This window comes from Phaseolus vulgaris, chromosome 6 (assembly GCF_000499845.2).
Source record: "Phaseolus vulgaris cultivar G19833 chromosome 6, P. vulgaris v2.0, whole genome shotgun sequence".
NCBI lineage: Eukaryota > Viridiplantae > Streptophyta > Magnoliopsida > Fabales > Fabaceae > Phaseolus > Phaseolus vulgaris.
In genome coordinates, this window is record NC_023754.2 from 28,978,389 (window position 1) to 29,082,953 (window position 104,565).

Genomic DNA, 104,565 nt, shown 5'->3' on the forward strand with positions numbered 1-104,565 from the left:
TCAACTATGGTGGACTAGTTCCTGTAAGCTGACACAATTTGTCTCCCTAAGTCAAATAACATTTATTTGTGCATGTGTCATGCATTACGCCTTTTTATTTGTTATTCCTGAATATCTTTCTGTGTATATTTTAAGAGTGATAAATTTGTAATTTTCACTTTTTTGTTTTATTTTATTTTATCAACTTATTTTCATCTCGTATATTTCTCTCTTTTCAATAAAATAAAGTATAAAATTTATAGCTTTTATCATAAGAAATATATTTTTTATTAGATTGGATGATTTTATAATAAAATAATATATCTAGTTATGATTTCATTTCAAAGGCATAGATCCAAGTATATCATATTTTCCAAGACATTGTATTCATAACTGTATTGAAATATATTATTAAGCCACAGACAAAATGCATAGTTCTAGAGACATGCGCATGTCATTAGATTTTGCATGAAGAATTTTGTGCTAATGATTAATAAAACTAGAAAGAAATAATATAAATTATTCTTACTTGTTTTAATATACGAGAGCGTGGAAGAAAATAAATGAGAAACATTATGAAAAGATAATTTTATATATAATTAAATTTAAATAAAATAAAAATTAAAGTTTTAAACATAATTTCAATTCAATAATACGATGAAACACGTGTCACAATTAAGATGCATTTAACTACTTTATATTTATTTAATTGTTAATTAAAATAACTTAAAAGTAACTATTTTAAAAATAATTAACTTTTTATGAACTGAACCTGATTTATTAGATAGGTTATAGAAGTGCTAATTTTTCATAGTTTTTCAATTAGTTTGATTTATAATTTTGTTAGCTTCTAAATATGATATAAATATGATAGGTTCTTATCAAAATTGGAAAGTGCAATTTCGTGAAAATTGAGGGTGTGTTTGTTTTGGGGGTGATGGAGGTTGAGGGTGAGGGTGAATGAATGTCACTCTTGTTTGATTCTATGAGAGGGGGAGGTTGAGGGTGAGAGTGAGTGGAGAGTTGAAGGTATTTAGGATCCTCTCATAATTGAAGAGAAATGAGAGTCGAACGAGATAAAAAGACTATTGTGCCCTTCATATAATAATATTAATAATTAAAATTATTATTATTAATAATTTTATGCTAACATAATATATTTTAAAGAATTATAAATAATATTAAAATTATCTAAATAAAATAACTTAAGTAACAAAATTAATTTAAATTAATAAAATGAAAAATAATAAAATTATACTTACATTTAAAATTATATTTAATTATTTCTTTGAATTTTACATTTTTTTTCTTTTATTTATAAATGAAACTTTAAATTATTTTAACTAACTAAAATATGCACAAAATTAATAATTATTTATTCTTTTTTTATATATAAGGTAAATTTATAATCTTACAATTTACACTATTCAAAATAATTTAAAATACTCTTATAATCATTACATCACTCACGTATGTCAATAAACTTTCTTCACACATCCACTATAACATACCCTAATCCAAACACACAATTTTTTTTCACACTTTCTTCTCACACTCTCACGCCCTCAACTTTCCACTTCCCAATCCAAACAAAGTCTGAGTGTTTCTTTTAGTTGATTTTCGATGAGAGAGATATTCACCTGTAAAAAAAACTCTCTAATGCTCAATTCAGTAGGAACACAAAGATGATAATAATAAATTTTTAATAATACTTTTTTCATGTGATGACAAATGATTGTTATTATTTGAAGTGTCTCAGATATCAAATAGTATAATGATGTATAACATAAAAGTTTTTTATATAAAAAAAAACATGCGTAGAATATGTTTTAATTCTAAAATTTAAATAATTATTAAAAGTGTATAATTATATTGCATTTCTTTTAATATAAACTAAAAATATTTAATATTACTAGTTTAAATAAACAAAATAAATTTATATTTGTTTATGATAAAAATTGAATCTTAAAATCTATTTTTAGTATGATATTATTTATGTAGGTAACATTAATAAACTCCTCTCATTTCAATGTGTATTTAATCCATAATTCATAATTATTGAAACTTTATAAGAGTGACTTATTGTTTATATTTCATCATCTGAATAAAGATTTGCCTTATAGAAAAATGTTAGATTTTATTTGAAAACGTTTATTTTTTAATAATATTTATCACCCTCTAAATTAGAATAAAGCGAATGAATTAGTTTTTTTAAGTTGACTTCTCAAAAGTATCCATCTCTGTATATTTATAGTGTGAAAACTTTTATCATCTTAATGTGACGTTAGTAATATAATTTTCATGAAAGATTTTTTTTACTGGTGATCTGGTTTAAAAATCTTTTAATTCTTAGTTTATACATTGATTGTGTTTTGTCCTATAAAATATCTTTTTTTTTTATATATAGAATTAATTATTTTACTCATAAGAGTGTATTTGGTTACAGTTGTGATTCGAATACAGTTTAAGTATTTTTATTGTTTGAGAAGTGATATATTGACAACTTGCACTAGTCTACAACTTCATTTTTTTACCTCAAATATCAGTTTTTGCATGAAATGACAAAATACTCTTTCTTCATATCATCAATGACAAGTTTTATATTGAAGGAGGTTATCAATGTATCATTATTGTCATTGCTTTTTACTATATTGCTTTATTTAGAGGCTGACATATGAATTAACATGGGTTGATTTTTAAAACTAGTTAATACAAATTTTTTTCAATAAATTTAAACTTGTAGTAGTGAAATAGAAAAATTAAGGTATGATTGGAAAATAAGAGAATGTAGTGTTTTTTATGGAATGCATTACCCTCAGTAACATAAATTAGCTATTCACCTTTAAAGTTCTCATAATACAAGTTGATTTGAACTTTTATTTTTAATGTTACTGTTTTTGGGGAGATGAGTTCATGTGTTTTTTTTTTTATGTGTAATTATTTGTAATGTTAATCGGTCACAAAGAAAAAAAATGACATGTATTTAAATCAATAAAAACATAATTTTTTTTAAAGAAAAATATGATGATTATAGTGAATATGAAAAGGAAGTAAGAGTATTCCTTGAAAGTCACTATCTATGGATTTCCTTGTCTCATTGTTTTAGATTGTTTTTTATAAGACATAACCATATTTAATAACATTATCTTGTAATAAAAACAATTATCAAAATAATAGTGTGATATTGCGATAGGATTTAATTTGGACTAATTAAGTTAATAATGTGGAGATAAAGTTGTACCGTATTTGAATCAAAATTTCCAATAGCTTATTTAACAAAGAATTACATTAATTATACAATAAATTTAATTATCAAATAATTATATTGATTGTGTGATAATAGGATCGATTATGATATGATTTAATTGTGTAAATTATGAAATATCTCAGTTAATTTTGAGAAGTGAACTTTTTGGCCTATTGAAGCGTTTCACTTTCAGAAAATTTGGTACAGACTGAATCATATATGGCAGAAACGCAATCTTCCAAACCTGCCAATAGGTGAAGCAGAAGAAAAATGTACTCACAGGGGTAGAAAAAAAAGAGAGAAAAAAGCACTTTTCTTTTTTAGTTTTCACCATTTACGTATTCAACTTATCCAAAACCACCCTTTCCTTTCCCTCCCATCATAACTCATGTCCTACAATTGACCATTGACTTCTTCTATTTACACCTTCCTACACCCAATTAAAGCACTTACCAATTACTTCAGACACCACTGACTAAACAAAGTACTACACAATTAATACTAGTATCAGTTACTAATAATCACTAACAGTAATAACTACTATAACTTCACTACTAATTTCACTAACTCCATGTGCCGTCGCCGCCACAATTCGCTTCTCTACAGAAATATGAAGCATTCCAACGACACAAGTGGGTTTTCTAGTGACTCGTTAGCCGAAGAAGGCCATTTACCCTCCATGTTCCAATTCTCCATTTTCCGGCCACCGCTCTCCGCCGCCGCCGTTCTGATCCGGGCGGGTGATTGATTTGTTCTCCTTGCCGACGGACTACGACCCACGATGGATCTAGCTGACACGCTGTCGGTGCGGGTGGACGGCGATCTGGATCGACGGCCGGAATTCTCGCCGGCGTCTCGTCGGCGAGGTTGGTTACCACTTACCCCATTGCCCATTTGAACAACTCTCACCGACCCAGCATTTCTTCTCCCCGGAGACTGCTCCGGCCTCCTTGCCGGGGACTTCCCCGCCGTTCTTTCCCTTCGGGTCCCGAGTTCGCCGGAAAAGGAGCGCGCTTTACGAATCTCCGCCGGAGATCCGTTGACCTTCTGACGCGCTTCTTCGTCGGCGAGCGTGGAGACGCTCTCGCTCACACTGCAAACTTCAGAAACCTCAGAGATCTCTTCGGGCTTGATGAATAGCTTCTCCTTCTCGTTCTTAACTTTGGTCTCGGTGGGCTTCTCCGCGTCGAATTTGGGCTTCCATTTGGGTGTTTCTGACAACACTTCCTTCACCGTTTCTTCCTCCGGTGGCGGTGCTCTGTTTTCTGAACCTTTGGCATTAGATCTTGGTGGTGTCTCACAAGGCGAAGAATAAGATCTGTTGGAACTGACACAGCATCCCATTTTAGAAATGTGAAGCGGAGTCGTGGTCGCAGGTTGGTTGGTTCCGACAAAGAAAGGATCATGGGAGGTTGCTAATGAAAAAGTGGAGTGTGGCAACAGAGAAAGAGAAAGGGGAAGGTTTGCTCCATTAGAGATGTTGCAGAGTTGTAGTGAGAAGTAGCAGTAGTTGAAGAGGGAGAGTACAGGAGAGAAGAAGCATAAATGAGGAAAGGAAGAGTGAAGATTTGCAGAGGTCAATGGGAAGACATATATTGAAAGATATCTTCACTGCTCTTGAAAGCAATTGGACAGTGAAATTTTTATATTTATATATCCAAAAAAAAAATATGCATATGGTTATTAAAGAAAAGAAAAAACAATTGTAAATTATTTTTGTTAAGGAATGTTGGAAAAATATATAAAAATTTATGAATAAATTTTAATTTTCACATCGCTTAAGTGCTAATTTTAACAAAATTAAGTATTTTAAGACGGTAGTAAGATCTATTAAGTTCTATAAAAAAAAAAAGTATTACTAATGTAGCTTAGTTTATATATTTAATAGATTCACTGATATTTTTAAGATGCTTATAAAATTGCATGTTAGAGGAGAATATATGTTTGTAGATAGAGGGAAAAGTAAAGGTGAAAATAGTAAGTGTGATTTTGTTCTTGCATGGAATTGAGGGGAGTTGAGAGATAGCAGAGGAAGAATGCAGAGAAAAGTTAGAAAAATAGAATTTGCAGAGAGGGAATAGTTGGGGATGGAGCTTTTGATCTGTGAAGCACATGGTGTGCTTTAAAAAGAGTATTTAGTAATTTTAGAAAAATTAATTAGGAAAATTGATGTTAAAATAATAATTGAATAAATTAGGAAATTGATTGGGGAAAATGTGAGAACCGACCCACGTGAGTTGGCAATTAATGGATGGGAGGTTGAATGAGAATGGAAGAGAAAGAGTGATGATTGGGTCCATTCCTTCCTCATGCTTATGCTTTCAATTCATTGCATTTCCACATTTTTATTAGATACTTCAACGAGGACTGCGTTATTTTTAAAATGCAGAATCCTATTCGGTATTTTTTTTTAATCCGTTATTTTATTTTTATATAGTTTCCAAATTGATATTTAATTATTTATTAAAAAAATTTAAAATTATCTTTAATTTAATTATAATTTTAATCTTAAAAAACGTATTAGTAGTAGATTGAAATAAGAAAAAATATATAAATTATTATTGATCTTGACTTTAAAATTACCGGAAAGAAAATATTTTATTTTTTAAATAACTTTTTACAGTAATTTAAATTTACTAAATTATATTTTTTCGTTCGAATTAAATATTTTTTAAATAAATTATCAAAAATATTAATATTAATACAAAATAATATTCGATCTTATCTTCATACCAATAACATGATAGGATGATATTAGTCGAGATTATTTTTATGGTATTATTGATTAAATTTTTTTATTTACTTTTTTTTATTGATATCGAGTAAAATATTATTTTAACTGAAATTGATAAAAAAATTAGCTAAAATATCTATTTTGGATAAGTCAATTATATCTTAATCAAAATTTAATTGGGGAGAAAATATCAAATAAATATAAATTTGAGAATATCAAAAAAATTAAATTTAAATTCTTACGTCATACATGAAATTTAAAATTATATAATTTTAAGTAATTCAAACAATGTATTTGTTACAAAAACATCTCTATATAAATAAATCACTCTCTTAAACTTTCATATATAAACATACTATTAATATTAACTTTAATATGATTCTTAAAGATGAAAAATACATCAAAATTATAAAATAAAAAAAATATTTTATTTTCATTATAATAAAATTATTAAATATGAAAACTAATTATTTAAAATAATTTTTAAATTGACAACTATTAATACTTAGTTATCAATTTATAAATTATTTAATAATAATATGAATTATTTTAAATATAAAAAAATCTTTAAAATAATATTTAATTTAATTAATATAATAACTAATTATTTATTTTATTTTATTTTAATATTTACACTCAACTAACAAGTATCTAAACAAAGTAACACACATATATATATATATATATTAGTATATTTGTTGTAATTTAATTATTTTTACTTTAATTTATATTTAACTTTTAAAAATAATCTTATTTAAAAAAATTAAATTATTAAACAAAAATATAGTATCCAAAAACTCCTAAAGAAATCAAATAACTAGTGAGTATATTTTGGACATATACCCTCCATTAAACATTTTTTTAGCTGAAAGAAATAACAACTATTTAAATATGCATTCGTATTTAGTTATAACACTTTGGTAATATACTATTTAAATGATTAAATTACTGTATGCATTTTTATCCTATAGTGCTAATTAATTCACTTACAAAAATTTAATTAACTTTTTTATTTTTTCACTCTTTTTCTCCTACTAAAAAAACATCACATTACATTTGATTTTTCTTTCTTCTTTTCACTTTCTCTCTCGATTCCTAATTTAAACAAAGTATTACACTGTCATTGTTCATTTTATTGTTCTTAAGAACGTGTAAGAAATAACAACAATAAATTTCTAAAATGTAAGAAATATAATTTATATCAACAAAAACTGCTCCATATTAATACTTCTTCCATTCCATTTAATATGCCTATAAGAAAAAAAAACTATAAAATAACTGCTACTGTTTAATAAAACCAATGATGTATGTTGTTTTTTCGAAAGTATTTTTTAGTAAGAGAATCTTAAGTTTTAATATGTTTGAAAAAAATTATTTAGAAGAACATAAATAGAAATAAAGCAGTTTTTCTGCTTCCTTATAAGAAATATTCACGTTATTTTTTTATATATAAAAGAACAAAAATGGTAGATGGGAGAGATTATTATTAAAAAGACACACGAAGACACATTTATGGATTTTGTTAGACAAAATTCTCCTTAAAATTTCAGAATCTCACAGCCTTAAATACAAATTCCATTCCTTAATTTTTTTTTATCAACAATAACACATATATAAATGTGAACCACTTCAGAGATGGATCAATTCTTGTACAATAAATACATAATTCAACTTCTAATAGTACACTTAAAAAAAAAAGACAAAAGCATAGTCCACTCTAAGAATCTAAAAACCTAAAAAGCATCAAATAACCAAACGCATACATTTCAAAGGTACCAACTAGAAAAGGAAACCGAAGTAGTGTGAGATTTTGCAGAAATCTAAGATCAAACATTTGCTTGCATCAGGGTACAAACTTCAAACGTGTCAGTCATACCTCTATTAAAAATAACAGAATTTCTGTGATTCCATCTGATGGTGGAAGATCCGGTAGCAATTAGGTTGTATAAACCTTTATGATGATGCTTGTCTTACATAAAAAAAAACACAAATGGTGGTTCAATCCATAGATTGAATGGCATGAAATAATGTAGATGACAACTGTTAAAACAATTATAATCATAACATTGTGAAGTTGGACCAGGACTTGTAGGAAGAGGCACATGAAGAAACAAAATAATCTGCTGGCCCGTGACTCTGGATGGTGAAAAACCATGTTTATAAAGAGATTAAAAAAAAAAGAGGAAAGTAAAATGAAGGGTAAATAAATGGAATCGTCACTTGCGTACGTTTGTGCATGTGCTGCATGACGAGAATTTAGTCACACTTAGGTAAGTGGTGTTTGCACTCCTACAACTTTATTTTAAAGAAGATAAAGACATTTTCACAACCCTTTATAATAATATAATTTTTTTTTAATAAAAAATAAAATAATATTATTTTATTAAGTTATTAAAGGGATGTTTTGGTATTCACAACGTTAAAGTATCGTTTCTCTTATGCTTTTAAGATTGTAATAAAGTTGTTTAGTTTTATGCATTAATTAATATATTTATTTTTATTTGATTATTTTGTAGAACAGTGGAAATAAACGAAGTTATGATTTTGACTACAAAATTATAAAAACAGAGTTAAAAATGGAAATTAAAATTAAATTTGAAATAATATTGTTACATTAAGAAAATATAATCTATTTATGAGAGGATGTGTTATAATCTATGTAGCACATATACTGACACGGACACTAATATGACACGAACACATATACGAAGATACGTAAATTATATAATTATGAATTATATAAATTGACAATAAAGATTTATGTGCACAAGGATTTGTTTCTTATTTTTATAATCATAATAATAATTTATGCAATAAAATTTAAATTTTTAAAAAATTAATGTATTTTTCTTTTTAAAAATGGTGTTATAATCGTACTAAAGTTGTTAGAAATCTAACAAATACTTTTCGAATTAGACATTTCACAGATACGTATTCTACAAGTGTCATACGAGTGTCGATGTTCGATACATCAAACACCGACACACCATTAAGAAGAATGTCCGAGCTTCATAGGTTATAATGAAATATTTTCGTTGTCTAATAAATTTTCGTTGGAGGTGATGTTCAATAGATGTGTATAGAGATAGAATTTGGATTATGATTTTTTTTTTTCGTTTTTGTCATTGTCACCATAATTTTCACATTTTTATGAGAAATTGTAATATGATAATAGTGCATGAATAAATGAATAATATGAGATTTTATGTATGGTTTATTTTTTTTATAATTGTAAAATTGTTAATTTTTTTAAAATCAACTGGTATATCTCATTTTTATTATAATTACTTTTTTATTAAATCAGTTTTCACCGTTTATTAATAAGAAACTAATATTTTTACTTTTTATAAATAAGATTTTGATATAAATAATTAATTAAAAAATATCAATCATTTTTTTAAAATAAAACTGTATAACAAAATTTAAAAAATAATGCAAAAGTGTATTGCGGTCTAGGTTTAGAGGAAGAACTTAAACCAATTAGACATAAACATGTAGGATTAATGTCTAATGCTGTGTATATATTTAATTGGAGATAACAAGATGTTGTAATTGTATTTAGTGTTTAACTATAATGATTCCTCTTAGATATAAACATGATTCTGTATTAATTGCTGATACCCACGTGCTACAATTGTTTCTTTATTTCCACCCTATATGTTAAGAATGTGAAATAATGCAAATGCATTAAAAATTATATTTTAAAATAATAATATATTAAAATTTATTATTTATAAAATATTAATATTTTAATATTTAAAAAAAATAAAAAATATGTTATTACATTTTTATATTAAAAAGATTATTGACTTGTATTTAATATATGATATAATAATATATTAATTATATATTAATGATATAATTATTATAATATTTATATCTGTAAATATAAATAATAAAATAATACTTTTAAACATAATTGTAATAATCCATTGTGTTATTTAAGTATATAATTGATTATGTAAAAAATAGCATATATATATATATTTGTAAATGTTTGTAGTATAACTTTACAAGTGTATTCCATCTTTTTAAAAAATTTGTAAATAGTAAATTGTGTGAAATAAGCTGAGAAACGGTTTCTTATTATCTTAATCTAGGAAAGAGAAGTGCATAAATGTTTAGAAAGATTGAAAAAAAGTAATTTGTTTAAAAATATTATAAATTTATACGTTAGAATAATATAATTTAAAAAAATGACTTACATAAGGGATAACATAAAGAAAACTATCATGATGAAAAATTGAATTGGAAAGACAAAATGAAAATGTGTGTTTTTTACTTTTAGTAACAAAAATGCAATGATTGCTGATAGTGTAAACATATGTGGAAGCAAACATTTAAGAAACAGCACGCATCTGTTAACACTCCATTTTAAGCTTCACTTCCTGCACTAGTTAGTTGATAACCGACAATGACAAGTTTTTCATAGACAAATTCTATTATTACTTTTTTTTATTGATGAGTAAATCTATATAAAAAACAATGTACCATTTTCAATTTATTATTAATCCGTCTTTTCTTTTTATATTTATCAACAAACTAAAGCAGAAAAAAATCATTCCTTTAAAATTTCAGTGACATACTTAGGATATTTGTTTGTGTCATCTTGGAAAAGTAGTATGTACATTTTTTCTTTATTTGTATGAATCATTTTGAAAATTTTCAAATGTGTATTTAATAAAGTGAATTTGAATAAAAATAATTTAGAAACTGGTTTGTTTTGTTTCACAAATTTAATTTTATGATATTTTCGTTCAAACATTATATTTTATTTCAAACAAAAATAGAAGATTCAGGATTTACTCTCGATCCTATTTTCATTTACGCGAAAGATTTTTCATTCAACTAAAATTAGAGATGAAAATCAACTTTACTTTTAATCATGTTTCTACTCAAACGAAAACAATAATACAACTCAAATTTTCGCTAAAACAAAAAATTTATAAATGTATATGCAAGTGGATAATTAACATCGGAAAGATAATTCAACCTTTATTTATTTGTAAATATTTGTATTGTATATATTATGTGTATATCTAAATTATGTTTATAAGTAATATAAATTTGGTGATTTACACATTCACTCTTATGACTTTAGAGTGTCGTTGCACTAAAATGAATTTAGTCAAAAGTATTCATTTATATTTTTTTTCATTGTTGGTAAAGTATTGTTTAGTTTTCTCAAACAATTTCTTTCACTTTGATTCTCCCGATTTCAAAACACCTTCAAAATAAAATGTTTCGTGATCATAAAACATATTCAATTTTAGAATGATATTAAAAAGAATAAAAAGTTTAAAGATACAAAATACAAAAAAAAAACATAAATATGATAATAACATAAAAATCAAACTACTTTTATCCGATATATAATGATGATAATAATAATATTATATATATATATATATATAATATTATCTAACAAAAGAAGTTATTATAGTTCCATGTTAAAGTAGTAAATATGGTTATGGATGAGTATATTTTGATATGAATCAAGGAAAACAACTATCGATAATGTCTTAGTTAAAACAATCATATTATTTTAAATTACATATTTAATAAACTAATACATTAAACTTTAATGAAATATTTTAATAGCATTTTTTAATAATTTTGAATTAAATTAATTTATTTATTTATTAATGTAGTTTAATATGGAACTGAGTTATTCTAAAAGAAAAATAATTATATATTGGGATGACCGACCGGTCCCCTTGACCCGGTCAACCCAGACGACCAGACCCCACCCTAAGCTACGAGGTCGACCACGTGGCATATGTGGTCGACCGACATAAGATGGTCAAGTCAAAGGTTGACCCGATTAGCAAAGGCTAACCCATGGTTAGGGAATGACCTAATCTAACCCTAATCACTAAACAACTTCTTAATCCGGCCCAACAACAAGGGTTCATCAAGGTAATATAAATATCACGCATTCCAAGAAAAAAGGTATGTCATTGTCTACAGTATTCTGACAGTCGAATACGATACCCCACTGACTTGAGCATTGAAGTGCCATCTGCAGGTATCCCACCCGCCTGAGGAGCGGTTCGGCGAGGAAGCTTGAAGGAGTGTCAAATACGTGAGGATCGACCGAACATCATCCAAAGTTAATAGTTCTCCTTGTCCCCAAACTAATTCGAGAATAAATTGTAATAGAATTAAATATGAAATTAATATGAAATGAAATGTTTATTTATTTTTTTATGAAAGTAAATTGACATGAATGTATAGATAATTATAAAAGTAGAGTGAGAAAAAGAGATGAAGGAAAAAAAAGTGTAAATTACAATAAATCTTACAAATGTACGAGGAAACATTTAATTGAGATAAAGGAACTATGTAAGAACAGTAGTGAAGGTTGAAAAGTGATATTTTGCTAAAAGGTTTCTTCAAAGGAATTATTTTGAGGTTAAATTTGGTTGAAAACTTCCAACAAAATATACTTTATGAAACAAATGTGTTACTGTTATAATTATAAAGAAACAAAGAATACAATTACTAAATGTCAGTTTACAAACAGCAAAAACTAACTCAATGACCCACCATCTATTCACACAACTACTTGTTTGGCCTATGCTTTCAACTTTAAACATCTAATTAGAAATTCATCGTCATTCACCAACATCCACCAGACATCTACAAATTAGGACGCAATTTATAGCCTCTAAATTTATTTAATATGAGTAAAATATTTTAACACACAAAAAACCATGTTAGTGTTTTTATAAAAAGTTAAAAAGATATCCACATTTTGTTAAACTCTTTAAGCTATTGTTAATCTTCTTTGACGATATAGTGTAATATTCGGTCGGTATAAATGATATATCTGTAAAGAGATATTTTGATAACTAAATAATTTGATATATGTGAGTGTCATAAATACGATTTAATGTGTAAATTTATTTTGCTTGATGGGTCTATTTGTAATAGTATGATATATGCGAGTATCATAAATACGATTTAATGTGTAAATTTATGTTGTTTGATATGTCTATTTATAAGATCGGGTTTTTGACATTTGAACTAGTAGAATATGGATTAAACTTTAAATTTTTGATAAAATTTTATATTGTGATTATGTTAATAATTTTTTTTAAAAAAATCTTTGAAATTATGGAAATTATATGTCTCATATTATCCAATAGATATTGAGTTAACGATCTTGATCGTATGGTACACTTAATTATACTCAATGTTAAGTATATCTGCTAACAATTACAAATTTATAAGAAAAAAATATTATAATGACCTTAATCAGGACTTTTAACTATACGCCTACAAGTTTTTCACGATCTTCAATTTTTGTTACGATCGGTATCCATAAAAAATTGTGCTATATCTTGTTTATGATTAAATAACTTAATTTTTCAACAATTTGAAAATTATTAAACAATATTTTATAAAAAGTAACGATTAAGTCCCTGCCATTTGATAATTTTAGGCGGTCTCTATAATTCTTAAAAATCAATTCAATACTTTTATCATAAAATTTAGTACTAGTATGACTACAAGGATAAGAATGCAGTGAATGACAAAAACTTAAGACTATACTATAAAATAAGAAGACATGATTTTGTATTGGACATTAACTACATAATTATGATCAAGTATTATTTTGTATTTATTTTTATGTTTGTAATTAGAAATTCTTTTTAATATCAATTACTATTTGGATTATTAGATAGTTTATTGGATTTCCTATTTGACACTTTTTAAATGTTTGACATTTTTTACACTTAAAAAACTAATACACACCAAGATACTGAAAACAAACATATATAATCAAGAACACTGCATAATAAAAATAAATACTGAAGTTATAATTAACCTTATTATTATTATTATGAATGAGGAACTAACCGGTGGCCATTGATTGGATTTGTGTCTCACATTTAAAATCCTAGTAAAACATCCACAAAATTGTTCCATCTTAGTTCAAAACTAAAAATCAAGCAGTTTATATAGTTCTGATTCATACCCCTTTGGTGTTTCCCATGCTTAACTGCATGATTTCTTTAGGCATTGAAACTTTATATCAGAGAATTGGGGTTGTAGGTTTGAAACGTGGTCTTCACTCAAATATAAATTATACTTTTGCACCATTGAAGACAATCTAACTTCTGCATTCCTTTTTGGAGTAAACCAACCATGCATCAACCATCTCGTTTCTGCTCTAATTTTTACTAAACTTGCTTATTCTGTGTCACAACTAAAATCTAACTGCCATGAAACCCTTTCTCAAAGCAAAGGACAATAACGAACACATGGAGTGCATCTCTTAAGGCTTTGTTTGAATTAGAGGGGTGGGGGAGTGAAAAATTGAGGGAGTGAAGTATGAATAAAGTGTGAAAAAAAGTTGAGGTTGTTTGGATGGAGGTATGTTAGAGTGTATGTGTGAGGAAAATTTATTCAAATTGGTGAATGATGTGATGGTTATAAGAATATTCTAATTATTTTTAATGGTATAAATTGTAAGATTACAAATTTATTTTTGTGTATAAAAAAAATAATTTTGTGTACATTTTAGTGAATTAAAATAATGTAAAATTTTAATTATAAATAAAAGAATATAAAATAAAATTAATAATAATTATTTAATTATTATTAATTTATATTTATTATCATTATTTTAAAAATTTATTTTAATTAAAATTATTATTTTATAAATTAATTTTACATATTATTTGTATTTTGATATTTAAACATTTATATTATTAATATTAATAAAAAAATTACTGTTATAAATATATAAATATTTATAATATTATTATTTATTTTATTATTATATTATTATAAAGCCTCAAATTTCAAATAATGTATTTTATTAATTCTGATTAATAAGGACAAAATATATAAAAATTATATGATTAATTTATAGAAAATTTTATAAAATAAATGAGGGCACATGCGTCATTATCACATTTTTAGGTGGCTTTTTTTCTCTCCCTCATCTTTCTTTGCACTTGTAAGAAGGAATTTTCACCTTTCAACCATCTATTTCGCTCCCCTATTTTCATTAATCAGTTGATTCAAATAAGGGGTACACCTTAGTTCCGTCTGCATGAATGTACTCCCTGATCCAAACAGAAGCTTAATTAATTCATCTATAATTTTTGTGTGCTCTATTTAATCTTTTATTATTACCATAACGAATATTGTCTTCTACTTAAAAGATTGATTATTCAAAATTTCCGTTTGTGATGATATAGAATCGAAGTTTTAAAAACAAAGAACATAAACACATAATTTCGAACTCGGCCCTTTAAATACTTTCCTATATTATATGAAACAAGCTAGCTTATATGAATTTTCTTGTTTCAAAACTGAACTCAATGATACTAATTTATAAATATATTTTTTATTTTACTCAGCAAAACGCCTTTTCATTCTAATTGAACAACTAATTGAATTTAATAAATGCAAAGTAACCATTGAAAAAAAGAAATCAATACTCATAATTAATAATTAAATAAAATGAGTCAAAATGTTTTAAACCACATTAAAGTATTTTGCAAATGAATGGATAGTTGAAGTTTTTTTTTTTTTCATTCTATTTGTTGATGATTAAAAAACGTTATGATGTTAAATATGGACATTATCCTTAATTATACATGACCGTTGCTATAAATTCAGTGGTACGATCATACCAGTAAGGTTTAAGTTGGCACACGAAAATTCAAAATTATGAATTTGACTAAGCTTATGTACTTATGTTTATGCAAAGTAGTGTTCCTCGTTTTTTTCTCTTCACATTTCACCGCTGTAAGAAATCGAAACAAACGTTGCAGAAATCTCATAAATCCTTTTATGTCCGAAGCAGATGGTGGACCCCTCATTCAAATTAAACATGTAAAACAATTTTTGAATGATGGCTAAAAAAGCGCTCTGTTTGTCTCTGCTTTTGAGAAGAAAGACAGAGAAAAGAGTCTCGCACAGTGTCTGTATATACTTACACTACACTGTACACTAGTGTGTGCTTTCGACGACACTACTTCCTTTCTCCAAACCATCTTTAGGGTTTCTCAACTCTTCCTGCATTTCCCACTTTTTGTCCATTTTCTTCGTCTCCTAAGTCTCCTTCTTTCTCCCATATCACACTATAACCTTTTTCATTTTAGCCATTTCCCCCCTACCATTTTCATTTTCCTTTACTTTTGGCTCTGTTCTGAAAAGGGTTTGACTCCCTTTTAAGGATTACCTCGGATTCTCGTGGAAGTTTCTATATTTGTCTTGTTCTGTAGTGTGTTTTCAGTTTTGAAGTCTAGAGCTTCCCCAGCTTCAGTATATAGCTTCTGTAGCTTCAACCTTGGAAGTTAACTCCATTGAGAAAATGGGCAGCACCAAATTGGAGTTGCATGTTGGGATTTTTGTCATCTGCGTGGTGATTCTCGCAGGGACTTTCTGTGTTGGAGATACTGATATGGTTGATGGTATTGCAAATAGAGTTTTCTCATTTCCTAGTTTTATTTCCATTTTATAAATATGATGCTTCATTTACTTCTCAGGAAAGGTACAATAAAGCCGAAGAAAAATAGCTAGAAAATGAAGTTCTATTTCTTCTTTACTTGTTATTGTGGCTAATAAGTTTTTAACTTTAGCACAGAATATTTGGAATTTCGCTAGCGGAAAGTAAATTCTACAGTCATTTCTGTGCATAATCTGTATGTTTTGCTTCTAAAGTGCATAAGTTATCTAAACTAATCTGTTTCATGGTTACAGTTGGTGCAATCAATAGTCTATATGTTTCTCTGGGGTCGCCACCACTTCAAGGGTGGAAATCCGTGGGAGGAGATCCATGTGCAGAACTGTGGCAAGGTGTTGCTTGTGTCTTCTCCAACATAACTGCTATGTATGTCTATCCTCCCTTTCTTAAGTTGTTATTGGTTACAATTGTTCTATTGTTTTCATATTCTAGGTAATTGGTTTCAAATGCAAAGGATAGTGTTACATTTAGGGTTGCATTGCATAAGTTGTTGATTTATACTGCTGAATGTGAACACCTGGGATAAGGCTCAGTGGAATTTATATTTGACAGACACCTCGGAAGCATGAATTTGGGAGGACAGCTGGGCAGCAATTTGAATTTCCCATCCATTTTAGAATTGTAAGTGGTACCTTTCGAGATAATTGTACCTGTGCTGATTTCACATGCAAACATTTCTTGCTTTCCAGAGTTACTCCATTTAGCTGTATTTATGTCACATAAATACTTGTGTTCACTGTGAATACTGTCCAGTGCACATGTATACCGAAATATGCACATAAATGATGGTTACTACATAAAAATTATGTACACTAGGCTCATATTTGCCTAAAGTCACTGGTTATAGAAGGAGTCAGTTTTGTTTAGATTAATTTGGAAAATTTAGCTCTTGACAAGTAATTGTGTAATTATTGGTATTCGTACTAGAAAACCTCATGAAGCTTTCTGTTTCACCATTGCACAGGGATCTTGGTAACAACCACATTGAAGGGCCTATTCCATTTACTTTGCCCCCTACTTTGAGGAGCTTGTATGTTATCATTACGATCTTGAAATTCATAATTTTATAACAGTACCAGAATACTTAACCACTTTATGTTTCTTTTTGAATATTTAGGTCTCTCTCAGGAAATCGGTTAAACGGAAGCATTCCAGATGCCTTGTCCTTATTAACTCAGTTGTCAAACTTGTGAGTTCTTGAAATGTCCATTTAGGAAGATAAATGCTGTTCATTGATAATTAAGCAACCCTTTCAATGCTTAAACCCTACATTTATTTCATCAGTGTACTGGTTCAATCAATATGTTAGAAATGATTTTAAATTGGACTGGCATTTCTCTTTCTTCATTCCATTTCCATGCACAATTTATGGAAACCCTATGCATGTTTCAGGGACTTTTCAAATAACAACTTGAGTGGTCAGCTGCCTTCTTCAACAGGGAGTTTATCATCTCTTACCACATTGTGAGTAAAATTTCTAGCTGTTAATAACTTATATTTTTCTACTTGTAATGAGGTGTTATTTCTTATTGATTCATTTTTCACTTTCAGGCACTTGCAAAATAATCAACTTTCTGGGACCCTTTATGTGTTGCAAGACCTGCCTCTTCAAGATCTGTACGATTCTTACTATTGAATTACATTTTCAGATATATCCTGAAACTGCATAAACGCATAGAACTAAAAATGTTTTACTTGTGATATGTTATTATGTAGGGATATAGAGAACAATTTATTCTCTGGGCCAATTCCTCCAAAATTATTATCTATCCCTAATTTCAGGTGAGTCATGCTCTGTTTTGTAGTCTTGGTTCAGGTGTGACATTATGAGAAATAACAATAAATCTTGAACTTTGCGCTATGAATGTTTTATTCCAGATGTTTTAAGTATGTTATTATAAGATAAATCAGTTCATTACCTTATTTCCAGATCTTTTATTCTAGTTAAGATAGTAGCATGTCCTTTGCAGTAAAAATGGGAATCCGTTTAATACTACTATCATTCCATCACCTCCTCTTGCGGCCCCTGCACCCATAGGCATGGTTCCACCCCCCCAAGAATCACCTTGGAAAGTGGGATATGGTCCTTCTGCCCTGACAGCACAAGTGCCTGCAAGTACTAGGAAGTCTTTTATTGCTAAGAGCATCATCTGGATTGCTGGTGCAGGTATTTTTGCTTTCATTGTATTGGGAGTTTGTCTTCTAATGTTATGTTGCATTAAGAGGAGGCCGGAGAAGAAAAATGCTAAGAAACTTGATGATGTGGGTGTGTTTACGGGACCTTTGAGTAAACCTACATGCAATGATTCTGTTTTTGGAACAACTAACCAAGAGGAAAAGGGTAAATATGAAGTACCAAATAGAAGTACAAATTCGATTCCTAAGGTTCAAGATGAAGAAGACGTATATTTGAAAGTAGTATCTGCAACTTCTGAATGCAATAATGGCCATCAATCAATGAACACTGGAGGGGGTTCCAAACTTTCACCCCTGCAGCCACCACCAAAACACTCTTTTCCAACCATTTCTGGTGAGAACATCACCATCAATCCGGCTACAGCTACCAAAGAAACTGAAAAACAAGTTATGACAAATTCCATCAAAGTTTACACTGTTGCATTGCTTCAACAATATACGAATAACTTTTCCCAAGAAAACTGTATTGGGGAAGGCACACTAGGGCCTGTTTATCGGGCTGAACTCCCTGATGGGAAGGTAATATTCTTATAGCGTGTATATTTTTATCTATACATAAAGGATTCTTGGTAGTCTTATAACATGTCTAAATTGGCATTCTTTTGTATTCATTTCCTCTCAAATGTCTCATCATTGATGCATTTCTTGTTTCTATTTAAACCTGTTCTTTTAGCAATTGAAACACTTATGTTTTTGCCCCTTTGTCTTGCTGCGGCCTGGGTTTTTTTGAAGAGCAAGAACCTGCTCGTGTTAGTTCAGATTTTCTGTCAATGCTTATGTTATGATCATATTGAATAATGTCCAAGGCCAATTGATATATTCTGTTACTGTTTGGACCCAAGCAATGCTCTCGAAAACTACTCTTCAACCTATCTAATAACAAGTTCTGATTGGGTGCTTTGGTCCTCAAAATCATTGTGGTCCAGCCAGCTTCATCTGCAGAAATGAAATTCATGAGCACTGATTTGATCAATGATTTTTTTCTGAAAAGAGTTTATATTGGTTTAGGAGAAATTTAAGTGAAGCAGAAAATAGCTACACCTAGTGCTACAAAGGACGAACAAATTATCTCACTTACTAGTCAGCCAGTCACTAAAACATGCAGCTATTCACTCCTGGCTATATATTTTAAATAGTTCTAATCCAACAGATAATATTGAGTGTTGCCTTGATGACCATTGACTTTGCCCAGGTTCATACTTTATTAGGATAAATATATTGGTTTGTGATTTTTGAAGCTTTGCACAGCCTTTTACTTTTCCTTGCTTGAGATTACCTGTTATCTAATTTTCCTGGCTTGACTACCGGTGCTTCACATGCTTATTATGTATTTCAAATGTTCTTTTTAGCTATTGGCTGTGAGGAAACTGGATGCTACTGCTTCCATGGGGCAGAGTCATGAGCAATTTCTTCAATTGGTGTCCAGCATCTCAAATATTCAACATGCAAATATTGTAAGGCTTATAGGCTACTGTGTTGAACATAGCCAACGACTACTTGTATATGAGTATTGCAGTAATGGAACCCTACATGATGTATTGCATGGGGACGATGATCAACGAATCAAACTTCCATGGAATGCACGCATTCGAGTAGCACTTGGAGCTGCCAGAGCTTTAGAGTGAGTTTACTGACCAACCCAAACTTTAGTTCGATTTTTTTTAGTTAGATAAACTCAATATTGGTCACTAAGTAGTACCTTTTGGAGGTGGGAAGCATTGCTGTCATATTTAAGTCACTTTTATCCTAGAATATATTAACTGAGACTATAGCCAAAGGTAAAATTGTGGAAGGTCTTTTAACATAGCATAAATTTGGTTCTGTTGGTATAAACTACTTATGTTCTAGACCATTAGCAATAAGCCATGGCTTTGATTTTTCTTTTCATGACGGTCTTAACTCTGATATTCCTTTTCCTTCATGTACAAGGTATCTGCATGAGAACTTTCGGCCACCTATTGTGCATCGAAATTTTAGGTCTACTAATGTTCTTCTGAATGACAATTTGGAAGTGTGCATCTCTGATTGTGGATTAGGGCCATTGTTATCTTCTGGCTCTACGGGTCAGGTAACTTTTAATTTCTTCATATGTGAATTCTCAACTGATATTTATTGAATTCATTTTAGGCTTCTTAACTATGTAGCAGACATTCTTGTAGTGCTGTTGAATGTCATGGAATAATTCATATGTAAAGAGTAAGTGCAAAAACATATGATCAGATATTTTATTAGACCTTAGGCTTGTGTTTGGATAGAAGATTTTTAGAGGGTAATTAATTTTATGAAGTAATTCATAGTTAGTTTTTACTTTTCAGAATCAATAAAGATGAAGGTATGAAATGGAATTTCATATTGTATGAAAGGAGCGACAGTTTATGCCACTATGCAGCGCTTGTTTGGAAATTTTGAATATAGAAATTATTTGGTACTAAGAACTGAAATGGATGATTGGTCTGGTTCATAAACTCTGTTGTATATATAACTAAATGACTTAAATTGTAGTTCTCCTGATATTCTGAATTTCAGAAAACTGTATTCAATATTTTCAGGGTTTATCTTGTTGGGTGGCAAAAAGTACTATTACAGACAGACCCAAGATTTAAGTTTATTTCTTCTGTTTTTGTTACATTTCTGTCTAACAATGATGCATCTAATCTCAGTTATCAGGACGTCTCCTTACTGCTTATGGTTACAGTGCTCCAGAATTTGAGTCTGGAAGTTATACGCAGCAAAGTGATGTCTTCAGTTTTGGTGTTGTAATGTTAGAACTCCTTACTGGACGAAAATCTCATGACAAGTGAGCAATCTCATTATCAATTATGATATCTGTGTTCATTATATTTTCCAGCTTAACAGAAACAATGCTTGAAATATCAAATTTGGCTAAAGCATCGCAAATGTTTAGGTCACGGCCTCGTGCGGAGCAATTTTTGGTCAGATGGGCTGTTCCTCAACTCCATGACATTGATACCTTGTCAAAAATGGTTGATCCCTGCTTAAGCGGAGCCTATTCTATGAAGTCTTTGTCACGTGTTGCAGATATTGTTTCTTCATGTCTACAGGTAATCTAATATATTAGTTAAGTGAATGTGGCTGGTAGAGGTATGATAGGTGTTGGAGATCTCACATCGGCTAGAGATTGAAATAGTATATAAGTGAGTGAAAATTTTATAAGCCGATTTTATGATATTAAATTAGGCTTAAAGTACACTTAATAATAGGAATAAGACTATGAAAACAAATAATAAAGTAATGGAATCAAAAGATAATCAAGATTTTGATTATTTCTGTCAGACTTTTGAAAAGCTCCATAAAATATATCAAGTTAGCAAAAACATTTAAAATGGCATATGATGCAGAAACATTTAGAGGTTGCAATTTTGCATGGACTGACTTTTGTACCTACTAATTGATTATTGGATACAGAAACATTTAGAAGTACACTCATTGCATGATAGTTGGAAATTTTGTGTGCTATTCTATTCAATGCCAAAGCCTAAAGAAGGAGAAACTGATAGTGCTTTTAGAAAAAGTGATGTTTGAGTTGTATATTGTCTTCTGGTTGCATTGCACAAACGTAACTTTTTATCGTCTATCATTTATAATTTTTGTAAATATTTTTACTTAATTTCTTCCAGCGTGAACCTGAATTCCGACCTGCAATGTCGGAAATTGTTCAAGATCTCCTGCGAATGATGTGAAAAAAGTGCAGCAATCCGTGGGAAGATGAATTCCCTTAGCCAGGAAGTGGTGCTGATGATAAGCTTTGGTTCCAAGATCTTGTCTATTTTTGTTTATTAATTTTGTGAGCCAAAGATTTTTACCTTATGTGTGTTGAAAAATCTGGTTTCTAATGTAATTATGAGTTAGCAGGAATGTTGTGCAATGTTTATACTTGATTGTTCAGTTTTTTTAGTTACTAAGATGAATTATGTTAATAGTCTAGTATGTCACGAAAGTGTGATCCATCTTTGTCCATGTTGTTGTAGACACTATGCTTTTCGGCTTATGTATCATATATAAGGAAAAGATAGATTTCTTTAACACCATACAAAACAAACAAAAAGATATACATGAGACCATATTATAATAATATAATAATATTTAAAATTAAAAAAATAAATTAAATATAATTAAAATATTATTTTGTTGATTTGTGAAGTGAATGTTTTTTATTATTTGTAGTGTTAACATATTACCACTCATAACCCACTAAACTGTCACCCTTTGTAGAGAAAAACAGTCTAGTTACGTGATTTAATATGTCACCCTTTGTGAAGTGAATGTTTTTTATTATTTGTTGTTGTTTAATTTACGAAAAAAAAAAGTAAGGAAAAAGTTTGTCATATGTCTCTAAAATGGTAATTATATTTGTCATATTCTACAATTTGTGATTACGTGATTTAATATTGAGTGTATATAAATTAATTTTTTTACCATCTCTTAAGAAAGTTCACGTACCTTCTTTAGGAATCCAAACCCATCAATGCGTTACGGCGTTAAATAAGGATAAATTTGACTTTTAAACGAAGTGATTCTACAATTTGGAAGTGTCTTCAAAGAAATCATGTTTTAGCTTTGAAGAAACTTATTGAGAAAGCTTAAAAGGTTTCTTTTACCACAACCAATTGTTATATACGTTTTTTGAATAATTATTTTTCGTAATAAACACAATAAACAGGCTTGAATATTCCATCCACCCTTTTGATATTTGTAGCAAAAATAGATTATATTTATTTATATTTAAGTGTATTATTTATTTATTAGTCCCATAAGTAGGCCCAAAGAGTGAAACCTTTAGTGTGGCCCATGGGCCTGATGGGCTAAACATTGGTGTGTGGTTGTAGCTTTAAGGTGCACATGGTGATGCGTCGTTGTCATGTTGTAACAGCTTTGGGTGCATTATTTCGTTGTCGTTTTGTGTTGGCTGGTTAAAAAGAAAAGAGAAAAAGGTAAAAGCCTGATACAGTGAACTGTGGAGGTGAAAGTTGCTGACATTGAAAACGACTGCATCAAAATTTTAAAAAAGAACCAAACGACAACATGACGGTGCCACGGGTTGTACCATAATTTTTCTCCGTTTCTCAGTCAAACACTTCCGTTATTTCATTTAGTTAACTTAAAATATAAAAAATAATTATTAAAATACACACACTTCGATTTTAAGACTTCCGAGGAATCTGTGTGTTCCTGTCTTTCGAGGGCCACATTTACCAAAATCCTCCCTTGGATTTTATTTATTTATTTATTGGATTTCATTCTAATAAAACAAAAGTAAAATGTTCAAGAAATACGAAATAGGTTCTAATTATAGGATTTTTTTTATTAATTAGCTTGTATTAATATATATGAGGTTTGGACAAATCTTATGGAATATCTTTTTCGGACACACGTGATTGATAAAATATTTAATTTAAAAAATATTTATTAGATTTTTATAACTTTAACAACGGTTTTAATATAATTTAAAAAAATATATATTAATTTTTTAAAAACTCAAATTTATTATATAAAATTTTATTATAATTATAAATAAATAATAAATTCTTTTAAATCAACCATAAATATTTTTCTGCTAAAAAAACTGAAATATACTTATGCAGGTAAATATTTATTATCAAATTATATAATATATAGATCTATGTTTTCATATCTACATTTTAAAAATTATATATATATTTTCGTGTTCGCATCCGTATTTATATTAGTGTTTATCATAGGAACTGTGTGTCCTTCGATAGGGGTGGTAGATGCGCTCGAAGTATTCGTCTTAGTACAGGTAAAAGTTTGGTCGTGGATTTACGCAAAGTCTCATTGTGCTTCCTTCGGGTACTCTAATTGAGTTTTGAACCCAGTGGATTGTATGATGATGATAATTTAATGTTTTCCTGTGATTAATTTGGTTGTTCCTTAGATAATCAGGTAGACGTTTCGTGATAGGAGTATGATAAAATGTTTTGCTCTTTATGGATAAGGGTTGAACCACCCCTTAAGTGATTCCTATTTATTTATTTTTTATCGTCGATAAAAAAAATAGAAAAAGTATTAACACAACGTGGCGTGGGAGATGGTACACAACCTCAACCTCACATGGAGAGAAAAAAATCATGAAAAACAAGTTCAAAATAGTATCAAACATCCTAACAAAAACGTACTGTGAAAATGGTGCATTTTTTTGTCCATGTGCCCTCCAACCATTTATGGAATGATTTTTTTTCCTTTGAAGATTTAGTTTTCTCGCGATTTTTATGCATTAAAAAAGACGAATATGTGATTATATTAAATTGAAGTGTTTAGTTAAAATTAGTTTTGGAAAAATAATGTTTGATGTAGTGGAGCAGACATGAGGGTGAATGATGCCACTTTTCTTTACTTACATGATTTTGATGATGCAAGGGACACTCATGTTTCAGTGAATGTGGTGTTTTTCAAAACATTCTCTTGCTGTCTTGCACATGAAAAACATTTCACCAATTCAACGTTCAAATGTTGAACCCCACATCATATGAGCCTTGTAAACCTTTTTTCTTTGGGCTGTTTACTTTTATAATTAAGTCAGAAACTTCATGTACTAATAATTTTGGACAGCTTCAAAAGGCAGTGACAGAACAAGATCAAGAAAACTAAGACAACTAGATTCACACATTTCTTTTGGATTTAGGATTTTGTGTAAGTTCAAATGTAGATCATTCATGTTTATAAATTATGAATCATGAACATGTGTTTGTAAAATCAGTAACTAATTGATTTTGTTTCCAAATTTATCACTACATATGAGTAACTTTGTTGTCTTGAATTAGAAAAAAATTGAGTGTTTTTACACAGTGGATCTTAAGAATTATTCGAAATGCACTTGGATAGACAGGGAAAAAGCCGTTAATATGTTTTTGGTTATAAACATTTTGAGTATAAAAATGTGTGCAATCATGATTGGGATTTTGATATCACTAAATTCAACTACTCACATGCAATTAAACTTTAGCCTGCGAAAATTGGCCCACTGCACTAAGAAATGTTGATTTGATTGCAAATTTTTCTAATTTATTGAAAGACACGTTTGATCTAAACGAATTCAGTGTTAGTCAGTGGAAATGCACTGCATATTGATGAAATGAGTCAATGGAATTCAACACAAATGACTAAATCCAATGACAAGTTGTTAGGACAGTATCCACTTGATTTTTGAAAAAAAAAAAAATATTCAGACATTGCTTGTTTTTTAAGTGAGTCAGATCAGTTTAAATAATTATAATATAAAATTAAAAAATATTTAAGTTATTGAATTTTTTTTTTCAATGGATTGAAATCAATAAAACTATTAAATATTTTCTCGGTCAGTCCACCTGCACCTTACTCATTCTTTTTTAATGAATTACTGTAATTTTTGCTATTTCACTCATCGGGTACCTGTAAAAAATAATCTGACATTGAAGTCAAACTTTGCCACTTAATACTCAGTATTTAGTACTAGATGACTACGTACCTAGTCCTTTAGAATTTGTGTTTATTTATATAATTATTATGAATATTTTATTATTGTATCTTATTAAGAATTTAATCTTTTGTTTAGGTGTGATGGTCTGAGTCGATAGAGTCCGACAACTGGACTTCGAATTACAAAACACATAAATATTAATTACATTTATTTTTTTTACACCAGTTACATTAATTCCTAGACTTGGAACAGTTTAACTAATAAGCATTTATGAATTTTTGAAAATCTATTAAGTTAAAGATGATAGACCATAGAGATTTTAATGAATAGAGTCGATGGTTGAAGCAAGTGTTGTTAATGCAGTTGTTATATATGGCCATCCATATTATTGAATAACAATGAAAGATGATATCTTGTTCTAAGTTTTTTCCCACATAATGAAAAATTATACATGAAGAAAGGAAGATTATGTTATAAGGAATCTCCCTTTGGTGCCTTTTATTCTCTTCAAATTGCTTCTTCTTCAATTGTTAGTTAAATTACTCAATAAATTAGGTAGCCATAGAATAGAGTGAAAAGTATTTGTAAATATCTTCCAGCTTTATTAGCCTCAATTTTATAATAATAATAATAAATAAAAATTATAATTTTATTTTGTGGAGACACAAACGTGCAAGACACAATAAAATAAAATAAAAACCAGGGTCACCGAGCAAATTCTTAACCCCACATGAAAAACAAATATATTATTGAAAAACTAATTGATTAATACCTCAAATATTATATACTTAAAATAAATAAATTAAGAACTGTGTCAAAAGTGGTGACACGTCAGCAACAAAAGAAGGGCTGTTTAGGTAATTTCGTAATATAACAGCAAGATGTGGAGGGTATTTGAGTCTGAAGAGGGAACAGTAGCCATAAAAAAGGTATGGTTTGTTGAATTTTTATAAATATATTTAATATTTCGAATATTGCTTCTAATTACAGACCAAATAACTTTTTTATTCCTAAAAGAAAACTATTTACTTTTGGAAAGAAAAAAAATAAAAAACTGTGGTTTATTAGATATATATGTTAGTTGAACATAATAAAGATTTAAATTTAACTCAAGATCTTGATGTGAAAAGACATTCTTAAATCTATTTTTGTCTAACTGCAACACAAAAACAGAAGGGTCTTTGCTGGTGTTCCACACATAATTAATGAATGTTACAAAACAAACAAATAAATAAATAAATATTTGAAAAAGCAAAGGGAAATGAAAGTATTTATTATTAAGAAAAAGAAATTCCTGGCCATTATTTTCATTCCCGTTCTCATTTCTCACTGTTGAATCTGAATTCTTCTTCTTTTATTATTATTGTTTTGAGACCATTTCTCACCTGATACATCCATTCCAATTCCTACCTTCGGCTTCGGATTTCCATCTCCACCCGTCCAAGAATCTCTTCTTCTTTTTGCTGTGAATCGTGGTCTAAGAGTAGCAGCAGCAGGGGAGCCATCTTTGGAGTAGACCCAAGTTCTGGATTGCTTCGTTACTCAAGAAAGGAAGCTCATTTCAACTTCAGAAGGTGGTTTCTGAGGTGCCCAACAAAAAATGGCAAAGCGTGGATACAAACTACGTATCCTTTTTCACACAATAAATTATTAAATGTGTTCTGCTAGAGAAAATGGTTACCTGGAATTGTTTGTTTATTTTTTTATTTAAAAAAAAAAATAGTTACTGGTAGCTGAGCTCCTATTGAAATCTAGATTAGGTGTTTCTTTGCAGCTTCAAAGGGTTTTAGTTTTTTTTTTTGCTTTTTTTGGGTTCAAGTTATGGGAGAGGGCAAGGTGGGATTTGGTGTGCTTGTTTTCTGGGGAAAAAGAATTGATGCTAATTTTGGTAGTTACGATGGAAAGTTTTAAGCTCTTTACATTTTTGCTCGGTTTGGTTACCCTGAAATTGTTGCAGAAGTTAATGGGAACTTACAATTTTAAGGTTTTCTTTTACCCCTTATCCGTACTTATTTTCTTATTTGAAATATTCCTCATTTTCTCTCTCTCTCTCTGGTCTTTTGGAAATCAGATGTTGAAAGATAAGAATTTTCCGGGTTTAGGATTTTTAATTTGTGGGGTCTTGATTTATTTACTTCTTCAATCTGGCTCTCTGTGTTGTTGACTGTGTTGGTCTATTTGATAATGTGAATTCCTGAGCCAATAAACTGTAGAGGAATTTGTGGCTCATTCAGCAAGCGTCAATTGTTTAAATATTGGAAAGAAGGCATGCCGTCTTTTCATTACTGGAGGTGATGATCACAAGGTCAATCTCTGGACAATTGGGAAGCCAACTTCATTAATGGTCAGTGCCATTGCTTGCTTTGTTTTTTGTAGCATTCTGATTGGGATATGGGTACTGCTAGATCATCGGCTCGGCCACTTTAATGGAGGGTCTATTTCTAATGCCTCCTACTTGTTTTACAATTGTTATTGTGTTTTCATTACTTATCTGTTTCACATTTTTGGCACTGCCACTATAGGGAGGCTACTGCGAAACTGGGATTTACTACCATAGTCAGATCATAATGATATATCATCTGTAATAGTTTTCCTGATTGGATTCCTCATTATGAGTTGTATGTGACTTTGTTTTGATGGAAGTAGTGCCAGGTGGCATGTATAACTGTGACCTAACAATGCTTGACTTGCTGCTAATATATGCAGAGCTTGTCTGGTCATACTAGTCCAGTTGAATCTGTCGCATTTGACTCAGCAGAAGTGTTAGTGCTTGGTGGAGCATCAACAGGTGTGATAAAGCTTTGGGATTTGGAAGAAGCAAAGAGTAAGTCAATTAGTCTACTAAACCATGATGAAGTTAGGATAATATTAAAATCTAGAATGGTGTTTATCTGAATGTAAACTAGAGAAATGAATAATGGGTGATCATAAATAACTACTTGACTAAAGAATTACGAATTTGGCAGTTTGGCTATCTACCTTGCTTGCACAATTTTATAATGGAATCCAGAAGTACTGTTACTACTTCTGATTTTGAATTCTTACAGCATTTTTCAAATTTTGGTCACCATATATGATCCTACCTCTGATAATTCTTCAGTAACACTTCTAATATATTTGTTATTGTTCTTGAAGTATAGTGGTTCGCACTGTTGCTGGACACAGGTCCAATTGTACTGCTGTTGAGTTTCATCCCTTCGGTGAATTTTTTGCATCTGGCTCCTCGGACACTAATCTAAAGATTTGGGACATAAGAAAAAAAGGATGTATTCATACGTACAAGGGTCATACCCAGGGCATCAGTACTATCAAATTTACTCCAGATGGTCGTTGGGTTGTTTCTGGTGGATTAGATAATGTTGTGAAGGTAACAACAATATGCACACTCTTAAATCGATGATGCTCTAACATGCAATAGATTTTAACTTCCAAATCTTTTTTACCAATATATCACGAATCTGTCTCACTCCATTGTGCAGGTGTGGGATCTAACAGCTGGGAAGCTCTTGCACGACTTTAAGTTCCATGAAGGACCCATTAGATCAATAGATTTCCATCCGCTTGAGTTTCTCCTGGCCACAGGTGATTTAGTAACTTTTTTGAACAGTTGAAGGATTTAATAGTGGTAGATGTTTATGTATTGGGAATATAGAAAGATTATTTGTTTCATAATAATAGCTTCTTTTATTGGATAGATACATACATATATAAGATCTTTTAGATAATGTTAATATAAATCCTTCTTAGTCTACTCTTCATGTTTATACTAATTTTGTTGAGCCCCAAACTAAATAGTGAACTTAATGCACAATTGTTAGAAAACAAGGAAAGTATTATTCTTTCCTTCTCTAAGTATTTTACTTAATTTCAGCGAGAGAAGTCTCGCAATTATAGGAGATTCAAACTATGAAACTTCCACATCTATATTGTAGATATCAAATTTGATCTTACCGAATTCTGTAATTATCAGTTAACAATTAGTCTCTCTTCTAAACTAACGTATTATATCATGAGTGTATTAAAGCCTATTTATGCGTAAAAAATAAAGGAATATGTAATTTTCGGATATTATCAGACGTTTGACTTGGGGATGTGAAATTTGTTGTATGTCAATAGTGATGTGTTCTATACTTGGTCTTCTCTACCTCCAAAATTTCTACAAACTTATTGTTTGTATACATATGATGTTAGGATGTCCCACATTGGGTAGGAATATGGCTAAAGGAAATCATTATAAGGCTTGTCTAATAATCCTCCCCTCTTGATCTAACTTCTGGGGTTAAGTTAGGCCTGGTTTATTACTAATATATGCAAGTTAATGAAAGAACACTTATTGAAATTCACAAACTACTTTACAGGTTCTGCAGATAGAACAGTGAAATTCTGGGATTTAGAAACCTTTGAACTGATTGGATCTGCCAGACGTGAGGTATCTAAACTTTCTGAAAGGAAACAATTATATTCATTTATGCTATAATTTGTTCTTGCATCTCTGTCTGTTCTGTCTCTCTTTCACTAAATCTCTAGACAAATTTTGTACTACAACTAAGTACTAACTTCCATGGTTACTCTTTTTCAACTAGTAGTAGTGTACTGAATCACCCTTCTTGACACTTCTTTCCAGTTTCTCATCACATTATGTTTATTTTTTTAGTGAAAATTTACTGATGTAGTTATGGACAAGAACATCATTCTATTTTCTGCATTTGGTTAAATTTTTTCCTGTAACCTGCAGATTATAGTGTATTTTGTCTTAATATTAAGCTTATAGATGCCTAGAGTGTTCTTGTGTTCTATACAGTACCTTATATGTATCAAACATATTGCCTTTGAAATTTTAAAGCATGTCTAACTGTCCACAATCTGCCAAATACAAGTACTTGAGGAGCACAATAAAATTCATATTCTTTGAGAAGTGTAAATTATTGCATTTTCTTTGATAACTATAATATCGCTTTTAATTATTAGAGATCTGAAATATATCATATTACTTTTATAAGGCTTCTGGGGTACGCTCAATAGCTTTTCATCCTGATGGAAGGACCTTATTCACTGGACATGAAGATGGTTTGAAGGTAAAATAAATGCAATTTTTAGATTATATATAAATTACTCAGACAGCATTTGCAACTGATTAAAGATGTCATTTGCTATACTATACCAATGTATTGTAGGTGTATTCATGGGAACCTGTTATATGCCATGATACTGTCGATATGGGATGGACAACACTTGGTGATATTTGTATTCACGATGGGAAACTTTTGGGGTGCTCATTCTACCGAAATTCTGTTGGAATCTGGGTTGCAGATATATCGGTACGTATGACCCACTATTTTATCAATTTAGATCGATTGCTTCTTTTACATTTTAATTTAAAGACATGTCGTGCTGTTGTATTTATATATTTAGCTCTATTATGATTTTGAGTTTGTACTTGTAAATTCAGCCCTGCTTATGCAATACTGAAATTGGGAAAAAATTTAATAGCCTGGAAAACAGAATTCCAGCACATTTAATGATTTATGTATATAGTGCAATAGCACTCCAGGATCGCTTGAGAATAAAAAAAAAATCTACCATTGCTCATTATTACTATTATTGGTTAATAGTATTAGTAATCAGTTTTACATGCTTATTTCTCGATAGTAAATAGTTGAGACGACACTTCAAATAATATGGGTATTAACTGCAATATTAGTATTTGGCATCCATTTAGTTTGAATGAAATATATTTTTAGATCGGTTTTTTCTCTTTATTTTTGTTGGCCATATTCTGACTGGTAGTTTCACATTTCAGCTTATTGATCCATATAGTGCTGACTTGGATCCAAAAAAAAATGAAGTCACAGAACAAAAACATGATCTTCAGAGAAGTAAACTAGAGAAAGTAGAAGTTAATGAAAGACCAACCTCTGGGTTGCGCAGCATGTTTCCCGATGAGTCAAAAGAGATAAAGAATATATATATTGACTGTAAGCCTATGTTTTTTATTCTTTTGTCTTTTCTTTGTTACTCTTTGGAAATTGAAGTTCTGTATTATAAGTTGCACTGTTTTTGTCTTATTTGATGGAGTTTTGCTGCATTTTAATGCTTTGCCAACACAGATATTCCTTATTGCCATTGGTTAACTTGCTAAAACCAACCCATACTGAATTACTGTTCTTTAACTGCTTTATCTTGCCATTCTTGATAATGTTGATTAAGTTAGGTTTAGATTTGGATTTGTCAAGGTTCTTGCACATTTGACATTGCAAGAGTCTATGCTGTATAGTACAACCTATCAGATTAGTAGACGGGATTCTCCTATAAAGCATCAATGGCTGTTTTAGCAAAGAATGTGTTTGTGTTTGCAGCTCTGTTGAAGTGACTTATACTGAATTTAATTTTACATGGTAACAGCTAGTAAATTTCTTGACATGATGAATGAGGATACATGCATAGTTCTGGTGTCTATGTATTATAAATATGATCATTTTACCAATTGTGTATCTAATAAAATGCTTATTTCTTCCACGTAAAGCTTCTGGAGGGAAACCTTTTACATTACCGAGATCAGGGTCTTTAAGTGAAAAAGTAGATCTCCCTGAGGAATTCAAGGAAATTTGCAACTTGGGAACAATGAAGCAGAGTCCTGCGACAGGAGTTCGAGTAAAATCGAATGAACAAGCAATTAAAAAATCTTTCATTGCACCGAACATTGTACCTCGGGATGTTCCTGAGGGTAAGATCTCAGCAAAATCTGAAAAAGAGACTATCACCTTTTCAAAGACAAAACCTGGAATGTTACTCAAACCGGCTCATGTACGGAGAGCATCCACTGGCAGATTTGATGTTGATAGATTTTCAGAAGATATGAAGTCTGGAACCTTTTGTGATCCTGCAATTAAATTAGACAGCACAAAAGAACCCAAGTTCCAAACAAATCTAGGACCTCAGAATGAAGTCAAAGAATCGTGTGAAGATAAACATCCTATCAAGAGTGTTACGGACAAGTTTGACAAGATCCTATCTCCGAGTGTATTTTCCGAGCAAAAGAAATGTAAGTTTTCTTATTAACCACTGAGCATATCAAATACAAGTTATTGCCGATTTTATAGTTCCCTATCGTGTTTTCTTAATCTCCTTGATCTTGTTTATTGCTATAAACAAATTCTCTTGTCTCAGCTATATAGCATGAGTAGATTGCTAACTTCATTAGCCTCAACTATTTAAGCTCTCATTTATTGAATTGTTGTGTTTTCTCCTTTGATCCCAACCTATATTTGTAGCTAACGCCACATGCTTCCTTAACCCTCTCAATAAAGGCTAATTTCTAATCATATTTTGTTTCTTGACCTTTCATCATACTTGCAAATATTTACATTTGCCCCTTGATTTTAAATATATCGAAATGTTATGAAATTCTCTGTAGCAAAGTTTACCTTGACTTCCAACTTATATTTCCTTTGAAAAATAGTGAATAAACTATTGGCTAAGACTCTGGACAGCTAAGTTCTTTTTAGTGATGTGAACAGGCAGATATTCTGACAAGTAGCTTGTTGAGATTTTGGTTCTGCTTTAGTAAAAAGTCGAACTTCCATGTATAAGGTCATTCAAATAGAGATGTTATGCATATTTTGGCTTATTATTTATGATTGAAGTTGAGTCTTTTGAGTTTACAAGTGACATCCTTATTATATTTCAGGTAATGAATCCTCACCTCGCAAGGAAGAAAGTAGTCCAGTTAAATACGTCAATGGAGGTCTGCAATCCATTATATATGCAATTTTATATTTTATAAAAGCCACTGAAAATTGAATATTTTTGTGTTGTATTCTCGCAGTTGCTGTTGTACGCGGAAGGACCCGGTCATTGGTTGAGAGGTTTGAGAGAAGGGAAAAGATTCAAATTGATGAAGATCAAAGTAATGTATTCCTCCCCACGATAAATGAAACGAGAGAAAAAGTTCACAATGAAGATCAAATTAAAGCATCTCCCGCATCTCCCCCAGTCACTATAGTATGTGAGAGGAGAGAAAGAATTCCCTTAATTGAAGATCAAAAGAATCTGCCCTCCATTCCCAAGACGACAATATTTGGAACTGATAAATCTCCTGACACACTGGTAAAATTCAATCTTCACTTTACGAAAGTTTTGATATGGTGCATATCCACTGAGCTTCCAGTTTGTTTTATGGTGAAAATTATGTTTGTTATATGAAGGTCGGTAGGTCCCAGATCTCATACTTTTAAGCCCGAAGCTAACCAATTGGAATTTTGATGGGGTTGATAATTTGGTATGGGTATTTGTGGCTTTTTTGGGTGATAGGTTTTGATATATGTAATTTCAAATTATATCAGGAAAATATGTATTTTATTCTTTCAAGTATTGGTTTCTCAGTTTTTCTTGTGCATGTTATCAGGTTTTTCTTTTTTCTTAGTTCTATTAAGCTATTATGCCAGAAAACCCAGACTTAATAAAATAAAGAATGCAAAATTAGACCCATCTTGCTAATGAGCTTCGGCAACAAGCAAGCTTGCATCCAGATTGAAATTTAGTTTAAATGATATGCGTTCTTTAGTTGCTGATCTGAATATCTGGTTAATGTAATTGCTAAGTTAGTCTAGAGGAAATAAATATCTTATAAAAAACTATTATCTAATAAACAGGCTCAAACATTTATACATGGCATTGTAAGTTTAGGAGTTTGTTTCTCAGATTTTTTCTCTTGAACCACAATCTGAATGCACCCCGATCCAAATTTGGATCATTGATCAAGTGTCATTGCTCTTCTTTCTATTTTTATTTCTCTAAAATTCACTGTCTATTTTCTTTTATAATGTACCAAGTATAAAAAAGGGATTTCATATGCCTTGAAAGAATGTGAACGATAAAATTTAATCACGAACTCATTTTCACAAATTGTTACTTTGAGGTAATTCAACTAATAGTATTTATGTTTATCAATGTTGCAGAAAGTTGAGCCTCAAATTTCTGTAGGGGATTCAAACTCTGCAAACGAGGAGAAAATCATCGAAGGTCTGATGCAAACTCATGATGTAACATTAAGTAATCTTCGCTCACGCTTGACAAAGTTACAGGCAAGTTTCGCCAGTTATTAATATTTGTTTGCATGCTTGGTCTTTGTTTATTTGTATACTCAATGTTTCAGTCTGTCTTATTCTTAGATGTGATAACAGTGTTAGGCCTTATGCTGTAACGCTGATGTGCAACTGTATTATTGTCTGCTAAACAGGGCTAAAGAAAGAAAATGATAAAAACTATAACCATTTTGTAATTAACATCACTCACTGATCATGGTAATACTGTTTACTTTTATAGGTGGTGCGGCACTTTTGGGAGCGCAATGATATTAAAGGCGCTACCACTGCTTTGAGAAAGCTGCCAGATCAATCTGTGCGTATTTTACGAGTAGTATGCTACTTGTAGGCTTATTTTTGTAGTGTTTTGTGCCTAACTAGGAACATATGGTTTTCTTATTGAATATACAGTCCTGAAAATATTCTTGCTGATGCAGGTTCAAGCAGATGTTATCAGTGTCCTTGTGGAGAAGATGGAGATTTTCACCATGGATTTATTTTCTTGCTTACTTCCTGTGCTCACAGGCTTGCTGGATAGCAAGATGGAAAGGTAATTGTTTATTAATATATTGGTTTTGAAAACTCGTGGTGGGATTTGAACACAGGGCTTGTTACTCTTCTCATTTTTACTCTCTTCTCACTGTCCAGACATGCCAAGGTGTCACTGGATATGCTGTTAAAGCTTGTAGCAGTTTTTGGTTCAACGATACGTGCTACTGTTTCAGCACCTCCCTCTGTTGGTGTTGATCTACATCAAGAGGAAAGGTGACCTCCATTTCCACATTATTCTTTTCCCTTTCTCATGTATTTTATATGTGAATGAAGCTAACTTTTATAAAATCTTGAGGACAGACGGGAATGCTGCAACCAGTGCTTTATGGAACTGCAAAAGATCCAAATGATCCTTCCAATACTGATACGGTAATCATGCAGTTTTTAATCTTGCCACAAATATGTAAATTGAAAACAATTTTGTTCACGTGCTGGTCTTTATTTCAGAATTTTGAACATTCACTACTTGACATTGAAAATAACAATCTTGTGATGGGAAAATCCGAGTAGGGCATGCAACTATAAATTGAAGTAGTAAAAGGAATATTTCAGAATTTCATTTTTTTTCCCTTTTTGGCAGATTATTCACCTTTCTGTTTTTTATGAAAGCATAAATCTCTCAATTTTCCTGAATAAGTATTATTAACATATTACCAGTTTATTTACATCCCATCAAGGTATTAATCATTTTTTGTCTCTTTGGTGAGGAATGTGGGGAGTATCCGATTGAATTGAGTAACATGATGCTCAGTATTTTTTGAATACAGTGTTATGTGACTTTCACTGACACCTAATTTACTTGTAGATTCAGAAACCCAGAATCACAGCTTCATTTTCTTTTTTGCTGCAGGAGGGGTGGAATATTAGCCAGGTCTGCCCTAGAGTTAAATCTTGTTATTCAGCAGTCCTAACTGAAAATGCTGTATGAACTTTATGTCAAATTGTGAAGGAGTGACATGGCCCAATATGCTTTGAGGCAGGACTGTGCTCAAAACTTGGAGGTTTGATGTTGGGTTATTGTGATCATAGCCTACAATTTTGTCTTGATGATTTGCTGTATTAGCTGTCATCATCGGCTTTGTTGATGGAAGAGCATTATATCTAATGATATTTGGAAGAAAGTTGTTAGACGCTTAAAGCTGGAAGCAGCCATCTGAGGATCTTGGTCTTCCAACAGTTGTTTGTGAAGGCTTGTGTCCATATAACTCCACTGATCTTGGCTATTGCTTGTACGTATTTTTTTTTTCTTCAATTTGTTTTCTGGTTACTACCCGTTATACTGACCCCAACTGGGTTTGGTGCACCTTGGTGCATATAATAGTGACTATCAGTATCAGTCAGATGTATGTAGTAGTAGTAATAGTCATGCATATTTCTATGTATATCTCATGATCTATGTTCAATGAAATGGAGCTTCATTTTTTTGTTCAAACTGCTCCACCTTCTTTTATTATACTGCCTACCTTGTCCTTCAGGATTATCATCTTATAGTCAAACTTACTGTGATTAATTTATATTACGAAGGAGATTTTAAGTTTAACTCAACCTCCAAAAATCGATTTATGAGGTGATGTTTGCATTCACTTATATATTCTATAAAGTGTCTTAATCTCTATCTAGTTCACTTAAGATCTCCAACAATTTATTGTTCACCATAACCAATCTAATGTTATATTATTGATATAAAAAAACTATTTTTTTCCATAAAAATAGAAAATTTAAAATTTTGTACTTATTAATTATTTTATTAGAAACTTGCGTTATTTCATTTTATTTGTTGGTCAAGAAGACTTCCAAAGTCGTGTTCACTGGAAAAATGAAAAGAAAAGGGACAAGAGTACGTGGAATTGTGTCTGATGTTTGAGTTTTGGCATAAATAAGTTAATGTGATAATGATATTAGACCTTATAAACCCTAATAAGAAAATTGACGCTACTTTTATAATGTATAATCAATAAGATTTTTCCCCTTCTTATACCTTTTAAAAAAATCTTAAAAAAAATAAACAAATTAAATTTAGTTCTTTGGATTTTTAAATATGTGATGTATATTTAAATGAAGTGTTATTTATTAAGTTATGACAAATTAGGTTGGATTTGAAACTTCGATCTGTTATTCCTTTATTTATTTTACAGGAAAGTAACATTTTCAATACCCTGTTAACTCTGGATTAGAGGTGAAACGAGATAGTTTGGCTCTCCAACCAGATTTTTTTAATTAATAATTAAATAAATCAGATTAAAACATTAAATATTTTAAAAATATGAATATGCGTTAATATTATAATTAAAATAAAAAAATTTAAAATATGAAAGTAATAAATTTTTTTCAATTTATTCACATTAATCAATCAATTTCAATACTTCGAAAACATTTACATTATTAAATATATTTTTAATACATATATAATAAAATTATACGAAAATGCCTTAACCATAACAAGTAAACCTTTGGCAAGTTAAAGTCAAAACAAAGTAGACTATTTTTTTTCACCCTTAGACTCATCTTTATTTAACCTTTATATATAACAACTACAGATTTTTTTTTATCTTTTAGTTAAATGATAATTACATGTATGTATCACACCTTGAAATAATTTAATTACACATATTAACACTACAAATATTTTTGTATACAATTTAATTAAAATGACTATGCAAATAAAAATCATTACATTTTATAATAGTTACTGAAAAAATTATTTTGAAGTAATTTTAATTAATTTGAAATATATTTAAAGTCATAAGATATAAAAATAAATCATTTGAATATTACTTGTCTTTAGAAGGAAGCTTAATTCCATACTAAATGTTATTCGAATCCTATGTTTTGTTATTAAATGAAGAATATGATAATCTTGTTAAATAAAACTCCTCTTAGTTACTAAATATGAAGACAATGTGTAAAAATAACAAATTGTTAGTTGACCCAATGACTAAAATACTTGGTTTTATCCAATTTAAAAGAAAAATAAAGAATTCATAATTTAAAAAAAAATTATTAAAATCAAATAAATACAAATAATTTTAATTTTTAGAATAGTAATTTGATATATAAAATTAATACACCTAACATAAACAACTAAACTGCGTGTGAAAAAATGGACAAATCCAAAAGCATGTGTGAGTGAGCCCATGATTCTTAAACATCACTTACTAAAATTAGGGTTTGTTCATCCTCTAAAGAAACTGGCAATATATGAAAAAAAGTAAAATTAGCAAATTTATTATTAATTGAAGAACGCAGAGAAAGTTCTGGAGAGAGAAAAAAAACAGTGGTAGAGAGAGAAAGGGAGGAGCCATAATTAGAAAAACACAACTGTCAATTGTTTCATCATTGATGTTTTTTTTCTCTAATTGTTTATGATGCTATTGCAATTGTTTTTCAAGATATTCTAATTTCAAATTCGAAACCTTTCTCTGAGCAACAATTAGAATCTCTGAGCCCCTCATCTCACGCATACCCTCTTTCACTAAATTTACATTCTCTTACCCAACCAACAAAACATTTCACAAAACCACATCAAACCAACAAAAACAAAACCACCATTTCCCCAATTTTTGCCAAAAAATAGCTCTTGTTGCCTTGTCCCTTCCACACTCCCAAGTCATTTTTGTTCAATCTTTTCTGCGAAAAAACGAGGTGGTTTTTCTTGGGTGCATAGGATATCATTAGAAAAAGGTTGTTAGATGTGAAGGGTGATGGGAGCAGAGACGATGAAGAGGTGGAGCACCTGGGAGGAGCTCCTCCTTGGTGGGGCCATTCTCCGTCATGGAACCGATGATTGGAACATTGTTGCCACCGAGCTCCGACCCCGAACAGGTTTTCCTTACACCATTACTCCTCAGGTAAAAAACACACAATTAATCTTATTCTTTCAATTTCAAAAATAAATAAAAACAAAATAAATGTTCTAATCTTCTTGTCCATAATTTTTTTTAAACAAATATATTTTATTATAGAGGTATAGTTGACAACCTAAAAAAACCTAGAAAGTAAGAACAAAGAGAGATAAAAGCAAGTAACTTAGGAAAATGAAAATATCATATTGCAGCAATTTTGCTTTTTGAATTTGGTGGTACAACCATTTCATAGCCGTGACGCGTGATTCATATCTCTTGACTCTTTTAATTGATTTGTGAATTATAATTTTTTTAAAATTAAAGAACTTGACATCTCACCTATAATTTGTGAATTATAATTAACTTCTTGATAATAGGTTATTTGTTAAAATAATTAAGATGGATTATAGTCAACAAATATTTAGTTTGTTTTATAAGTTATTATGGAAAATCAAAGCTTAAAGTCTTGGACCCTTAGCCAAGCAAAGAATATTATTTATTGAAGAGTCTTCTCGCATTATGTGTCAAATCTTCTCTATAGCTTTTATCATTTATATTTTGTTTGATTTAAATTAAAAAAATAGAAATAAAAGAATGTAAAAAAATAGGTTAGGAAACAAATTTGAATGTTTAATTATTTAATAGAGTGGGAATAAGTGAGAAATAAAAAAATATTTTTAAAGTTATATTATTTGACTAATTTAATAAAAAAATGGAGAGGTTAATACAAATGTAATTGCTCCTATAAATTATTATTTTTTCTTTCTCTTTATCAAATATACAAAATTAATTTTCTCTCTTCATCCTTCTTTCTCGAGTATACTAATGACACATGAAATTGTCGAACATTTAACATCATAACTTCCATATAGTTATTGGAGTGACAGTTCTGATTGTTATATGGGTCAACGATAATATTTCAGTTATCTTTATGACTTGTCTCATTTTGTGTTGATAATATAAAGATTAACTTAATAGTTCAATTAAGTCTACAGTAAATATAGATGTGAAACCTACTCCTTAAAATTTTATTGTAATGATTTTTTTAAAAGTTGATGACATTAACTATTGATTGATATTTACGACCTCAAGAACTAAAACAAAGGTTTGAAATTCTTCAACTATAACTCTTAGTTGGTATATTTTTCTTCTTCTTTTCTGTGCTTTTATTTGTAATTAGGAAAATGTCATCTTATTTTAGAATGCTTGTTTTTTCTAATAGTACAAAAGAAATGGAATTGACTTTTTTTTTTTATAATTATGAAGAAAAAATATGTGAACTTTCTAGTTATTGTAATAATTAACAAACAAAATGTAAGAAAAATATTTGGTAAATGTTAATTGCAGCAGGGATGTAACTTTTGCAGGTATGTAAAGCCAAATATGAAGATCTGCAACAACGATATTCTGGAAACAAGTAAGTAGAATACATTTTCTTGAAAAAAAAATCTAAAGTTGTTGGTGAATTTCTTTTAGCACTGTAGATTTAATGAAATAATAGACTTGGAAGATTTGAAAGACATTGTTTGGTGTTTCTGATTGTAATATGGTAAAATGACATTGTTGTTCTCAAGTTGAAAAGGAATGACGTTCTCAGGGCTTGGTATGAGGAGCTGAGGAAGACCAGAGTAGCAGAGTTGAAGAGATCTCTAGAGCTATCTGAAGATTCAATTGGGTTAGTAGCAATTTTTTCTCTTCAAGCTGAGGATTTTGCTACAAGAGACAACAAAGTATTTATCCTCAAATGCCACAAGTCTCAATTTCTTTGAGCTTTTCATTTTTGTTTTCCAAAAATGCAATGTCCACTGGAATGAAGGAACATGAGAGAAACTGAAACTGAAACTGATTCAGAGTCCTGAGTGGGGATAAATGTTGGAAAACTAGTATGCTTTTTTGGGTGTAGTTTACAATACAAAATATCTTTGTTTCAGGTCTCTTGAATCTAAGCTTGAAAGCCTCAAGGGTGGTAAGAATGAGAAAAGAGATGGTTGTGATGTTGATAATGGATCAGGTCGTCCAAAGTTGCATGTAGCTTCACATAAATTAGAAAGAGTTGAATCTTCCACCAAAGAGACTTCAAAGGATGGACTATCTGCTGGGAGTTTCACACATGAAACTGGGGCAAATGTGCCTGTTCAAGATTTGGATACTGATAAGCCTGAGGTTTTACACTCCACAAAGCAGCTTAAAGTTTTGAATGTAGATAAGTTAGCATATACTATATACGAAGGAGAAGGGGGGAGTTTTAAGAAACGAAGAGGGAAGAGGAAAAGGAAGGATTGTGGCAAAAATAACACCAAGGAAGCAAGTATATCAGAAAGTGTTTTGTTAGATTCAGTTGATGTTATGTCATGGTGTAAAGAGAGTTCCACCAGTAACTACAGTGAAGTTGCCAAATCATGTGGTGTAAATCATCAAAATAGGAACTTGAAAAAGGGTAGGGTGGAAGACATGATGAAGATTTTGGATTCTATTTTTGAAACTAAATGTGCTTCTGCCTTTCGTCGTAGACTTGATAGTCAGGTATGTGTAGCTAAATAGTATCATCTTTCTGATAGTTTTTTTAGATATAGTTGCTCTACATTTAGTAAGCTGCAAATGAATAAATGGATTTTGATCTTTACCCTGTGGCTTATGGTAGCCGTTTGTGTTCTATTAGGTGCATTTGTTATGGTCAAAATAAGATAGTCTTGCTCCTCTGTAGCAAGGATTGGGCAATAAAGTGGAGTTGAAACTTGTTATATATTACTCTATTTTCACTCATGATCATTTTACATATCATAAATGTTCATCTTTCCTTCTTACATTTACCAAGCAAACCATCAAGTTTCTTAGGTAGAATTTGCATGTCTTTAGATTTTATTCTGACTGAAATTGTTAAGAAACAAAGTCAAGTGGAGATTCAAGGAATTAAGTATTGTGCACTACTATTTAACAACAGAAGAGAGGGAGGTACAAGAAAATGATCAGACAACACATGGACTTTGACACCATAAGGTCAAGAATTAGCAACCAAAAAATTAAATCAAGTGTAGAACTTTTTCGAGACTTGCTCCTACTCACTAACAATGCTTTAGTATTCTACTCCAAGACCACTCGTGAGTACAAATCTGCTCTTCTACTAAGAGACACTGTGACCAAAAAAGTAAAGGAAAATTTGAAGGGCACGAGTAACAAAGCCACCACTCAAGTTACTAATGTGCCAATTAAATTACCTATGCATAATCCTCATGTGAAACCAAGAAGTATAAGATCTGGCAGTAGAAAAATAGTTGCAAAAGCAGGTGGTGGAAATAACTTAGTATCTGGAGTTTCACATGGTACAAAGAAACCTAGTAAAGTTGATTCTCCATCCTCAGTGGAATCCTTAAGCGTGAAGAAGAAAGGTTTTGGTCGACCAAAAAAGGTTGGACGAGGCACTGCAACTCAAAAGCCTGCAATACCAATGAAGGGAAAGAAAAAAGTTAAGAGCAAGTAATAATATACATTAACCAATCTATTTCTTTGTACAGAGATTTTTACTTTTTGGTTAGAAATTTTTTGTCTTCTCTAGTGAACCACCAAAAGAAACTTTATTAAGTTGCAAGGGGGAAGTTAGCCACAGATATTTGAAATAGCTCTAAAGTACAGTAACTAGTGTGTAGAAGTTTTCAATGCAAGATTAAGCATTCATGTTTTTTTTCTTACAACATTTAGATTTGTTGTAAATTGTAACCACGGATCTTGATTGTAACAAAAGTGTGTTAATGGAAGATCATGTTAGCTATGGGAAGAACTTGATTTATTGGTTCTTGATGGATCAAAATTTTATCCTGGTGTTACTTTATAAACTATAACATTATGAAACAAAAAATAGGTATGTAGAATTTAAATATGTGATCAATCAAAATGTTTCTTTACTTGAATATCTATAACAAGATTTTGCTGTGAAATATTTTTTCATAAATTTTAAAAATAGATTTCAACCTTCTTTTATGAAAACAAATTTAATATGGTGAACACAGACCACCTAGATTTTGGAAAATTATTTAATTCACTTTATTTTTAATTCACAATTTATTTGACTATAAAGAGATAAAAAAAATCTTTGTATCATTATCCCATAAAACTACTCTTTTTAAATTTAATATCATTGCTAATACTATGCTAATTCTCATCAATGCTAACATTCTTCTAACTATAGTTAGAATTATTATATTTACTATTATCATTGGCTCTCACATTTTATTGGAGTGGGAGTATATAATTAGTCGGTTAATAATACACTTACAATTTCAACATTATTATTTTAATATTATTTAATTGTAAATTTATTTTTATTATATTGTTATTTTTAAACCAATCACATAAAAAATTATATATAATTCCAAAAAAGTTGCGAAAGCATATTTCCCTAATTAGTCCTTTTAACGTATTAATATTTATTTAAGAAGTTAGTTTTTCTTGATATTTGCTATAATAAAAGAATAAATGGATGCCCCACAGTGTTCCAACACCCATTCAATATCTTGTTCCAGGACCAACAACAATACTGCATTATTCCACAAGTTCTTAATATATTTTGTGAAATGTTGATTTTTTCAAAAAACATATATCAAGATCTCACGTGGTATTTCATATGTTTATTATTTTTAATTTTTAATTTTTTTAATTAAAAATTATTAAAGACTCCAATCTTTAATAATTTATCAATAATACATTAAATTAATTATAACATCAATTTGAATAACACTAATTTGAGATCTACAAGAGTTTTATACCAATTGCATATTACTGTGTTGCAGAATAAAACTACAGAAAAAAAGGGCAAAGGAATGCATTCCGTGACAACATTTACTAGTTTTGTTGGCATTTTTTAAATGTTGAGTGACACATGTGGGATCATAAACTCCATCACATGATCATCACTCAGAAATAATTAAACTACTTCAATGCCTGTCATGAACACTCATAAAACACAAGAAATGCCAATGTTTGAGACAGAATATTTAATCTATAAATAACTTTTTTTTATAAGATTAATCAATGCATCATTTAATTGGTAGAAAAACATTAAGGTAGGTTGTGTTAGGTTAGGTTGGTTCCAAATTAACATGTTGAAAAGTAGGGTCGTTGGTCACCTAAAAAATGTTATGCAACTAGGATTTGTCAAAGCTATAAAGTAGTGTTATTATTTTATTACTACATGCCCATGCCTAAGAAGATGCTAACATGGTTTAGCATCTATCTTTATTTTAATTTGTTTTTTTTCAGGAAAATTCAATTTCTTTGCATGTAGTATATGTGCATTTGTATTTGAGATATTTATTTGAGATTATAGGAATATATTTTTAATTTTATTAGTTTCAATAATTAGTATGATTACGCTCCACATTTATGAGTCAAATAATGTGAATGATTTTGAAAGATATTATATATATATATATATATATATTATTTTCAATCCCATCCCCGTCTATACAAAACAAAAGCATTAGAGCAACTTTGATGAGTAAATAAGAGTTGATAAAAATAATATTTTTTATATCATTTCATAATAACACATCATGGTATTATTTAAAGTTACCTAATTAAAGTTTTACCCTCTCATCAGCTGAAAGAAAATTTTCAAGAACTTCACTTATTGTAGGAAAAATGTCTTGGGACCTTAAAAAGGTAAAGGAATGCAGTTTCTGTGCCCAACAACCGTTCCTCTTTTGTGGCCAGATGTTAGTGCTCTTTAATGATGTTGTGTTGATCTTAGAGGTCCTAATTAAAGAACATGATGCCCTTAAACCCAATATTTCACAGAGGTTGGTTGGTAATTTTTTAATACCCATTGTCATCATAATTGCAAGAACATGTAAATAACTAACTATTGTAAACATTTAATAACAAATAATGAATACTCTCACATATTCATCGTATAGATTAAGATCGTTAATTAATGCTGCAGTATTTTAAACATTTCATACTGTAAATTGGACATTAAAGTCATATCAATTAAAGTTAATTTCATAATCAATTTAAAAATTAAAACTTGTGGTTATGTCTTGAAATTTTATTATAGTTAAGGTACATATGTTTGTTAAAACAAAACAAATGTACGGTTTTTTCACCACTTTTTAAGGAAGATGACTAAGAAAAATGAGAGAGAAAGAAATGGTAATTTTCTCATAAACGGTGTGAGGAAGAAGCAAGGGTGACAAAAACAAGAACAGTATAATACAATAGTGCTATAATAGTGTAGTTTTAGCGAAAAATTCCAAATGTGTATGGAATTACAAAGGTAGAGGGAGAGAGGAAAGAAAATAAAAGAAGAAGAAAAAGAGGGAAATGTGATTTTGACGAGAAGTGAGAAAGGGTTGAGAGAGAAACAGGGCGAAAGTGACGGTGCGATTAGCAAGCACTGTAGTAAGGGGAAAAGACATAGATAGTCAGTGGGTGGTCTTAGGAGCAGAGGGACTAAGAAAGCTTCCACTCTGGTTTGGTTGGGTTTTGTTTTGGATGAGAAGAGAAGAAAAGAGGAACAATTGACGAGACTCGGCGAGTGGCAACAAAAGAGTGTAGTTGTCATCACACTCTTCATTTCTTCATCATCATTCATCAGTCAACAGACACGCATGCATTCAGGTCCCCCTTTAACCTCTTTCTTGGTTGCTTTCTTTATCGATTATCTTCAACCTCTAACACTCTTAATTTGTGGCAATCCATTTCCTTCACCTCTTCTTTTTTTCATCTGGGTTTCGCCGCTACAGCTCGGTATGAAATGTGTGATCTTCAAAGTTTGCTGTTTTTCGCTTTTTCAAGCGACCCCTTTAAGTTTCTCTGGGTCCTCCCTTGCTCCCTCTCTCTCCTCTTTAGTTTTCTTGCCTTTTAATGTTCTGGGTCTGGAGAGGAAGATCCAGGTCTGAAAAGATGATAGACAATCTTCAATTTTGTTGCTAGAGAAAGCCGGTTTCGCAGTCAAGTATTTAAATTTTTGTACTTTTGAAAATTTGGACTGAAAGTGAAGCTTCTTTAGTCTTCTTTAAATGACCAGTAAGAACGTGTGGAGAGGGTTAGATCTGAATGAAACGGTCAGCTTGCTGTTTCCTCTGTTATTATCTGTGGGAGTAAATTTTAGTCCTTTTTTTTAATTTTATAATTCTGTTTAATTTTCACGGGGAGGAAAAATAATGGGCTTTCTTGTAATGGAAGCAATTTTGGTTGCAGGTGTAGTTCACTGTTTTGGACTGCTGTGTGTTCTTGCAATTTTTTCATGTGATATTTGTTGGGGTAGAATCCAATGTTTGCATTTTTTGTTTCCGTGTTCCTTGGTGCTTATGTTGTAAATCATTTGATGACTGTTTCGGAGATTTCTTGGGTTGCTTTTACCGAGTGTCGTTTTTGGTATATTTTATGTGCAAGTTTGGTTGGTGTGTGGATTCAGCAAGCTGAGGCGTGCTTTTTCCCTCATAATATTCTAAGCATGTGTTTCCCTTTTAAGTTTCAATTCATCCCTCTCTTTCACCAATTCAAAAATATTAGCTCTCTATTTTTTAATGTTAGTTATCACATTGCACATCCTGAATATCCTTTTGCGCAAAATATAGTTGTTGTAGTCTTGTTTTACACAAAAGGTGTAATTTTACGAATGAAAGTCATTCAGTTATGCACTGGTTTTTGTTTTTCTGTTGTGTACCTTCGGTAGTGATCATGACCAATTTAGCTCCAAGTCATTGAGTATATTTTTTTATGGGATGGCCATTTTCCTTGCGTTTATATTTTATGTTGTGGAACTTAGAATATGGTAACTTCAAATTTTTGTTGTTTTGAACTTTTGACCAGTTGGTTGTTTTATTTATGCCAAATTATTCTATGTTATTGAGCAGTAGACATATTAAACATTGGCTTGAAATGGCTTCTGCTTTTAATGTTACAGCGACCAGTTTTTGATGAGGACTGAATAAAAGATTCAATTTTCTATGACGTCGATCAAATCATTGAGATGGCTCATGAGAAAAAAGAGTGGCTTGTCTGATGGGGTCTGTTCTCTTTTCTTCTAATCTCGTTACTTTGGATTTTTTTAGGAGTTTCCTGTAAAATATTCTTTAGCTCTGGAGATTCATGTGTAAGATCACTGTTTTAACAATAGTTTTTTGGGGCAGGGCAAATCAAGTTTCAAGATCAAACAACTGCCTTTTATGGCACTTTTGTGTACAGTTATGTTGTTCATTGTGTATAGAACTACAAAGTACCAGTATCACCAAGAAGAGGTCAGTTGAATTCTTTGAGATATCATTGCATGTACATCCCCACGAAAGGACAAAGTGTTTATTAAATGTCTAACTAATTCATACTTAGCAATTTAGCATCTTACTAAGGATAAATTGGTGCTGCTTTTCCACAGAACAATAATGCATTGACACATATTCTTATATTGAGTGTTCTAACTGGAATTCCCCCCCTTTCTATGTTTATTATCCAGATTGACAAAAAGTGGAGTTTCTGGGGACAACCAAAGGTATAAACTATGATGTTAGATTACTAGCCCAAGTAGCTTTCTGATTCTCTTTTTTCCATATTTGATCTTCAGTGCATTACGAAATGCCCTGGTGGTTATTGTAAATGATGGTAATGATTGTTTTCAAAATTTGTGATGAACCTGTCTGTTTCACAGTTCTTGTCTGATATGATATGTAACTTCAAAAATATTGTGTTGGTGCAGGTGTATCCTTCTACTTCTGGGAAGTTGAAAGGCTTGCCACGAGGTATAATACATGCTGATTCGGATTTGGAGTTAAGACCACTTTGGTCGAGAAGTAGTTCAAGGTCAAAGGTCAGAATTTTTGCGTCATTCTTCTATCTTTTAGTTTTATTGACTATCTCAGAAGATAGATTTGATTTGGGAATATGTACTATCTGAGTTAACAAAAGTAATGATTGGGGTTGTTTGTGAAATTGCAGGCTAGTGTTTCCTCTAACCGTAACTTACTGGCAGTACCAGTTGGTATTAAACAAAAGCAGAATGTTGATGTTATGGTGCAAAAGGTATTATTGTTGTTGCTTAGATTGTTCAAATTAATTAAATCAGCATTCTTTATCTAATTTCATTTATTTCAGTTTCTTCGAGAAAACTTCACAATTATTTTATTCCATTATGATGGCACTGTGGATGGATGGTTGAATCTTGGCTGGAGTAGCCAGGCCATACACATTGTTGCTCAGAATCAAACAAAGTGGTAAGTATGAGGCTTTTATTGAAGGGGAAATGTTTAATTCTCTAGAGAGGAAGTATACTATGTCTTCAATAAGTAAATAATTTTTTGAAAATAAAAATTTCTTCAACTCAGGATGAACGGGTTCGTCAGTTGGCTATGTAAAAGGCTTGGAATTTGGTAAACATTATATAACATTAGAAATAAAACTACAAATCTTGGGAAACTATCGCAAGAGAACCAGCAGTCCGACATACAGAATTACAACATACTGAATACAGATACCATAAAAAAAGTCATATTAAGGGAGCCAGGTCAAGCAATGATATAGTTATTTGAATACATTTTCAATTTCATTGGTGGTTCCCAGCAGAAAAAGGGAAAAAGAAAATAATACTTTGATTTATTATGTAATTGATGGATTAATTTTCTGAACTTACATATTTCATGAGTTCTTTGACAGGTGGTTTGCAAAAAGATTTCTACATCCAGACATAGTGTCTATTTATGATTATATCTTTCTCTGGGATGAGGATCTAGGGGTGGAGCATTTTTCACCTTCAAGGTATGAAGGATGTATCTTTTTTACTTTTCTGATGCTGCTGTTATTTTGATATTTGTGTGCGATCCACCTTGGATGTAAATGATTATCATTTGATAGGCTAGCAGGAACCTGCAATACTGGTGTAAATGTTATGATAAAGAATCCAATTTTATTATTACATGATATGTTATTTGTTTCCATTTTGAAATTTGATAGCTGAATGAAAATCGAGTCTGCATTCTCTGCCATACAATATAAGATGTGTATAATCCTTATTAGGCTTCTTAAGCTTAGGTGTATAAGAAATTTGATAGATGAATGAAAATTGACTTTGAATTCTCTGACATACAATATATAAGATGTATATAACCCTTATTAGGCTTCTTAAGCTTACATTAGGTTTATAAGAAATCTTTGCTTGTTGGGGGTGGTAGTTGACAAATGAGGTTATTTATTGAGTTTATATTCTTAAACCTGTTCTGATTTTAAGGCTAGTCAGTAACCTTTCTACAAGCTTTTATCTCATCTAATAAAATAATAATTAATGTAGACTTCTTTTTTGCAGATATGTTGAAATTATAAAGCAAGAAGGTTTGGAGATATCTCAACCAGCTCTTGACCCAAATTCAACTGAGATACATCATAGAATTACAATTAGAGCTAGGACCAAGAAATTCCATAGGTGATTTTTTGTTATACTATCGATATGCACTTGGTAACCAATGCTTATTGTACTTACATTTGATGTTTTCATTGGAGCAGAAGAGTCTATGAGCGCAGAGGCAGTACAAGGTGTTCAGATTCAAGTGAGGGACCTCCATGCACTGGGTAACTGTTACTCTCTTTAATCCTGGTAGAGCTTTTAATGTTTCAAGATGTTTGCACCAGACCTTGTTGATGCATTTTACCACTCCATCTACCATCAAGATGGCTGGACATGTTTAAATTGTCTGAAGTTCATTCAAGCCTGTATTTATGCTGTAATTAGGAAAAGATAGCTTATAGTCGAACTCAAAAGTTGATTTAATAAAAAAATCAAAGCAAATTACTTTTAAACTGAGGTCTATTGAATTATATCAAAAACAAGTATGTCTATCTATTAGATGACTAATGTTTTAGAAATTCTTTTCTTAGGTGAAAAGGGCACGTGTACTGTCTTAATATTACATTTCGTGTCAGCCATGATGGCTCGGCACTAGAATGTCAGAAGATGAACAATGCTGATGATTTTGTTATGGTTTATCTTATTACCTTGTATTGTAGTATACCATATTTTCCTTTTCTGGACTTTTTAAAGCATCATCAGAAATGTGATAAAGAAAAATTCCTGTGGTTATTCATGATAAATCTTGGCACGCATAGTCTTGTGAATGACACAATACTTTAATACAACTTGTGTAGGTTTGTGGAAGGTATGGCTCCAGTTTTCTCTCGAGCTGCCTGGTACTGTACATGGCATCTTATACAGGTAAAAATTGTTGGCACAGTACTTACGAATATTAAATCTAAGTTCTTACCAAAGACATGTTGCAAAATTCTTTCAAACTCATCCTAAACTTTTGTTTCTTCTATTTGTACTATTGAGTCATATATCGTGAATAATTTAAATTTCTGTCCAAGAAAATTATTATTGTTTTCAGTTGTCATTTTTTTCAAGTTACCAAAATGCTTGCCTATAGGTTTTCTGAATGAGGTTTGCCTTCATCTACCTACTGAAAAGAAAACTTATATGACTTACTTGAAATTTATTGGTGTTCAATATTGGCTCATCATTGTCGTCTGTATTTTCTCCAGAATGACCTTGTCCATGGTTGGGGAGTGGATATGAAACTAGGATACTGTGCACAGGTGAGAAATATCCATTTTCTGGACACTTTTAGTGGTTGTAAATTTTTCCCTCTTCATTTCCTTTCTCATGATGGCACTTGTCTCTGTACAAAGTTGCATTGCTTTGCAATTCTGTTTTTTTTTTGGTTATTGGCAGTGATAAATATAACCTTCTCATGCTCATCTAAAAACCTTTTGCTCTAGCTTCTAGCATCTACGTATATGATATTGGCCTATTACTATTTACTACTGCATTTGACAAGAGATAGAGTTATGGAATATAAGTTAACACATTCTCATGCCACACCATAAGCATGTCAATTTGGAATGCATCATGGTTTAATTCATTCAATTTATATTTAATGAATTGATGGTTTGTGTACTAGGCTGTTTTGCCTTTGCTTTTTTTGCCACCGGTTTCTCCATGACAAATGTGGATAGTGAGATGAATGACATTTTTTCAGGGAGATCGAACTAAGAATGTGGGAGTTGTTGATAGTGAATATGTTTTTCACAAGGGAATACAAACTCTGGGTGGGAGTGGTCACAGAATGACAAAGGTATTTGCCTCCTCCTTCCCTAATCTTGTAATTCAGTTTGTTTCCTTCAGTTTCCTTCATTTGCACTGTTCTTGCAGACCAAATATCTTGTAAATGCTCCAACCTGATATTATTCCTTATCCAATAATGTAAATACTTTACAGAATCAAACTTAAGACTTACTGTCAAGAACAAACATTGTTTGTTACTTGGTTTTTTATCATGCAGTTATTTACATAACGAATAATACATAGTCTTTGAATCATGTGACAAGAATTTTTGTTTCCTTTTGTGCAGGTTTCAAACCTACATAGTAAGGTACAGTTTTAATGGCATTATGTGGTTCTTGTATGTAGGGGTGGTCATGGATTGGATTTTTCAAAATCCAATCTAAATCCAAATCCAAATAAATGGATTGGATTTAAAATCCATATCCATTTTAACTATATCAAATTTAAATAGATTTTTTTAAAATCCATTTAAAGTGGATTAAATCTAGATTCAATCTATTTTGTTAATTAGATTTAAATCCACTTTGTCAATTACATTAAATCCATTTTGATATGGACACATACTAACTTGTATCGAACCGAGCCTAAGCCGACTCAACCTGAATGCGGACCAACTCGGTTCGACATCGGCTCGGACCCGGACGACTCAACATCAGCCCGAGCCCGGGAGACTCGACATCGGTTCGGGCCCATTCGGCTCGACATTGGCCAGGGCCCAATTGACTTGACATCGACTCGGTCCCGCTCCACTCGACATCGACAGGGCCCGTTTGGCTTGACATCGGCCCGAGCCCGAGAGACTCGACATTAATCCAGGCCCGTTCGACTCGACATCAGCCCGGGCTTGCTCAACTCAACATTGGTCTGGGCCCATTCGGCTCCACATCAGCTCGGGCCCGGGAGACTCGACATTTGCCCGAGCCCGCTCCACTCGACATTGACTCAGGCCCAAGAGACTCGACATTGGCCTGGGCTCGTTCGGCATGATATCGACCCGGGCTTGCTCAGCTCGACATTGGCCTGGCCCGTTTGGCTCGACATCGGCGCGGGCCCAGCGACTCGACATCAGCCTGGGCTTGCTTGACTCGATAACGGCTCGGGCCAGCTCGGCTTGACATCGGTCTAGGCCAGCTCGGCTCGACATCGACTCGGGAATGCTCGGCTCGACAACGGCCCGGGCGTGCTCGTGTCGAAATCGGCTCGGGCCCGCACGGCTCAATATGGGCCCATGACTGCTTGGTTAGACATCAGCTTGGGCCCGCTGGGCTCGACATCGGCTGGATTGTCTTGGCTTAACTTGGATCAAGCCAAGTCAAAATCCATCCCAAAATGCAATTTGGATAATCCAAAAATGTATCCAATTTATATCTAATCCATATCCAATTAAATGGATTGGATTTAAAATCCAAAAATATGGATTTGGATTTGAAATAAATCCATTTAAATGGAATAAAACTAATATGGATATGGATAATTATGGATTGGATTTTGTAATTTGGATTTTTTCTACCCTTTATGTATGATTTCCCAATATTCACCGTGGTTGTTGATTTTGTATAATTTCGTAATAAGCAGAGGCAAAGTGGAACAGGAATTGATGTGCGAACAGAGGTGACTCTTTTAAGCTACTATTTTTTTTTTATAAAAACTCTCATGTTAGACATTATTATGAAATTTGACTTTGACTTTCAGCTAAGTTATCAAGTAACAACAATCATCAAATGTTTGTGTTATTATATTAGTATTAAGAATGTTTATATTTGGTAACATGGATTGAGCAGATACGAAGGCAATCGACATGGGAATTTGAAATGTTCAAAGAACGGTGGAATGAGGCTATTTCGCAAGACAAAAATTGGGTTGACCCATTTAAGAGTGACCAAAGACGAATAAGAAAACGGCGTGACACTAAACATGTTACTATCTAGCTAACTCTCTTGGATTTTCAATCACAGGCCATAATTAGTTTGTGTAGATGCGTAAATTCATTCAATTTTGAAAAGAAAAAAAAGGGGATAATTTTGTTTACATTCTCTTATGCTTTCACTTTCTTTTCAATATTCCTTTCTCATCTTACAATGTTGAGACCGAATGTTCTCTATCGAATAGCTCTGATGTCAATTTTAGAAATATATGAGTGTAAAGTAATATTATCTTTCACTATGAGGGTTTTTTCTTCTTTATACGGTTCTAATGGGTCTTACCTTGTCAGAATGACTAAGTCAAGTCTAATAGAAGTTTATTCTTGTTTTATAATTTTTAATTGGGATTAATGTTCTTAATGTGATGTGACGTGGACATTGGTTTTTATTGGTGACTGGCCGTTCAGACTTCTGATTTCAGGTATAAACTTTCCTTTCCCTCTCCTTGCTAATTGCAACCCCCTACTTACCCTTCTATTTGTTTAAATGATATATATGCACACTTAGTATTATAATTATTAAAGGATCAAAATGAAAAAGTTGGTCATCATCATATATAATGCTTTTGGTTTATTAATTGGAGTTGGTGGCTCTACCAATATGGATTAGGTTTTCATTAGTTGTTGCCTCTTGTAAACACTTGTTTGTTACTTCCCTTTGCTTTTATGTGTTGCTTTGATGCTATTTATCTTAAACAAAGATTATTGACTTTTTTAACAAAATAGGATGATTATCGAAATGGATAAACATGACTCATCACTAATTGCATTTTAACTGAAATAGTGTTTTTATTATTACTTGAAATCTGATTTCACTATTTTGGTAATTTTTTAAAAATTTTATTTATTCTGAAAATTAACCTATAAAATTACTCTAAAAAAACAAGTCTTTATCCCCTGTTTGCTTTCATGGATGTACTGTTCAAGAGGAAGGATGTGAGTGGATATCCATGGTTTGGATCAAGGGAAGTGAAGGAGAGGATATACCTGTGAACAGTAAATATCCTCTTCCCTCAAAATGAAGAGATGTAGAGGGAAAGTCATGTCAGCATCCCTAATTTCCAAATTTACCCTCATTTGAATGTATCACAATGCTTCATTTGAATGTATTAGTACTTAAAAAAATTTATTGTACAATGTTTTAAATATATATATATAATATTTAAAATGAAGAAACAAATCATAATAAATTTTAAAAAAGGTTTAAGTTTGTTTATTATTTTATAAAATATTATAAATCAGTGTAAAAAAAAAATATAGTTAAATAAAATCTTCCATTTATATATTAGTTATTAGAATAGATCAGGATACCTATTTTTCAAGTTCTAATCAGATATTTTATTAAATGTGGTTGGATTTAGTATTTTTTTAAAGAAAAGAATATACTATATCTAATTAAAATTGAAAATATTACCTGGGTTGGATCATGATCATCACCAAAAGATTATACTAAACATTTTTCATTTTATTTTATACTAAATATTTAATTTATTTAATACAAAAAAATTCCTAAAAACAATCCATCACTTAAAATAATTTTATTCTAACTTAAATTATTCATTAGAAATTGAAAATATAATTAATATATTTTCACGTATTTTTACATAATTTATTAATAAAAACTACACTTTATTATAAATATTAGTTATTAAATAAATTTAACTAACACAAATATTTAATAAAACAAAATAATAATAATTAATTATTAAACTATATCGAATTGTATTACTAATACATTTTTATCCTTATTTTTTATTATAATTTTTTATGGAATCCTTTTCTATGATTAATTATTTTTGTTACTATTGTATTTTTTAGATTGCTTTATTATGAGGTTTTTTAATATTAAAAAATAGTAATTTTTTATTTATATAAGATGTGATTTATTTTTTAATTTTATAGTATATATTTAATATTTAAAGAAATTATTTGAAATTCTGTTTTTATTTTTTTTTGTTATGTTTATATTAATATATTTTTATATATAGTTATTATGTTTATGAGTTATAATTTATTTTATTATAATTTTTTATGAATTTTTTTTTATGAATTATTTTATATTTTTGTTGTTGTGGTATTTTTTATTTTTCATTTTTAGAGGGTTTTTAATATTAAAAAATAATATCTTTTTATTTATATAAGATTTGATTTATTTTTCAATTTTATTATTTGAATTTCTGTTTTTATTTAATTTGTTGAATACATTTTTTTTTAATTATAGTTTTATATTATACATATTTACATTTAACATATATTTTTTTAATTATAATTTTTAAATCTATTATAATTTTTAAATCTACTAAATGTGTGAAAGTTTTTCATTTTTAAGCAAAAACAACTAATTTTATTATTAACTTTTTTAATAGGCAAGGGTTAATCTGTAAAGTAACATTTCACACCTTTAAAAAAAATTAAAATTTTCTCATAACCATCACATCAGTCACAAACTCCCATAAACTTTCCTCACACATCTACCCTAACATACCCCAATCCAAACACCTTCACTTTCTTCACACTTTCCTCACACATCCTCACACATCCACTCCCTCAAATCCTCACACATCCTCTCCCTAATCCAAACAGAGCCTTAATGTGGAATTAAATGTATTGAATGAAGGTAAATTTGTTCGTCCTTTGTGGAAAAATTAATGGAACTAAGCTTGAAGCTTCTAGAAGGTCATTTGAGGAGCGTAAAAGTCACGTTTATGTGGTCGCGTGTCAATGTTGGTCATTCATCTGTCATTTATCAATTGTAATGATTTTAAAGTTTGAACTAAACACTTGACAACTTCAGCTTGCAAAATACGTTTCAACCGTTCAAAATAATACCATTTAAATTTTCTGTAAACTTAATAAATTACAATTAACCACTTCAAATAGTTATTAAATGTTTTATTTAACATGAAAAAAAGTTAATTGGTGTTACGTAATATTAAAAATTAAAAGTGATATTTTCTAAATTTAGAGAGATTAAAAATTAGAAATATTAGAAGGACAAATATCAAAACTCAAAATCTTTAAAAGCCAACTTATATATTTGTAAATGTGGGATCAAATTATACTGCTATTGCGCTTTTTTTTTAATATAAATTACATAAACTATTTCATGCAAAATATGTTTTTTTACTAATTTAATTTTTTAATTATAATTACATGTTACGTTAGTTGTCTGTATCTCATCTCTTTCACTTTCTTTATATTTTTAAGTTATATATTATATCAATGGCAATGCATATTAACAGAGTATTAAATATTTTTATCTTAAGACATGACTTTGTATTATAATTCATATAATAAGAAATTTTAATTCAATAATAGATTTTGAGATAAAATTATATAATGAAAGTTATTAAATAGTATAACTGTTTTTGTAATTTATAACAATGTGATCTATATCTCGGAAAAAAGTTACAATTTAGTTTCTAAATAAACTATTATTTCATTACATATGTTTAATCTAATTTAAATTTTAGAATCTTTAATCTAAGTCAAACTCCTCAACATATGAACTTTTACCTTATTATTTTTTTCTAACTAATTTTGTGCGTTACCTCTATTTTAAAAATAAGGTATAATATAGAAATATACTTAAATGCTTAGAATTTAAATTCATTTTCTAATACTTTGAATATTTAACCAACTAAAATTTAGTCAACTATATTACTATAAGACTTAATTGCACAAATAAAGAAAATGAAAACATAAATTAAAAAAATTCACATTCACTTATGCATTCATACCCTTTAAAAACATTTTTCAGAAATTAACTTATAAGAATTTGAGCTGTAGAACCTAAAAAATATAGAATAATGATAAGAAAGAAAAAGTAGTAGTTGAACTGTGACATTATCTGAGGATTTGGCACATCTACCTCATACTCTTCAACTATTATTTACTTTTAATTTTCATTATTAATTTCCTTTTTTTATTTTATTTTACACTATAAATTTATAACTCCATTCCCTTTCCCTATCAAACAAATATTAAAATATAATTGCATAAAATTCTAAGAAGCTAACTTTTATTTTATCCCTAATCACACTCTTCATAATAATTTATATATTTTTAAATTATTTATTTTTATCATAATTTTATAAAATTACCATTGGTCTTATTTTTTTAAATAATTATGTAAATAATAGTTTTTACATTCATAAATAATATTTTTATATGAAATTATATGTATTAATACTGTCATAAATAATAAAATAATCTTATATGGTGTAAATGATATACAACTTTAATTAATATAAAACAAAATTATTTTAATATAAAAACAACTGAAAGTGATGAAGACAATTTTGATCAAATCAAATTACACTCAAATATCATAATAACACATTTTTTTTTTCATCAATTAATTTAAAATAAATCATTAAATATTTATTTACTTAACCATTAGAGCGTGATCATTATTAGTTTAACTTTAAAACGATTAAATAATTATATCTACTAACATCAAGCTCACACACACACAAAAATTACTCCTAAATTCGAAAGTCCAAAGTCAAACGTCTAAGCACAAAAATACAAACTAAATATGAACTAAACGATAATCAACAGCTAATTAACCGTCCTTCAATTCTTTGAAATATATTTATTTCCAAATATTTTTATGATAAGAACTTTGAAAACAAAGTCTCTCTCTCTTTGAAGCTGACCAAAGACCATTCTCCTGTCTAAACTACACCTCTTATTGCCTTTTTGTTCTTTTTTCAGCCATTTCCCTCCCTTGCATAACAAGTTTCAATATTTTTTATCTCAACCTTCCAAAAACCTTTTTTTTTTGTCACTTTGGTACCTTGATCTCTGTATAGTTCCAGATCTTTGTTAACTTCCTCTCATGGCTCATCGCTATGATAGTAATCCCTTTGATGAAGAAGAAGTCAATCCCTTCTCTGTAAGTCCTTTTCTCTCTTCCTCGTGAGTGTTACTTTCAGAAAGTTGAGTTTTTGTGAACTGGGTGTGCGTTTTTTTTCTCAGTTTGATCTTGTTCAGTGGTGTCTGAGCCTTGAATAATGGATAATTACTGTTTTTTATTTTGAATTGGGAATTGTTGTGATTTTTGTCGGTGGACTTGTTTCTTACTATATTTGAACTTTATCACCGAAGAAGAAACCGGATTTTGGGTTGTCTATGACTTTGTTCTCCATGTATGAAGGATCTTTTGTTTTCTGCTATCTTTTTGCCTTTAATAAGGTTCCTTTTGAATTGAGTTCAAAAAACACCTCTTTCCAAACTTGCAATAAAGAAACAATAGAATTGCATGTCAATATTTTCGTCAATATCCAGGTTAATACTTTGTTTTCGTGCTTTTATATACTCTCTGTATAGAATACATTGGGCAGCTGATAGAATACACAACTACTCTGTCATGGAAACCTTTTCTTGCAGCCTAGTTATAGCTGCTGGAACAAATTAATGGAAGAAGCTGCAAATAATATATAATCATTAACACAAAAGAGGATAACGGCCCAAGCCTAATTACCATTTTCTAAAACTGGAATGTTTATTCAACCAGTGATTTACCTTTTGTGTTTGACGGTGGTTGAACTATAAATACATTTTTTAATATTATATAATAAATAATGTATCAAGTAATAAATTAGAACACATTACATGTCCTGCTAGATATAAACCAAATAATAAGAGTCTGAATAATAATCATGAAGCAAATACAGCATGGAATAATGTCAAGAAAAGATATCAATTGTATTGTTTTTGTGCTTCAATTTCCCACATTGATCAGCCAGTCAAACATTCAGTCATACATCATTTATAAATTCTAAGAGAAGGCTATGGCTGTAAGTTTTACATCAATGTAACATCCTAGTCGACAATAGTTTAAATTTTATTAAGAAAGATGAAAATTAAGGGTCTGTTTGGTTTGAGAAATGTGTTTTGTCCTCCTTTCTGTTTTCACTTCCATTTCAGAATGTCTTGATTTTAGTTTGTTGCTTGTATCCAAAATTTAAGAGGTTTCTACAGGTAAAACATTTTGACTGTTTTGTTTGTAAACAAAAATTAAATGAAAAATAATATTTTTGTATTACATTACGAAAACAAAAATGATTTTTTCAAAGTAAACTAACTCATGTAGCCTAATGTTTGTACAATTAAGTAATTGACTTGATTACCAAGAAGCTAGGACAACTCTATACTGAAGAAATAACACTGAATCAATGTTGGTTTTATTATCAAGACTAAGTCTGGTACTAACCTACATCATGCTACTTAGTACATCCCTGCACCACATCATATACTTGTTTTAAGTTAGAATATATTGGAGACAAGATCATTAATGGACCACTTACAGATTTTAGGAGATATGGTTCTTGACATGGTATGAGATCCTTTCTAACCAAGTGTAAATTCAATCCTTGTTGTCTCTAACCTTTGTGATTAAATTATATTTTAGCATAAAATAAAAGGGGCTTGTCCATTTTCCATGAACATTAAAAAAAACTTAGTTTTAAAGAGAGTTGGCCTTTCAACCCAATATATACTATTCCTACAGGTGGATATATGTTTTTGTGAACATATATGTCTGTTTGAATACGATATTTATAGTAAGTGTATTAATTTATGACTTATATACAATTTGAAAAATAGTTATTGTACTTGAGGATTTCATAGTTTGGTTGTTTGAGCCCTGCGATATGCTATCCCCAGTTAGAATAGTTTATATTCACTTGCTTCTTTTAAGATTGAATTTTTCTGTGGGGGTAAAATTGTGTGTATTTATTTGCAATAGTTGCTCTTGCCTGATCCTTCAAATATGGTATACACTTACAGGAACCAGCTGTAAGAGGAAAAAAATCAAGCCAATCAAGTTATAGTGGGGGTGCATTTTACACTACAGTAAGTTTGTTGATTAGGTACTAGTAAATCATATTACATTGTGTGCATAATTTTATTAATGATTTTAAAGCCATAATAAGTGTATTAGTGAACAATCTTGTCCAATGAATTTTATTTTTTGTTCCCCCCTTCTCTGTATTGTCTCGGTTTAACTTTCATACAACTGAAACAGGTAGTAAGAGAATGAAAATAGGTTATATTGTGTTCCAAAGGAAATCATTTACCCATAAGTTTCCCCTGCGTTAAACTATTAATTGTTCACAAATGCTTGCCAACACCTTGAGCACCCTGATGTTCTAAAATTTTCAGAATCCTGGAAGTGTTGCACCTACCACAAATTCAAGGCTATCACCTCTTAATCCTGAACCTGCTGATTACAACTATGGTTTTGGGACAGTTGATATACCTCTTGATCCATCAACGGTATGTAATAAAAATTGAGTCTGTTGAAATCCCAATTCTCTCTCTTTCATTTTTTTTATCCTTTTTTCATTTCATATATAAATGCATTGCGTGTATTGTATAAAAATTGATTGTGGGGTTTCCAAATATGATCTGTTTTAACATTAGGATTTGAAAAAGAAGGAGAAGGAACTCCAAGCCAAGGAAGCTGAATTGAGAAGAAGGGAACAGGTATGCAATACGTTTTCATGACCTCTATTTGCACACTTCATTGTTGGATCTTCCATAGTTGATACAGAACATACCAGAGGTTGGGACCTGTAGCAATCATGTTCTTTTATTTTTTTTTTCTCTTTTCTGCTCTTACCCCTCTTTTTTCTGTGATATAATCTTGATACCCTTGAACCAGAATTATCTATCCTGAAAAACTAGTCTTGACGGTGGAATATATATAATTTATGACCGAGTTACTATTTATAAATGACTGGAAAATAATATTTCTAGACTAAAAACAATTAACTAGGCAAGTGGTAAATGTGAAAACCATATATTGACTTAGCCACCCATTTGATTAATTGTTTCAAATCATCATCATCATTCTGAACTGTAATTCTAAACTTCTTTTGATGAATAATTGATCATTTATTGTCACTTTCTTATTTTTTTAAGTATGGACATTGGGAGGTTATCTTAAATTGCTGTGATTAAATGATGTGCTGATCCCTGATATATGCATCTTCTTAAATGTTATCTTCTACAAATTATGCTGTTTTCTGTTCTATTTTAGAATGTCTATGCTGGTTTTTGTTTTCAAATATCTTTGTATATGTGAAGCATTCTCTACTGATTCCGTATAATATACACATGCCTGGAAGTTTTCCTGTGTTTTAATATCTATTCATTTACAAAAATATAGGAAGTCAGACGGAAAGAAGAAGCTGCTGCACGAGGTAAATTCATAACAATTATATTTGTACTTGAAGATTGTTAGGGCTTTTGTTATTCCAAGAATCTCGATAGGTTGTAAGAGTAGAGAAGAATGGACAGTATAGAGTTGCCCCTTTGCAACTGAGTTCTATGACTCTGTTATCTCACAATATTGTCTTCCTACCTACTTTATAATTAATATCTCTTATTCAACCACCCAATTATCTAACTGAATGACTATTGATTGAGCATCTAGCTGCTTTTATCCCTTCTAGTGTTCACTTTCCACCTCACGTAGTAGAATAAAGCCTTTGTTGTTGTTCACTTTCCACATCCTTTCCTTACTCTGAGATCTAATAATGTTTGTAATAAGTTTGCTTGTTTCCTTTGCTGCTTTTGGCATTCAACTGAATGGTGGAAGAGCACTACTACTTGAGAATTCTATAGATTTTATATTGCGTGTAGCTCTCCATCCATTCTACATGTGTGAACTCATTTCTCATAAAAAATTTAACCCGTGCTTAAGCTAGGGCTATAAATATCTTTGGTTCTGCTTTTACTCTTCAAGTACATAATTACATTATTTTACAGCTGGAATTGTTCTTGAGGAGAAGAATTGGCCGCCATTTTTCCCAATTATCCATCATGATATCGCTAATGAAATTCCAGTTCATCTTCAGAGACTGCAATATGTTGCTTTTACTTCGTTGTTAGGCAAGTTATCCCATCTTTTCTTCCATTGCAATATGGTTTGCATCATTGCATTGTTTTTAAGCCAACAATTATTGAGGGTAGCTCATGCACATTGAATATTTCTTTCTTGAGTTGATTATGTATGAAGGCTCTCCTTTGTATGTTTTCTATGGTTTTTTGTTGTTCTTTTAGTGTGTTTAATTTCTAAACAATGGTTGGGTTGATACGGTTTATTTTCAAAACTAAGAGGGTGCAATCAAGTATCAATTAAATTTTAAATTGTATGAAATTTTGTAGACTTGAGTTACTTTACGAGTTCTTTAAACCTAATGGTCGGATTTATATAATTATTTTTTATTTTTTTATAAAAAAAGTTTTCCAAAGGTGTGATGCTATAAAGTTTGATATTTGCATATTGCAGTATTGTTTTAATTGACGTTATTTACTAAAATTTTACATCGTGTCCTAGTAATTAGACAAGGAAAATATTTTTTGAGAGAATACTATTTTTCATAAATTTAGCTGTTTTTCTGTTATAGATATCACTGTCTGAATTAGTTGGCCAGCTGACATAGTTAGAGTTGTTCTTTGCTCTTGATATACTGACTGTACCAGAAAAAGGCATCTGTCTCATCCATTCCTCAAATTCAATACATAATCATTGTTTAGATTATCTGAATTTCAATACGTTTTTATTACTACTTTTTTTGCATTATCCTTATAAAATATACAAGTGGAAGGCCTGTGAGAAAACTGAAGAATTGACAGGCAGTGAAATGTATGAGAGTAGACAGTTAGATATTGCTGAACTGGTTTTATTTAAATGATTTAAACTATTGACCTAGCTGGTTGGAAGTAACCTGTTCTATTTAGTCAATGACATGCTTATTGCATTCTCTGTTGACTTCTTCTTGGCTTGGTGAAGATGACTTTTTAATTTGATTATGGTAATAATATCTAATTTATCTATAATGTATGAAATTGATATCATGCAGGATTGGCTTTGTGCCTCACATGGAATATTATAGCTGTCACTTCAGCTTGGATCAAGGGACAAGGTCAGTTTAGACATGAAGCAAGGATTTTTCTGGGTTATTGAATGGCTCAAAATCCAAATCTGATGTCAAGAAACTCAATGCATATGGAACTTTTCCTTCTTTGTAGGTGTGAAAATATGGTTTCTTGCTATTATCTACTTCATAGCTGGAATTCCTGGAGCATATGTCTTGTGGTATCGCCCATTATACCGTGCTTTTAGGTAATTATTTCACATACTTATAGGCATTTGACTGTTTAATTTTTTCCAACTAATATACAATAGCAAACATTCCTATTTATATTGCGTCACTTGTGTAAGACAACAATAAATTCTTGAGAAACTAGGGCATTATGGTGTTTTTAAAGAGCAACCTTGAGGCTCGACAAAATTACTACTTAGTGATGTTGATAGTTAAGTTGATGGTAACTATTTTTAGTTTTTGATTAATTAAATAACTAATTGTTTTTTAACTTTTATCTAAACCAAAGGAAGGTTTTTTTATTGTTGTAGAATTCTTTCAAGGTCAACCACATTCTTCTGTTAAATTATTGTGCAGAAGTGTTATTCACTGAGTCATAGTTTTTGATAATTTTGTCAAAAAATGATGAGATATCCAGGCAAATGAAGAGATTTGTTTTCAGTGAGATTCAGAGATCTTAGAATTATAAAACATCTAGGATTGGTCTAATAATGGTCGGGTTTTTGGTAGCTTGAGGGTGCTCAAAGTTTAACTGTCACTGTACCTCAAGAAAGGAGATTAAGTTCCTATGTAGACTTGTGCTACTTCTGTGATTTAATAATGGTCACTTGATCAGGATACTCACTTAAACTATATGTTTTTCTGTATAACATATTTGAAGGGGGGGTTCCACAAATGGGGATCCAATGAAACCGGGGAGCTTTAGCCTTATTATTTGAATATATTTCTGCTATCACGTTATTCTCTTTTCATTTGGGGATGGTGTCTTGTCTTCCTCTCCATAGTTATTTTGTTTTCTTTCTTTATATGTTTCATTGACTTTGAAAAATAGATGTTCATTATCTGCTTGTAATGTCTTTAGTCTTCCATTCATTTTTTTGGTCTTATCTTTTGGTCGTCAATATGATACTATTGCATTTTTTCATATCAACCATCAAGAGACCCTGATAAGATGTCATGTACCTAGAAATAATACTACATGAAACCGACATGAGATCAATAAACTAATAGCCTGTAAGTATGCATATTATACCACTCAGCCCATGGCCTAATAGTTCACTCCGTTGGGTATGCCCCCTCCTCCTGGTTCGATCCTGCTCATTCTAAGAAAATATGCTTGCATATTTTGATCATTCTAATTTGGTTACTCTTGATTTGGAATTTTTTTTTTTTGCAGGACCGATAGTGCTTTGAACTATGGATGGTTTTTCTTGTTTTACCTGGTAAATTGACTGTTTTGCTGTTATGCACTTAAGCCTTGCTTCACATTTTAAACATAATTTACTTATTATCATTTCTGTGTGCCTACAGCTTCACCTAGGATTCTGTATCTTAGCTGCAGTTGCCCCTCCCATAGTTTTCAAAGGAAAATCTTTTACGTAAGTTAGCTTTGTATATATAAACTTCACTTCTTATTCCTTATTGTTTATATATGATATGATGACATGACCTTTCCTCTGTAATAAGAAGATTCAGAATTTTAAATGGCCTTGTTTGATCCATATAGCCAACCTCACTTTGTTGGAAAAGGATTTTGTTGTTATTTTCTTTTTTCTAAAATAAAAGTGAAAGAAGTATATAAAAAGAGTTATAGAATTTGACATGCTTGAATCAAGGACATGTACATAATTACTATACCTCATATAAATTATTAGAGCTGATATATAAGTTGTCCTAGAATGACAAAGAAAGTCAAACTGATAGCCTTGTTCTTGAGGATAATAAATTTTGGGATTTGATAAATACTATCTAGAAGCTGGTGTTATTGTCATTTTTTTCCCCTAATTCTTGGTGCTGTGTACTCATTTTGATACAGAGGCATTCTGGCAGCCATAGATGTGGTGGGTAACCATACATTGATTGGAGTAAGTATGCCTGTAATGAAGTTTTAGTATTCCTGGATGCTGTTAATTGTCCTTTCGCACAGCTATGTTACACTTTCCGCAAAACCTTGACCAATGAAAATTTCCCTGCTTCTAAACGATTGGTAAATTGCATTGCTTTTTTCTTTCAATTTACCTGTAGATTTTCTACTTTGTTGGATTTGGATTGTTCTGCATTGAAACATTGATCAGCATCTGGGTTATTCAGGTTCGAATGTACTTCTCAGTTTTTTTTTGTAAGTGGGTTCACTTTGCTCTTGGACTGAACATATTCATTTTTTTGTTTTGTTTCATACAGCAAGTATACATGTACTTCCGTGGCAGTGGTAAGGCTGCTGAGATGAAGCAGGAGGCTGCAAGAGGAGCAATGAGGGCTGCAATATGATAAATTTCCATATGGAGGTAGTTTTGGAGTTTGAATTTCTGTTGTAAATTATTAGCCACAGATATTGCGGATAAAAGTCTTTTTCTGAGTTTTTGTTTGTCTTGTCTAAAACATGCTACCGGTTCATGTGGCTTGTTAATTAATGTATTGCTGATGTATATTATAAGCAAAAAGCATAGACATACAATGGTTGGCAGAAAAAGTGGTAAAATTTATTGAGTTGATGCTGTATTTAGTTTTGGTTCAGTCTTATTCTTAGACCTAGCTGGGTTGTCTGTCACTCATTTTTCTTGCAAATGTTGACTTTAGATACAAAAGTTAGATGAAAGGAAAGATAAGTGAATGACACAAGATACTTATTTCTCTTTATCAACATCTGGTCTTTTCCCTTTTTTTTTTGTTTGGATTAACACAATTCTCTTAACGATAAACAATCATTGTAATGCAATTACCTGAGACAGGCAACCCAGTTTTCATTAAAAAATTGCATGAATTTAAAGGGTATATGTATAATTTGAAGAGGATATTGGTTTCAAAAGCTTGAAAAGTAGCGGCTGATGCTGAAGCAATTTTAAAAACCAGCAAATATCTTGCTTTAATTTTGTTGAAAATCACAGATCAACTAGAGATTAAGTTATTTTATATTGAATTTTTAATGTGATATCTCAATTTTAACGGTGTTTTTTTTTTTAATTTATGAGATTGGTTTTTTTTTTTTGAATTTATGAGATTGAGTTAGTTTAATTTTAAAATGATGGATTGAGATTGTTTAATATACAAATTAAAATCATTAAGAATTGGTAGTTTTCAATCTAGATTAATTCAATAAGAAAGATGACACAGCATGATGTTTGTATCCAGAAGGGGAGACAAATCGAATTTATAATTTATTAGTATTATAAATGAAACACAACCACTTCAAAATGGAATTAAAGGCTTGTGTGTATGTTAAAAAAAAGAAATCCTTGTCTCAGAGACAACAAAATACGACCGTTCAACATATCTTGAGAATCACTCATGTTTAAATTCAGCATATTTATCTGATCCAAAAACACATTCAGAAATATATATATATATATATATATATATATATATATTCAGATAAAAATGCATATAAAAAGGGAAAAAAAGAACGATTAATTAACAAGTAAATAAGAAAAAAAAGTAGTGCAGTGTGAAAAGAGAAAGAAAAGGTTGAAAGGAGATTCATTTCTAAAGTGAATTCCACCTGAAAGATCTTGGAGATTATATCATAACTAGCACAAATATGTGTAGCCATGTTAGCTTGAATTAAAATTTATTAAAATGGAAACCCTAAAGACTGGTATGTGTTCCAACCACTTTTCCAATAATAACTATGAACTCGTGAGATAATAATAATAATAAGAATAATACATTGGTATCATTAAAACGATCCACATGTCTGGTTGCAAAAAATAATATTTTGGATTTAATATTAATTTATGCACAAAAATAGTTCATAATAAAAATGGTCTAACATTCAATAATATTCCAGAGTCTAATTTGGCATTTCAAATTTCAAATTTCATCAACACTTTACATAAAGTATTATATATACTACAACCATATTTAAAATTGTCTCTTGATAATGTTATGTATTTAGTGAAATATAGATTAGCAAAATTAAATTTTAAACTTGAGTGGTGTCCTTACTTTTTTAACTAATTTTGTTAAGTACTTTTATAGCAAATTCAGATTTTGTTAACTTCTCTATGAAATTATCTTAATCATAAATATTAAGCATTTTATAAACTTGAGGGTTGTACATATTTTTGATGAGATCTGGGTTGTGGAACTGAAGGCTCATATCACATCTATCACCTAATCTTTGTCTCTCATAACATCCAATAATAGGAATCTGCAATTAATTGAGTGTGACCTTTAATTTAATGCAGTGACATGAAAATTGCAAAATTGAGTTCAGAAGCAAATTCACATCAGAACTTAAAATGGAAGAACAACAGCAGCTTAATTAATAATTAACTATCTTCATATAATATATAGTAAGCAAAAATTACAGAGTGACTATAAATCATCTCATAGTCTCATAATCAAAACCAACAACAACAACCACCTACATAGAGATATAACTACTTTTCATTTATTTATATTATCTAAAAGGATGATCAACATCATCACCACCATTCAGGTAACTAATGGTGTAAAACAATTCCACATTATCGTCCAATCACAAATCTATATAAAGTTCTTCATTTGTATTAAAATTAGAGTAAAGTTTATGTTGAAAATGATTTGTGATTGAATGAGCAGTGAAAAAGTGTGGTCCACCGGTTCTGCGCCACCATTAAACTCTAAGCGTAATGGCACATATATATTATGATTATATAGTAGTAGAAGCGATATAATAAGTGTTACCTACACAATATGGGACTTCATTAAGTGGCTTAGCAATAAGCCATGCACTTCTTTTTGCAGTCAATGGTACAGCCACCGCCGCCGCCGCCGCCACCGTAGCCCTTGCCGGAGCGGCTGAAGGAGGAGAAGCACTTGGCGGGACACGTGACCTTCTTCTGGAAACAAGGGCCTCTGTCTTTGCAAACAACGGTTGGTCTTATGATGCCACCTTTAGAGGAGCCTCCACTCGGACCTCCATACCCGGATCCGTATCCTCCTCCTACGATGCCATTCCCAAACCCGCTTCCGAATCCGGGTATGCTGAAGCCTCCACCGGGCCCAAAGAACCCACCTGGACCACCTGCAGCAGCACCACCTTTGTTGTTGTTGTTGTCTTTGGAGTGGTTGATTCGATCGGGGTTGGATGCGGGTCGGGTTGCGATGGAGGGTGAAGCTATGAGAAGTAGGGTGAAGAAGAAGAGAAAGGTGTTCATGTTTTTTGTTTGTGGAGTTGAAACGAATGAGATTTTTTTTGAAGTGGAGTTTGTGGGATATGGGTGTGATGATGAGAGAGTAGAAATGGGAAGAGGAATATATATATAAATGTGTGAGTGGAAGGAAAAAGCATTAATTGGGAGTGTGGAAGACAGATGGGGTGATTAATGATCTTCAACAGTAGGTTGCCTCCATTTATTATACAAAAATATTATTCCTATTCAAATCTGAATTTACAATCTTTCAAAATTTTATTTTAAATGTATCAGTTTACAAATTCTTTTAAAAAATCTCTATTTTCTATATAAATCTATATCAGTAAATTCTTTTATAATAAGAATTATTAAGTATATCATAATTATTGTTTGTTAGACTTATTAAGTCACTCGTTATCGAATCGTTATCGAACCACTCATAATATATAATCACACGTAGTAGAGAGAAAAAAGAACGAGTGGCTCTTGCAGGATTCTCAAAAAATTCTTCGATTTCTTTCCGAACCAGATGATTATTCATCTGTTTCTCACGTTCCATGAATAGTCGGCACATGGAGGAATATCCAGACGTGTTGTGTTGGAGATGCGGTTTCTCTTTGTGGCATTTCCACTTGAATGCTCTTATGAAATTCTAATGCTAGTTAGATTATCTAGCATCTTTTGAAATGCTTTTAATGCAATTTTACTAATATACATCCTAGACATGCTCAACTTCTCCAGCTCTATTAACTTTAATTAGAAAAAGTATAGACAGAAACATATCATTGCTGATTTTGAATTGCAGACAATGAAAGAGTGGAGAAGGGAAGTTAAGTACGTTAACTCACCACAAAAGTAATGGTTGAGTTCATATGCTATATATTGCAAAACTGGATTTTGGGTTTAAGCTTTCTTTGTTTAAGGCTGAACAAATACTCTCACAATTTTGACATCTGCCAAGTGGTTCGTTTGAAGGTTATTGCTTTGGGATGATATGAATGCAACTACAACCATAGGCTTCTTCCCGTTCTATTAGAGTGCTTCTTTAATAATACGTTTTGGTGTTACTCTCTAATGAAAATAAGAATATTCATAAATCATAAATTTATCTAATCTGTTTTTACTCATAAAACTGATAAAAAATCATTTTTAATCAGTTCAAATCGATTTTTTATTTCCATTTTTTCAAAGCACATGTGAGTTTATCATAAAAAAAATTGTATCTTCCTTGTCTATTCTCAAACAAACATGATATTATTTTTTTATTTGTGATTTTGTTATTTTCTTAGTCTAGTCTCAAATTTTTTTTTACCAAGTTAAAATCTTAGATGAACTGAATTCAAACAGATCCAAATATATTTCAAGATTAAAAAAGTATTTATAAAAATACTTACATATTATTTGTCAATAAAGTCTTCAAGGACAATGAGATTCCAATATAAATTGGATGGTTACTAATTACACAAGTTTTTTTATTGAATTTAAGTGATCATAAAATTAGGTATTAAATAAATGGGAGTGTTTTAAAAATTAAGATAAAAAATAATTTAAATATACTTTATTCCTTTAACTTTTTTATGTGTTTTATGAAATTGAGTTTGGAGATACAAAAGAAATAATATGTCAAAATGATTGAGGTCAAAATATAGTAGTTTAAGATCAAATTATTATTTTTATTTAAAAAATCAATTCTAAACATGGAATCCTCATGTATGAGATCATGATTTTTTCTCTCTCTTATTGATCACATCCCTAATATTTCACATTAAATCAAATAAATATTTGTTATAATTAGTTTTTTAATTAAATTATATTAACTTTTCACAATTTCTTTAATCAATACTTAATTTTATAAAATTCAACATTACATATAAAAACATTTATAAAGAGAAGAGATTGAGTGACACTAAGGTAAGTGATACCAAATATTACATCCTCACTCATTCCAAAACAAATGTGAATTTTTTTCAATCATGATATTAAGTTTATGGTAAACCTAATAAAAAAATTCTTAATCAAAATTTCAAACAGAAAAAGAAAAAAGAATTAAATATATATGAAGGAGTCAAAACACTTCCCTTAATCAAGAGTTTGTTTGATTTTTTTAGATCCTCACATTTTCTCTAATTTATGAAATAGATAACTTCAAACTTCAAAATTCTAAAAGTATTTCTTTCGATAATATAATTTCAGAGAAATAAAACTTGTAATAAAAACAAAAAAACAACTTTCATATTGTATTTATATAGTCTTCCTTATTTATTCGTTTACAAATTTATTTTTAATAACATTTCAAGGGCTCACATTAAAATATATTTATATATATATATATAGTTTTTTATTATCGAAAATTAATTAATTTGTCTGACAGGTTAGAAAAGAAAGTACATGTTCACAAATATTTGAATTAAAGTTAAGTACTAGAAAAATCCTCAATTACATATGAACAACCCCTTTAATTAATGTGCTTATGACACATACATAGATACATTGAAATCCATCTTAATCATTCATTCATATTGATAAGTAAGTGTCTTAATTACTTAAGGCTTTTGCATCCTATTTCGTGACACATACATTTTTTGCTTAACAACTTCAAACTTTCATATTATGCCTTTCCTCTTCCAAAGATGCAATATTCAACACACAAACATTTACTCTTTAGTCCTTTTTAAAATAGTTATTTTTTTTTTCCAGCTTTAAACATAGATTATCCTATTTCAAAGAATCTCATTGTATTAATTTTTTTAAAAAAACATGTTTTTGCAACTGAAATTATTTTGGCCAACTTAATACTAGAGTCTGAAATAAAATAAGTTAATGTTTGAATGAGTGCATGAGAGGTCAAGAAATGTGTATTAAAAGTGAGTAAACTGCTCAAAAACTTAGAATATCAAAATCCAATTGGAAGTCATTTTTTTTATTATAATTTTTTTGACTCGTATCCAAAAACATGCATTAACTACTTTATGTATATTTTTTAAAATTAGATATTAATTAATAAGCCTTTATTTGTTCATCTAACCTCTTGAAGACTTGAAAATGTTTAAAATAAAATTTGTTTTAATGATGTACTTACAACATTACATTTGTTTTTACATAATTAGTATAGGTTATTGAGTTTATGCATATTAATATTCACTTTATTACTATTGTGAAAACCTTAAGCCTTTTCGAACTAATTTTAAAAATGATTTAAAACATTATAATCAATTATATTAAAATTAAATTAATAAGTTTTTTATACAGATTTTTTTGGATGTTCTGAAATTTGGTTGCATGTTCTAGAAACTGCTTTTGAAGAAAAATGTAATCCAGAAGATTAAATGAAAAACACATGACAGTTCTTTCTCATTCTGCTTGCGCGTGACCCCAGTGGCCAGACACATAACAATGCATGCACGTTCATAGCCATAACTACACATATTTTAAAGGGTTTTCAACGGATTTTTCCCTTTCTACAAGTTTGATTCTTCAATCTCATGCAAACTATGATTAGTTTTCATCCCTACCACGATTAAAATCTAATATATTCTTCTCATATTAATAATTTATGTGTAAAATGATATATTTATAAATAATTCGACGGTGAATGGTATAATAAAATCAACAAATTTTCGGCAGTATAAATTTTAGATGACTTTAATATTATCTTAAAAAGTAGATTTTAAATTTAATTCAGCATAACTAACTTATAAAATTTATTTTTACTTATATACTATCTCCTAATCTCTATTCGAGCTGAAATCTCTAACAAATATTTCACAAAAATTTGATCTATTCACATAAAATAAAAACTTTAATTGATGTAAAACTTTCAACACTTCAAAATTAAAATGAAGTAAGAAAATTTTGTTTAACTTTTAGAGTAATTAATTTAACATTTTTATTAACTAACATTGTAACTAAATGTAAGAAGTTATCCGAGAAAGAAAAATGGTTCCCTTTAAAGAATTAAGTGGTTGTCAGATCCCTGCATAGGTGCATGATGGAAGAACAGTTGCTGCAAAGTTGGGTGGGATTGTTGAAATAAACTTGCAATATCCCACTTAACAAGTTGAAGATTGTGGTGAGCCATATTCAACAAGGTCGGGCCTATCAAAGATTTTTTTTTATGACTTTAGAGTTAAACTTTTTCGATAAATTTAACATACTCTCACATTACTCGGGAGTTGGAATAAAAAATAATTTATATATTTCTTCTATCGTCAATCCATCTATATGTATTTTAAAACAAAATCATAAGAAAATAATAACTTATAAAACTGATAATATCTGGAATGCATTGATTGATCTAGGCATGTATCTTCTTATTTTTTGTAAGAGATCACACATCTTACGTCGATTAGAGATAAGAATAAGAATATTTTATTGTATATAAGTGTTGATTTTTCTCGACAAGTGTACCGAATCAACTGTAATATAGTACTATTTAAAGTACGAATGTTGAACCCACATGGAACAATTCTAATTAAGATGTTCTGTTTTAAAACTCATCAAGTATAGACAATAATTTTGATTGTTGAGAACTTGTTCATTACCAAATTAAAGATTTCACAAGTAACTAAGAGATATAAGGTTTGATTCAACCAAATACAAAACTAACTTATCAATTATAGAGAAAGATACTTAGGATTGAATTGCGTTTATCTCAATCATCTGTATTTTGAATAATACAATATATAATACTCAAAACTACTTATTCTTGATGCTTAATTTAAAGTCATTCGTCTTGATTCCTCACAGATGAAATTCATAAGATAATTTCTCAAACACTGATTTCTCAGATATTTAACAAATCATCCAGCTTTAGAAACAGAATTGTAATGCAATCAATAACCTGGAATCTATTCCTAGCATTACAAGTTATCAAGTATTTTCGTTTATTTCAGATCCTTAAAGGTACTTTCCAATTAAATTTAAGGATCAAAATCAAGACTCTATTGATCAGACAGAATCAAGCAATAAGCATAAAACGAAAATACCAAGAACAAGTAGAAAAGAGAATTATATATATATATATATATATATATATATATATATATCACCAAGAATACATTTGATCAAGGTAAATTACATTCAATCCCAAGTTAGAAAGAACTTAGCCACTCATGACAGCTCCTCCAATCTTCATTCTTGATCTGGATTGCATAAGAAGGGCTGATCTGAGCAAGTTCTTCTCCTAAGAACAGAGGTTTCTTCTCTTTCTCTCACTAGTCCCTCTCTATAAAAACCTAATTTTTTTCCACCGCTGGTTTTGAGTTATGTTTCAAAATTTATATAATCAACTTTAGGTCAAGCTAGCTTGTTTTAGCTTGAGCTAGATCTTTCGTTGCATTTTTAGCTTGAGCTAGCGATTCTAGCCTGAGCTAGATCATTACTGCACCTTTAATCAACTCTGGACAGTTTTAGCTTGAGCTAAATCTTCTTGTGATCCAATTCAGTTTTTACTTTTTTTTTTCTTTCAATGCCAGCTTGAATACATTCTTTCAATGCTTCATATTCATCTGCAATTTACACAAAAATTGAGATTAAATTTCTTCATTTGTTTCTTGGTTCAAAAAATATATAATCAGATTCAATAATTCTCAGATTAGGGTAATTTTCTTACATTAAGCAACAATTAAGTTTCAAAGTATTCAATTTTCTCAATCATAAAAACTACACATTGACACTTATCAATAAGTGAGTGCAAACTTCATTTCATGAATCAATTGTATGGGATTGAGTTAGACTTTCACTTCGTTTCCTTTATTGGATTCCGACTATGAACCGACATTTCTAAAATTAAACATGCTGTGAGAATTAAACTAAATTGTATGTTTTTTCACAGTTGAGTTCAGTTTTAGTACCATCATCTTCATTTGTGAATCTGTATTTAACAGATTAAGAGAAGGCTGCTTTCTTCAGGTAAGCTCTAAAGAAGTCAAAGTTGTGGTACCAAAATAAAATCAAAGCAATAAATGAAGTTTCTGACTTGTGAAACCAATTTGTGAAGAGAAAAAGTGGGAAGAAACTGGTTTGAATTGCACCCTCATTAACTGCACGTGTTCATCTTACAGACATTTGAATGTGATGAGTACGCGTTTCCTCTGCAGCCTATCTGTCACCACTACCAATACATTAATACAGGAAGGTGTGTTTGGATAAACTTTTGAATTATTCAACTCCACTCTCAAGGGATTAAACATTCTTTTTTTACTCATCAACTTTTCGACTTCTGTTTAATTAACTTTAACTTTAACTTTTTATCTTTTATTTAAATATTTATTTTTATTTTTATTAAAATATAAATTTTATCTAATATTTAAAAAATTTATATTTTTTAACTGATTTTGTCATCAACTTAATTAATACTAGAGAAACACATACGTTTTGCACGGATATCCACATTTTAAAATTTTTATATTTATATGTATTAAAATTTGAATAATTATTTTATAAAATATATCTTGTTTTCATCTTTGTTTAGGTCCTTTGCATTTTTTTTTACCTTTTTGATTAATAACTTCTACACCTTCATATCGGTAAGGTCATGGACCGAGTCCAATAATAGGATGAAAGCAGATTTGATATCGATATCTGAATTTAAGAGTTATGAATTTATTAGTCTCATTGGCTTACGCATGAAGCTAGGGGGTTGAGATCATGGGTCAAGCCTAATCAGGTGGTGGTTCTAATGCTGACTATGAAGATTAAATGTATATGTGATATTGTAATTAATTTAGGAATATAGCTCAAAACAAGACCATATACAAAAAGAAGAGGTGAGATCACTATCCTATATAAAGAAAGAAGATGACCTGATAAATGGGGGACAAAAAGAATAGAACTAGGACTCAATTAAGGGAAACAACTCCAACACATAACAACAACTCACAAAGAGTAAAGTCCTCATTTCCTTAAGCCCATAAAACTTGTTGGTGACCATCTCAGAATTTAACCGACCTTGTGAGATATTTTTTTAACTTGATCAATATCTGGAGAGTTATTTTTATACCATATTTAAACATGGACTATGTCAAATTCACATCACAGCACTGTTCCCATTTATGAGATGTGAACTCGTACTAGAACATGTACCTGCGAAAGATAGAATGAAATTAACCGTAATATGTATTTATTTCTGGATAAGTTGTCATTCTGTGAATGTCTTTGATAGAAGGAAGAGTGATCATATATTATATTGTGAATCTGCATATTGGAGGAAGAAATAATGAGTTTATAACTGTGACATGGTAAAAATATAATTTCAAAATTATTTCATTTTAATAAAAATTTATTTCTCCAATGTAAGGTTGTCCATTGTGGCAGTTCCAAATATGTATTCAAAATTAATTGAATCACAGAGTAGATCAGTTTGATGTGTTCATGTGCCCTTTCAAATCATCTCCTCAATTTATTTTCTGTCTGATTTTGTATAAATGTCAAATGTTTGTGACAAGGTAAGAACAAAAAATGGCAGATTTAGCACAGCATATAATTCCATGAACCCCTCTCAAGAAGAATGTATGATGAAATATTATGACAATTTCGCATTATTACAATGCCAAACAAAGGAATCGTGAGCTAACAAGCTCGTATGTTGTTAGCAATACATAAAAAATAAGTGATATGATGAAGCATGGGGGATTTCTAAGATATAATGTAGAACAGGAAAAGAAAAGATGAATCATTATTAACATTATTTTCAGTGTATATAAGTTAATAGAAGCAGCTTCAAAGGCTAGAAGAGCCCCAGCTAGCATCAACTGCTTCAATGATCTTTGCATGAAGTGTGGCTCCAGAGCAGGCAACTATGCCACGATCAAGGCCTTCTAAATATAACCCTTTTGAGAAGTCTAGGGGAAGTCCTCCTGCATCTGTTACCATCCCACCAGCTTCCTCTATGATGATAACACCTGCAGCATGATCCCATATTTTCTCCTTGTAACCAGCCCTTGCAAACTTCATGAAAACCTCAGCATCTCCACGAGCTATTGCTGCATACTTTACCATGCTGTATACCCTCAACGGTTGTTTCCTGCACACATAACAGAAAACAGATATCTTATAAGCTAGAACCATGGTAATGAATTTATGTTATCTCTGTGCCTTCTTCCTGAAGATATTTTTAATTTTTCCTTTTCATAGAGATAATTGTCAATGTAACTAGTTCTTTAGGTAAGGAATATGCAACTACTCATCACAATTTCTGCTTTCTATCAAAGTTAATAAAAGCCTACAATAACAGGACCATTGGACCTTAGTCAAGAATCTTAAATTTTAATATGCATCTAGAACTGATTAAACAAAGATACTTGAATAATAACAAAAGAAAATAGAATAGTTCCATGTTAATATGTCTATATAATGGGATGATCATAATAGTAATAAGAAACAGTTTTCGTCGAATAGTCAACTCAGAACTAGTACAAACAACGGAATCCAAATGTTAAATTGAAACAAAGCTTTGTGATGATTCCTGCGGATATTGACACAATGTGATTTTTGTCCAGTGCTCTGAATGTCTAAAAGAAATTCAACCAAGCACAGTTAAAGGGATTCGGTTTAGTGTTTAGAAGTCCTTAGATAACAGTTGAGTAATTGGACTTGTCTCCCTTTATTACAAACTCTCTTGTAACAATTCATTCTTTCTGTAAATCTATTATGGTATACCAAGAGAGACTAAATAGGAGAGGAAGAGAGTAACTGATACGGAGATGGAATGAAAAAATAAATGCACCTGAGACCAATAGTGTGAGCCAGTCCTGCAGTAAAAGAATGGCTTGAATTGGCCTTCTCAACTGGTTCACAAAAGGTGGCAAGTGCAGGATTGTCAATGGGAGAGACAGAAACTTGTTTTGCATGGTTTGGCCACACAAACATCTTATTGACATGGAGCAGAGGTTGCATCCAAGCCTTCCCACTACCCCTTTTAGCATATAGTACACAACCTTTGTTCCAAGTTTCAGAAGTTGATGGAGTCAACTTGGATATAATCCTATGATAGCGGTGATGATAACTTAACCATTCCTTCCTCATTGGGTAGTTAGGACATCCAAGAACACCAAGCTTCACTTCTCCATCCTCTATGAGTGCTAGAGCTACAGCATATTGATCTCCACGTACAAACCCCAGTGTTCCATCAACAGGATCCAGTACCCAAAATCTTCCGGTGGGACCCCCGGTTGAGTTACAGCGACCAATGATTTCAAGAACATCTGAATTTGAAAGACCACATTTTGGCTTCTCAACTCCAAATCGAGGTGCTTCAGCTAGACATTGATTCACAGTTTCAACCACAGCTTCTAACAGTTCAGATGCATTAGCTTTGGAGAGGCTTTGAACATCTTCTTCAGCAACAATTGAGACATTTTGACTCCCTAAACATTCTGACAGCATCCAGCTGACAATTGCTTGAACACTCCAATCTGTTTAAATAGCAAAATGAAGGGTACAATTGAAACATGATTATTGGTATGAATGTATCAATCAAACTTGAAAGCTTATATAAAAGCTCAGCAAATTAACTAAGCAAAAGTTACAAAGAAATATAACGAAAGACACAACATGAATTGATGTAGATCTTCCTTTTTGTCATTGTAACTTATGATTAGACATACATTGAATCTTTACAGAGAAAAGAGAACATGGGATGTGATGAACTTTACTATGCAAATAATGAATTCGTGATTAATTGAATATATTTCCAATTTGGAAATGTGAAACGAACAAAGAGAAAATCTAACCAGTAAATTGAAAACTTGCCTCAATTTTTCCAATTGAGAACAAATTATCAGTCTTCTGGAAAACTTGCATTCTTTCTAAAGCAGAATGCTGCTTCCAAACACTTTAAAAAGTAACCAAACAAAGTGTTTATTAGAGCAAGAAGCACACCCTGTATATGCTGGCTCAGTAGATGTCTAAAGGGATTGTAGAGGTGTATTCTGTAAAAACTTGAAACTGTCCTATCCTCATCCTTTTTTGTATTCACTATTTTGTTCTAATAGAATTTCTTATTTTGTTAACACAAGGAAAAAGAGTATGTTTTAGATAAGATATATCCCTGTGCTTTTCTAGGAGTGAAGGGGAGTAGTAAGCAACATAAGAAAAACCGTATATCCCATGAATCTGAACTGATTCAACCAAAATTGAGGAAAAACAGTACATTGATAAGTATCTGGTGTACAATACAGTTCAGTAAAAAAGTGGTTTGCTAGTAAAACAAGACGAGGTTACAGAAATCACCATTTAAATATTGCAGAATATAAACCAAAAGTGAATCATATGGCATTCGACCTGGAAATTAGATCCAATATGGGGAAAATAGTGATAGTAAAAGGTGATTAAGCTAGGTTTATATCTCCTGGAAAAGATAAATCCTATGGAAGCTCAACCAGCTGATAAAGCCAATATATGGAATTGCACATATGCCCCTTGTCTCCTTCTTATTGGAAACCACTTTCTATAATAAAGAGTCTACTGAGGTTCTATCCAATCCTTTTGTTAGCAATATTATATTTTATAGTTTGAAAGGCACCTTGCTTTCACCAACCATACTATTTCCCTGCATTAGAAACGTGAATCTTTGAAAATCCATGAAGCCTCCAAATTCAATTGTCACTTTCCACACCAATGACTTTCTATTGACTTAAAACCAGTTTTGAAAATAAGTATTGATTTGGTTATGACCTCGCGTATCAGACAACTGAGACAAGGTTTGCATTCCTCCCTTTTGGCGTTGAAGAGCCAAATAACAAGCCACTTGTCATGATTTGAATGGATTTGCAGATAACTTGGCAAAGCCGCAATCTGAAGTCTCCTCACAAATTAGTTTTTCATCAGACATAAACTATATTTTGACTAAAGTTAGATCCTTGCATTTACCTGTTCCCTAGTATGCTACTACTTTCTAAAACTACTAATATTTTAGTCTCTCTTTTTTATTTTTTTAATTCAAAACTATTGATGATTTTCAATTTTCTTTAATTAATATTTTACAAACAAAAACACACATTTACATTTGTTAAATGCTTCTTAATTCGTATAAAAACCTTAGAAGTAGTACTAATGGCTAACAAAACCATAATTACCTCAAAGTTAGTGCCAGATAGCATAGCATCCAATGCACAAAACCACGTGGCAAAATGAGTTAAACCAATTTTGCTTAGAAACATCTTGATTTGGGAAAACAGGCATACTTAGAAACTAGCCCCACCAGCAATGAATTGAGAGCATAAACAAAGAGGCATAAGAAGCAAAAGCTTGACCAAAAAGTACTGAGTTGAATAAACAACACTCACCTGCTACTGTAACCGGAGAATTATCATCCTTGGACTGCACCTGGCGATGATTGGTCCCAGACCCAGTGCTGGAAATTATAGTGTCCTGCACTCTCTGGCAGAGGGAACACGCCATCTGCACTGCTTTAACAGCCACCTCCAATTCCTTGGAATATTCCTCTGATAATTCAGGCAAAACATCCAACCTTTTCTGCTCCTCCTCCATCACAGGAAAAGAACAAATTTGGTCGAATTTTGACACAAAACCAATGTGCTGCTTTGAGAGGTTGCAGGGCACTTTATAGTTGGAGCTTGAACCAGGTTGCTTCACTGCATGGTTGGTCTTGGTCACTGTGAAGACATCATCGTACCCCTTCCCCATACGTGGGATTTTTGTACCAAAGCTTGAAACATATGAAGACATATCTATCAAGTGTCCAACAATTTCTCTTATCAATGCTCAAAATTGAATTTTTTTTATAATGTTGAAAGAGAGAGAAGCAAAAACAAAATTGGATATTAATTGGTACTTGAAAGATAAGTAGGAGCAGTAATGATAATGAATGAATGAGCAACCCTATCAATGTTCGGATTTCACACTATTATGCTAGGGCTGCTTTTTGTTTTAAATTTTAGTTTTTTGGGTATAAAATTAAAGTGGTTTTGTTTGGATTGGTCGATTGGAAAACACCCCTCTCAGAAAAATCAACAATAAAATAAAACAGAATTATATAGTGGCACTAGTAGATAAATTATTTTATATTTCTATGTTACATTCTGTGACAATTATACTTTATTATTCAACTAAGCATTAATTATGGAGTTCCATAAAATGGCAAAACCTATTTGGTGATATCATCATATCATACTAAACTTTTTTCAAAATCTTCAACTTTATTGAATAATGCTTTATACCTACGCACTTCTGAATATATTCTTTCATCAATATGTGAAAACTCGATGAATAAAGAATATTTCTTTTCAGCAACACAAGTGTCAAAAGTTGGAGTCCCAAATTCAATGCTCCAGAAAGCGTTCAGACTACAATTTTGTTTTTTTCCTTTTCACTTTTAATTGATAAAGCAGGGAAGTTGAGAAAACAAGAACTTTCAGATTTTTTTCTCTGGATAAGGTTATTAAGAGTTAAAAACTAATTTATCAAAGTGCTGAGTTCATTTAGTTTCTTGCCTTGTTAAAAATAACTGTTATCAAGATAAACATGTTTAGTTATATTAGAATACATAAAAAAAAATCTTAGATTGAAATTAAAAATAGTAAAAGGTTAACTTTTGAATAAATCTAAGTTAAAATTTAATACAACTATTGAGTTTCCAAATATTCACCTAACAAAAGCAGAAGGCGATAAAATCTATAATTTATCATGTTACCATTACTACCACTGTTATAGTACTATAACAACAAAATAATATTTGAAAATGTTTGATAAAAAAACTAAGATAAAGAAAAATATGTAATGTATATGATTTTTTCGATATTTTATTTTTAAAACATGCACGAATAACACTACAAGAAAATCATGAAATAGAAACTAATTTTTAGAAATCAAAATAAATTAGTTGCAATAGTAATTACCAATTATTTAGTTTCTAAATTTTGTCTTTAAAACTTTGGTTGTTAACCAATTTTTTTTTAATTTCTAAAATGGTCTCTAATTTAGTTACTATTGCAACTAATTATTTTGGTATCTAAAAATTGATTTCTCTTTCATGATTGTCTTGTAGTATAATAAACTGAAACAAAAATATATATTATATAATATATGATTTAATACAAAAACCAAATACATGATCACATAAATAATAAATTTAATTATGTTAAGTAAAATTGGATCCGGTTACCATCATATTTGTTGAAAATCTCACGCCAACTAAACGTAAAGACTTTTTATTATAGTATATAAGTGGATATAATAAACTGATTTTATAAGATTGAGTTAAGTTTAAAGTTGACATTTTAATATATTATCAGAGTTTTTCCGTATATTTTTTTAATAATATTTTTTTTTTATATTTTAAAAGGATTTGAATATATTGATTTTTACAATTTATATAAACACATATTTGATGATGAAGGAAAAAGGTGTAACAAATGAGTCATAATGAGCTCATAAACACATTCCTTTGTTTACTTTTTGTTCTGTGCGTATAACCGTAATCATTATTGGATCTTATTGATTACACTCTCTTGCAGCATTCGGAAATATAAGCAATCAATTTAGTCAATTGGATGAATAATTGAGAATATTTAAGGACAACAACCCCCACTGAAGGGCCACGAGAAAATATATTAAGTTGAAAAAGCATCCACATTCAACATTTTGGTCGCTCATAATCTTACTGACACAACCAAGCCAAATGTCTTAGAAATGCTACTTTTTTCATTTCAATAACTCATCATATCAAATTAGTATATAGTGATTGTCCGATTGATGTTTTGATTTAAAAATATTTTAATATTTTAAATATACTCTCAAAATCGACGTTAAAAATAATTTATATATATTATTTATTTTTTAATTTATTGATATGTTTTTTAAAGATAAAACTGTCTCATATTTTTTAATTGAAGTTTGGAGAGTGATTTGGATCGCAGTAGTCAACGAGGTTTGGAAGCATAGAACTAAGGTAGTATTTAAAGGGGTATAGTGGATGTAGTGTAAATTTTTGCTTTGGTACAATTAAAGACTTGGATATGGGTCACATCTAAGTCACATTCTGCATTTTTTTTTTTCTGATTAGTGTCTTGACCATTTGGTTTGTATGGGGATGGTCTCATGATGTACTTTTTTTAATTGTAGGCTTGCGTATCTTTGTGATTCTCTCTGAGGTCAGCTAGGTGTATTTTGTTAGACATTTTTGGGAGTTTGCCTAACCAAAAAGGTTAAAGGTTGTGTTTATATATAAAGATTGGATCACTTCTCGAATGGTTCATATTTATTCATTATTTATTGTCGATAAAGAAAAAGATAAAAGTGTCACAGAATACCGCGCTATTTGAAATCTGATTCTACTGGTAATATCGAAACGAAATCCATAATTTGAAGATTATAGTCATAGTGTTACCCTTGTTAGGTTAGAAAGATAATGATCTTAAGGTTTTGTGTTTTTACAATATGATGTTAAAGTTTTTCTCATTTCTCAAATAACGATTCTATATTCTAAATATACACTCTAGATCCAAAAATAACTTTGTGAGTTCAGCCTCTGATGGGAGTACAGGTTAAAATTCACGGGGTGCAGAATACAAAATCCTCCTTTTTGTTACCCAAGGCCCACGCAACAAGCCCAGACATTTCCTCAGCATAGAACAGCATGGATACACTTTTAATAATTTAAAACTTAAAATACAAATTTTTTTAAATAATCATTAATTTTTATAATTTTTTATAAAGAATATAATACAAACTTAAATTAATTAAAAATTAAAAAAAAACAAATAAATCAAAAGAATCCTTAACAACAACAAATTTTATATAAAAAATGTAATAAGAAAAATAAGAATAAATATATACTGATTTAAATAATATTGTGAAACTTTTATAAATAAAATAAATAATTAAATATAACTAAATTTATATTAAAAAATATAATAGCACTTATATATTAATTTAAATAATACTTTTTTTCTAATAGATCATATTAATTTTTATTAAAAACAAAATAAAAAATAATATATAAAATATTATTGTTACATAAGTTGGTATGCAGGAAGTTTGTAAGATTAGAACTGGAAAAAAAGTATTTATGATTCTCTCTCTTCCCGTATTCATCTTCTCCTTCTTCTTTTTTTCCTTTTTACTACTCATGGTTAATCTTTTTTCTTCTCACTGATAATTTTCTCTTACTCTTAGAATTTTGTAGCGATTCAGGATTGGAATCGTATTGTAACTACACTGGCTTAGAGAAACATATTTGGTAGATTGTTATGCAATATGGATGAAGAAGTTCTGTGGCTTCTTGTGTTTAAGATGATGTTCTCATTTGTTTGTGTAGTCTTCTAAATATATGTGGGAGGAGTGAGCTAGGATGAGATGTTAACATTAGGTTGAGATTATCTCCACATATAACTATACACGTGTGGATGAGTATATTTGTACTTTAAATGTGAAGCACCAAACACAATTTAAATTTCAGAATTCTCTTTAGGAGAATTAAAGAGCCATACAAATTTATGATTAAGAAGGGAGATTGGGCCTTCTTTATAGAAAAGTAATTTCACACTGATAAAGGAAGATATGAGCATTCACACGCTTTGGCTTTACGTGCTATCACTTTTATGGTTTTGGGTTAAGATGAAAAGAGTCAAAAGACAAGTCCACGCTTCTTGAATGCTCTACCTACCAAAACAAAACCAAACAACGTGCCCTCTCTTTTAGCTGTATCTAAGGATTTCAGACACAGACTTTTCAAAACTAGAGTTATGAAAAACTGGGTCTGTGTGAAAGGAGTGAATTGCAGAGACAGAAAAGAAAGACACAGAAAGTGACGTTCTTCACATAGTTATATTATTATTAGAGCCACCGTCCTTGCTAAAATTTTCCCACTAATCTGAAACAGAATCAGAGATATGGGTGGCATTGGGTGCCACAACACAACTGCAAACCCCACATGGCATCATTAAAGCCACTGTCTTTCCATTCTCACTCTCACCTTATCAACACCACCATGTAGCATTCCTCAAACTACAAAATACTATGGGTTGTAGAGAGAAAATTTATCTCATTTTTTCTTCACTGTTATCTGTTATTATAAAATTTACTTTAAAAATAGTTCACTTAAGCTCATTGAGATAAGGTTTATGTCCATTTATATATTATACTCACTTATATATTATAAAAAACTCTAATTTCTAATTAACGTGGATATCCGTATTCGAAATCTGTATTTGAAATCGTGTAATGATATCAAATTTTGAACATATCAATACTAAAGAAGTATAAGACCAAGTATTAGAATTTTTCTACCCTAGGTTACTCAGAGTCATTATTAGAGCAAATAACGTAATTCAACTCAGTAATTCCTAACGGGAATTTAAACAATGCTCTGCGATTAAGTTGGTACGATGAATGTGGAGCAAGTGAAGAAGACAATAAAATTTTAAAAAACAACCAAACTAGGATTAAAAAAATGTATTGATTAAAATAATGTTGTCATAATTGTATAGCTAGTGTGATTATGTGTCTAAGAACATCCAATTAGTTAAGTTGGCATGTTTTGGTTTTACTTTTCCAGATAGAAAATTCTTGAAATTGGAGTTCACACTTATGAAACAACCCAATCCGAACATGCGCACATATTTAATTGAAGTGATGCGTGGCAGTACAGTGATGACCATTGAAAGTCTTGGATGGTGAAAGAAAGAGTCAAAAAAGGCAGTGGCAATGCCTTTTAATTATAGCCCAAACGCAGGGCATTTCTGTAACACGGACTCTGTATAAAACCCAAAGGTGGTAGAAGCTCTAGAAGCAGAACACAGAAGAAGAAGAAGAACACAGAAGCAGAACACAGAAGAAGAAGAAGAAGAGAGAGATTGAAATGGCAAGTGGCATGATGAAGGCTAGAAGGTTCTCCGGGCGTCAAATTCCGAAAAGGGGAAAAGTGAAGGTTGCAATTGTTCTGGGTTTGGCCAATTCCGTTTTTGCTATCTTCTCTCGCACTGCATCATGTGTTGCACCTCCTCACTTCACCCACTGAACTATCTCTGCCAAATTTCTCACCTTTTTTCTTTGTACAGTTTTTCTTTTTCTTTTTGTTTTGTGAGTGTGCCGTTTTGTTGGTTTGGTGCTACTTGCTACTGAATGAGTATGGCTGATTCTTCTTTTTCTTCTCTCCAGTATTCAATCATCTCTTTCACCTCAATTTGAATCACTCTTTCATTTTACTAAAATTCTGTTTTTACTTTCTTTTGAAGTTCTTATAATAAACATAATTGAAGAAGACATAATTGATCCATAATTAACTTAATGGCTAAAACAAATCTCAATTACATTTGAACTTGAAGTACAATTTTCAATATTTCTTCATGATTTACTTCTTTAACTTCTTTATGTGTAATAGAAGAAGTAAGGAGCATTGAACTTTAATGTGATATATAAACTTAACATTTTAATTAAGCTATAGATTGAATAATGATTCAAACTTAAATTTTCTTTACAAATTAAATCTAAGTTTCAATTTGTTGTTTGGCTTTCCCTTAAATGGTTGATTAAAAGCCACTACTCTCTATTCCCCATTTGCTTTTATTCCACATACACAACATATTGAAATATGAACATATCATTTCCTTCTGCAGGAGTTTTGTTTTGCAAAATCAATTAACAAACGCGATTATTTTTCAGTATTATCATGACTCTAAAATGCATCACTTATATATTGAAATTAGTTGAAATTAACCTAAAATTTGAAAAATCGTTTAACAAATTTAATGCTATGAGCGAAGTGCTAAAAAATTACTTCCCCGAATAAAAAGAAGAATTTAAAAAATATTCAAGTAATTGATTTCTAGTGATAAAACATAAAATCTTGTTGTTAAGCCATCAACCATTAGTTAATTAAAAGATATATCAAAATTAATTTCAGAGTAATTCAACCACAACATTAATATTTATTAATCTTTCTTAAATTCTATACTCACTTTGATCAACGTTGAAGTAAAAAATAGATCTTTAGAAATATATTTTTTATTAAATTTTCATCACTTAAATAGATATAAATATAAAAGAATATACAAAAAATTATTAAACACGACAAAAAAATAATTAATCATCATATTAATTAAATTAAATTAGATAATTAGTTAATAATTAAAATATTAATAGTTAATAATAAAATAATAATTTAAAATATTTATAATTTTTTATAAATACAAATTCATAGAATATAAAAAAAAATATAAAATATTTAGTACCTAATACTAAAATACTAATTTAAAATATTTATAATTTTTTATTAATAATAAAAATTATTTAAATATAAATATTTTTTTAACTTATAGAATAATTTTGAATTTAATTAATATACTACCTAATTACGGGTATATATACATTACCAATCGGGAATCAATAGTAAAGAGTAAAAAGTAAAAAGATTAAAAGAAATAAGATATGGGAAAGAAGCTATAAATAAACTTTTTTGAAACTGCAGGTGTTACAACTTTGAACTTGAAAGGCTTGACGATTCTTGTTGGGGGAAGTCTCTACAAAAATTGTAAATATAATGACAGAAGCAGATGAAGGCAAGGGTTGATTCTCTTCATTCATGGCTTTCCACTTAGCACTATTTTTCACAAAGACAACACCAAAGTCTACGCCTAAAGAGCAGCATTTATATAGTAGTGTTCATCATGTGCACTTTCTTGACTCTTATAACTGAAAATTCAACTGGGTTTAAAGAATTTTAGTTTGAGCCCATCATTCACAATGCTCCAAATGCCTCCAATGGAAAATGCCAAGCTAAAACCAACCCCCAGCCACCCCAGAATCCAGTTGAAGTACCAACTGAAGCTATATTTTGGTGGCTGTTTTATGAGCACCCACATGAAGCAAGGATATGCAAAAGTCACTGGAAGAGTGAGTCCTCCTAACAGACCAGCAAGACTTGAGAGGAAGGGAAGCGCCACTCCGATGAAGAAGGACACAAATCCAAAGAACACTCTAAAACCTGATCTCACCCAAATGGAACATGGACGGTTTGTCCTACTCGTGTAACCAGCTTCAAAACTGTCAAAAGCAGGCATTGAGTATATCTGGAAACTGCTCAAGCAGTTAAACACCACAAGAAGGAAGGCCAAGGCAAGGATTCCTCTTGAGATGTCATGACTGTGAAATGCATACAATGCAGTCAGAATCCCTCCCGGAGGCATCTGTAACAAAATAATCCAACATGGTCACAATGTATTAATCAACATCATCATCAAATCCTATTGCATATCAAAATCACTCGTGTTCTTCATCATTATGATTCTAGTATTCAGTTAACTTACTTGGTTTCCATAGGCCCAAAACCCACCAATAGCAATTGGGAAGAGGCACATTGCGATGAAGAAATAAGCAACCTTGGCACCTTTCCACATTGGCACACGAGCCGGGTGCTTAAAAGTTGAAGGCATTGTGGACTGAAGGAAACAGAGAACACATCTTCACTAACTATGCAGAAACTATAAAAAACAAAGGGAGAATTTTTTTTATAGCCAAGTCACAAGTACCTGAATTTCTAGTGCCAAATTGTGGCCTCTGAAAGAAAAGGCTATAATTCCAAGTGCATTCATGGCAAGAAACACAGAAGCAGAAGGTTGTGACAATGATAGGGGTTCATAGGAGATGGAAGGGGGTCTTTGTTGGCTTACAGAGAGGATCCAGACCATGGTGGAGTATGTTATGGCTGTCACAGCCCCTATGAGTGAAAGTCCTGCAATTGAATTGAGGTTTGGAAGCTGGGACAGGACAATGGATAGAGAAGTGAAAACCAAGTACCACTCCACTGTGGTTAAAGGATTTGAAGTACAAGTGGGTCCGCAAACTATTTGGAAGAACAGTTTCATGGTCTCGCCTCCAATAAGAATCAAAGCTGTTGCAGTTCCTGCTGACAAATAAACAGTTGGGAAGAGAGCAAGCCACACTCCTAGTCTTTCCCCTGCAAAATAAGGAATATACACAAAAATAGAATCTTGTATCCTTTTCAAATTACGCAATTCAAGCTCTAGGACAGTTAAATGCGTCTAAACTAAAGTTTGATTCTAGTTGAAGTAGCAACAAGTTCAACGAGGTAAAAAACGCAGGTTTTAAGGACATATATGAACCAACCATGTTACAAAGCAGTTCTACATTGTTAATTAGGTAGCTTCTTTTAACTGTGTTACATCAGCTAGCTAGAAAAAGTACTCAAAGGCAAAGCAAACTTACCAAATGCTGCTTGTGCTAGCTCCACATATCTGTTGTATCTTTTACCTGGAACTGCTTCGTGAAGCTGAACCAAAATCCATAACGTGTAAAGTTGCCAACAATATGCTATGGTTAAAGAGAGAATTCCCCAACTCCTGCAAAATATCAAGAAGGCTGAAATATTTTCTATACACTATTATTTCGTGCAAACATTCTAATAAACTCAATTGGACAAAATCCGTATCATATACTTTTAATATTAGATGTCTAGAAATTGGAAACATGGTCAAAGGACAGGAAAAGTGGTTCCAGAACAGTAATAGTAAATGGAAATTATGATAAAAAGATACATTCACGAATCAATTGAATGACCAACATCAGGGCCCCCTCTATCACCAAAAATAGATAATATGGACAAAATTATAACTGTTCCCTATACAAGGGTAATTTTTTAATTGAACTTTGGGAAAAGCAAAAATAAAGGGCCAAATTGGCAAGCATCATGATTCCTCTTTGAAATTCTTTCCATTCAACCAATCAAATCTCAGATGAACTTTGATATTTGTAAAAGGCATCATGCCCCACAGCAATTCAAAATGACCTTATTTTCATGCCTAGCTAGGGCCATGACAAGAGACAAATTTTTCTTTTTTTTAGAAAATGAAAGTAACCATTCTGCCTAGAAATAAAAGGGAAAGAAAACAAACAGAATTCGCATGCACATTACAAATTAAAGCATGGGATATTCCTTCATATTGGAAATAAATAAACATAAACTTTAGTCACAAATGCGTGCTGTTATCTTACAAAACAGCATCAAACTAAGTAGACTGAAATGCATGCTGTTTCACAACAGAAATGTTGATATCTCACTGCAGTTGAACAAATGAAGAATGTAATTCAACGTGGTGAATAGCTAGGAAAGATAGATAGATAGATACCAGCCAAGATAAGCAAAAGCAACGGGCAAAACGAGGGCCTGGAAGCCAACACCAGCATTGAGGTTGTGGAATGCTGCATAGTGAGCATTTCCATTGCGAGACTCAGTGATTGGAAGCCAAGCATCTTGAGGGTTGAGCTTGGTAAGGTGTCCCATCTCCTCCAAATAACCCTTCATGTTTACCAGCACTCTCTTCATTGGTGTACCTATTGGACTCAGAAACCTTGGTGATATGAAAGAGGTTGGGGTCCATGATTTTCCTTCCTTTGATGCTGCTCTTGGTGACCTCTGCCCCGACGGTGTCAGTATCTCCGGCGTTGACACCCTCGGTGTCGCCGGTATAGATATCAGTTCTGTTTCTGGTCTCTCCTCCATTTTATATATCACTCCACCTCCTTAACAAAAAAATTAAAAATTCTAAGACACACACACATGTATATAAGGTGGAAGTGTGTTTGCTTTGGTTTATACTTTATGCATATAACATACTTTGCCTTGTATTGGAATAAAGGGAAAGAAAACCTCTTGATGGTAATGGGGACATTGTTATGATATCATGAAAATAATGCGCACGCTCTTTCTTTCTTAGTTGTCAAAAGTTCTATAAAATCTTGTTGGACAAAACTCACCAAAGTAGTATACTTTATTGACCAAAATGTTATAGAAAACAAATTAATTAATCATGGTTACAAGGTTAATCCGTAATAACCAAGAGCTTTCACAATTGCTAACAGTAGCTTCCCGACATTAATTAAAGGAGGACCTCAATTTGTCATGAAACAGAACAACATATTGAAACCAAATCTGCTCACGGGGCTCCTCGGTTAATCACAAGACAATGGAGCTAAGCTTATGAAGTTATCCATGTTCGTAGTTTTGTGTAAAAAGTCATATCCAGGCACACTCCTTTAACTGGGTTAACAAAAACTACACACTTGTGAAAGAATCTGAACTCACTTTGGATTTGTGCAATTAAGAGGCAGAGCTAAGAGGAAACATGTTTTTACTGTCAGGTTCTTAAATCTAAAACAAACTTTGGTGTGAAAGGAAGTGAGATACACGAGAGCCAGTGCAGAAAGCTCACATGGGGATTTTGCAAATCCCATAAGACAATAGCTAAAAACTAAATGTTTTTCAAGGTCTCGGTTTGAGCCTTACAACAGAAAAAACACAGAACATCCCATTACAGTTAGTTCGATTTTTCGATGGAGATTAATCATCAACAAAACTTCAATAGGAATAACATTCCACCAAATGGTTGTAATAAAGACGAGTTTTGTCAATCTAACAGTCTTCCAGATCTTGTTTCACTTGGGTTTTCGTTTTTCTGTCGATTTACCAACAACCAACACACACGATGTGATTGTGAACTCACAAGGCCAAACAGGGTATGTCAAAGATATGACTCCAAAACCAGAAAGAAACATAGTGACCATGAAGAAGAGAACCAGACACTAATGTAATGAGAAATGAATGCAAGACGACACAAAAAGACTAGCCAGGAAGCAAGCAGTTTTTTTGAGGATGCCTGAACCAAGAACAAATGAAACATGCAGCACCGCGAAAGTAAATAAATTTAATACCTTGATATACACCCACCAAAGCAATAAGGTGGTAACGAAAGCGAAGGAACTTGGATGACAAGAAGAAGAAGCTACGACTGAGAGTCCTAACTCGAAAGAAAGCAGGAGATGGTAGGAGAAAATATGAGGAACAGGGTGTTCTTGATGAAGAACTCAGTGATTGAGTTCCTCTTCCTTCCCTCAACTAATCTTCTGCAAACACCTTTAAAAAACTTACTTTGGGAGTAGTGATCGATGGTGTATCCCATTGTCTGTCTCGAAGTGCGGCTATTTAAAAAAGAGAGAGAGAAAAAATGACGTTGGTACGAGAAACCATAATGGTTCATGACTTTCTTTACTTTGTTTGAGGAAAAAGAAGAAAAAAAGAGAATGGTCCTTGGTTCATGTCTCTCACTCTCACTTTGATTGCGTTGCCTTTGAGAGCGTTGCAGAGACAGCCACAGTGGGTGTTGTGTTGGTGGGGACACAGAGTAGCCGAAAGGAAGAGAATGCAATGCATGAGGAGCCAGCGTGGCCGTCGATCACTCACATGGTGGGCCACGTGGACATATTGACGGCTCCGATTGGGTCCAGGCCCTGAGTTGGTTTCTGGGCCCACTGAATCAATGTCAAAGTGAAGTGAAGTGAATGCAGGAATGCTAGCTAGGTAGCTAACAGTGCTACATTATACGGAATGGGACTCAATCATTCATGTTACTTCATGTCTTTAATTCAAAACCTTAATCAATCAATCTTCTTATTCTTATGTTCAAAACTAAACTAGTAACAAACTAAATCATTTATTTATATTTACAACATACTTCTACTTAATAAAAATCAAATAATAAATTTATGTTATAGTTATAAATATGAGATAAAATTAATATTATGAATACAATAATTATTACAGAATTTACAAGACTGTTTACTTATTTATATATTTATAAAAAATGGTGTGAAAGAAAGCATAAAAAGTAAAATAAGATTAAAAAGAGTGCAGTGACAGACAGAGAAAACCTTGGAATAGTGAAAGTAAGACGGTAAAAGAGCATGGGAGGATAGAGAATATTTGTCACAAATTAACCAACACCCATCTTCCACGTGTCACCTATGTTGGGCTTGGCGTGTGACTCAACATCATTTTTTTGCTATCATTTGGTACCACCAACACATTAAGCATGAAACTAATACCATCATGCTGTTCTATGTTTATTTTTCATAAATGTTTTTTTATGTTAATTGCTCAATCAAAAGTTCATTTACTTTACGTACAACTTATTTCATACCAATTATAAAGAAAATTCGGTATATATTTATCAAATATCATATATTTATATATGCAAGCACCCAATTATTTTTAAAGATTATTTTTCACAGAAAATTTAATTAGGGAACTGTTAGCATGACATTTATCTTCCAGGACCGATACAAATATATATTCAATTATTTAATATCTTAAAAATATTAAATGTGATCAATTATTTAAACTAGGTTTCTTTTAACTGAAGTAACCCCACCCCTCTTAATTTGTGTTTGCTAAGAGACTATATGATACTATTTTCTACGATTCATTCTATCCTTTCACACTCCTTTTTGTTTTTATCTTCATCTCTCTCTCACTCTATTTTATTATCGGTATATACATGTATACAACTTTTAAAACAGTATTAGATATGAATGTTGATATTTATTCAAATAATTACTAGAATGTAAAAGTAATATCGGTAAATTTATAGTAGATTGGAAAGATGTATTTATAAAAATACATAATTTATTTGTGATTTATTAATTTATATAGTTTTATACTTTTTAGTATGCTTTTGAATATAGATTAATTTGTTTGGAATGAATTATATGAAGTATAAAATCAATTATGACATCAATAGGAAAAAAAAGTGTTAAATACGTAGGATCGTTTTTAGGAAGTGTGGGACGTTAGATAAACTTGATAAGGCAAGGGTTTGCGTACAAAAATGTTTTCATTTCAAAGTTAAAAGCTAAGCCCAAAGCCACTCTCAGCCCCGTAGGTTACGGTCCAAAATGTAGCACAATTTTGGATTCAGATTAACTAGGAACTTTTTTTAACCATTTGAGTTTAATTTTAAAAAATACTAATATAGAAAAAATGTGAGTTTAATAATTTTTTACCACGTTTTGCCAAGTTTCGGGTTCTTAGTGATGTCATAAAGTATCCCATTACTAAGTCAATTATTTTAGAACATTATTTTTTCTTTATTTTTATTGTGCGGTAAAGCATGATTTAAACAAAAATTGACTTTTCTAGTCATGTTTTAAAATATAACATTATTTCAAAAAATAGAAAATGGTCTCTTTTAAACATGGTTTATATTATTTAAAAATAAGTAAATAAATAATATAATATTTTAAAATAATACATTTTTATGAAAAAAAAAATCTTTTGATGACAATGTCGAAATAAAAAAATAACTACTTTGGTCATCATGACAACCTTTAATTTGGTACATTGTTAAATTATTTACAACAGAGGGAGGTCATAGTCAGAAATGCAATGGGCTAATGAGTAACAATTGAGAATAAACAAAGTAATTGATGATGTTCTAATTAACAAATTTTGAACAACTTTGTGTGGATGTGTCTATCTTCCTACGTTGCTGTTTCAAATCCTTCTTCAGAGTCAGCAAACACCTTGTTTAGAATCATGGCCAATCGAATTCCACCTTGAGCAATTCGTTTCATCACAAATGGCATCCTTGAGTCAAAGTAATCATCTACAAAAGCATCACATGCACACAAAATCCTTCAACTTTCTAATGAGCTATTTAGGATCTAATCTAACTATTTCCTTTATTAACTGGTTGAATTCATGGTTGGTGAAATGGGTTACCTGCCAGAGTTGTTCCAGGTTTAACACCTTCATAACCCCATTTGCAAGCAATTTCTATGCTCTCTTTGGCCCAACTATATGATTCCAAAACCATGAGGAACGTCAGCATTAACAGCCACAGGAGAAGATAAAATGGGAGCTGAAGATAATAGAAAGGGAGAAGAACTCACTTATTTACACACTCAGAGATATCATTACAATTTTTCCAAGATGAAATATCATCAGCCCAGATTCCCTGTATTCAACAAGACAAATTATTTTGTTGATTTCATTTAAAGTCAATCAAAGAATTCATGTGTTTGATAAATACTAGGAAAGATGTCTGACAAATTTAGCCTTACATCAGTGTAGTTCCTCTCAATGTCTTGGAGAAGGAGGCTCGCATCCTTTTCATAATAGTCTGCTAGTGCAGTGAGAATAATTTCTCTGTCCCACACCTAATGATAGACAACCAAATTAATAGTTTAACGCATGCAAGTAATTTGTGAATACTAAATGGAGATGAAGTTGAAGTTGGAGCATACATGGTGCAGATTAGATTTGTGCCTAAACCAGCGTAGTTCTATCGTGTTTCCTCCTTCGTCAGTGGTGAATCCAACATGCATTGGCTTAAAAGAAATGTCCCCAAAGGTTTTGTTGAAGGAAATGGTGAAAAGGTATGTAAGAAACTCGACAAGACTTTGAAAAGCTTTTCACATACCTGATGAATATCTCCCATGAAGTGTGACAAGAACAGCAACGCCTCAGTCATATTATCTGTAAGATAAGGCATTGAATTAATAAATTTGGTTGTTCTGTTTAAAAATCCGGATAGTGAGGAGAAAAAGAACTCTTATTAGGTGGACAATGATTCGATAACGAGTGGTCTGATAACCACTTAACGAATCGAGTGGTCTGATAAGTTTACTAAACACTTGCTAGGATAGTTTTGTAAAACAATATATTTATGGGTTGTCCATAACAGTTTGATAATGAGGATAACCACCAAACATTCGTTAAGATAATCTCGAAATATGACTCTGATCTTTAATTGTGATCTCCAACAAAATTTAAATTGTTGAGGATAAAAAGAGTTAAGAAATTTTAGTACTTACATCTCCCATCAGATGTCCCCTCTCTGTAATGCATGAGTTGAGAAGTGAAATTTTTGACAGCACCAGCAACACACATATCCTCCACGCCATGGGAATCATGGCAGTCCCCTATGGTAAGAAACAAAATCAAATTATAGCATGATATTGAAAGTGACAAGGAGAATTAGCATATATATATAAGCAGTGCTTACTTGAATACTGAAAAGAACAAGCATTATCCGGTGTGTCAATGAAATGAAGAGGACTTGTCCACCTATATTTGTACCAGTTTCTAATTTGGTCAGGCCACACGCAGAGGGCTGATAAGTTACCTTTAACATACTCAGGTAACAAACGAGACACTGCTTCTGAAGCCTCAGGCTCTAAAAGTGCCTACTTATCAAACACCAAACGTTAATATCTCCAAGATATGTACTATGTTGTGTTGGTGGCGAAGTGGTGGGAATTGAAAATGAGTTTTACCTGTGCAATTTGGCATGTGATGACATGACCCTCTTTGCTCCAGGCAAGGGCAGTAGGGACTCGGATGAAAGGTGAACTAAAGAACAAGAGAAATCCAAATGGAACAAGAGACACCCACAAACCTCTAAGTCTACCCATCTCTTCACTAGATTCCCTTTTCCACTAACTTTACATGCTTTGCTTTCTTCATCATGGAACATTACATCTATATATCTCTATGGATTGAATCTTGAAAGACACACGTAACATGGTTTTGATTGAGTGCAAGATTTCACTATCTATTTTAAAAGTATGTCCAAGTTTAGTTGAAGTACAAGCAAGGTGGGGCGTTATATGCAAAGAGTTTTCAGTTTTTTGCTTGTAGCACACTGCTACCCACAACCAAGCAATACGTTAATACTTTTCACTCCACGATCTATCACATGCGTTTTTATTGTTAATTTGCATTTTTGAAAGATACATATGTAAATTTTTATATAGAGTATACAAAGATGTTTTTTCAATATCATTCCTTTTCTCTTTTTAATCAAACATTACTCTATTACTATTTTGCATGTCATCCTATGTATCACAAACAGTGATACAGACATTTATACTACATAGATACCGATAATCTCTAACATAGAACACAAACAAAAATTTATATATTATATAATTATAAATTATATAAATTGACAATAAAGAAAGATTTATGTGCACAAGTATATTTCAGTTTTTTTTAAGAAAAAAATATTTTTATAATCATAATAAAAATTTACAGTTTTTAGAAAATTTAATGTATTTATTTTTTTTTAAATTATGTTAAATTCGTGTTAGAATTCTCAGAAATTCAACAAATAATTTTTGAATCGTAGATTTCACCGATACGTGTTCTACGAGTGTTATAGAGTGTTGGTGTCCGATTCGTGTATCCGATATTTAAGAGAAGTGTCTCAGGTCATCTAATTTATTATATTTGTATTTTTTTTATTCCCATGTTTTATGTGATGTGTTAACACGATATTTTCTTTAACGTTAAGCAGTTGTGAGCAAAAAATGGTATTGAGTAGTAGCCGCAACCTTCTCGTGTACGTCAAGAAAAGAGAAAAGTTTGTAGTAGATACCATGTTTATTACAAAGTTCACCACATTAATGTTGTGTAAGTAGAAGGTATGATTCGGCCATTTTTTTTCTTCTATTTTAATTATTAAATTACACGATTATTCAATAAAATTAAGAACTAAAATTAAATGGTTTCAGCCCAATATTGCAATGTAACAACCTCGGAACTTAACAAGCCCAGGATCCATGGTAAAACAGAAAGGCCCAGAAGCCCAATTGAAAGAATTAAAACCCTAGACCAAGCCATATGAACATTCAATAAATAGGAAGAAGATAGAGAAACCCTAGGAAGCCGCGGCAAGAGGTTGTGTGAGAGAGAGTGAGAGAGAGCGAGAGACGATGAAGTTCAACCCAAGAGTGTCGAGCAGCCGCCGTAAGAGCCGGAAGGCTCACTTCACTGCGCCGTCAAGCGTGCGGCGGGTGCTGATGAGCGCTCCTCTCTCAGCGGAGCTCCGGTCCAAGTACAACGTGCGCTCGATTCCAGTGAGGAAAGAGGACGAGGTGCAGGTGGTGCGTGGAACGTACAAGGGACGCGAGGGGAAGGTGACGCAAGTGTACCGTCGCAAGTGGGTCATCCACATAGAGCGCATCACTCGCGAGAAGGTTAACGGTTCCACCGTCAACGTAGGAATCCACCCTTCCAAGGTCGTGGTGACGAAGCTGAAACTGGACAAAGATCGCAAGGCCATTCTTGATCGCAAGGCGAAGGGTCGCGCCGCTGCCGATAAGGAGAAGGGCACCAAGTTCGCTCCCGAAGACATCATGCAAACCGTTGATTAGTCTCTTTATCATATTAACCAGGGTTTTGTAGTGTTTCCCTATCTCAAATATTCATTATCCTTTTTGAAAGTTTTTGTTTTCTTATGTTAATCAAACCATATTTTACCCTGTCATTTTCTACGTGCTTAATATTTCCCGCCCCATTTCTATCCGTCAATGATTTTGCTTGCATTTCCGTTTGTTTCAATTTTGAACTTCAATGACTGTTGAATAGTTGGACCTAGTTTTAGCACGAGAATATCTATTGCGCAATTGTGTTTTTTTGTAGTTAGAATATGCAAGGGTTAATATCTTTCGAAATTTAGCTCTGGAATAACATCTGGCAATGTTGGATATCTTTTGTTTCAAATTGTTGTTATTTTTATTTGTTTTATTGGACTTTTCATACAGTGCTGTGGATGATGAGATCAATAATTTACAGTTATCCCTGTCTGATGTAGCAGGTGCTGAAAACTTGTAATCTGACCCGCACTGTTATGGTTAATGTTAAGTTATTGCAATTTGAGTAGTTGTTTTGATTAATATATTGTTTGATCTAATTTGTGCGCTTTGTGTATGAAAGACGGTTGGTGATTATGTTTTCAAGTTTATTTCAAAGTTGTCTATTATTTATGAAATTCAACGTTGTTTTTATTAAGCTGGATATTGTGAAGTCGTATCATCACGACTTAGGTTTTAATCTTTGGTATTGATATGCTGTCATGTCTCTTTCTTTTTTGAATTTTGTGTGATGGGTTACTTAGTTTGAAGTTGTTCGACTGATTTGATGCACCGTAATGTTGACAACAGTTGTTGCTAAGCATCCTTACCAATGCTCATGAATGCGTAATATAACTGTTATACTGATTTTTTTTTGGGTATTCATTGTTCTATTAATCTGGTTAAAATATGAAAATTCTATCTATACCTACATGAATTTCTCGCATAGTTTTTGTATTTAAAGTCTAATATATTTTAAAGAATATTGTCGAATCTGTTAGAAAATCCTTTCACTTGTCACCCAATATTTAGTTTCCCAAGTATTTGAAAGTCTTTTAGAAAATCCTTTCACTTCTTTTTTGACGCGAATGAGGTTCTTGTCTCTAGGGCTGTTTACTTGATTTGGTTTTATGAAGAAATTGAAGTGATCCTTTGTGTATATTGTTTATTTTTCTCCCTATTCTCCAGTGAAGTAATATTTTCTTTGTGGTGTTGAAACTCCTGGCAAAAACACTCCATCATGTCTTTTACCATTCAAATTATTTCAATTGAGAATCTCTGTTTTTCATAAGACGTAAATCTATTCTGAGCAGTGACGTGTAGTGGTATTTGTTTTGTTTCGAATTATATTGTTATATTATTCAAAGTGGTGCACTGCTTTCTTAATTCAATTTTTAAATTACCAAAATAATTGGTAACTGTCTTGTTTTAATTCTCTAAAATAAGCTTTTTTGATAAAAAAATGAGTCGATATTATTTTAAATTTGCTTATTTTGGAAATTAGATGTTTTTTTTAAATAATTTAATAAACAAATTTCATTTTCTAAACTATTTTGTATTTTTTGAATTATTTTAGTTCATTAATAATCTTATGCACTCTAAACCATTTAATTTCAATCAAATGTTTCTTACAACATCCTAAGTTTCTATCTCTTTGTTTTTGTAAACCAGGGTATCTGTTCGAGTATTGGTATAATTAATATTCGACCAATTTAGTAGATTTTTTTTCCTTTTTCTTGTAGGATGATTGATGTAGTTTAAAAAAGTAATATTGTTAATTAGTTGACGCATTTTTTAAAAATGTAGTTTGTATAATTATTATACCATCGTATTTAATAATAAATAGGAAATTCTATAATTTTATGTAAGTTAATATATGTTAGTATTTTTGTGTAAAGTGTATGGATTATTTCGTGATTGTATTTCTTGTAATTTTACTCGTACATAGAATCTATTTTGTTGAGATGTTGCACTAATTTCAAGTTGAGGCGTTTAATCTTCTAGTTGTGGCTCTTTGTTTGCCTCTGTCAAAGGCAACATTTTTTATATTGGTACTGTAATAATTGGAGTTTGGTGCCGAGAATCCTTGTATGCACCTAATTACAGAAATTTATACTCATAATCCATGGACTTTATGTAACATAAAAAAAATCTTATGTAAGCACAAGTTAAACATGTAAATGGGACAATGACAATTGTTGGCTATTTAAATAAATAGGCAACTATAAAAAAAAAATATTAAATATAAACCAAAGGTAATATAATTACTATAACTTGAAATTGTATAGTGAATTTTATAATTCTACGTCAACTGAATATAATTTTCTGGAAATGGTGAGGCATAAGAAGTAGTTTAATCTTTATTACAAAAAAATTCCAACATCATCATTTGCATTTAACGAATTAAACTCTTCTTTCCCACCCCAATTTTTCTCTAAGAAGTGTGCTGGAATCTGTTAAATCTATACTGAAGTCTATTTTGATGAAGGCATGTTATAATCTCTATATACTGAACTTTTATTATTAATTTTGGTAAGGGATTTGAATTTTTAAAAATCCAGATTTGGTCTAGTTATTTAAAATTTATTTATCCTTGAGTAAATTTTTTGGTGGGAAAATAATGGTACAATTAATAGATGTTATTGAATAGGAAGATTATTTTTTGGTAGTACGACATATAACATTTGATGTATGATGTTGTATAAATCTTGTATAGGGGAATAGAGAGAGAGAGAGAGAGGGTGTGTCTAAAAAGCTTGAAGATGAAGGCCGTAGTGATAACTACTCCGGGGGGTCCTGAAGTGCTGCAGCTTCAAGAAGTTGAAGATCCCCAACTCCAAGACAACGAGGTTCTCATCGGAGTCCACGCTACTGCCCTTAATAGAGCCGATACCCTTCAGAGGAAGGGCTTCCACCCTCCCCCTAAAGGTGCCAGTCCTTACCTGGGTCTCGAATGTTCCGGAACTGTCCTATCCGTCGGTAAAAACGTTTCCAACTGGAAAATCGGCGACCGGGTACTCCTAACCTAATTCCCTTTTCTTCTGTTACTCTTTCACTGTCACTCAAAATTATTAATTCACAGGTCTGTGCTCTTCTCGCCGGAGGAGGTTATGCCGAGAAAGTTGCTGTTCCCGCCGGGCAAGTGCTTCCGATTCCACAAGGTGTTTCACTCACTGATGCAGCTAGTTTTCCTGAGGTCGCATGCACTGTGTGGTCCACTGTTTTCATGACGAGTCGTTTATCTCAAGGGGAAACCCTGTTGGTATTTTCATCATACTCTATATTCTAAATTATTATTATTATTATCATTATATCAGCTTGACCACGCGAGCTTTTTCACTGGATCTTACCTAAAAGATATCTGATGACCCAATTTGCTAACTTTTTTAGTGTTATGTTAACTTCAATTTATTATATATCTCTCTCAGATTCATGGAGGTTCTAGTGGAATTGGTACATTTGCAATTCAGATAGCCAAGTATCGAGGGGCAAGAGTATTTGTTACTGCAGGTTCGGTACCCCTTTATTCAACAATAGTCTCTTTCCGATGTATTCAACATATGGAAAATGTCTTTCTGATATATTATTTAGTGAAAATGTCCCATCTGGTTTATTGAAATTCCAAGCAATGTTTCCCCAAATTTTATTCTAGACTAGATATTGCTTGACAGGGAATGAGGAGAAGCTAGGTTTTTGCAAGAGTATTGGGGCTGATGTGGCCATCAATTACAAAACAGAAGACTTTGTTGCCAGGGTAAAGGAGGAAACTGGTGGACAAGGTATTATCTCTTGCTTGCATGATGTGACTTTCTGTATTCCTTGACCTTTAATATTTATGTAGTAGTACCTCTAATGTTTGTTGTTACTTGTGCTATAGAGAAGCATGTTGTAACAGTGTAATTGATTTGTGGTTGTAGGTGTTGATGTTATTCTTGATTGTGTGGGAGCATCCTACTATCAAAAGAATATCGATAGCTTGAATTTGGATGGAAGGCTTTTTATTATTGGCTTTCAAGGTGGGGTTACTACACAAATAGATCTCCGCCCTTTACTCGCTAAGCGTCTCACAGTACAAGGTATTGCAAACTTGGGAATATACCCTTTTTTAATATATTCTCTTGCTCAAATTCAGTTTCTAATGTAAACATTTGTCTGTGCAAGTATAAACATTGTGCTAAATCTTGTATGTTGACAAATAAAAAGTTAAAGAAAAAAGTCTCGGAATAATTACTAAAATGCAAAGCAATTTATGAAATTCTAAATTTTGGGTAGTTGGGAAAACAGTGAGGGAATTGTAAATGCTTTTTAGCACACTCTTACTGCTATATTTTTCTGCATTTCTGTATAGGTGCTTCTTCAAGTTTTTATTTTTTCGAGTTGTTTATCACTGTGGTTACTTTCCTTCCAGACTTACATGCATCAAGAATAGGCACACCCCTTTTGAATTTCTACTTCTTTTGATCTTATTGAAACTTAGTTTTGTATGAGGAAGCATTAAGCTGTTTGAAAAACCCATTAGGATACATAAACTCAATGGCTGTTACTTTTATGAACCTATAGTAGCCTTTTTCCAATGTTAACAGAAACCTACGCTCGGACAGCAAACTTTTCATTACTTATGTGAGCTCTTGAGCTCTTCTATATAGTATGATACGATCTACAACTTTGTGCATCTCATATGTTCAGGGGCTGGCTTGCGTAATAGAAGTGTTGAAAATAAAGCCCTAATTATTAGCGAAGTGGAGAAGAACGTTTGGCCTGCCATTGCTGAAGGAAAGGTTAAGCCTGTGGTCTACAAATCTTTCCCTCTTGCCGAAGCTGCGGAAGCTCACCAGCTTATGGAAAGCAGCGAGCATTTTGGGAAGATATTGCTTGTGCCATGATCATTGTCATACTGAAGTTCATGTGTTTGAATCTTGTGTTTGGACTTCGTTGTGATGATCTCAACTTTCTAATAAGATTGTGCTTTAAAGTTATTAAATGTGATTTCGTTGCTTTCTAATAAGCACGAATTGATTTGTGTTCATTTCAACAATCCTACCTGTAAACCCATTTTAATCTGCATGTTCACGCTACAAATGCATTTTAATCTGCATGTTATTAAATGTGATTAGTTATTGTATGCTGTACTGTCTATGTCAACCGAAAGGTTGTACCGAAAGTCTCGGCCGAAAGGTCAACCGAAAGTCTCGGCCGAAAGGTTAAATATAAAAAATAAATAAGTAAAATTAAATTAGTGATTATGCAAAGCCTATAAGATGGACCCAAATATACAGGTGTGTGTTTTCAAAATGTTAGGTGCAAAAAGAAAAGACCCAAGTAACTCTTAAGCCCAATAAGAGAGCCTTATAAATAGAGGTTAACTCTAGAGGTAAGGGAGATTCAATTTATCTGATGAACATAAAACTATATCTAAGGCATCGGAGTGCCTTCCAGGTACACACACCCACCTGTGAGGAGAAGAAGCCGAGAGCCCAACTTGAGTAGAAGCCGTGAGAGCCCAACCCGAGAAGAAGCCGAGAGTACCTAGCTGAAGGAGAAGCCGAGAGCACCTAGCCAAAGGAGAAGCCGAGAGCACTTAGCCAAAGGAGAAGTCGAGAACACTTAGCCGAAAGAGAAGCCGAGAGCATCTACCTTGAGGAGAAGCCTAGAGCACCCAATGTGAGAAGAGACCGAGAGAGTCCAGCCCAAAGTTCGGAAGATTTGTATAAGAGTTAATCTTGTCAACCTGATTCTAGTGTTCTTGGTCCTTGTTGTAAGAACATATGCTACTTCACAATCTGAAAGCTTTTCAACCTTCAACACAATCCGAGGTTTTCGAGGAAGGCTTCATACATATTTCAGAGTATTCGTAATAATCCATTTAAGAACATATGCTACTTCACAATCTGAAAGCTTTTCAACCTTCAACACAATCCGAGGTTTTCGAGGAAGGCTTCATACATATTTATTATTGATTATTAAGCTAAATTGGAAGATTAGCTTGGATTAACTTTTTGCATTTCTTTTATTAAATTAAATTCAATCCAACCTGGACTAAAAATCTAAATATCTTTTTTTGGTAAAATTTATAATATCAAAATATGTTTTTATAAATATTTTTTTAAAATTAGGCTATATATACATATTTAGCTAATAAATTTAATCAAATATTAATATTAATATTAATATTATTTAATAATTTTGATCGAATTTTTGAATTCAATCTACCAATTTGTAAGAAATTGATGAGTTAAATTTAATCTAATTCATAAAATTCAACCTAGATTGGATTGAATTGTTGGATTATCATAAAAACATATTTATGGTATATGCATGTGAAGTTTTATTTCATTTTCTCTAAATCAAGAAAATAAATAAATATTACTAATTTCTATTGTATTAGATATTTTTTTAGGAATATCATATTACATCCTTATTTTATCACTTCATAATATACTGAACTGTTAATCTAGTATACTGAACTGATGGTTAAATAAAATTGAATACACAAATAAAAAAAAGAAAGAAAAATTGTAAATATTAAATAAAAAATCTTTTAAATTTCCGAATCAATACTTAGAAATATTATTCATATTATTATTTGGTATAACTGCAATTAATTCTTAGGCGTTCTAATTTATTCAATTTATATTCAATATTGAATGAAAATGTCATTATATTTTTTTAAATATTATCTAAATGTAATGTTACTAAAAGGATTTAAATAATATTTTCATAAAAATTAAAGTCATTCTATTTTTATTTTTATATCATCTAAATATAATCTTACTAAAAAGATTTAAATAATATTTTCATGAAAATC

At 31.1% G+C, this 104,565-nt stretch overlaps 12 protein-coding genes and 1 non-coding gene across 21 annotated transcripts; 8 read left to right on the top strand and 5 right to left on the bottom strand.

Annotated features, from left to right (window-relative positions):
* Positions 1-3,511: 3,511 nt before the first annotated feature.
* On the bottom strand, positions 3,512-4,846 carry LOC137832630 (uncharacterized). Its single transcript, XM_068640903.1, has one exon. The coding sequence runs from the start codon at positions 4,568-4,570 to the stop codon at positions 3,827-3,829; it is 744 nt and encodes a 247-aa protein (XP_068497004.1). The 5' UTR covers positions 4,571-4,846; the 3' UTR covers positions 3,512-3,826.
* Positions 4,847-15,624: 10,778 nt separating this feature from the next.
* LOC137832631 (protein STRUBBELIG-RECEPTOR FAMILY 3-like) lies at positions 15,625-22,689 on the top strand. The gene is made up of 14 exons (XM_068640904.1): positions 15,625-16,396; positions 16,686-16,815; positions 17,002-17,070; positions 17,414-17,479; positions 17,567-17,638; positions 17,842-17,913; positions 18,001-18,066; positions 18,166-18,231; positions 18,420-19,164; positions 19,995-20,266; positions 20,575-20,713; positions 21,306-21,442; positions 21,551-21,707; positions 22,284-22,689. The coding sequence occupies exons 1-14, from the start codon at positions 16,297-16,299 to the stop codon at positions 22,344-22,346; spliced, it is 2,154 nt and encodes a 717-aa protein (XP_068497005.1). The 5' UTR covers positions 15,625-16,296; the 3' UTR covers positions 22,347-22,689.
* A 4,663-nt stretch (positions 22,690-27,352) lies between these two features.
* LOC137832632 (katanin p80 WD40 repeat-containing subunit B1 homolog KTN80.1-like) lies at positions 27,353-37,147 on the top strand. Its single transcript, XM_068640905.1, has 18 exons — positions 27,353-27,705; positions 28,294-28,424; positions 28,787-28,904; positions 29,221-29,447; positions 29,560-29,662; positions 30,439-30,509; positions 31,081-31,155; positions 31,255-31,398; positions 31,881-32,055; positions 32,604-33,122; positions 33,768-33,824; positions 33,906-34,186; positions 35,038-35,163; positions 35,405-35,479; positions 35,601-35,713; positions 35,812-35,928; positions 36,016-36,084; positions 36,566-37,147. Exons 1-18 carry the CDS (start codon positions 27,681-27,683, stop codon positions 36,624-36,626), a joined length of 2,487 nt encoding a protein of 828 aa, XP_068497006.1. The 5' UTR covers positions 27,353-27,680; the 3' UTR covers positions 36,627-37,147.
* A 1,805-nt stretch (positions 37,148-38,952) lies between these two features.
* Positions 38,953-43,341, top strand: LOC137832634 (uncharacterized). 4 transcript variants are annotated; one of them, XM_068640908.1, is made up of 5 exons: positions 38,953-39,537; positions 40,925-40,974; positions 41,140-41,232; positions 41,489-42,080; positions 42,499-43,341. In XM_068640908.1, the coding sequence occupies exons 1-5, from the start codon at positions 39,487-39,489 to the stop codon at positions 43,033-43,035; spliced, it is 1,323 nt and encodes a 440-aa protein (XP_068497009.1). In that variant the 5' UTR covers positions 38,953-39,486; the 3' UTR covers positions 43,036-43,341. The 4 variants fall into 4 exon arrangements, with proteins under 4 accessions (XP_068497009.1, XP_068497007.1, XP_068497010.1 ...); XM_068640906.1 differs by having other exon boundaries at positions 38,954-39,563; XM_068640909.1 differs by having other exon boundaries at positions 38,954-39,537; positions 41,155-41,232.
* A 2,301-nt stretch (positions 43,342-45,642) lies between these two features.
* On the top strand, positions 45,643-53,817 carry LOC137832635 (uncharacterized). 5 transcript variants are annotated; one of them, XM_068640913.1, is made up of 17 exons: positions 45,810-46,169; positions 46,295-46,615; positions 47,461-47,563; positions 47,687-47,794; positions 48,007-48,042; positions 48,247-48,357; positions 48,486-48,569; positions 48,642-48,760; positions 49,200-49,301; positions 49,846-49,962; positions 50,043-50,108; positions 50,682-50,748; positions 51,075-51,128; positions 51,572-51,667; positions 51,944-51,964; positions 53,233-53,268; positions 53,439-53,817. In XM_068640913.1, exons 3-17 carry the CDS (start codon positions 47,504-47,506, stop codon positions 53,583-53,585), a joined length of 1,224 nt encoding a protein of 407 aa, XP_068497014.1. In that variant the 5' UTR covers positions 45,810-46,169; positions 46,295-46,615; positions 47,461-47,503; the 3' UTR covers positions 53,586-53,817. The 5 variants fall into 5 exon arrangements, with proteins under 5 accessions (XP_068497012.1, XP_068497015.1, XP_068497014.1 ...); XM_068640912.1 differs by having other exon boundaries at positions 45,812-46,169; positions 46,295-46,368; XM_068640911.1 differs by lacking the exon at positions 46,295-46,615 and having other exon boundaries at positions 45,643-46,169.
* A 4,356-nt stretch (positions 53,818-58,173) lies between these two features.
* LOC137832636 (secretory carrier-associated membrane protein-like) lies at positions 58,174-66,198 on the top strand. The gene is made up of 13 exons (XM_068640916.1): positions 58,174-58,478; positions 60,374-60,439; positions 60,749-60,862; positions 61,010-61,072; positions 61,758-61,791; positions 62,360-62,482; positions 63,457-63,519; positions 63,626-63,719; positions 64,877-64,922; positions 65,011-65,078; positions 65,516-65,564; positions 65,725-65,790; positions 65,881-66,198. Exons 1-13 carry the CDS (start codon positions 58,422-58,424, stop codon positions 65,965-65,967), a joined length of 930 nt encoding a protein of 309 aa, XP_068497017.1. The 5' UTR covers positions 58,174-58,421; the 3' UTR covers positions 65,968-66,198.
* Positions 66,199-67,956: 1,758 nt separating this feature from the next.
* LOC137832637 (uncharacterized) lies at positions 67,957-68,971 on the bottom strand. Its single transcript, XM_068640917.1, has one exon. The coding sequence runs from the start codon at positions 68,835-68,837 to the stop codon at positions 68,394-68,396; it is 444 nt and encodes a 147-aa protein (XP_068497018.1). The 5' UTR covers positions 68,838-68,971; the 3' UTR covers positions 67,957-68,393.
* A 7,340-nt stretch (positions 68,972-76,311) lies between these two features.
* Positions 76,312-80,692, bottom strand: LOC137832638 (3',5'-bisphosphate nucleotidase AHL-like). The gene is made up of 3 exons (XM_068640918.1): positions 80,099-80,692; positions 77,539-78,226; positions 76,312-76,836 (listed from the first exon to the last, which is right to left on the bottom strand). Exons 1-3 carry the CDS (start codon positions 80,499-80,501, stop codon positions 76,533-76,535), a joined length of 1,395 nt encoding a protein of 464 aa, XP_068497019.1. The 5' UTR covers positions 80,502-80,692; the 3' UTR covers positions 76,312-76,532.
* A 6,507-nt stretch (positions 80,693-87,199) lies between these two features.
* On the bottom strand, positions 87,200-91,958 carry LOC137832642 (lysine histidine transporter-like 8). 2 transcript variants are annotated; one of them, XM_068640924.1, is made up of 6 exons: positions 91,500-91,958; positions 89,918-90,308; positions 88,998-89,131; positions 88,301-88,728; positions 88,079-88,210; positions 87,200-87,958 (listed from the first exon to the last, which is right to left on the bottom strand). In XM_068640924.1, exons 2-6 carry the CDS (start codon positions 90,289-90,291, stop codon positions 87,473-87,475), a joined length of 1,554 nt encoding a protein of 517 aa, XP_068497025.1. In that variant the 5' UTR covers positions 90,292-90,308; positions 91,500-91,958; the 3' UTR covers positions 87,200-87,472. The 2 variants fall into 2 exon arrangements, with proteins under 2 accessions (XP_068497025.1, XP_068497024.1); XM_068640923.1 differs by having other exon boundaries at positions 89,918-90,311; positions 91,500-91,950.
* Positions 91,959-93,915: 1,957 nt separating this feature from the next.
* LOC137832643 (endonuclease 1) lies at positions 93,916-96,134 on the bottom strand. The gene is given in 10 exon segments (XM_068640925.1): positions 93,916-94,228; positions 94,345-94,418; positions 94,515-94,579; positions 94,686-94,781; positions 94,869-94,952; positions 95,045-95,100; positions 95,439-95,546; positions 95,630-95,810; positions 95,901-96,061; positions 96,064-96,134. Coding segments are annotated over 10 exon segments (987 nt in total). The 5' UTR covers positions 96,101-96,134; the 3' UTR covers positions 93,916-94,103.
* Positions 96,135-97,262: 1,128 nt separating this feature from the next.
* LOC137832645 (large ribosomal subunit protein uL24z-like) lies at positions 97,263-97,894 on the top strand. Its single transcript, XM_068640927.1, has one exon. The coding sequence runs from the start codon at positions 97,341-97,343 to the stop codon at positions 97,779-97,781; it is 441 nt and encodes a 146-aa protein (XP_068497028.1). The 5' UTR covers positions 97,263-97,340; the 3' UTR covers positions 97,782-97,894.
* A 277-nt stretch (positions 97,895-98,171) lies between these two features.
* Positions 98,172-98,252, top strand: LOC137833785 (small nucleolar RNA R38). Its single transcript, XR_011084833.1, has one exon. It is a non-coding gene; the product is annotated as a small nucleolar RNA R38 (small nucleolar RNA).
* A 2,055-nt stretch (positions 98,253-100,307) lies between these two features.
* On the top strand, positions 100,308-102,886 carry LOC137832644 (uncharacterized). Its single transcript, XM_068640926.1, has 6 exons — positions 100,308-100,774; positions 100,843-101,022; positions 101,189-101,270; positions 101,432-101,539; positions 101,678-101,836; positions 102,447-102,886. Exons 1-6 carry the CDS (start codon positions 100,523-100,525, stop codon positions 102,641-102,643), a joined length of 978 nt encoding a protein of 325 aa, XP_068497027.1. The 5' UTR covers positions 100,308-100,522; the 3' UTR covers positions 102,644-102,886.
* The last annotated feature ends 1,679 nt before the right edge of the window (positions 102,887-104,565 follow it).

What these genes read in the sequence shown, in the direction of transcription:
- LOC137832631 (XM_068640904.1), top strand. Translation starts at nt 16,297, where the DNA reads ATGGGCAGCACCAAATTGGAGTTGCATGTTGGGATTTTTGTCATCTGC. An exon ending in TTCTCCAACATAACTGCTAT is followed by an intron (nt 16,816 to 17,001) that starts GTATGTCTATCC and finishes TATATTTGACAG; the next exon opens with ACACCTCGGAAGCATGAATT. An exon ending in TTATCATCTCTTACCACATT is followed by an intron (nt 17,914 to 18,000) that starts GTGAGTAAAATT and finishes TTTCACTTTCAG; the next exon opens with GCACTTGCAAAATAATCAAC.
- LOC137832642 (XM_068640924.1), bottom strand. Translation starts at nt 90,291, where the DNA reads ATGGAGGAGAGACCAGAAACAGAACTGATATCTATACCGGCGACACCG. An exon ending in GCTAGCACAAGCAGCATTTG is followed by an intron (nt 88,729 to 88,997) that starts GTAAGTTTGCTT and finishes CTTATTTTGCAG; the next exon opens with GGGAAAGACTAGGAGTGTGG. An exon ending in ATTTGGCACTAGAAATTCAG is followed by an intron (nt 88,211 to 88,300) that starts GTACTTGTGACT and finishes TGTTTCCTTCAG; the next exon opens with TCCACAATGCCTTCAACTTT.
- LOC137832635 (XM_068640911.1), top strand. Translation starts at nt 47,504, where the DNA reads ATGACGTCGATCAAATCATTGAGATGGCTCATGAGAAAAAAGAGTGGC. An exon ending in GAGGGACCTCCATGCACTGG is followed by an intron (nt 50,109 to 50,681) that starts GTAACTGTTACT and finishes CAACTTGTGTAG; the next exon opens with GTTTGTGGAAGGTATGGCTC. An exon ending in GTACATGGCATCTTATACAG is followed by an intron (nt 50,749 to 51,074) that starts GTAAAAATTGTT and finishes TATTTTCTCCAG; the next exon opens with AATGACCTTGTCCATGGTTG.
- LOC137832644 (XM_068640926.1), top strand. Translation starts at nt 100,523, where the DNA reads ATGAAGGCCGTAGTGATAACTACTCCGGGGGGTCCTGAAGTGCTGCAG. An exon ending in AAGAGTATTTGTTACTGCAG is followed by an intron (nt 101,271 to 101,431) that starts GTTCGGTACCCC and finishes ATTGCTTGACAG; the next exon opens with GGAATGAGGAGAAGCTAGGT. An exon ending in TAAGCGTCTCACAGTACAAG is followed by an intron (nt 101,837 to 102,446) that starts GTATTGCAAACT and finishes TCATATGTTCAG; the next exon opens with GGGCTGGCTTGCGTAATAGA.
- LOC137832638 (XM_068640918.1), bottom strand. Translation starts at nt 80,501, where the DNA reads ATGTCTTCATATGTTTCAAGCTTTGGTACAAAAATCCCACGTATGGGG. An exon ending in TTCTCCGGTTACAGTAGCAG is followed by an intron (nt 78,227 to 80,098) that starts GTGAGTGTTGTT and finishes CTATTTAAACAG; the next exon opens with ATTGGAGTGTTCAAGCAATT. An exon ending in GCTCACACTATTGGTCTCAG is followed by an intron (nt 76,837 to 77,538) that starts GTGCATTTATTT and finishes TTATGTGTGCAG; the next exon opens with GAAACAACCGTTGAGGGTAT.
- LOC137832630 (XM_068640903.1), bottom strand. Translation starts at nt 4,570, where the DNA reads ATGGGATGCTGTGTCAGTTCCAACAGATCTTATTCTTCGCCTTGTGAG.
- LOC137832634 (XM_068640906.1), top strand. Translation starts at nt 39,417, where the DNA reads ATGGGAGCAGAGACGATGAAGAGGTGGAGCACCTGGGAGGAGCTCCTC. An exon ending in CTTACACCATTACTCCTCAG is followed by an intron (nt 39,564 to 40,924) that starts GTAAAAAACACA and finishes TAACTTTTGCAG; the next exon opens with GTATGTAAAGCCAAATATGA. An exon ending in CTATCTGAAGATTCAATTGG is followed by an intron (nt 41,233 to 41,488) that starts GTTAGTAGCAAT and finishes TCTTTGTTTCAG; the next exon opens with GTCTCTTGAATCTAAGCTTG.
- LOC137832636 (XM_068640916.1), top strand. Translation starts at nt 58,422, where the DNA reads ATGGCTCATCGCTATGATAGTAATCCCTTTGATGAAGAAGAAGTCAAT. An exon ending in AATTGAGAAGAAGGGAACAG is followed by an intron (nt 61,073 to 61,757) that starts GTATGCAATACG and finishes ACAAAAATATAG; the next exon opens with GAAGTCAGACGGAAAGAAGA. An exon ending in CCATTATACCGTGCTTTTAG is followed by an intron (nt 63,720 to 64,876) that starts GTAATTATTTCA and finishes TTTTTTTTGCAG; the next exon opens with GACCGATAGTGCTTTGAACT.
- LOC137832637 (XM_068640917.1), bottom strand. Translation starts at nt 68,837, where the DNA reads ATGAACACCTTTCTCTTCTTCTTCACCCTACTTCTCATAGCTTCACCC.
- LOC137832645 (XM_068640927.1), top strand. Translation starts at nt 97,341, where the DNA reads ATGAAGTTCAACCCAAGAGTGTCGAGCAGCCGCCGTAAGAGCCGGAAG.
- LOC137832632 (XM_068640905.1), top strand. Translation starts at nt 27,681, where the DNA reads ATGGCAAAGCGTGGATACAAACTAC. An exon ending in ATAAATCTCCTGACACACTG is followed by an intron (nt 34,187 to 35,037) that starts GTAAAATTCAAT and finishes TCAATGTTGCAG; the next exon opens with AAAGTTGAGCCTCAAATTTC. An exon ending in ATCCTTCCAATACTGATACG is followed by an intron (nt 36,085 to 36,565) that starts GTAATCATGCAG and finishes TTTTTGCTGCAG; the next exon opens with GAGGGGTGGAATATTAGCCA.